The sequence below is a fragment of the Erythrolamprus reginae genome, chromosome 10 (assembly GCF_031021105.1).
Source record: "Erythrolamprus reginae isolate rEryReg1 chromosome 10, rEryReg1.hap1, whole genome shotgun sequence".
NCBI classification, from domain to species: domain Eukaryota; kingdom Metazoa; phylum Chordata; class Lepidosauria; order Squamata; family Dipsadidae; genus Erythrolamprus; species Erythrolamprus reginae.
This window is the reverse complement of record NC_091959.1, coordinates 46,910,617-47,035,616: the sequence shown is the minus strand read 5'-3', so window position 1 is coordinate 47,035,616 and position 125,000 is coordinate 46,910,617. Positions and strand designations below refer to the sequence as shown.

Here is a 125,000-nt window from a genome sequence, read left to right as displayed (position 1 = left end):
GTCACAGAAGGTAAAATGCATATACACTAAAAAAACACATTTTACACAGTTTTTTTAGCTGTCAGTGCCCCTTTAACAATATAAGACATACCCCGAAAGTAAGACATAGTGGGGCTTTTGGGGATAAAAAGAAAGTAAGACACTGTCTTACTTTCGGAGAAACAGGGTAATACACATTAAAGAGAAAGATATGTAATAATATAAGTAAAGAAAAGAATAGGAGATAAGATATAAAAGTATAGGTGAACATATTTGAAAGGAAGAAAAGATAAATGAGATAAGGAGAGACAATTGGACAGGGGACGAAAGGCACACTACACTTCCCTTACTGACCTCTTAGGAACCCAGAGAGGTCAATCGTGGAGAGTCTTAAGGGAGAAATGTTGGGGGTTAGGGGTTGACACTATTGAGTCCAGTAATGAGTTCCACGCTTCGACAACTCGATTGTTACAGTCATATTTTTTACAGTCAAGTTTGGAGCGGTTAATATTAAGTTTGAATCTGTTGCGTGCTCTTGTGTTGTTGCGATTGAAGATGAAATAGTCATTGACAGGTAGAACGTTGCAGCATATGATCTTGTGGGCAATACTTAGATGGTTTTTTAGGCGACGTAGTTCTAAGCTTTCTAGACCTAGGATTGATAGTCTGCTTTCCTAGGGCATTCTGTTTCGAGTGGAGGAGTGAAGGGCTCTTCTGGTGAAGTATCTTTGGACATTTTCAAAGGTGTTGATGTCCGAGATGTGGTGCGGGTTCCAGACAGATGAACTGTATTCAAGGATGGGTCTGGCAAAAGTTTTGAAAGATATGGAGGCGTGCTAAGCTGGCTGGGGAATTCTGGGAGTTGAAATTCACACAATTTTAAATGACCAAGGTTGAGAAATGCTACTTTAGTAGATGACATCCTGTTGAGGGTGGGTACAAATTGTACCGGCCAGATAAAGAACGACGGATTTTGGTGCATGGCGCAATAAGCGCCGCTCTGGATTAAATCCCCGTTTGCAACCAAACTCTGGCAAAGATGCCTTTTGTGTTTCACTTGGCCGAGCTGTTTCCTGGCCATCTTAAAACAGCCCAGGCAGCTTTCCATCCAAACATTTATATTAAAAGCTGTCTCCATCTTTCTCCGTCTGCTGTGCCAAGTCACAATCCTGAGGGGTGGGGTGTGGGGAGGGGAGGGGACTCTTTCCAACGGTCAGAATGGACCGTGGTGGTTTCGTTTTGGGCCTCACCCAAAATTCAGGTCAAACCTCACCCACCACCCCATCACGTATCGACCCCCCCCCCGTCCTGCAAACCCAGCGTTTCAGATAATTCCTGTCCCACTGCTGTAAATTTGGATGGAAGGGAAACATGTTTGGTTAAAGGAATGCAAAAACAAACATGAAACACAGCCTGAGAATTTTGCTCCCCTGGGCTGCAGTTTTGCACAAAACCCCCAAATTTGGGTTTAAACCTGATTTACTGTATCGCGGCAGCCTCCCTGGGCTCCTTCTGGGGAGGGGGCTGAGAAATGAAAATTGCCCACCCTTTTCCCCGTCTGGGACAAAGCGGGGAAATCTCAGAATGATTAAGGAGCGCCTGGAAAGGCTGAATGATTTAACTCCGATCATTTCTCATGATCAGGACATAAAGCCTAATTTTCCACGCACATTAAACCCCACGTTCAGGTTAGCCAGCAAGAGCAAAACATGCAAACCTAGGTTAGTTTAATGTGCTGGCCTTTGTTGTGGTTAGCTCTGGCCCAGGTCCTGCCCCAAGGACTGTGGATGTGGGGGAGACATCCACATGCTGCAGGCCTGTTTTGCCCCCGGTGGAATCTGCGGATGAAGGCTCCTCTGACCAAGAAGACATGAGTGACAGGGAGGAGGAGAGTGGGGCAGACAGCTCAGAAGGAGATCAATTATCTAGCTCCTCCTTGGATTCAGAACAAGAGTTAATGATACAGCCACGCATGCGGAGAGCGATGCATAGGCAGCAACAGCTGAGAGATTATTATCAAAGAAAATGAGGCCACCTGTGGTTGGGTGGGGCTGTGGTCATTAGTGAGGCTGCTATAAAGAGGAGCCTGTGGGTTTGGCCATTGTGGAGGATTATCTGATCGTTGTGTTTCGTGACTGCTTTACTGACTTTGACCTTTTGCGTGCTGATTTTCCCCCGCTTTGAAACTAAACCAGAGCAAAGTGTGTTTCACTTTGTGAAAGAAGAAGGACTGTGAATTGCCTCACAGCTGCAAGCTAAGTATCACAGAACTGATAAGGGACTTGTACAAATTACCAGTTTGTTTGGAGACCAGGGCTCTTGGCTATACCAAAAGAGGGCTTGGGTTAAGTGACTTTTCATTATAAAGAACATTGTTTTGAATTTTCAAACGTGTGTGTGTGTGTCTGAAATTTGTACCTGTGAATTTTTGGGAGGATTCTACCAGAGAGCCCGACAGAACAGCCTTGATATATTCAAATAAGGCTTAGATCAGTGGTGGGTTATTACCGGTTCAGGCAAACCGGTGGCAGCGACGGAAAGCTCCGCCCACCTGCCCGTTTGTCATCACGGACAATTTGCACATGTGTGGAAGCGGCGCGCACACATCTCCAAACCACTAGCAGGGGTAAGTGAAACCCATTACTGGCTTGGATGCCTACAGCACCCTGAGCAACTACTATACGGTTCCAAAGATTTAAATCCTTCCATTCTCCACCGTTCAGTCAGAAGGGAAGAAACCTCTTGGCTGAGAAGCGAAACGTCTTCAAACAAAACAAGAAAGTCTGATTTTCTTTTGAAAGAAAGCACTTTTGGGACAACCATGACTTGGGCGACTGAGTATCACCATAGGCAAAACTATACCGCTTCTAGTAGGCCTCAACTGGCATTTTGTAAACTTAAGCAAATTTTGTCACTGTTGATTCTACCTTTCGTTAGGTCCGCTTATTTCATTTATTTATTTATTAGATTTGTATGCCGCCCCTCTCCGAAGACTCGGGGCGGCTCACAACAACGATAAAAACAATATTATACTGGCACAAGTCTAATCTTAAAAAAAACTAAAAACCCTATCATAATTAAAAACCAAACAGCACATACATACCAAACATAAATTATAATAAGCCTGGGGGAAAGGTGTCTCAAATCCCCCATGCCTGGCGGTATAGGTGGGTCTTAAGTAGTTTACGGAAGACAAGGAGGGTGGGAGCAGTTCTGATCTCCGGGGGGAGTTGATTCCAGAGGGCCGGGGCCGCCACAGAGAAGGCTCTTCCCCTGGGGCCCGCCAGACGACATTGTTTACTCGACGGGACCCGGAGAAGGCCAACCCTGTGGGACCTTATCGGCCTCCTTGGAATGATAAGAAGAAATTGTTATCCAACACACAGGCTTGCCATCCATGTGTCCTTAGGATGTGTGAACAGACGCTTTGTTGGTCCAAATGCAAAATACCAGCGTAATCCACTCCAGGCAAGCTGGCTGCCAAAGCACCTTTTGTTGATCTATTGTTAGCCTCATTCTTCGGCCAAACTCTGCAGATAGTGAACAGAGTCCTTGCTCTCTAACTTTCCTGGCATAGTTCTTTGCAATCAGACTGTGCCCAGTACGGTTTTGTTGGCAAGAAGGTCTTTGTTTCTGCATTAAGATTGAACATATTTGGAAGGTTTGAAGGACTGCTTAATAGGGAAAGAGTGAAAGTCCCTTCACAGATGTTTATTTTTATTATTTATTTTATTTATTAGATTTGTATGCCGCCCCCCTCCGTAGACTCGGGGCGGCTCACAACAAAATAAAACAGTTCATGACAAATCTAATAATTATAATTTAAAATATTTTTTAAAAACCCATTTACTAAGCGAACATACATACAAACATACCATGCATAAACTGTACATGCCTGGGGGAGATGTCTCAGTTCCCCCATGCCTGACAACAAAGGTGGGTTTTAAGGAGCTTACGAAAGGCAAGGAGAGTAGGGGCAGTTCTAATCTCTGGGGGGAGCTGGTTCCAGAGAGTCGGGGCCACCACAGAGAAGGCTCTTCCCCTGGGTCCCGCCAACCGACATTGTTTAGTTGACGGGACCCGGAGAAGGCCCACTCTGTGGGACCTAATCGGTCACTGGGATTCGTGCAGCAGGAGGCGGTCTCGGAGATATTCTGGTCCAATGCCATGAAGGGCTTTAAAGGTCATAACCAACACTTTGAATTGTGACCGGAAATTGATCGGCAGTCAATGCAGACTGCGGAGTGTTAGTGTGACATGGGCATATTTGGGGAAGCCCATGATAGCTCTCGCCGCTTCATAGTGTTTTACAGCACTTTCTTCTAGGTAGTTTACAGAGTGACACAAATACATTTTCTGTCCATTAGTTTTGGGTGTTTTTTTTTTTTTGATTTCCAACATGTCCAATTCATTTTACGACCACTGCAAAACAAAGTAAAATCACGCTCGGCCTCATAGTGACTTGCTTAATGAGCAACAGACGTTATGACTATAATCCCAGGCTCAACTAGAATCATAAATCAAGGATTACGTATAGCTGACATTATGTAAATTTAATGAAATGGTACTCAAAATCCATCTCCCTATAGTACAACTCCTTGCCCGGCTTCTCCTCCTAATTTCTGTGACCTGTTGGGCTAGCAATAGCACTTAGACTTATATACCGGTTCGCAGTGCTTTACAGCCCTAAGCAGTTTACAGAGTGTTGCCCCCAACAATCTGGGTCCTCATTTTACCCACCTTGTGTTGTGGTTAGCTCTGGCCCAGCTCCTGCCCCAAGCAATGTGGAGGTGGAGGTGGGGGAGACATCCACATGCCGCAGGCCTGTTTTGCTTCCAGTAGAATCTGTCTCCTCTGACCAAGGAAGCGTGAGTGACAGGGAAGAGGGGAGTTTGGCAGACAGCCCAGGAGGAGATCAATCATCTGTGTCATCCCTGGATTCTGAACAAGAATTAATGAAACATCCACGCATGCGTAGAGTGATGCATAGGAGACAACAACTGAAGGATTATTACAAGAGAAAATGAGGCCACCTGGGGTTGGGTGGGGCTGCTGTAATTAGTGCTACAGATAAAAGTGCAGCCTGGTGTGTTAGCCTCATGGCAGTTTATCTGATTCATTGTTTCATCAAGATCGTGGTTTTTTGCTGTTCAGGATTATGTGTGTGGACTCTCTGGACTTTAGAATTGGACTCAATTTCCCAGTTATTGGGTGAGCAATTGGATTGCATTTTGCCTGTGCCTTGTGTGTACCAGAAAATCCCTTTGACATTTAAAAAGGGAGCTGTTTCTGTTTTTCTGTTTATAAAAACTTTTGGGTTTTCCTTTTATCGTGTGGTGTGTGTCTTCCTGGACTAATTACTCTGTAATTACGGGCAGTTGAGACACACCGGCAGAACACCTTGAAAGGATGGAAATATGAGCCAAGCTTGAGTCGGTGAGAGTTGAACTACTGGCAGTTGCCAGAATTAGCTTGCCATACTGCATTCTAACCACTGCGCCACCAGGGTTCCCAATCACTGTTGTTTTTAGAAAGAGAAAAGCCATGGCTTTTTGGTTATGATTTCGTGAATAAACTACTATTAGCTGTGAAAAAAACCTGAGCCATAAACTGCACCTTCTTTCCCACAATGGCTGGATTCATACAATGGCAGAGTCCTGAACTAGATGATCGGATGGCTTAGTGTACCAAGCAGGACAATGAAAGGCAATTAGAAACAATAAGTGGCCAGAAAGAGAAAAATAAAGAACAGGGATATTTAAAAACTCTTAAGATTACCAAGGTACTTGTATGAATTGCCCATTTATGTAGCTTTTAAAAATTGTTACTGTACAATTTCTCCTTGTGCTAAATTATGCCCCCCAAGGTGGCAATTTTTTTAAAGGACCTTTTAAGAGGTGGAGACTTCAACTCCAAAAATTCATTCCTAAAATATATTTTTTTTAATTTCATGTTTTATTTTTAGCTTAAAAGGAAAAAAAAACCTCTTCGGGCTTTATATCTTAATTTTCTAAATAAAAAAAAATCTGTTGAAAGTTTATTTTGAAAAAGAAAACAAATATTTTAATGTAGCGGAAATGGGGTAAGAGGAAGATGTTTGTCTCCTTTCCATTTGTTTCCCAACCAAAAATGTTTTATTTCAATGAGTTTGAGTTTCCTCCAGCTGTCGCAGAACTTGTCTGGACGCTCCATTGCTGAGTCGGCTTATTGTTTTTGTTTTACTCAATTTTATTTGCCAATATTCTGAAAGATGACCTGAAATCTTCCCCTGGAAGTCTCCTTGCAAGTCATCAGGCGTCCACAGTAATTTGAAGGACAAGATCCAGTTGACATTGCAAGCTCTCCATTTGTGTGTATTGAGAAACTCCAGCTGTTCTTCCTTCATTGCCCCTGTTCAGCAATCTGGCACCTCTAGGAATTTGGGAGAAGATTGTTTGCTGGCCAGGTGGTGAGAAAATGGATTAGGTTGACACACGGTGGGTTTGAGTCATAAAAAAATATTGATAGAGTTGTACCTTGGAGTTCATGGGGATCCAGAATCAGAATTGAGTGGGAAAGACCCTTGGAGGTCTAGTCTAGCCCTCTGGTCAAGCAGCAGACCCTATACAATTCCAGAAAAGTGTCTGTCCAGTCTCTTCTTAAAGAGGCTTTTTGATGGAGCAGCACCCACAACTTGCCCCAGTGATGGAGCAGCACCCACAACTTCTGGTGGCAAGCCATTCCACTGGTTAACTGTCCTCACTCTTAGGAAGTTTCTCCTTCATTCCAGGTTGTTTCTCTCTTTGATTAGTTTCCATCCCTTGTTTCTTATCCTGCCTTCTGGTGCTCTGGAAAATAAATCTTGCTTTTTTTTAAAAAAAACTTTATTTATTCAATTTTTTAATTGATAAAAGAAATATCACAATAATTTTACACAGATCAGAACCGTTCTCTTATCTTAGATCCATACTATAAATTACTATCCTTATTTTGTAAATAATAAAAACACATTTACATTGTTTTTATTTGTGCAAGTACTTTTACGTTGTGTCACCGGCTTTTAGTTTATTTTCCATCCAATTATACCATCTCTGCCATGTATCATAACATTCTGAGTTATATAATCCTTTGAGGAATCATTGAGTCTGTCATCTGCACCTCTATAACTGTCTGGTTTGGTGCTACAACCCAACAGGACCGACACAGACTTCAGAGGAGAATCAGAACTGCAGAAGAAACAATTGGTGCCAACCTGCCTTCCATTGAGGACCGGTATATTGCACGAGTCAAAAAGAGGGCGGGGAAAATATTTACTGACCCCTCACATCCTGGACACAAATTGTTTCAACTCCTACCCTCAAAACGTCGCTACAGAGCACTGCACACCAAGACAACTAGACACAAGAACGGGTTTTTTTCCGAACGCCATCACTCTACTAAACAAATAATTCCCTCAACACTGTCAGACTTTCTACTAAGTCTGCACTTCTATTCTACTAGTTTTTCTCATCATTCCTTTCACCCATTTCCTCCCATGTTGACTGTATGACTGTAACTTGTTGCTTATATCCTACGATTTTTATTAATATTGCTTCTTCAATTCTTATTTGATCCCTATGACAATCATTAAGTGTTGTACCACATGATTCTTGACAAATGTATATTTTATTTTATGTATGCTGAGAGCATCTGCACCAAAGACAAATTCCTTGTGTGTCCAATCACACTTGGCCAACAAAATTCTATTCTATTCTATCTGCATCATCAGCCTATCCATTTTCGCACATCGACATATTTTGTCTATAACTACGTTTTCTGGTGGTACTATTTCGCTTTTCCAAAACTGTGCGCATCAGATCTGGGCTGCGGTTATTATTAGATTACTGTATTAGATATTGAGGGTTTTTTTCCCTATTGTTTCTTGCTTTGACAGCACAATTGTCTTATTCATGACTGGCTGATCCATCCAGATGGGGCAAATTATGGTGGCATCTTTTCTGCCAGCTGAAGAATCGCAGGAAGATTCATCCTACAAGTTAAGACGGTTACCTTTTTGAGAGGGTTACCGCTTAATAAGGAAGAGCAACTCTGTCTTGGAGTAGGGGAAGGCCCTCACCTTGCCCCGAAGACCTGCAGCTGTGGAGAGAACAGGTTTGCAGAATCTCCTTCTTCGGATCACCCCGTGGGATCCCTGGTCTTTTCAATGGGATAAACTCTGCTGCTTTCGCAAGTTAAGTCATCCTCTCCCTCTGGAGCTGCTAGCTGCAGCTTTACTCTCAGGAAACTGGCTCTTGTTCCCATTGCTGAGCCCTGACTCACCACAGGTGACTCACAGGAGAGAAGAGGCTCCAAGGGGCCAGCCAGAGGCGCCTGGAAGGAGTGCTGGCTCCAGAGGTGCAGATGTTGATGGTGGAAAAGAAGTTGGAAGCTCTCTGATAGGAGCCTCCCGAAAATTCAAGGACACAAATTTCAGACACAAACACACACGTTTGAAAATTCAAAACAATGTTCTTTATCACAAAAGTCAAAATAAACTAAACACTCTTTTTGTATTGCAAAGGGCACTCTTCCCAAAACAACCAGATAGTCTGTGCAATTTCCCTTAAGCGGTCATTAAATACTTTTTATTTTATTTTATTTATTTATTCTTTGTCCAATATACAATACATATGGAAGAGAATAGACATTAAGTAATATATATATAAAGATAGAAAGTAAAAAAGAAGAGAAGTAGATGGGAGGGAGAGAATATATGTGATATAAGAGATAAGGAGAGAATATATATGATTGATATATATATATGCAAAATATTACACAGGGCAAAACCCGAACTCAGAACAATCTACATATATATATATATACACACAGTGTGTGTGTATATATATATATATGTGTGTGTGTGTGTGATATATATATATATATATATATATATATATATATATATATATATATATATGTCAGATGTATTTTTGCTGAATATGAAAATTAAGGGAGACTAGGATAGATCTATTTCGGCCTTATTTTGGCCTCATCAGCTAGCCATACCCACTGGGACTTATATATATACAGTATATGATACATAGATAGATAGATAGAAACATAGAAACATAGAAGTCTGACGGCAGAAAAAGACCCCATGGTCCATCTAGTCTGCCCTTATACTATTTTCTGTATTTTATCTTAGGATGGATATATGTTTATCCCAGGCATGTTTAAATTCAGTTACTGTGGATTTATCCACCACGTCTGCTGGAAGTTTGTTCCAAGGATCTACTACTCTTTCAGTGAAATAATATTTTCTCATGTTGCTTTTGATCTTTCCCCCAACTAACCTCAGATTGTGTCCCCTTGTTCTTGTGTTCACTTTCCTATTAAAAACACTTCCCTCCTGGACCTTATTTAACCCTTTAATATATTTAAATGTTTCGATCATGTCCCCCCTTTTCCTTCTGTCCTCCAGACTATACAGATTGAGTTCATTATGTCTTTCCTGATACGTTTTATACTTAAGACCTTCCACCATTCTTGTAGCCCGTCTTTGGACCCGTTCAATTTTGTCAATATCTTTTTGTAGGTGAGGTCTCCAGAACTGAACACAGTATTCCAAATGTGGTCTCACCAGCATTCTATATAGCGGGATCATAATCTCCCTCTTCCTGCTTGTTATACCTCTAGCTATGCAGCCAAGCATCCTACTTGCTTTCCCTACTGCCTGACTGCACAATAGATAGATAGATAGATAGATAGATAGATAGATAGATAGATAGATAGATAGATAGATAGATAGATAAAGGAGAGAATTTGTATGATATACTGTATAAGATAAGGGAAGACATTGTGTGGAGTAACTTCACACCCCTTCTTCTTCCAATGAAGGGACACACACACACACACTGCTCTGCTTTGGTTTCAAAGGCGTGAAAAAGCAACAAAGTCCAGCACACAAGATTCCTGACGAAACTTCAACAGATATTCTTCCACAATGGCCAAACCCAAATGCTGCTATTTATAGCAGCAGCCCTAATTACTGGAGCCCCACCCAAGCACAGGTGGCCTTCCTTATTTCCTGTAATATGTTCTTACTTGGTCTTCTGCGCTTGCATGGGTCCAACATGTCATCATCTGAAGCTATAGAAGATAAGGAAGATTGACTGCCTTGGCTGTGTGCCAAGCCCTCCTCTGCCGAGTCACTCCCACCTTCTTCTTTGTCCGAGGAACCTAAACTATGATCTGATTCTGTCGGCAGTAACACAGGCCTGTGACATGTTGAATTTTCCCCTGCATCCACCTCCCCATTCCCTGGGGCAGGAGCTGGGCCAGAGCCAACCACAACAGAAGTACCGTCTCCTTGCTCAGTATGCCCTTTCCTTCGTATGCGCCCGGCACACTGTTGCCCCTGCCAAGTCTCTTTAAGTATGAGTAGTCCTCGCTTTACAACTATTTAGCGACCGTTCAAAGTTGCACTGGAAAAAGGATAATTTCTAGTTACAACCTGATCAAAATTCAGATGCGTGTCAATTGGGAAACCAGATTCAGTGAACAATGGGTGAATCACTTATCAACTGCAGCGATTCACTTAACAATTGTGGCAAGAAAGGTCATAATATGGGGGCGAAACTCACGAACAAATGTCTCACTTCACAACATAAATTTTGGACTCAATTGCGGTCGTAAGTCAAGAATGATCCGTACATCCTGATTAATGGGATCAGGGAATATAGCGGCTTCTTTGCTACAGTTGGATTCAGACTTAAAGCTAAAACGCACACTTAGGTCCAAATTAGGTAAATCACACTAGATTCGCAAAGCCTCCCATTCAAAGTCTTTTAACCACAAATGCAACTCAATCACCACTAGGGAAATTTAGCATTCTTTGTATTGCAATATCGCTGATATTTTGGTCTTAAAAGTTGATGTGTCAACATATATGCAGGTGACACTCTGGAGAATGTACTTTCAAAGCTCAAGAGATGTTGAAAAAGTCAAGATGGCAGAGAGGACCCCATGATTGACGTGTTGTCTTTCTTAGGCATGAGTGGCACATGTTAAAAGAGGGCGAGGCTTTGATCACAGGGCTGAGGCTGACATTTTGACTTTTGGGACCTCACTTATCCCTGCTCGGTCCTTCATCGGTGTAGCCACATTTTATTTCATGGATTGGGTCATAAGCCCTTTACAGTAATATAACAACATCCTTGAATGTTAATAGCAAGAAATCTATTCTAAATCCTGCTGCAGTGTTGACTAAGTAATAAAATGTATTACTTTCCTTGGTGGTAGAGAAACAACTGTCAGAGGGTACGGATTTACTAATGGATGACTAATATTGGAAAGGGCAAAGGAAAGAACAGCTCAGAAAAGCTTACACATTATGGCTCCTTTGTGATTGAAGCAAGAACAAAAAGGGGGTCTCACACTCTTCACTGGTACATGAAGGATTGGCTGAAGTGCAGCAGGATCGCATAAATCAGGGTCATGTGATTGGGGGGGAACATGAGGGGTTCCAGGGCATTCTACTGCTAGAACAAACTGCAGATAAGGAAAGAGACAAATCACAGCAGTAACTGGCTGGAGAATTCTGGTAGCTGAAGTCCACGTATCTTCATGTTGCCGAAGTTGGGAAATACTGAATTACAGTAGAGGTGGTCCTTAACTTAGGACCACAATTGGGGCTGGAATTTATGTTGCTAAGCAAGGCTGTTGTTGTGAATCATGTGAAACCAGGTTCCCCCATTGTGCTGCCTGCTCCCCACATACACATACATATGCATCAAGAGTTCTACGGGTGTTTATTTATTTATTTATTGTTAGAGTTGAAAGGGACCATGCAGGTCATCAAGTCCAACCCCCTGCCTGAGCAGGAATCCTAAAGCACCCCAGCCAAGTGGCAGTCCAATCTCCTCTTGAAAGTGTCCAGAGTTGGGGAGTTCACAACCTCCACAGGCAGGTTGTTCCACTGGTTGATCGCTCTGACCGTCAGGAAGTTCTTCCTTACTTCTAGGTTGAATCTGTCCTTGGGTCAGCTTCCAGCCGTTGTTCCTCGTCTGGCCCTCTGGTGTTCTGGAGAATAGAGTGACCCCCTCCTCTCTGTGGCAACCCCTCGTATACCTGTATACAGCTATAATGTCCCCTCTGGCCCTCCTTTTCTCTAGGCTATCCATGCCCAGTTCCCGCAGTGTCTCTTCGTAAGTCTTGGTTTCCAGTCCCCTAATCATTTTGGTTGCTCTTTTCTGCACCTTCTCCAGAGTTTCAATGTCTCTTTTGAAGTGTGGTGACCAGAACTGGATGCAGTACTCCAAATGTGGTCTGACCAGGGCATAGTAGAGGTATTAATACTTCCCTGGTCGTTGATGCAGCTTAGGATAGTGTTGCCTTTTTTGGCCGCTGCTGCACATTACTGGCTCATGTTTAGTTAGTTATCCACCAAGACTCCAAGATCTCTTTCGCAATCACTACTGCTAAGGGGGGTTTCTCCCAGGCTGTATTTGTGTCTAGTTGTTTTTTTTACCAAGGTGTAGGACTTTGCTCTTGTCGACATTGAACATCATGTTGTTTGTGTGGGCCCATAGTGTTAATCTGTCAAAGCCCCAAAACTGGTTCTTGGAAAGCACCCGAGTTTTGTAGGTCCTGATTACGAGATTAGCATGATGACCGAGTCCAACAGGAACACACAAAATCCAGGAAAGCAGATCGGGAGTCAAATATGTCAGGATACCTGGCACAAGCACAATGCATGGAACTGGGAACGTCGCTCCAGGAAGACACAAATCCTTGGGGCGGGATTAAGTAGGCAAAGCCAATGCAACCCTTCTTGAGTCAAGGTAGCCTCCTTATGAATAGTCTAGCTGACAGGTGTTGTGCCTGCCTCTTCTCTGCCCAGCGTCACCTTGGATTAGGAGTAGATGTGGACTCCATCTCCTCATTGCTACTTTATTTATTTATTTATTTTGTCCAATACACAATAATACACAATGAAGGTTATATAGGATGTAGAGAAGAAATATGAGATATAGGAGAGACTATAGGACAGGAGATGGAAGGCACTCTAGTGCGCTTATGTACGCCCCTTACTGACCTCCCAGGACTCTGGAGAGGTCAACCGTGGATAGTCTAAGGGTAAAGGGTTGGGGGTTAGGGGATGATACTATGGAGTCCGGTAATGAGTTCCATGCTTCAACAACCCGATTACTAAAGTCATACTTTTTCCAGTCAAGTTTGGAGCGGTTAATGTTAAGCTTGAATCTGTTGTGTGCTCTTGTGTTGTTGTGGTTGAAGTTGAAGTAGTCTTTGACAGGCAGGACATTGCAACATATGATCTTGTGGGCAATACTTAGATCATGTTTAAGGCATCGTAGTTCTAAGCTTTCAAGACCCAGGATTGTAAGTCTATGTTTTGTAGGGTGTTCTGTTTCGAGTGGAGGAGTGAAGGGCTCTTCTGGTGAAGTATCTTTGAACATTTTCAAGGGTGTTAATGTCTGAGATGTGATATGGGTTCCAAACAGATGAGCTGTATTCGAGGATGGGTCTGGCAAAAGTTTTGTAAGGTCTGGTAAGTAGTGTGAGATTTCCAGAGCAGAAGCTACGTAGCATTAGATTAACAACTCTTGAGGCCTTCTTAGCAATGTTGTTGCAGTGGGCTTTGGCACTTAGATCTGTAGTTATTAGTATCCCAAGGTCCTTGACCAAGTGGGGATTATCTGTGATAATTTGTTTATAGTTTGTATTTGAAGTTCTGATTCTAATGGGCAGTAGCTGCTTCTGATCCTAGCCTGGAGCTTCCTGGTTAACTCACTGCAACTTGCCTACTCCAGCCTCAAGACTATCCTTCCTCCAATCAATGGGTTAGCACTCTCAGAGTCCTCATCTTGATCAATACTTGTTCCTGTCCCGCACTTTCTTTTTCCAACTCAAACTCACCTTTCCCGTGAACCCGTGTCCGGAGATGGGTCCAGAAGATCCATGACACCCATTGACTCTGTTTGTCAGAGGTTGGCTGGAAAAGTTGCAAATAGCAATTACATGACCGCCAGGATCTGGCAACCATGATAAATACCTCTTATCGATACCATCAGTAACCATTTTGTGCCAATTTTCTCCTAAGTTATAACTTTTTGTAAATTGAAGAGGTTTGTTCCACAATTCTTCCCGTGGTGTTGGTTTGAAGAAGAGCCAATATTTCAATGATGTTGGGAATCAAGAAACTCGGGGAATTGTTTGAAAACGGGCATCTCCATAAAACCTTCCTCCGCAGATCATGATGGCTTAGCAGCTGCCCTTTGGACTAAATGGGATGGTGACAGATGGCTTCTGATTTAAAGGAAGTAAAAACTGTTGTTCCATTGGGCAATGTTTACGTCCTTATTTGAATTTGGTTCCTTTCCAAGTTCACAACATTCTTTGCATAAGTGTTTGATGATACGCTGAAGTTGTGGAAGCTTCATCATTGGAGGCTTTCAAGAGACTGGACTACCATCTGTAAGAAATGGTGTAGGGTCTCTTGCTTGGGCAGGGAGTTGAACTAGATGACCTCCAAGGTCCCTTCCAACTCTGTTATTCTATATTCTATAGTTGTGTACTACAGAACACTCAGTCAAGCAAAACAGAGGTGCTTTTTGCCAATCAGTTAACTAATGCGTTCAGGAAACAAACCACATTAATAATGGAGGACCTTAACTAGCATGACATCAACTGGGAGACAAACTCTGCACCAAATAGGAAATCAAACATTAATAAAAGGTGCCTATACTGCAATATCAAACATAAACATTAACTCACTGCGAGAAACCATACAGCTCAGCTGACAAGAAACAAACGGTAGATATAACTCTAAGAAATACAGCAAGAACACAGCTTGATTAAAGGAGATGGATAAGAATAAAAAAGACGGAATGAAAGAACTTATAATAACAGCAGAAATAGCAGAGAAAAGGACATGGATTTTGGTTGAAATATCCAAATATACAGTTGACCTATCCAGATTCCTAAGAGGTCAGTAAGCGGCGAGTACAAGTGCACTAGAGTGCCTACCGACCCGTCCTATTGCTCTCCTATATCTCCTATACCTTTCTTCTATTCCTATATCTCTCCTTCTATTCTTTCACTGTTATGTTCTATTACTAGATCTTCTTTTCTATTATTTCATAGATATATTTTACTATGAGTATCTCCTCTATAACCTTCATCATGTATTTTACTATGTGTATATAGATATATACCCACTAAAACCCTCATTGTGTATTGGACACAATAAATAAATAAAATAAATAAATATGATAGCTGGTCTACAGCAATGGGGAGATCATCTCTTGTGTAAGATTATTCTGGTTAGACCCTGCGTAGCTTTTGAACTCAGGGGAGGTTAGCCAAGAGTTGAGATGATGAGTAATACTGTAAAGCAGGAGATAAAATCAACAGAGCGATTATTACAAGACGCTAAAAGTGCATACATAAACAAATAAGAGTTTTGTTTGCAATCTTTGGAAAGTTAAAATATAAAAGCCAAGCCAACATCTCCAGGCAGGGCATCATACTCACGAGAAAGCCTTTGTTTTTTCTTTGCATGGCAAAGAGGTCATCTTTCACACAGCTCCAGCAGACCAGGAGGTGCGAGAACAAACACAGCTGTAGCTATTAGGGACCTTAACCATTTAGCGCTTTCAGTAAGCTCTAGTACCTTTAAAACAGTGGTTCTCAACCTTTCTAATGCCGTGACCCCTCATGTTGTGGTGACCCCCAACCATAAGTCTAATGCCAATTCTCCTATCAGAGCTTTAAGCTGATTGCCAAGAAGGTCAGAGGGACACCCCCACTGTAAACACCGATTGGTCGGATTGTAAAAATAGGTTCCAAGGTTCCAGAATAGAAACTTTAGTTCCTAATACCAGGGGAAATTTGTCTTTTCCCGTGGTCTTAGGTGACCCCTGTGAAATGGTCATTCAATCCCCAAAGGGGTCCTGACCCCCAGGTTGAGAACCACTGCTTTAAAACAATTGTGAGACTTTGGAATCCTAGTGGTCGATCACTTAAACACGAGACAGGCATGTGTGGCAGCAATCAAAAATCTAATACTGTACAATCCTTGGTTGTATAAACAGGCATAGAATCAAAATCACGGGAAGTATTAGTACCGCTTAGTAAGACCACACCTGGAATATCGCATCCAGTTTTGGTCACATTACAAAAATGTTAAAGAATTTGGAAAAAGTGCAAAGAAGAGCAACTAAGATGATTAAGGAAACTGGAGACAAAAACATATGAAGAACGGTTGCAGGGTTTGGGTATGGCCAGACTAGAGAAAAGAGACTACGGGTGTTATGATAGCAGTATCTGAGGGCCTGCCACAAAGAAGAGGGAGTCAACTTATTTTCTAAAGTACCAGAAGGTAAGACAAAAAGCAGTGGGTGGAAGCTAATCAAGGAGAGAAGCAACCTGGAACTAAGGAGCAGCTTTCTAACAGTGAGAACCAGTGGAACAGTCTCCAGAGGTTGTGGGAGCTTCATCACTGGAGGTTTTAAAGAAAAACTGGACAATCACCTATCTAAAAAGGTATACTTGAGCAGGGGGTTGGCCTACAAGACCTCCAAGATCCTTTCTACCTTAGCTCTATCCTGATTGAAAATGGCTCCAAGTGGGCAGTTAATATTTATTTATTTGTTCATTTGTTTTGTCAAGTACGTATTGGTGGTATACAAAGATATAATAATATTTATATACTGTACATGACACTAGTAAAAGAGAAACATTAGGACAGGGGATGGAAGGCATTCTGGTGTTACTTATGCATGATTCAGGCTGTATCATTAAAAAAGTTATTTGATTGATGAACCAGGAAAGTTTTTCTAGAACAAATCTTTGTCCTTAACACCCATTTATCTCCATCATGTTTTTCCAGTGATTTTTCCATCAGATATTTATTCTGAAGTTTGGCGGTAGTGTCTTTTAGCAAACTTAGAAGGCTGCTCCAATTCCCCAGGGGGAAGAATGCCACCTGCTGGCTCCCTTACAAACTGCAATCCTGGAGCCTCATTATTGAAAATAAAACGATGCTTAACTCTTCATTGAAATTGAACTGTATTTTACCTGCTTATATACACCTAGATTTCCATCCAACCCCCCTCCCCCCCCAAAAAAAATCAGAAGGGAAAAAGACTTTTAAAACTTTTTCTGGTTCTGTTGCTTCCTCTATTCAGATCAGCCTTTCTTCCACCTATGTTTCTGGTTTGGTGGATTCAAGCCTGCATTTACTCCATAAAAGTATAACTAACATAATATACAATGGAAGAGAGCAGAAAAAATAGTTTTCCTAGGTTTGGAAAGTTCTTTATCCTGTTTTTATACAGAAGCTGAATTTCTTTCAGGGCTTGCATTGCAGCTGGAATAGATGAGGTCCCTTTCAACTCTGTTATTCTATTTTTAAATTTGTATTTGTATTTATTAGATTTGTATGCCGCCCCTCTCCGAAGACTCAGGGCGACTAACAATGGTATAAAAAGACAATGTAAACAAATCTAATGTATTAAAAACAATCTAAAAAATGTTTCTTCAGTCAATTCTGGCTAATGAAGCCATAGCTTAAAATGTTGCATGAATGTAATCAGCAACTTGAAAACCGATATACTGTATACAGCACATTGAGTGTACATGTTTGATTCAATAACCCACTATCAAGGAATCCATGTTTTCTAGCCACTTGCTAATTTTTTCAAATGAAATTTTTTGTGCCTTGACTTTTTCTCTAGTGGTGGATCGGACTCCCTTTCTTGTGCACAATGTAAAGATGGGACTCGGAATAGAAATAACCAGCAAATCCTCTCTGACTGCTTTGATCCAGGCAGTCCTTTTGGCCTCCAATCTCTGGTGTGAAAAACCCATCTGTACGTTACTTAGACGTGTCTACATTACTTAGTCATCATGTCTGCTGTTTTTGCTGCTAGAACATTGTCTTCTGTTTCAGGCTTCCTTTCCCACATCCCTCTCTATCTTCTTTGAGGACTGTATCTTGAAAGTCATAAATCTGCAGCTTGAAAATCCAGCTATCCCAGAGAATAAAGGCGTAGCTTTGGAGATAAAATGGGAATGCAGACGGCCAGGTTTGGCCTCCCGGTGCAGAGAAGATTTGTCAATCCTCAAAGGCCACCTCATCCCTCAATGCAGCAGTATTGAATTGCCAAGTCTTGTGCTAAGGGCTAACTTCATTGCCGTTTCCATAGTTCCATACTTCCACCAAATGGATTTGTAAGTGGCTGAACTATAGAACAGAACTACATCTATATGGAGAGAAACATGAAGTACCCTAAGGTTTTGTCTTAGGCTAGTATTCAACATCTGTATACATAATTTAGCTGATGAAATGGCCATTGATTCATTTAATGACCCAACTTTGCTTGTCAGAAGTCCCCTGGGAAGTTTGCAAATGGTGATCACATGATCCCAGGATATTGCAAGTATGATACGTATTTGCCAGTTGACAAGTGCCCTAATTTTGCGTCTATCACCATAGTGACACTGAAAGAGCAAGGACTGGCTGTAAGCCACTCTTGTCAGTGCCATTGGAACTTAGAACAGTCGGTGAACAAATTGCCATTAGACCAAGGGCTAGTGAAATAAGTTGATATCAAACAGTATTTTCATTGGAAGTTTTCAAACAAGGGATTGGGCGGCATAGAAGTTGAATAAATAAATAAATAAATAAATAAATAAAGTTACTTTATGTTCTGTCGGGCTCTCTGGTAGAATCCTCCCAAAAATTCACAGGTACAAATTTCAGACACACACGTTTGAAAATTCAAAACAATGTTCTTTATAAGGAAAATTCCCTTAAACCAAGCCCTCTTTTGGTATAGCAAAGAGCACTGGTCTCCAAACAAACTGGTAATTTGTACAAGTCCCTTATCAGTTCTGTGATACTTAGCTTGCAGCTGTGAGGCAATTCACAGTCCTTCTTCTTTCATAAAGTGAAACACACTTTGCTCTGGTTTAGTTTCAAAGCGGGGAAAAATCAGCACACAAAAAGTCAAAGTCAGTAAAGCAGTCATGAAACACAATGATCAGAGGTAATCCTCCACAATGGCCAAACCCACAGGCTGCTATTTATAGCAGCCTCACTGATTACCACAGCCCCACCCAACCACAGGTGGCCTCATTTTCTTTGATAATAATCTCTCAGTTGTTGTTGCCTATGCATCGCTCTCCGCATGCGTGGCTGTATTGTTCTGAATCCAAGGAGGAGCTAGATAATTGATCTCCTTCTGAGCTGTCTGCCACATTCTCCTCCTCCGTCACTCCTCTCTTCTTGGTCAGAGGAGCCTTCATCATCAGATTCCACCGGGGGCAAAACAGGCCTGCAGCATGTGGATGTCTCCCCCACATCCACAGTCCTTGGGGCAGGAGCTGGGCCAGAGCTAACCACAACACTTTACAGGCATATATCCAAAATAATTTAATGTCTCTTGCAATATGCAGGGAATTGGGACTATATCAGTTCTAAGAAGTCTTCTAACTGGATTCTATTTCCTGGAGAAAAGCTTTAAGATTCTGGCAGAGGTTCTCCAGCAAAGGAGTCATTTCAATGTTTGAACTTATCTTTTATGTACACTGAGAGCATATGTACCAAGACAAATTCCTTGTGTGTCCAATCAGCCTTGGTCAATTAAAAAGGAATCATTCTATATAAAGAATTAATGAACCCAGCTGAATCAGTTACTGAACTAGAACAGGAGGAACATTTGCGAGCTGCGTTAATGCAACGTGTGCCGGAGCTGGGCCGGACTTGGAACTGAACTGCAGTGTGTGTGCTTCTGAGTTTAATTTCTCCAACAAATTGCAAATTTCTTCTCATTGTCTCCATTTCTAGTCAACACCTGAATGTGTGAGTCTTGATGTAAGAGAATTGAAGGCAAATCAAAGGCTGATTGAGACAGTCGACGGAAGTTGCAAATGTTAAAGGACAGCCAGACATAGAAGGGCACAACATACGCAGTATTCCTTAGCTCCAGCCCAAATGCCATAAAAATTCCTCTTGCCAATAGAAGACTCAATTGCTTGTCTAGTCAAGATTTGCATTGAGATAGGAGGGAAAGCAATGTTATCTTGGTTCTTTTTGTTTCCTTAGGGCAACAAAATGTCTTAATTTGTTAAAAGCAGAGGGGAAACTGGATTTTCTGGTTAGTCCTATTTTCTTCATTGCTATCGCAAGCGGGTTTTAATAAGGATAATTGCTCCTCTGAACAGCAGATGTTTTAAATCAGTTTTCTTTTTCAGTTTCTGCAATCCCTTAATCTTTCCATGAAGTTTAAAAAAAATATTTATATCATGTCTCTCTTCCAGAATTTCAAGGCAGCATACTTAATATTATCTTCTTCCCTCTTAAGCACTTCACCCCAAAATAGAGTCTTTCTGCAGTGCTGCTGAGCTATAATTTACTGGATTTGGAGGTGTTATTGAAAAGAATTATTGTAATGGATAGATCTGTCAGGACATAGTAATTGAAGATTTTTAAAGTTTACACAGACCATAAGTTGTCTCCAATCCCAAACATAACAATCTGACGTAGGTGAATGTGGAAATTGAAAAAATTTGTCTCATCTCAAACAACTGTAGTTTAATCTTCTGAAAGTGGTTTTTCATTCAACTACTTAACTCTGTAACCATCATTCTACCTGGTCCAGTTTTGTTAAGTGTTGATGTTTGGCAGCGAACATCCAAGATGCTATAGAATTACTTTATCTTCATTCACCACATTATTTTGCATTCTTGTTTTTCTCTAATCTTCATATCTCAATGGAGAATTCTGGTAATGTTTTCTTGGTTGTACTGTTTCCTCCTTTAGCAGATATTCCACGATTAAATGCCAATTTATAATATTATTCACGTTGATAAATATATGGTATTTTTCCAGTTATATGGTGGAATGCCGTGGTTAGAGTGCTGTATTTCATGCTAGTTCTGCTAAGTGCCTATTATCAGCAGTTCAGTTCTCACCAGGCTCAAGGCTGCCTCTGCCTTCCATCCTTCCAAAGTCATTAAAATGAGGACTTAGATTGTTGGGGGCAACATGTTGACTGTGTAAACCACTGCCTTGGTGATGCAGTGGTTAGAGTGCAGTACCACAAGCTGCTTCTGCTGACTACTGGCTGTCGTTCACCAGTTCAAATCTCACCAGGCTCAAGGTTGACTCAGCCTTCCATACTTCCGAGGTGGGTAAAATTAGAACCCAGATTTTTGGGGGCAATATGCTGAGTCTGTAAACCATTTAGAGAGAGCTATAAAGCACTGTGAAGTTGTATATACAGTACATCTAAGTGCTATTGCTATCTCTTACGTGATGTGTGTAAACATGTTAATCCTTCAAAGGAAAATATTAGTAGCTCAGGGTTGAAATGATGGGTCGTTGGTGTTTTTGAGCTTGATAGTTTTCTTGCCAACGTTTCATAACTAGGTCAGATGGTTAGCACTAATAAGGAGTCATTGGTGGTTTCTGAGATGTTTTTGATACATGCCAGGATTATTCTTTTTAGAGCTTGTGTTGGTTGTGCTGTATTGGGCTGAGTGGTGAGGCACTTTTTGATGAAGTTGAATGAATATCCGTTTTGTTGAAATATGTGGTATAGATACTCTATTTCCTTTTCATGCTGTTCAAGATTGCTGCAGTGAATTTGTGCTCATCTAAATAAAGTTCTTGCACAGCATGTGAGAGGTTGGGTTATTGCTTTGGTAGTGAAGCACCCGGATAGTGTTCTGTCGGGCTCTCTGGTAGAATCCTCCCAAAAATTCACAGGTACAAATTTCTGACACACACACGTTTGAAAACTCAAAACAATGTTCTTTATAAAGAAAATTCACTTAAACCAAGCCCTCTTTTGGTATAGCAAAGAGCTCTCGTCTCCAAACAAACTGGTAATTTATACAAGTCCCTTATCAGTCCTGTGATACTTAGCTTGCAACTGTGAGGCAATTCACAGTCCTTCTTTCACAAAGTGAAACACACTTTGCTCTGGTTTAGTTTCAAAGCAGGGGAAAATCAGCACACAAAAGGTCAAAGTCAGTAAAGCAGTCATGAAACACAACAAACGATCAGATAATCCTCCACAATGGCCAAGCCCACAGGCTGCTATTTATAGCAGCCTCACTAATTACCACAGCCCCACCCAACCACAGGTGGCCTCATTTTCTTTGATAATAATCTCTCAGTTGTTGCTGCCTATGCATCGCTCTCCGCATGCGTGGTTGTATCATTAACTCTTGTTCTGAATCCAAGGAGGAGCTAGAGAATTGATCTCCTTCTGAGCTGTCTGCCCCACTCTCCTCCTCCCTGTCACTCATGTCTTCTTGGTCAGAGGAGCCTTCATCATCAGATTCCACCGGGGGCAAAACAGGACTGCAGCATGTGGATGTCTCCCCCACATCCACAGTCCTTGGGGCAGGAGCTGGGCCAGAGCTAACCACAACAGATAGTATGAGTGCTTCTTCTGTATTTGTGCTTCTAGTTTGCCATTGTAGTCTCTGCTGATCAGGATGTCCAGAAAGGGTGGCGAGTTGGTCTTTTCTTTTTCTTTGATAAACTGGATTCCTTTCAAGATATTGTTGATAGTTCTGCGGGTGCTCTCTCATTGGTCCTTTTTTATTATAATCAGTGTTGTCTACATATCCACTCCAAGTTTTGGATTGCATTTGTAGAAGGGCTACGGCTTCTGTGGCATAATGACTCTCATTATAAGTTCTGAAAGTTATTATCCTATAGATGTACCTTTAATTTGTTGGTAAATTGGTCCATGAAATTGGAAGCAATGTGGCTAGGCAAAGGTTTATGAGATCCATAATCCTGGATGTTTCAATCTTCGTGTATTTGTATAAGTCCCAAATATTCCAATAAAGAAACTGCCAAACAAGACAACAGTAACAGCTCAACCAAAGAACATCTAAGACCATCCCAACCAACACTGACAGGGAAAGCATTAATTATTATCTAAATTAAGAAAAGCATTTCTATAGACTTGCCAAAGGTTTTGGCAAGACTTTATCAAAAATATGGGGGGGGGGGGGGATTGGATTCTTGTGTCATATTTTGGAAAGGACTTTGTACTTCAAAAACGCTAAGAGCTTATATATAAATGTTTGAGTACTTCCTAACTCAAAACAGAAACACCTATTTTCAGTAATCCTGATCAGATGTTGTTCCACTGGCCAAAAAGCATTTGAACAAGCAAATCAAATCAAAACCTCATCAAGTTTAAAGCTACATTTGGGTCTGAGGACTCAGGTTATCCACAACAATTCTTAATACTAATTTCAGAAAATTGTAATTAAAGAAATAAGGAGCATTAACTTTAATTTGAATGTGCTGAATTACTCAAATACGGATTTACCAATAATTGTATTTGCAATTTGAATATGTACTAGAACTCCCCCGCTTTCCTGCAAAGAACAGGATTAAAAGTTTTGTACATTTGGATTTCAACCTGGAAAAACGTGTGTGAGCACAAGAATGAACGATACAGTGATCAACACCTTCTTTAAAACCTTGCGTCTTTCCCTGGTAACTGGACAAACTATGAAAACAAGGAGAGGCTGAAAGGGTGTATATGCGCAGAATCTCCTTTAATTCTGCGGAGAGGGGTGGCATACAAATCTAATAAATAATAATAATAATTCATAAATTTGTTTTCCTAGGCTACACTGAACTATCAGGGTGTCCAGGGGGAAAAGCATTTTGAAATTCCTTGACATTTTCCTTTAACTTGCGATCTAGTTAAGCGGTCGTAGATGATGTCATACCAAATGGCTAAGCCGTGGAGAAATATCGGTAACTGAGGAAGCAAGTTGTTGCCACAGTCAGGCTCATTTTTGCTTGACTCTACCAGGTAATGTGATCTGCTTTTTCCCATGATTTTCCCGACTTTTAAACATTTTAATACAGTTTGGTTTCCCCACTCCCAATTTATTCTGCTTTTTTCATAAATTCTGATAATTCCGATATTTCCCAAACTGCCGATTTCCCTGATAATTCCGATTTGTTTTCCAGGTTTTCTGGACACCCTGAATATATACATAGATGCCTAAATCTGATCTTTTCCTTGTGCTAGGCAATTATTTATTTATTTATTTATTCAATTTTTACGCCGCCCTTCTTCTTAGATTCAGGGCGGCTTCCAACATGTTAGCAATAGCACTTTTTAACAGAGCCAGCATATTGCCCCCACAATCCGGGTCCTCATTTTACCCACCTCGGAAGGATGGAAGGCTGAGTCAACCTTGAGCCGGTGATGAGATTTGAACCGCTGACCTTCAGATCTACAGTCAGCTTCAGTGGCCTGCAGTACAGCACTCTACCTGCTGCGCCACCCCGGCTCTTTTTTCACCAGATACTTTAACTATTCTTTCCACATATAAATATCTAGAAGATAAGTTTAAAATTGAATATGCGTAAATAGAACATGACATTATTCAAGTTAAGAGATATACTGAAATATAAGAATTAGTAGAGTTCACAGTAAATCCTTGAATCTGCATATTTATGAGTAGAATAAGGGGTGAATCCACCATATGAAAGGCTATCACACCTTCCTACAGTATAGGTCTATTGCTATTAATGTGCCATAAACATAGAGTACCAATTCAATACAGCAAGATTACAGCAAGAGTTGACTATATACTGTATTCGTAAATATGTTGCAATTATGCTCAAATGACATGATTAATTGAAGATATTTCTAGAAAAGCAAGAAAAATCCCTTGATAATAAGTTACAAATACTAAAAATTTGCACCTTGGAGTTCAAAAAATATTCCTTTCCAGTCTATATTAAACGGACATATCACCCAATTCCAATGACTGAGCAATGTACAATAAATTATAATGTAACTAATAAAATACTAGGAAATAATTCTCTCCCCCCCCCCCCCCAGTATAGTAAAAACAATGAATCTCATGGCAGTTTCATCAAATGTATTAAGGAGTATAAATTAGAATTGGTTTTAGCGATCTGAATACCGATCGAATAAGAGTTGGAAGAGACCTTGGAGATCTTCGAGTCCAAGCAATTGCTCAAGCAGGAGACCCTATTGCACTTCAGGACAAATGGCTCTTAATCCTCGACTCTTCTTTCCCCTCTCTATTGAGGTCTCCCACAGCCCAAAAGCACAGCAGCAGTCCCAGATAGGAAGGGGTACGAGGTAAGCAAGGCTTTTAACTCCGTTTGCAATGTTTTTCTAACAGTTTTGCCTGTTTCCTAGGGCTGAGAAGGTATGACTTGCAGAAAGTCACCCAACTGGCTTTGTCCCTAAGGTACTTTTTTCATTTTGTCATTCATTCTTTTGTTTTCATATCCAAGAAAAATAGGCCACTAACACCATAAACTTTCACTTTCTTCTCTAATCTATCTCCAAGTGAAATATGTTACCACACAGCATAATCAAGAATCCTAAAACTAGGTCTGTTGACAAGAAATTAAATGGCACTTATAAATTCTGCCATTTTTAAAAAAAAATATCTTAAAATCATGGACCCACTATTTAAAACCAACTGCTATCATAACAGGTAGGAATACATAATCTCCTAGAACTAGCAATCACCAATCAACCACTGTAAAATTGAGGTGTGCCAAAACAATGTTATAGCCTTTAATCTGCATATCCCTCAAAATGAATCCGACTTTCGGTTACAACGTTCACTGGCTTCTCAAGTGAAAGAGACCAATTCTGCATCAACTGCAACATTAACGAAAACCTTCCGATATGTGTGAACTGAAAATGTGGGCAGGTAAAAGAACCAAAACCTTCCACTGGGTTTACACAAATTTTAAATCCTGATCAGAATATCTATCCTAAAATCATTCCATGGTGCACGGCAACCAAAATAAAATTTATTGCAAAAACTATTATAAGATTTATTCACTATCATTTTTGTGATATATGCATTAGTTTGCTTTATAAAACAATAAAACAGATGTTATTACTAAAATAATCCTTAAGTATACATAAGAAACGTCCTAAAAGTGCTCACAATCATGAATATATTCAGCAACTTGCAAATTTGTTGAACTCTAATGAGCAAAAACACTTTTTACTGCTTTTTCATACTTACTTGAGTCTATAAAGTACATGGCAGCATATTAAATTTCAACCATTCTTATATCCAAAGTTTTCATGATGAATTCAATAAATATATGAATAATTTAAAAGCTTGTTATTTTTAATAATACAACTTGATGTTTCAATTCTTTCTGGTGTTTTCTTCAAGGTCATTTACAACTCACCTTGTCTTTGCATCTTATTTTTATTGTTAGGTTATCAGAATTGTGTGATGTAAAAATGGTATGGAAGCAACAACATGAACAAAAGAGGAACATTTATTCCATAATATGACAAAGTAAAATTCCTGAAGGGCTTTATGAAGAGAATGACATCAGATGTTCTGATTTGAAGGATTTCACACACACACACACCCTGAGCTTTAAGAATTAAGAAAATTGGAAAAATAAGAACCACAATTCAAGCCCAAACTGCCTTCACTTGTAGCCTAAAGTGTGTTTAAAAATTGATTTTTTAATCATCTATAAAGAAATGGGAATGGGAGTCAGAAGAGGTCATATAAACAAAAAAAGGGGGGGTGTCACATGGTCATGAAAATAAACAAAATACAGCCAATTGTTACTTCTCTTTTACTATTTCCATCTTAATTAGCAATGCCAAGAGAATGAACCCTTGTGTAAATTATATGGCGAAAATTTATTTTGCTTAGAACCCTGAATGCATCAGATTGCAGACAATGGATGGCATTTCCACTGTGACTTCTCATTACGTAACAATGTCCTTACAACCGGTAGTAAAAAAATCATAGATTTCCATAATGACATACTGAGCCCTCTAGTTTAGCCAATATTCACCTAATACAATTCTTGCGATTTTATGATCGGGCGCGGCAAGAAAGAACTATTTTTAAATGTATTATATATATATACATATAAACATATATAAAACAATATATTATAATATATATTAAAATATTAATATATATATTAAGGTATATATTGACGTATGCCAAATTTCACACAGAGATAGAAAAATACATACATTATCACTATATCACGGAACCCCCAAATCAGTTTATTCTAGCGCAAAGATCGCCGAAAAGCTGAAAACGCGTCAGAACCATCGCAACCACCTTTTCCCCTTCACTCCGAATTTACACCCGAACTCGAGTTAATTTTTATCCCCCGAGCGCCCCGCGGGAAAATGCTGAGGCGATGACAAGACGGTCAATACAACATGTACGTCAAAAACCAGGAGTACATAAGAGGGATCATTTGGAAAAGAAGAAACCCGTCAGCTTAAGAATACGTTAAAATTCCCTGAAAAATCTCGCGCGGGGGGGGAAAATATTAGGAGCCGATCGGCGAGGGGCGCGCACGCATCGAAAAGACAAGCCCGCCGCCATCTTCGAGTGGAAACGCCGCGTTTTCCGAAATAAATAAAATGGCTCCTTTCTTCGGAAGCTGAGGAGTCTCGCGCGCGCTCCAGGCAGGAGGAGGCGGCGGCCGTAGCGGCGGCAAATCCGTTGGAAAATCGGGGGTGGGTGGGGAGGAGAGCGCCTGCGCGTGCCCGCCTTCCGAACCCTCGCCGGGCGAGAAGCTGCCGCCTCAAACCGCCACTCTCCCCTCAGCGGACGGTGGGAAGGGGGAGGAAGCACGCGAGCTCCTCGCGCGCGTGCGCACGTTCCACCCTCTCCCGCTCGCTTTCAACTGTCATCTGAGGCAGGGGGAGGGGAAGAAAGAAGAGGGTAACGGCGCCCCTCCACCCCTCAGGCCGCCTCTCGCTCGGTCGTGGAACCATGGGTGCTGGCCACGTGGCGGGCTGTCCACCAATCACCGTCGAAGGGCGCTGCCGCCGTTGCTCCGCCCACTCTTTCTCCTCGCCGCATTGTGCAAGGGGAGAAGCAGCGGCGCGGTTGTCCTGGCCGGATCGGATAAGCGGCCTCGAGGGGTCCGGGGAGGTGGGTTGGGGGAGAGGCCCTAAGCTTTCCGTTTCCCTCAGAGAGAGAGAGCGAAGGGGGAGCGGCGGATTGGACAGCGGAGGGCTGCGCCGACTTTGAAACAGAGGAGATAACGGTCGGGAAGTAGGGGGGGGGCAGGGGGTCAACGGATGGCAGCACCGATGTGCGAAGGATGCTGCTCCGGGTTGGAAAACTCCTGCCTTGGAACGGGGCAAAGTAGCTTCTGAGGAGGGGAAGCCGTGGCAGGAAACAGGCGCCTTTCGATTTTACCTCAGGAAGGGGCTTGGGTGGGGGAGGGGCGTCCGTCAGAATGGCCTTAGCCAACTACAGCAGCCTGCAGCGCGCCCAGCTCACCTTCGAATATCTGCATACTAACTCGTGAGTAAGGACGGGAAGAAAGCTGTGGGTTACCATGTAGCATTAAGAGATTTCTTCTTCCTTGGATCTTGGCAATAACTACTGTACTAATCCAAAAAAGAAAAATCCCCACCATTGGGTAGAAGCTAATCCTCTTGGATGATCAGAAACGAATGAAAAGCTGCTTGGAATCTCTGACATGAATTGGCTAACTGAACATTGTTCCTCCAGCTCAGGAATCACTGGATCCCGAGGAATCGGGTTAAAAGTACTTTTGGCTCAAGGAATGGGGGAAAAAAAGATTTTAAAAGATGATGCAATAATGAAGCAAGATATTGAGAAACAAGGCTGATGCAATATTTGAAAATGAAGTACTGCGACATACTATACTGCATAGCTGTAGAGTTTTGATAGCAAAGAGTTATAGAGAATTCTGCAAATATAGTCATAAATGATCCTATGATGGCCGATCTACCAAGAAACAACTTTTGAGTAATAGAAACAGGTAAGTATTTTCACTATAATTGGTATCCTAAAGATGAACTTAAGAGAATCTGACTGAAGAGTTTAATCTACAAGGACACAAATAACAGTGAAGAGACTGATTTGCGGAGAAATCTAATTGCTTCCATTTGAGATTAGACTTGATTTATAAATGGCTGCAAGTTCTTGATGATACTGCAATACACTGCAAAAAGCTACAGCACTCCACAGTGGAATATCTACGTCTTGTTTTTAGATTATTTGTATCGACAACAACTACTTTCCAGCTTTTGAATACATGCCAAGAAAAAAATGCATTTTATTTATAAGTGGCATTAGGTGTCAAGGTGTGACAGAAACTGCTTCCAAAGTTTGATGGGACAGAAACTACAGAAAATGGCATGAAAATGGAATAACAGAATAGTTCTAAAAATAACAGTATATATATGATGTGCATATGGTAACATTTGCCATGCATATCAAAGAAGCATGAATTCTTTAGGTACAATTTTAATGGATTTCTCTTGCGGAAAGGAAAAGTGCCTCTTGCACTTAAAAAAAAAATAACCCTAAGGGAATGAGAATCCTGATAGGAAAGATGCAGAGATGATTACTGAATGTGAAGTTTGTAATATCTTGCTATTCTGTTAGTGAAATAGCGGGTTTGCTTAGACCTTAAGTATGACGATGGTATATTCCTAGACTCCTTGAGTTAATGACGATGCAATTGTTATAACAGGAAATTCAGGAATCTTTTATATGTGTGTGTGTGTGTGTCACTTTCCATGGCAAAAGCTGCTAAATGGAAATTTGGACTGAATTTTTAAAGTTTTTGGGTAAAGAAGAAGACGGACTTCCAATCTGGGAAGGTATGACAATGTAGTACAGTGATACCTTGTCTTACAAACTTAATTGGTTCCGGGACGAGGTTCTTAAGGTGAAAAGTTTGTAAGACGAAACAATTTTTCCCATAGGAATCAATGGAAAAGTGATTAATGCGTGCAAGCCCAAAATTCACCCCTTTTGCCAGCCGAAGCGCCCATTTTTGCACTGCTGGGTTTCCCATGAGGTTCCCATCCATGGGAAACCCCACCTCTGGACTTCTGTGTTTTTGCAATGCTGCAGGGGAATCCCAGCATCGCAAAATCGAGTGCTTCGCTGGCAATAGAAGTCCGGAGGTGGGGTTTCCCAGCGAAGGGAGCATCAGTGAAATCGCAGCATCACAAAAACACGGAGGTCTGGAGATGGGGTTTCCCATGGAGGGGAGACTCGGGGAATCCCAGCAGTGCAAAAACGGGTGCTTCGCTGGCAATGGAAGTCCAGAGGCGGGGCATCCCAGCGTCGGCGGTGGATTTGTAAGGTGAAAATAGTTTGTAAGAAGAGACAAAAAAACCTTAAACCCCGGGTTTGTATCTCGAAAAGTTTGTATGACGAGGCGTATCACTATAAGGTATCACTGTATAAGTCTATGGCCTTGTTCTCTGTTCTAAGCAGGGATGTTGACATGGAGCAACATGAGGCAGTATATTTTTCATTTAAATTTCTTATGATTTGTCAAATTGTTCATTCCTTGAGAAACCGTCAGAATTGTCATATGCTAAAATCAGGTCCTGGTTTCCTCATTAGTTTATAGATGCTTGAAATGTTTATGATTTTAGTATATTGTAGAATCTGCTGAAATGGCAACTGATCAATCTTGCAGAATGGTTCCTGAGCAGTTTTAAAGGCTAACCTGAAAAGTGTTGATATTCAGAAACAGGAGAAACTGGGTTGGTCCTTGACTTAACAACCATTCATTTAATGACCAAAGTTACAATGGCTCTGAAAAAAATGACTTAGGGTCGGTTTTCACACAACCATTGCAGCAGCCACGTGGTCACGTGGTTGAAAAAAAACCCAGCCACCTGGCAACATGGTCATGTGGTCATCTTTTCCACCTTTCTGACAAGCAAAATTAGGAAACCAGATTAATTTAACAATCATGTTACTTTAACCAGTGATTCACTTAACTGGCAAAACGGATCATAAAATGGGGCAAAACTCACTTAACTCTTTTGCTTAGCAATGGATGACTTGGGCTCCATTGTGGTCATAAGTCGAGGAGTACCTGTACTATATATCAGTTGTCTTTGAGAACAAAGTGAAGATTATACGCTAGAAAGTAACAGCACAAGGTTTGACTTGACATTTAACTTTAAATTTAAACAAGATATTACTCTGCTTTAGACAGTGTTGTTTCAAAAGATAACTTGCATTTTCTTAATTGGGGAATACAGGAAAAATTAAGGCAAGTGGAAATGGGAATAAATAAAGGTGGATATGTAGTAGACATTGTGATAAGATTGAGCTCAACTCCTGGTGACCAAATGGTCAACCCATGTAATTTTCTTGGCAACATGGTAGTGATTTACCATTTTTAAAATTTCTCAATCTAATTTAAAACCTTATAATTTTCCATGCAGGTATTAACAGAGTCGAGTTCTGTCTAATTTTTTTTTAAGATAGTCAATATTGCTTCCAGTTCAGGACAAATGGGTGTAGTAAGTTGATGTTTAGGTTATTTAATTTGAATTCAAAATAGTTTTTGGGAGGGAATCATTTGGGATTATAAATCTTCAGATAGGATTCAAATTTGGGAATTGTACACAACTTCCCATGTCATGGATGCATTTTACACACTTGGGATTGTTTATGTACCTATATAATAAAATCAGTTATTTGGGCACCAGTCCGTATGCAATAAGGAAAGGTGAGAAAAATCCACTTATGACTTAATGAGACATCAGAATATGGTGAGATGATAACACTGATGTTTTGGGGAAAAACAACTATTAAAACATAATTTAATAAAATTAAGCCATTGAAGTTCACAACAGATTTAAAAACGGGTGTAGTATATTAATAGCAATAGCACTTTGACATATACTGCTTTACAACCCTCTCGTAAGCAGTTTGCAGTCAGCATATTGTCACCAACAATCGGAAGAATGAAAAGCTGAGTCAACTTTGAGCCTGGTGAAATTTGAACTGCCAAATTTACAGTCAGCTGGCATTCATCAGAATTAACTGCAGTACTGCACTCTTACCACTGCGCCATCATGGCTCATCCTTTCCTGTCGGTCATTATTTCTTCTACCTTAAAGATTCAATGGCTATTACCTGTAGATGGAGAGAAGAATCTGTTAAGAACCTTTATATTGGTTTTGCTCTTGAAGATAGACATTTGGAGAACCATCTTCTAGTTCCCTCTCCCAAATTCTTAGTGCTTATTTTCAATAGATCTTTGTGAAGATTCCACACGGTTCAGTAATTACTGGCAAAATATATCACATTTTAAAAATAAAATTGCATCTTTGTAGAAAAATGTATCTTTGAAGAAAACTGCCTGCGTGAGAACATCCAGATGACAAAATCCATATAGACACAATGGGAATTGGAAAATAGTGTGGCTTTCTGAAATAAGATTTCTCTATACAGAATTACTAATGGCTTTTGATTCCTTGGATCAGACCGAACTATTATTTCCAATCTGAAGTGATAAAATTACCAATTTACAGTAGAAACTGTTCTTTTTATGTAGAATTCCTAATTAGTATATGAAACTAAAATCCAAATTACATGGCTTGATTCAATTATATTTTAATTTATATTTAAGTTAGAGAATAGAATAAAATTTACAATGCAACCAGTCTTGCCTTTCACAATAAAATTACATTTTCCACCTTATATATGCAGCATTGCGACCTCTGGACTTCCAACAACCAAAGTGAGTGGGAGAAGCCATGTTCATTTAAAATTCCTAATGAAAAAAGGCTGAAAATCAGATGAAACTTGATTTTAATAACCATAGTGCTTAGTAACATGTTCTGGTTCCAATTGTGATGATGGACTGAATAGTTTCCACAACCTGTTGAAAATGAATAAGATGATCATGACAGCACTTGGCCTTAGCAGAAGTCTTGCAGATTCCTCTTCTTAGTTCTATGGCATGTAGTGTTAGCAAATGGATATTAAATTAATATAAAAATGTAAACATCCCATCTTTTATCAGTAGAAATGGGCTTTTTTATTTTTCCAGTCCTTGAAAAATGTGCAAGCTTTTCTTAGAAACGCGGTACATTCATATTTGAGTTCTTTACAAATCCTAATATGGTTTTGAAAGCTAGGATTTGCTGTTCTTTAATAGTCAAGTTTATAATATAATTTTTTGTTATTTCTGTTAGTCATCTGGTGTAACAGTGTCTGAGATGCTTTTTTTGGATCTGCAGCTAATCTGAAAAAGAAAAAATCTAGGAAAGCAACCTCTGACTTTCAGTTATCCAAATTAAAATATCCTAGAGAGTCAGATCTTCAGTAACTAGTTAAATAAATATAGTGAACAATTGTTCATTATCTTAGTTCTGTGTTGTATGTTGACTTTGCTCATTAGCCATCATTCTAGCATTGATTTGCAGTTTATTACAGCACATTTTTATGAAGTATGTATTTCATTTCACTTACTCTACTTTTAAATAACCTCCAAGTATTCTCAAGAATGGCAAAATGGGATTCTACCTAACGGATTAGCATTGAATTATTACAAGTGCAAATTTAATATTTTTCTTCCATTTTCTGGATTAGAAGTAGTTATGCATTTCTGAACATTTGCTTCCCCAAAAGGATACAGAATTTCCCACAGATTACAAAATAAGGAAATCCACTTTTATAGAAGAAATCTCTTAATGCTACACATATCAAGAATGATTTTAAATTGTTAATAGTTTACACATTTGAAGCATTTTGAAAAAGGTCTACATTTTATTGAATTTATAATTTTGTTTTTTATAATTGTTGAAAATTGTACTCCTCCAATGTCTTGTCTTATTTGAATAAGCACAGAATATGCTGCTCTCCTAGTTAATTGTAGAAGTTTGTTCTGTTTTGAGGGACAATTTTATGTAATTTTCTGGGCTGCTTTAAAAACCTGTTATAGATTAGATAGGGTCAATGTATATGTACCCTGCTTCCCGGATTCAAAGGATTTTTATCAATTCTGTTTGGCATTGCAGAACCACACATGAATTCTTGTTTGGAGCCCTTGCTGAGCTTGTAGATAATGCAAGGTAATGTACTTAACACAATAACTTTCTAGGTTTAAATTTTGTTTTCTTGCATTATTCAGTCGCCTTGAATGGTGAAATGATCAAATAAATTTGATAATGCAGCTGCGAGAGCTATCATGGGCTTCCCTAAATACGCCCATGTCACACCAACACTCCGCAGTCTGCATTGGTTGCCGATCAGTTTCCGGTCACAATTCAAAGTTTTGGTTATGACCTATAAAGCCCTTCATGGCACCGGACCAGAATATCTTCGGGACCGCCTTCTGCCGCACAAATCCCAGCGACCAGTTAGGTCCTGCAGAGTCGGCCTTCTCCGGGTCCCGTCAACTAAACAATGTCGTTTGGTGGGACCCAGGGGAAGAACCTTCTCTGTGGTGGCCCCAACCCTTTGGAACCAACTCCCCCCAGATATCAGAGTTGCCCCCACCCTCCTTGCCTTTCGTATGCTCCTTAAAACCCACCTCTGTCGTCAGGCATGGGGGAATTGAGACTTTCCCTCCCCCCTAGGCTTATAAAATTTATGCATGGTATGTTAGTATGTATGATTGGTTTTTAAATTGGGGTTTTAAATTAACTTAAACTTAAATATTGGATTTGTTTACATTGTATTATTATTGCTGTGAGCCGCCCCGAGTCTGCGGAGAGGGGCAGCATACAAATCTGATTAATAAATAAATAAAATAATACTAAAAAATTAGCTTATCAAATGCTTAAATTGCACTGGATTTAACTTTCAATTCATTATTTTTTGTACTTATAAAGAAATTTGAATGTAAAGATTTCTTTTAAAAAAAACTTCACATACCCTATACTGTACTAGATATTTTAAATAATTTAAAATGCTTTTATTGGAAGTGTTAGTGCTATTTTACATCACTTTATTAAACTGAAAACAATGCATCCAAAACACTGTTCAGCAGTATTTAACCCTCTCCTAGAATGCTTGTATACTCATGCCAAAACTGTCCTATCAATTCTGCTAATGCTATTTCTGTTGCAGTTTTTTAAAAAAATGCCAAAATGGACAGTGTCTGCTGCTATGTGATTACATTGTATTGATCACAATTTTAAAGATCTTGACTTTGTTACATCAGTAAGCTCACTGGTCTATCTCCATGAAAGTATTTCCTTTTTTTTGGCTCTTATTTTCATCTATGATTTTAAAATATCTTGCCGCAGGGTACAATAGTTGTTAAAGAACAGATAAAAGTAACTTACAATAACTCTGTCAGGTGTGATAGGTGATCTTCAACTAAAACCGATTCCTTATTGCTATTTTGTAGAGACGCAAATGCCACAAGAATAGACATCTTTGCTGGTAAGTTAACATTTTTCCTTACAGTTTGCAAGATATTCACAAGTCAGATTGGAGAGTGGTGGAACACACAGAATATGTACATATTTAATGAGGATGAAGAAATGATTAAACGGCTTATCTGTTCATTGATTTCATCCCTAGGCCCTTACTAAGCTTTAAAGCATTTTAACAAATTTATTTCATTAGTTCTTGATGCAGTTCTAGTAATAAAATACAGTGGTACCTCTACTTACGAACTTAATTCATTCCGTGACCAGGTTCTTAAGTAGAAACGTTTGTAAGAAGAAGCAATTTTCTCCTAGGAATCAAACGTAAAAGCAAATAATGTGTGCGATTGGGGAAACCACAGGGAGGGTGGAGGCCGTGTTTCCTCCCAGGAGAGTCCTGGAGAGGCCCCACGGAGGCTTCTCCCTGCCTTTTCCGGCCCTGTTTCCTCCCAGGAGATTCCTAGAGAAGTCCCACAGAGGCTTCTCCATGCCTTTTCTGGCCCTGATACCTCCCAGGAGATTCGTAGAGAGGCCCCAGGGAGGCTTCTCCCTGCCTTTTCTGGTTACAGTTTCGGAGGCTCGGGTTTGTAAGTGGAAAATGGTTCTTGAGAAGAGGCAAAAAAAATCTTGAACACCCGGTTCTTATCTAGAAAAGTTCTTAAGTAGAGGCGTTTGTAGGTAGAGGTACCACTGTACGACAGTAATGTATGATAAACTGAACACTGCAGTTTGTATTCTTAATATAAAAGAAGGATTATAAACCTGCCACTCAAACTCTTGTCTTCTCATAGAGAAGCATGAAGACCTTCGAGGTGGATTTATGCTGTACTTTTTGGACGATGGAGCTGGAATGGACCCACGTAAGTAAAAAGAGGACAAAAGATATTTCAAATTAAGAGATGATAGTATGTCAAGTATTGATTATCCATTACTTTTCACCAGAGTTTGTTAGAATATTTGTGAAGTGAGTAAAGACAGAATGACAAATATATATATTGAAGATCTGTTGATTAGTGTGCTCTGAAGGTCCATTTCAAAGTGATTCAATTGGAATTTCAAGTGTGGTGCCTTCAAAAACTGGCAATTTAATGAGTCATTGTAATCTGGTAATCATCTTCATCTGCACAAGAATCACACACTCCATACTTTTTGACTTGTCATATTAGTGATAATTAATTTGATATGTGTTTGTTTTATTTGTATAAGAAATCTTTATTATTAAATAGTTTGAAGTGTAGTATTCCAGACTTTTTAAAAAGAAAATACTTATGTGACTTAGAAATGGATGATCATGTTTTTCTTAAACTGTTACGTGTGCTAAATTGTAAAGTCGTTTTCAAATAGAGTTTCAAAATTATAAAATATTCAGTATGAAGAATAATTTTCTGACAAATTAAAACAATTTGCCATTTTGTCATGATGCAAAGGACAAACTTTTATCAAGAAATTAAAGGTATACCTAAAGGACCACCACTTTGAGAACTTATAGAGGAGGTTGTCATGCTACCCTTCCTGGATAGCTGATCGTGGACACTACAATGGCAAACTAGAAACGCAAGTGTACAGAAAAACCAGCCATATTAACCAGGTGCTCCACTACCAAAGCAACAACCCAACTTCCCACAAGGGAAGTTGTGTAAAGACTTTATTCAGATGAGCCCAAATGCAACGCAGCAACCTTGAAGAGTAGAAAAAGGAAATGGAACGTATGTACAACATCTTCCAACAAAACGGATATCCACCCAACCTTATTAAAAAGTCCCTGAACAGTCAAACTAATACAGAATAAACAATATTAACCCTAAAAAGAATTACATTGCCATACATCAAGAATATCTCAGAAACCTCCAACAGACTACTACAACTGCATGGAATCGGCATAGCACACAAGCCAACTAAAGCCCTTCAAAACACCATAAGCAAACCAAAAGATCCAACAACCTCAGAAGAAAAGACAGGAGTCATCTACAACATAATCTAAAACTGCAACAACTACTATGTAGGACAAACAGGCAGAAGGCTGTCGGAATGCATCTATGAATACCAACTACCCATCGGAAGCCATGCTGAAAATCATTTAATTTCACAATGTATAAGCAGATATAACCATCGTTTTAATTGGAAAAATGTAACAATCCTAGACCAGGCGAAGTCCAAAAACACCGGAGAATTTCCAGAAGATTGACACACTGACAAATTAGTCATCAATGGACACATAAATATGAATAACATCTATAGACTATTCTAAAGGGACTATCACCCAGCCCAAAAAAAGAACAAAGACCCAAACGCCTCTTCACCAGCGATTAGCACCCAGATCAGCATAGATTAACTTCAAAGTTAACTTCAGACCAACATCCCAGTCAAAAAACTGCTAAAGAGCCAACAGTAAACAGCCCAACCAAAGAATCTTTTAAGACCATCCCCACCAACACTGACAGAGTAAGCACCATCCTTACTACAGTAGCACTGATATTACCTACTTTGAGTAATAAAATTTCAGCAAGAAAATAAGCAAAGCTCAGAGATAACCAAGGACCCCATGCCAGTCGACTACCCTGTTTCCCCGAAAATAAGACGTACCTCGAAAGTAAGGCATGTCAGGTTTTGCAGAATTTGCTAATATAAGGCACCCCCTGAAAATAAGGCGTCAAGTTTACATACGGTACGGTGGAAAAACATACGGTACCATTCAAAGCTGTTCATAGTGGTACCGTAATAATGTCGCGTCCCCTGCTGGCCCCTTCCATCGCTTTGTACCGTCCAGTTCAGCAGACACAGTCTGCTGCTGTCTCACCGCCATTACAGTCTCCACTACAGTGCGTAGACTGTAGTTCCTCTGGTGGCCGGAAGCTGCAATAGCGGGAGTATACTGTTGTACGACAGTGTCTTGTTTTCAGGGAAACACAGTAGTAGACTGGCCCAGGCAATGCTGATTGAGTATTTCTGAGACCGCAAGAACTATACCTGTCTGTCACAAGGAGCACCCAGAACTCTCCACCAATGGTACAAGTTGGCTGGTGAAGTGGAGATTGACTTGGCAATGTTTCAGAAACACACTGGTTGGGAGCAATGAAACCCTTACATCCCAGAGAGGAAGGATTCAACCCAGATGAGAAAGAGAGGGGCCAGTCCTAGGCATCACAACATATGTTTCAAATGTGGTAAAGATGGCCATCAAGCAGCCAATTGTCCTTCCCAGGGCCAAACAAAACACTTGCAAAGCTCCCAAGAAGACTAAAGTAACCTTTAAACCCTGAGAAGGATCATTAAGAGAGATTTAGATTGTAGAGTTTACCCCATTGTCCAGAGACGATGTGGGAACTCAGATCAAAGGCCTCAGTGGATCTAGACAGTGACAGCGGAGAGAAGATGACCCTATGATAAGTGGCCACCTAACCCCAGTGGCAATCAGTATAGAACTAATGGTGGCTTCCTTGGGATGCAGTGCATGATGATGGTTTTACTGGACTTCAGGCTCACTCATTGCCTACCATAGTTAGCCTAAATGTAGAGGAAAGGCTTTGACCGCAACTTTGAGAGTTAAAAACTCTAATAGCCTTCTTGCAGTTAGATGGTTCGCTAGCAGGGGAAGGCTCAGCGACCATTTTTACTGAATCCATAGTAAAAATAAGTAAAAATGGGATCTCATGAAGAGACTTAGACTCATTGTAGCCCTGGGAATGGACCAGAGCTAGTCCTGTGGCGACAAAGCAGTAGGTATGGGTACACTGGGAGCTCTAGCCGTGGACCTGTACATAGGTGACTCAGGTCTAATGGTCATCTTCCTGCTGACAAGCAACAGTTGAATTCGGCATCTAGAAAAGGTACCCTATACATTGTTGCTTTATAAAATCCTGTCCAGCTTGCTGCAGTTGGAGGGAATCGCATTTCATGTGGCCGAGTAACAAAATTTCAAAGTAAACGTAAGGTGATACCCCTCATCATTGGCACATGGAACATACATGCACTTCAGACCAACACCTTAGCAAATCGACCAGACAGAAGAACAGCCCTAGTTTCCAGAAAGCTTGCAAGATTTAACATCGATATTGTGGCCCTGTGTGAAATTTGTCTAGCCAACAAAGGCCAGCTCACAAATACAGGAGATTGTTATACGTTCTTCTGGTGTGGATGCAGCAATAACGAACGCCGTGAATCTGGAGTTGGCTTTGCGATTAAAAATAATCTTGTCTGCCAGTCTTCTCAAGAGAGTGAATGATCAATTCATGACACCGCAACTCCCACTGGCGAGAGGAAAGCAAGCCACACTGATCAGTGTTTACGCACCCAAAATGACGAACCCAGATAAGGTAGAGGACAAGTTTTATGAAGATCTTGATGCCCTACTTTCATCTGTGAAGTTCATCGGCAAGCTGATTCTACTCTGCGATTTTAACGCGAGAGTAGGATCCGATCATTCTGCCTGGAGTGGCGTCATTGGAAAAAATGGAATTGGCAAATGTAACAACAGTGGCCTATTACTGAAGACGTGCGGCTCACGATGTGATAATCAACAATACCATTTTGCCTGCCCACTCACAAAAAGACATTCTGGATGCACCCACGCTCCAAGCACTGGCATCTTATTGATCATGTCATTGTATGGAAGAAAGACAGAGAAGGTGTAAGGGTGGTCAAGGCCATGCCGAGTGCTGACCACTGGACTGACCTGAGACTCATCAGCTCCAGATTAAGCTTTCACATCAAGCCAAAGCGACGTCCACAGGGAAACAAAGCTGCAACGAATCGGATCAATGTCAGTAAACTGAGGAACACAATCCACCACCATGGACCTCACTTTTGACACTGCTAGTCGTGAAGGCCTGTGGAGCATCATGTGAAAATTTGGGTGCCTTGATAAATTGGTATGTCAATTTCACGAGGGTATGATGGCCTGTGTGCTGGACAATGGAGAAGTTTCAGAGGTCTTTTGTGTCACAAACTGCGTCAAGCAAAGGGGCGTGTTGGTACCGACCTTGTTCACCTTAATGTTTTCAGCCATGCTGTCAGATGCCTTCCAGAACAGTTCCTTGGGAGTTAGCCTGATGCAGGATCAATGGGAAACTCTTCAACCTGCAAAGACTCCAGGCTGTCACCAAGATAAAGGAGACTGTGTTAGATGATCTCCTCTTTGCTGACGACTGTGCCCTGAATGCAAAGCGGTGTGAATAATTTTGAAGCAGCATGTGACAACTTTGGTCTCCTTATCAACATAAAGAACACCGAAACGATGCATCAGCCAGCTCTGGAAGCCAAATGCCAAGAGCGCACCATCACAGTAAAGGTACAAAAGATACAGTCAGGGAACCAATTTACATACCTTGGCAGCACCCTCTCCCGTGCAGTGACAATTGACATTGTGGTCAACTACAGAATCGCCAAGGCAAGCTCTGCATGAGCCGGGGTGGCGCAGCAGATAGAGTGCAGTACTGCAGGCCACTGAAGCTGACTGTAGATCTGAAGGTCAGCGGTTCAAATCTCATCACTGGCTCAAGGTTGACTCAGCCTTCCATCCTTCCGAGGTGGGTAAAATGAGGACCCGGAATGTGGGGGCAATAGGCTGGCTCTGTTAAAAAGTGCTATTGCTAACATGTAAGCCGCCCTGAGTCTAAGGAGAAGGGCGGCATAAAAATTGAATGAATAAATAAATTTGGCAGACTATTGGCCAACGTGTGGAACCGACATGGAATAAGCCTTGCTACAAAGCTCAAAGTCTACCGAGCAGTAGTGCTAACTACCCTGTTGTATGCCAATGACACTTGGGACCTGTATACAGGAGACATGCTAGGCAATTGAACCACTTTCCCATTACCTGCCTCCATAGAATTCTGAGGATCTGGTGGCAGGATAAGGTGCCTGGCACAAGTCTTCTCCAGAGCAGGCCTGCCATCAATTCCCATCCTGCTGATGAAAGCCCAGATACGTTGGGCAGGCCATGTTGCATGGATGCCAGATCATCACATCTCTAAACAGCTCCCCTGGTGAGTTGTCTCAAGGAAAGCGATCGTATGGGGTGTTCTGTCGAACTCTCTGATAGAATCCCCCCCAAAATGCACTGATACAATTTCAGACACACACACGTTTGAAAATTCAAAACAATGTTCTTTATAATGAAAATTCACTTAAACCAAGCCCTCTTTTGGTATAGCAAAGAGCTCTCGTCTCCAAACAAACTGGTAATTTGTACAAGTCCCTTATCAGTTCTGTGATACTTAGCTTGCAGCTGTGAGGCAATTCACAGTCCTTCTTCTTTCACAAAGTGAAACACACTTTGCCCTGATTTAGTTTCAAAATGGGGAAAAAGCAGCACACAAAAGGTCAAAGTCAGTAAAGCAGTCACGAAACACAACGATCAGATAATCCTCCACAATGGCCAAACCCACAGGCTGCTTTTTATAGCAGCCTCACTAATGACCACAGCCCCACCCAACCACGGGTGGCCTCATTTTCTTTGATAATAATCTCTCAGTTGTTGCTGCCTATGCATCGCTCTCCGCATGCGTGGCTGTATCATTAACTCTTGTTCTGAATCCAAGGAGGAGCTAGATAATTGATCTCCTTCTGAGCTGTCTGCCACACTCTCCTCCTCCCTGTCACTCATGTCTTCTTGGTCAGAGGAGCCTTCGTCAGCAGATTCCACCAGGGGCAAAACATCCACAGTCCTTGGGGCAGGAGCTGGGCCAGAGCTAACCACAACATGGGGGAACACAGCAAATTATACAAAGACACGTTGAAAGCCTCCTTCAAGTCCCTCGATATCGACACCACCTCCTGGAAAACCCTGGCACGAGATCAACCAACATGATACATGCTGATCCACCAAGGCTGCCAGATATCTGAGGCCAGAAGAACATTCATAGCAGAAGAGGAGCGTGCACTCCGCAAAGCCAGAGCTGCAAATGCTGCGACAATGGTGCCCACACATGTCTACCCAATATGTGGCAGAACATATCCTGCCCATATAGGCCTTACCAGCCACCTGCGGACACATCGCGTACAGCCCACAGCCCATTAGATCTCAAGGTCCTCTTCGAACACGATAGATGAACACCATCATATAATAAGTGCTCAAGAGTGGAAAATACAGTTGCAATTGATATAATACTTTGTTGTAAAAGCTGTACACATTATTACGGTCGACACTCCTAGGCCCTGGATATGGTAATTTTTACTAGACCTGGTTTTTTGTTTACTTTCGGCCTGGCTTGTTATATTTTGGATTGAGAAGTATTTCAGTACTGCGATTGTCTCAAACTTGTTTCCTTGAAACAGCCTTTTTTATGTGATATTTTCTTTGTATCGGAACTTCAGATTGTGCAGAATGCAGCTGCGAGAGTTATCATGGGCTTTCCCAAAAATGCCCATGTAACACCAACACTCCGCAGTCTGCATTGGTTGCCGATCAGTTTCCGGGCACAATTCAAAGTGTTGGTCATCACCTATAAAGCCCTTCATGGCACCGGACCAGGGTATCTACGAGACCGCCTTCTGCCGCATGAATCCCAGCGACCGGTTAGGTCCCACAGAGTGGATCTTCTCCGGGTCCCGTCAACAAAACAATGTCGTTTGGTGGAGCCCAGGGGAAAAGCCTTCTCTGTGGCGGCCCCGGCCCTCTGGAACCAACTCCCCCACGGAGATTAGAATTGCCCCCACCCTCCTTGCCTTTTGTAAGCTCCTTAAAATCCACCTCTGCCGTCAGGCATGGGGGAATTGAGATATTCTTTCCCCCTAGGCCTTTACAATTTATGCATGTTATGTTTATTTGTAGGGATGTTTGGTTTTACAATAAGGGTTTTTTAGTTGTTTTAATATTGGATTTATATGATGTTTTTTATTACTGTTGTTAGCCGCCCCGAGTCTATGGAGAGGGGCGGCATACAAATCCAATAAATAAATAAATAAATAAACTTAAAAGGTATATAAGGTATTCTTCACTTACCAACCATAATTGGGACCAGCAATTCTGTCACTAAGCTACGTAGTCATAAAGAGAAGTATGTGATCAACCTGTGGTGTGATTTTCAGCAGTGGTTGTTAAATAATTTACCGCGGTCGCTAAGTGTGTGTCCGCAGCTTGCAATTTCCTGCTGGCTTTCCCAGTGACTTGGTCGAAAACCGACAAACGTTACAAATGGCAACAATGGGGATGCTGGACCCCATGACCATTGTTAAGTGTGCCCCACTTGCCAAGTATCCAAATTGCAGTTGCTGTGATAGCCACAACTTAGAGGACTGTTGGTCACAAATCTGCTATTTTCGGTTTCTTCATAACTGTGAAGGTTTGTTAAATAGGCAGTCCATAACTGAGGACTGTCCGAAATAATTCAGTGAGCGGGAAATAACGAGAGGACTGTTTCAGAAATCATGCCAAGCCTGGGTCAGCAGGCTGATTTTAAAATAGGATGAGATAAATTCATGGAGTATTAAACTGTCAGTGGCTGCCAATTTTGATAGCTATTTAATAACTCCAATTTAATTACTAGTTATTAAGTAGTTAGCTTGGAGTTTTGATTCAGGCAGAAATTATAGTATGTCTTATATCCTGGCTTATTCAACAGAAAATGTTTTAGTCTAATCAAGCCCATTATATTTATATAGAAAAGGAATGAATAAATCATCTTCGTTGTTAAAATTATGACCTGTGGTGGTTAGGTTCTGTTCTGTCGGGCTCTCTGGTAGACTCCTCCCCAAAATTCACAAGTACAAATTTCAGACACACGGACATTTGAAAATTCAAAACAATGTTCTTTATAATGAAAATTCACTTAAACCAAGCCCTCTTTTGCTATAGCAAAGAGCACTCGTCTCCAAACAAACTGGTAATTTGTACAAGTCCCTTATCAGTTCTGAGATACTTAGCTTGCAGCTGTGAGGCAATTCACAGTCCTTCTTTCACAAAGTGAAACACACTTTGCTCTGGTTTAGTTTCAAAGTGGGGAAAAATCAGCACACAAAAGGTCAAAGTCAGTAAAGCAGTCACGAAACACAACGATCAGATAATCCTCCACAACGGCCAAACCCACAGGCTGCTATTTATAGCAGCCTCACCAATGACCACAGCCCCACCCAACCACAGGTGGCCTCATTTTCTCTGATAATAATCTCTCAGTTGTTGCTGCCTTTGCATCGCTCTCCGCATGCGTGGCTGTATCATTAACTCTTGTTCCGAATCCAAGGAGGAGCTAGATAATTGATCTCCTTCTGAGCTGTCTGCCCCACTCTCCTCCTCCCTGTCACTCATGTCTTCTTGGTCAGAGGAGCCTTCATCAGCAAATTCCACCGGGGGGGGGGCAAAACAGGCCTGCAGCATGTGGACGTCTCCCCCACATCCACAGTCCTTGAGGCAGGAGCTGGGCCAGAGCTAACCACAACAGGTTCTATGAAGAAAGAATTACATAACACTTAGTATGACACTAAAGAGAGTTTAATATTGTCAAATCCACGATCACTTTCATTATGTGCCTGTTAGCTGTTCACAGCCAGACAAAGGAAATGGATTTTAATTGTATTGACAGTTTGTTCATCTGTCAGGCGTCCATACAGCCTTGCATTTTAAAAAATTACATCATCACACGATTAAGAAATCAAAGGGCAACAGAAACTTTTAAGGAAATGCTTCCTTTTTTTTTTAATGACAAAACTATATGCTGCTGAAGCGTAACATCTAATTTATTGAATGAAATTATTTGGAACACACAGAATAAATGGATGAAAAGAGATGGTATGAAAATGCCGTAATATGGAAAATAGTTCCGTTTCCCAGTACAGAAAACAATATTTCTTGGCAACTACATCCACTCTCCCGCCCAATGCAATTATACCTTTTGTTATGATTGAAGATCAATTTGAAGCTTGTTGTCATCAGAAGAACAGAAGCCTCCCAAGTGGCTTTGCGAATCTGTTCTACCTTTTAATATATCTCCCTACCTTCTGGACAGAGATTACGAAAATTGAAACATACCTCGAAACAAACCTTTATATGAAACTTCGGTGCCTTGAGGGAGTTAGTAATATATGTCTATATTTATTGTATTACTTTCAGACGACGCTGCAAGTGTCATTCAGTTTGGTAAATCTGCTAAACGGTCGCCGGAATCTACACAGATTGGACAATACGGAAACGGCTTAAAATCGTAGGTATATGGAGTCCAGTCTCCCGAATGCTTTTTTTTTTTTGTTTCATTAAAAAAGAAAAAAAATACTTAATTGAAAGTAAGCCCCATGGAAAAGAGTATCTGCATCCAAAGACCTTCAGTTAAATTGAAAGACCTGGTGTCTTTATAGTCAGATTTCATTCTTCTCAGAAGCTGTGCTTTTCTGAATTTTTGCATAGCCCGTCTCCAGAGCTTAAGAGGATTTCTAGTTGATTAAACTAAAGTAAGCTTGTTCCCTGCCGTGTCGTTTTCAATATGTCCTACCCAGCAGGGTTGATTTTGATATTCCATGAGCTGAACTCTTTTCTGCAGAGGCTCCATGCGGATCGGCAAAGATTTCATCCTGTTTACGAAGAAGGAAAACTCGATGACGTGTCTCTTCTTGTCCCGCACGTTTCACGAAGAGGAAGGCATTGATGAGGTTTGCAAATATTCGCCTCGTTAAAATAGACAACTCGCCAGTTTTTGCAGGGCTATCGATATAGAATTATTCTAAAGCGATTTTTTGGTTATTTTAAAAAAAAAATTGCAGGTGATTGTTCCGCTGCCGGCCTGGAACGCCTCCACCAGAGAACCTTTGGCAGACAACATGGAAAAGTTTTCCATCGAGACCGAATTGATTTACAAGTATTCTCCTTTCAAATCGGAGCAGGAAGTGATGCACCAGTTTGACAAGATTTCTGGAGACAGAGGTAGTGTATTCAGCGTACTTTTAACAGATAGTAATCTTTAAAACCAAAGAGTTTTCGACGTATCGTATTTGTTCAGTGGGATGAATGCGCCCACGGGAGGATTAATGGCACTGTGTCTCTTGCAGGGACCTTGGTGATCGTTTTCAACCTCAAGTTGATGGATAATGGCGAACCTGAGCTGGACGTGACCTCCGATCCCCGAGATATCCAGATGGCTGAAACGCCACCCGAGGGAACGTAGGTTTGATAGAACCGGCAATCTAAGCTCCGATCTGATTTTTGTCTTTAATCAAGGATAATATAATTTGCATGCTGTTAACCCCTCCGATTGCAAACGATGAATTTAGTACGATAAGAGAACATTTTTTTTAGGATTCTGGGCGCTCTGCTCTCTCTCTCGCTCTCTGATGTGTAAGCCTGTGTTCTGTTTCAGGAAGCCAGAGCGCCGTTCTTTCCGCGCATATGCTGCTGTGCTCTACATCGATCCCAGAATGCGGATCTTCATCCATGGCCACAAAGTACGAACTAAGCGCCTCTCCTGCTGCTTATACAAGCCTAGGTATGATGCATAGCCAAGTTCTTTTGCAGTCACCGTTTTCTTCTTCAGATGTCAAAACAAACTAGTTGCTATATCCTCTTTCAGACGAAGGTCCAGTTGAAAAATCTTCTTGTGATTTTGCCAATCTTTCAGACCTCGGCTCGGCCCCTCTCATCACAATATACAGTGGTACCTCTACCTACAAACGCCTCTACCTGCGAACTTTTCTAGATAAGAACCGGGTGTTCAAGATTTATTTTTATTTTTTTGCCTCTTCTCAAGAACTTACAAACTTCCACTTACAAACTCGAGCCTCCGAAACTGTAACCGGAAAAGGCAGGGAGAAGCCTCTGTGGGGCCTCTCTAGGAATCTCCTGGGAGGAAACAAGGCCAGAAAAGGCAGGTAGAAGCCTTTGTGGGGCCTCTCTAGGAATCTCCTCAGAGGAAATAGGGCCAGAAAAGGCAGGGAGAAGTCTCTGTGGGGCCTCTAGGAATCTCCTCGGAGGAAATAGGGCCGGAAAAGGCAGGGAGAAGCCTTTGTGGGGCCTCTCTAGGAATCTCCTCGGAGGAAATAGGGCCGGAAAAGGCAGGGAGAAGCCTTTGTGGGGCCTCTCTAGGAATCTCCTCGGAGGAAACGGCCTCCACCCTCGCTGTGGTTTCCCCAATCGCACACATTATTTGCTTTTACTTTGATTCCTATGGGAAAAATTGCTTCTTCTTACAAACTTTTCTTCTTAAGAACCTGGTCACAGAACGAATTAAGTTTCGTGAGTAGAGGTACCACTGTACTTTAAATTTAGCTTGTATTAATCATCCAATTCTTTCATCAGCATGCACGATAATATGGTTATTTTTAATTAGTGTGATCTTTCCCCCTTTACAAGTCGTGCAAGCCTGCACTAAATCTTGTATCCAGTATATCCCTACTCCTGCCCTTGTGTAGTATTTGCACGTTTTTTGCCAACACAGATTAAAGACACTGGGAATGCTTGTGAAAGACTTTCAAATAAATGAACAGATAACTATTGCAGTTATATTTAACCAGCAGAAAGAAAGAAGAAAAGTAATTAAAAAAAATATCCTGAAGATCCAAAAATATGCTTAAAGGCTTCATTCTTCTTAGTTAATATCTAAAGTGTGGAATTCGAATAAATAAATAAATTATGGAGCCCCTGACAGATATGAGAAAAATATAGCAGAGCAGCAGACATTTAAAAAATGACTTTGCTGGGGCAAACCCTACTCAAATAAGTTCAATTTCTCCTAACTATTCATTGTCACATTTTATATACCACAGCACAAAACATGGTAATCTTATAATATTACTCAGGATTAACATCAGAAAATAAGAATCACTTGCATTGCTGATCGTTATATACTCCTGTTTTACTAGCCATGAGTAGGGCAATTAAAACCATCCTTTGCATGCTTCCCAACTAGCTTCTGACAAGTAAAGTTAAATGGAAATAAAACATCAAGTTCTAATCACATGAGAGGTCTGTTTAAATAACCAGGATGATTTATTTCACTGAATGAGAAGTAACATAAGCTTCTTGGGATCACGATATTTTTTGCTTGGTGTCCGTGGCACTTAACAGTTGCAAGGCAGGGTGGAGGGCAACCAAAGGAGCAGAGCTAGTGGGAGAACAGATAGTTAGGGGGAGTAGAAGGAGAGGTTGTCCCGGAAGAAGTGAGGTTTGGGTCTGGGAAAGACCCCGCCTGGAATGGCTTGGCTTGAGGGGAAGAGTGGGCCTTTGGCTAATGACCAGTGGAATTCGGTCGAGAACGGCAGTGCTGGGATTACTATTACTGATGCAATCACATAATGTCATGCTTTACAATGACATCACTTAGTGACAGACATTCTGGTCCCAATTACTGTTGTAATTCATAGATTGTATTTTTAATCTCTCAATGAAATTTCTGTTTGCTGTGGATAGTCAAATGTCCAGTCAGGTGGAGGGAACTTGATTATATGACCACATAAAAGCTAGAATCAACATCTTTTGGTTCTTTAAGATTTGTTTTATTTACTTAAGGTACAATTAAGGGCTTGTTACACTTAACTTTGATTGTGTAGTTTTCTTAACAGCAATAAGAACATTGTTTTCTATGGCTTTCTCCAGAATTATTTTCCCCAAGCATTTTGAGTTTAGCAAATACAGTGTTCCCTCGATTTTCACGGGGGATGCGTTCTGAGACCACCCGCGAAAGTTGAATTTCCGCGAAGTAGAGATGCGGAAGTAAATACACCATTTTTGCCTATGGACACTATCCCAAGCCTTCCCTTAAGACTTTAAACCCCTAAATTACCATTTTCCATTCCCTCAACAACCATTTACTCACCATTATTACTGGTACTCACCATTGAATAAGACACTTAGTGATCCTGATATTTGTAAACATAATTTATTAACAATAATATTTTTTTTTTGTTATTTATTTGCAAAAATTATTAGTTTGGCGATGACGTATGACCTCATCGGGCGGGAAAAACCGTGGTATAGAAAAAAACCCACGAAGTATTTTTTAATTAATATTTTTTGAACAACCGTGGTATAGGCTATTCACGAAGTTCGAACCCGCGAAAATCGAGAGAACACTGTACTGTGTGGCTTAGCTGAGCATACATTTGAAAAAAAGATGTTCCATTTTAAATATCCAAAAGAAATACAAGCCTTATGGAATGCATAGGTTTTTGAGGGTTACGAGCGTATTAATACATTTCCTCTCTTTTTTTTCCTTCTCCCTCTTCTTACAACTTCTTACAGGATGTTCCAGTATACATCCAAGCGCTTCAAGACTCGGGCAGAACAAGAGGTGAAGAAAGCGGAGCATTTGGCTCGGATTGGTGAGTCCCCGAAAATAAAGGAATGGGGAGCAGGAACGGCTTAAGGCCAATCAGATAATCGCATTTAACCAAGCGCACAAGTCTTGTACACATTCTGCGTCCAAACGGCGTCGTGTTCCTACATGAGGCTCCCCGAGTTTTCTGAAAATGCTGTTGTCTTTAGAAAGCTGCCTTGAGATTCCTGGAAGCGGCACAACATTTCCTACGCATACTGGGAGCCCTGCTCACTGGAGAAGCCGGGTCCGACAGCAAAGGCAGCCGAGATTCTTATGCTTCTGTAAATCAGATTGTACGCCGAAGACCAACTGTAGATTAATTTCTCTTTTACAGTGGAAGAAAAGGCACGAGAAGCAGAAAGCAAAGCCCGTGCTTTGGAGCTGCGGCTGGGAGGAGACCTTTCCAGAGAGTCCCGGGTAAATACACTGCACTTGACCGCTAACGTTGGTATCCGAGAAGAGATTTAGAGAAATCTGCTTGAGCCTTCTGGCTGTGCTTGGTAGATGGGAAGGACGAAGGTTCACGGTCAAAATTGCAGGAATGCCCTGATGATTAACTCTAATAATAATATGTGTGTATTTATGCACGCATGTATTATAATTAATAATAATAATAATAATAATAATAATAATAATAATAATAATAATATGTGTGTATTTATGCAAGCATGTATAATTGCCTGTTTTACTATTTGGAAACTTTCATGTCTGAAGTAGGAAGAGCCGGGCTGGCACTGTAGTTAGAGTGGTTATAATGCGGCACTGCAGGCTACTTCAGCTAACTGGCTGCCGATCGGTTTCCGGTCACAATTCAAAGTGTTGGTAATGACCTTTAAAGCCCTACATGGCATTGGGCCAGAATACATCCGGAACCGCCTTCTACCGCACGAATCCCAGCGGCCGATAAGGTCCCACAGAGTTGGCCTTCTCCGGGTCCCGTCGACCAAACAATGCCGTTTGGCGGGCCCCAGGGGAAGAGCCTTGTTTGTGGCAGCCCCGACCCTCTGGAATCAACTCCCCCCAGAGATTAGAACGGTCCCCACCCTCCTTGTCTTTCGCAAATTACTCAAGACCCACCTTTGTCGCCAGGCATGGGGGAGTTAGGATATTTATTTATTTATTTATTTATTTTATTACTTAGATTTGTATGCCGCCCCTCTCCGAAGACTCGGGGCGGCTCACAACATGTAAAAAACAAATCATAAGCAATCCGACAGATTTAAAATATTTAAATATTTAAAAAACCCCTAGGCCATTACAAGTTAGGTATGGTATGTTTGTGTGTATGTTTGGTTTTTATAATAAGGGTTTTTAGTTGTTTTATTAAATTGGATTGTTACATGTTGTTTTTTTATCATTGTTGTTAGCCGCCCCGAGTCTGCGGAGAGGGGCGGCATGCAAATCGAATAAATAATAATAAAATAATAACTGCTAGCTGTAGTCCAGCAGTTCAAAGCTCACTACGGGCTCACCCATCCTTCCATCCTTCCAAGGTAGGTAAGATGAGGACCCAGATTGTCAGTCCTCTAAGCTGCATTCTTGGTTGTTTCAGGTGGCACATTCAGATTCCTGGTACAGTGTTCTTTATCATTATGATGCGTTAGGGAGGATCCTGTGTCAATCTCTGTGTTGCATTCTGTGCCTGCTATGGTTACTGTGACAGGGATTTTCCTTGCCCTCTTTTATTATTTTTCTGCCTGATGTTGTTTGACATGCGTCCCTGTTGAACGTGAGTCACTCACTCTCTTACCTTCCAACCCGATGTTTTGTAGGCAGGCAGAGTAGTCGGTTTCTTTGTGCTGAACCAGATGGGTTGACTGGACCCGCACTCTTGCTAGGTAGCCCTTGCGTTCGCATTTTTGACAAATGACTTCCTGGTATTTGCATGTTGCCCTGGCGTGGTGATCCCTGCAGCTAGCGCCTTGGAATGACGCTTCCTCTGTCTTGGATTCAGGGTCGGCGTTTTTCCAGAGCACTTTCAGGCAGAAAACATTGTCCTCGGGTCAGTCTTCTTGCTCCGCCCATTCTTGGTGTACTGTAACAGGCTGTTGAGGACTTGTGTACTCCCTCCATTCCTTTAATATACTGCAACCGATTGTTTGGAAGACTTGGTTGCTCTGGCTTCGTCTAAAGCGGTCTGTAGGGTGAGATGTGGCTTCTCTTAACAACTGTAATCTCATGTCCCTTTCACTGCTGTTGAGTTGTTCTAACAACACATCCTCCAGCTCTCTAAACTCACAGCCTGCTGAGGTTTTCCTTGATTCATAGTCTCTCCCTCCTTGAACTCGTCGCTTCAAGGATTTCGATTTTTGGGGGAGCAAAACATGCCTGCAATGTGGTTTGTAGTGTGGCCCAGGGCGCCGTTCGCATCGGTGTTGCAGCGACGAGGGTCTTGGCCATGTCAAAAACGTCCGTCCATGGAGCACTTGAATCGCTTGCTTTCCTTCGTCCAGAAGCTAAAAGGCTGTGTCTGGATTTACCTCTCTTCCAATCCCACCTTCATCGCCAGTGTTCCGATGTTGAACGAAGAGTCAGGACACGGGTTAAATGAAGAACACAACTGCCTTATTAGCGACAGCTCACAACCCAGCAAAACTGCATCTGACAATTCTCCCTTTTATAAATCAGGGGGGGAAAACAAACTATATTAAAATGTTTAAAAGTCAGGAAAATCGTGAGAGGAAAAACGGATCGCGCTGCCTGGCAGAGTCAAGCAAAAATGAGCCTAACTGTGTCAACAACTTGCTTCTCAGCTACCGATATTTCTCCATGGCTTAGCCATTTGGTATGACGTCATCCGCGAGCGCGCCTTAACTAGTTCACAAGTTACAGGGAAATGTCAGAGAAATATCAGGGAATTTCTGGATGCCCTGGTGATGTTTTCTGAAATCAATAGAAATCATATGTGTGACTAGATTTTGTAAATTGCAGCTATACTGTATAAACAGGAAACGGTATTCAGCCCCCCCCCCCCACTGTGCTTATTGGAGTTTACGGCCTTGAGCAATCAAGCTGATAATTAAGAGAGGGTTCGCAACTTGGGCGTCCTGCTCGATCCACAGCTGACATTGGAACATCATCTTTCGGCTGTGGCGAGGGGGGCGTTTGCCCAGGTTCGCCTGGTGCACCAGTTGCAGCCCTATTTGGACCGGGAGTCACTGCTCACAGTCACTCATGCCCTCATCACCTCGAGGTTCGATTACTGCAACGCTCTCTACATGGGGTGACCTTTGAAAAGTGTTCGGAAACTTCAGATCGTGCAGAACGCAGCCGCGAGAACCACTGTGGGGCTTCCAAGATTTGCCCATGTTTCTTCAACACTCTGTGACTTGCATTGGCTGCCGATCAGTTTCCGATCACAATTCAAAGTGTTGGTCATGACCTTTAAAGCCCTACATGGCATTGGACCAGATTACCTCCGGAACCGCCTGCTACCGCACGAATCCCAGCGACCGATAAGGTCCCACAGAGTTGGCCTTCTCCGGGTCCCGTCGACTAAACAATATCGTTTGGCGGGCTCCAGGGGAAGAGCCTTCTCTGTGGCGGCCCTGGCCCTCTGGAACCAACTCCCCCCGGAGATTAGAACTGCCCCCACCCTCCCTGACTTTCGTAAACTACTCAAGACTCATTTATACCGCCAGGCATGGGGGAGTTGAGATATTCCTTCCCCCTAGGCCATTACAAGTTATGCATGGTGTGTTTGTGTGTATGTTTGGTTTTATAGTTGTTTTATTATTGGATTGTCACATGTTGTTTTTATCGTTGTTAGCCGCCCCGAGTCTACGGAGAGGGGCGGCATACAAATCCAATAAATTACTACTACTACTACTACTACTATTATTATTATTATTATTATGCTGAGATGTTTTTTCGTACCTGTAGGTGACCGTACGCCAGGCTCAAGACGTTGCAATAAACATGCGGAGGGAGGCAGATGTTAAAAAGAGGATTAGGGAGGCAAAACAGCGGTGAGTAGGAAAGATATGGTCCCTCCACGTTCCTTGCTTTTTTTTCTCTTTCAAATGAGTGGTTAAGAAGTGAAAATAGTGAGAAATGAAGTTGCATCGGCACTGAAAAATAGTATCCATTTTTCACACTTAGGTCATTACATCATCCCAACAGTCCCGTGATCAAAATTTGGATACTTGGTAATTTGCGTGCGTTTATGACGTTTGCCGTGATAATCTTTGGTGACCTTCTTACAAACCAAGCCAGATTCATTTAACAACCATGTTAACTCCACAACCGCAGTGATTCGCTTGGACAACCCAATGTACGGAAAAGTTGTAAAATGTGGCAAAACTCAGCAACTTCCTTGCCTAGTGTTCTGTTTGGGTCCCCCCAGACGCCAACCCCAACCAAAAAGAGTATCCAGACACACTGGTAAAAAGCAAAGGCAGTTTCTATAATTGAAAGCAAACACAGGTAACAGAAACTGTTCTTACAGACAGGAACACTATGAAGCTTCACAGAGGTTTCACGAAGGCCAGGCAAGAAAACAGGATTCTTGCTGGCAAAAACAACGCTGGAGATAAGAAAACCCACGTCTCCCCCAAGTCTTCCAGACTTCTAGGCCACAAGCCAAGATCAGAGACGCCTAGAATCGAAGCAAGGTCACAGGACTCCCAGTTGATAACTCTCCACAAGACTGTAAGGGCGGGCCTGCCTTTTCAACCCTGCTGAGGAGAACCACACCCAAACCCAGCTGTTACCAATTCAGGGATGGAAATACCTTTCTAATTGGCCCCGTCTTTGAGCTGCACCTCGCTGCCTCATGTCTATTATAGCCTGGGCGTCTTCATCCAATGAATCCAGGCTACTAGCTGGGAGAGCCCCCCCCCCCGGGGGTCTCAAGCTGCTCTCCCTCCTCCTCTTCCTGACGTTCCTCTCCCCCGTCTGCCTGGTCCTCCCCCTCCTGTTCACTGTCCTCCTCCTCTGGGCATGGATCCGGCAGAGCTCCAGCCGGTCCCTGAGGAGCCTCAGGCTGAATCACAACACCTAGCGGCAGAAATGTTGGGCTCTACCTGTTGAGCCTGGGAAAGAGAAGACTTGAAATAGCTTGGCAAATATTTAAAATGGCGAATTGTTAGAATGTGTGCAGAAAACAGGGCGAGGAGCAAAGGGCTTAAATTGTATTCACGTCCTTGAAAGGTAAATTTTGATAGGGCCCTAAGAAAGCCTATTCAGCACGGAGTAGAACGCTTCATGATACTGAAAGTCACTGGAGGCATTTTAATAGAAGTTGCGTGGCCATCTATCGGAGGTGATGTACTAATGGATTACTGAAAAGGCAGGAGGGTAGGATTAGATTATTTCATCATGTCAAAAATACTATATTCTGTGAACCCCTAAATTTAGCTAAGTTAGGAAAGTTAAGTTTAATTTTGTGGGCTTACAGATGTTATTTTGGACATTTTATGTTAAATGGATTAATATATTGCTTCTCAGAAATAATGCTAGATATAGATATAATGGTAGAATGGTGGAAGGTCTTAAGCATAAAACCTATCAGGAAAGACTTCATGAACTCAATCTGTATAGTCTGGAGGACAGAAGGGAAAGGGGGGACATGATCGAAACATTTAAATATGTTAAAGGGTTAAATAAGGTCCAGGAGGGAAGTGTTTTTAATAGGAAAGTGAACACAAGAACAAGGGGACACAATCTGAGGTTAGTTGGGGGAAAGATCAGAAGCAACGTGAGAAAATATTATTTGACTGAAAGAGTCGTAGATGCTTGGAACAAACTTCCAGCAGACGTGGTTGGTCAATCCACAATCACTGAATTTAAACATGCCTGGGATAAACATATATCCATCCTAAGATAAAATACAGGAAATAGTATAAGGGCAGACTAGATGGTCCATGAGGTCTTTTTCTGCCGTCAGTCTTCTATGTTTCTATAGAATTGAAATATTTATTGATATCCTACTGAAGAAGATCGCAGGCCACATGCCGCTCTCTACACCCAAGAATGAGGTGTGTGGGGGGGAAGCTAATTACTCATAGGAGGTAGTCTGTTGCCACTCATTGCTGCTGAGAATGTAATAACAACTATTGGTTGTTACCAATATTTACTCCAGTGGGAGCTCTTAGAGATGGTAGTCTGCCAGTTCTGACCGTTTTTAGGCAAACCGGTAGTAGCAACTTCTGGGTGGGCCTGTTCCTGCCGTCCCACTCTGGCACTGCCCTCCCACCCCGGCACTATGGTATGTCATCCTATTTAGGCTCATTTTGAAGCTGTGCACATATATGCAAGCTGTCCGCGCAATCAAATCACATGCGCAGAAGGACATGCTCGCATTTGTGAACCGATAGGAAAGGTAGGTGAATATCTGTTTTTATCCCTGCTTTTACTCTACAGCAGTGGTTCTCCACCTTGGAGTCGGGACTCCTTTGGGGGTCGAACGACCATTTCACAGGGGTCGCCTAAGAAAGACCCTGGGGAAAGACAAATTTCCCCTGGTGTTAGGAACTAAAGCTTCCATTCTGGCGCCTTGGAACATATTTTTACAATCCGACCAATCAGGCATTTACAGTGGGGGTGTCGCTCTGACCTTCCTGCCAATCAGCTTCAAGTTCTTGGGAGAATTGGCGCTACACCTATGGCTGGGGGTCACCACAATGTGAGGAACTGTACAGTGGTACCTCGACATACGAGTTTAATTCGTGCCAGACCGGAGCTTGTATGTCGATCAATTCGAACGAATGCCTTTAGACTTTGCTTTTCGCACCCAGATAACTGGAAACATGGAGTTCTTGCGCCACCTAGTGGATGCTCGGCTCCTATCCCGAATTTGAGCTCGGGTGTCGAACAGAAATTTTGCCCGCGTCTCGGCTCGTAACTTGGAATACTCGCATGTGGAGCAGCTCGTATCTAGAGGTACTACTGTATTTAGGGGTCGTGGCGTTAGAAAGGTTGAGAACCACTGCTCTGCAAGGTAGTTGAGAGGCTGGCTGAGCATCACTTTATAAAAGATTTAAGAATTTGAATCTTCCGAGTCATCTTTTAGGGCTGTAATCCCTGTTCCCCAGATAAGTATCGCACGGATTTTCTTTGACCCGATTTCCTGCCTTGCAGAGCACTTAAAGAGCCAAAAGAACTGAACTTCATTTTCGGCGTGAACATAAATCAGCGCCATCTGGATGGGGTGTTTGTCTACAATTGCAGTCGGTTGATTAAGATGTATGAGAAAGTGGGCCCGCAGCTGGAAGGCGGCATGTAAGTTCCTGTGGGGAATAAATCGGGGGGGAAACCAAACTGTATTAAAATGCTTAAAAGTGTTAAAAAATCCCCCCAAAACTCCGATCCCACAGCCTGGCAGAGTCAAGCAAAAATGAGCATAACTGTAGCAACAACTCGAGGTAGTATCCCTGGTAGTATTCCTTGTGTAGGCCAAAGTTCATATGGTTGGGCAAGCCCAGATATGACAAAAAGCCACATCAGTTCACACCATACTGCTGCACGAATCCCAGCGACCAGTTAGGTCCCACAGAGTGGATCTTCTCCGGGTCCCGTCAACTAAACAATGTCGCTTGGTGGGATCCAGGGAAAGAGCCTTCTCTGTGGCGGCGCCGGCCCTTTGGAACCAACTCCCCCCCCAGAGATTAGAATTGCCCCCACCCTCCTTGCCTTTCGTAAGCTACTTAAAACCCACCTCTGCCGTCAGGCATGGGGGAACTGAGATATTCTTTCCCCCTAGGCCTTACAATTTACGCATGGTATGTTTGTATGTATGTTTGGTTTTATAATAAGGTTTTTTTTAGTTGTTTATTATTGGATTGTTACATGCTGTTCTTTATCACTGTTGTTAGCCGCCCCGAGTCTGCGGAGAGGGGCGGCATACAAATCCAATAAATAAATTATTATTATTATTATTATTAATAATAATAATAATAATAATAATAATAATAATAATAATAATAATGTTAGAGCCTGGGTTTTTTTGCTCAGGACTTGCAATCACAGAGGTTCTGAGTAGGCCCTGGGACAAGATTGTTGGTATGTCTCGGTATAGCTAGGCTATGAGACCTTTGACATACACCGAGCAGAGAATTTTAACATAATGTGGATGTGTGGTAAAGCCAAAGAAAAAAAGACACAGACTTAGTTATGCCCAATAAGTACTATTTACATATATACAAAATAGAAACAATCCATAACAAGCACTAAGCAAATACACTCCCCCCTCAATGGCAAAGCAAAAGCGAATGAGCTTTGATAAAGCATCATTGAGGGAAGGAGCACTGGCGCCCTCTTATGGCGAACGAGCCCAAAATATTTAAAGTGATAGTACAAGAGACTACAATAGGTAGTTTACAATGGCAAACCCTAACAACCATGTACCTTGTACTAACAAAGATGTTACAAGAGGGACATGCCGGCTGGCACAATGAAGAATCCTTCTTTGTCAGCTCCCAAGACTCCCTAAAGCTTTGTCCTCGTACCTTACAATGTTAGCAATGAAATACAAGTTACTACCTCATGTAAATCTGTGCTAGATACACAGCCGAAGTAGGTTAGAGGTAACAGTTGATGATAAGGGAGCTGGCCGGCAAATAATAAAGACGCCTTCATTTACTCGCTGCTACGTAGCCTTTGCCTTTTTTTGGGACCCTCTTCATGACCCCATGGTGACCCCCTTCTCCATAGGGCCTGCGGAGGAGTGGTTGGGGTCGTGGATGTCCCCTATCTCGTCCTGGAACCGACGCACAACAAGCAGGATTTTGCCGACGCGAAAGAATATCGGCACTTGTTGAAAGCAATGGGGGAGCACTTGGCTCAGTATTGGAAAGATATTGAGATCGGTAAGAAGTCACGGGGGGGGGGGGGAGTTGGGGAAGGGAAGGAGGAGCCCTACGAAGACAGGCACGTTTGTTCCTTTGTCAAAGGCTAATTATTATTTTTAATTTAAAAAACCAGCACAGAAAGGCATTAGCAAGTTTTTTGGGATGATTTTGGCTACCTGTCTGCAAACTGGAACCAGCCGCCATCCAACGACTTGAGTTACAAAAGGCGGAGAGCCATGGAGATCCCAACCACTATTCAGTGTGGTAAGCAATGTTCCCTCTTAATTTTTTTCCGGTGTGGGGGGAAAAGTATAGTGTCTGAGCGGCCGTCCCTTTGGGACTGGGCGGCATAGGAGTATAAATAACAAACAAACAAACAAATGAATAAGAAAAAAAATCCCTTCTTTTTTATTAAAATAAATTAATAATAAAACAAAACCAAAATCTATTGCTATTATTACTATCTTCTCCTCTTTTTCCATACCTGTCTCCTCCCCCGTGTGTGTGTGTGTGAACTCTTGAACCATTTCCAATAACAGGTGAGGGCTATTGGAAATGGTTCAAGAGTTCACACACGCATGCACACACAGCTGGGGTTTTTTTTTCTATGTTATTATTTGGGTGCTTTTTACCATATGCTTAAATCAAGAGTCATTTCTCTCTCCCCCCCCTCTTGCTCTCTCTCTTTTTCTCCCTTTCTCCCTCCCTCTCTATCTCGTTCTGTCTGTTCCTCACTCTCTCTCTCTTGTTCGCTCTCTCGTTTTCTCTCACTCTTTCTTGTTTTCTTTCTCTCTTTCTATTGTTTTCTTTCTCACTCTTTGTTTCTATCTCTCTTGCTTTCTTTCTCTTGCTCTCTCTCTTTTTCTCCCTTTCTCCCTCCCTCTCTTTCTATCTCATTCTGTCTGTTCCTCACTCTCTCTCTCTTGTTCGCTCTCTCGTTTTATTTCTCTCTCTCACTCTTTCTCTCTTGTTTTCTTTCTCTCTTTCTATTGCTTTCTTTCTCACTCTTTCTACCGTGTTTCCCCGATAGTAAGGCAGTGTCTTACTATCTTTTTACCCCCAAAAGCCCCACTGTGTCTTACTTTGGGGGTATGTGTTATATTGTCCCGGGCATCGGGGCCGGCTCGTCTTCGGGCTTCGGCCCGGGCGAGGCCTCTTCTCTTCCGGGTGGGCGGCGTTGCGCGGCAGGCGCGGCTGCTTGTCGGGCCCAGCCTCCATCCCTCCTGCGCCACGGCGGGGCCGGTCCGCGATGCGCGTCCTGGGGGCGCCCGGCTGGCCGGCTCCGGAGGCTGCGGCTCCTCCCGCTGCTGCCCAACGCCGAGGATGCCCCGCGCCCAGCCCGGCTACGGCAGCAGGCAGGCAGGCAGCCCCAGGCGCGGCGGGGAGAGCAAAGGCGGCGGCGGGAGTAGCGGACGCCTCCCTCGCTTTTAGTACCGTGTTTCCCCGAAAGTAAGACATATGTCTTACTTTCGGGGTATGGCTTATATTAGCCGACCCCCCTGAAATCCCCCATATGTCTTACAATCGGGGGGGTCTTACTATCAGGGAAACACGGTATCTCTCTTGCTTTCTTTCTCTTGCTCTCTCTCTTTTTCTCCCTCCCTCTCTTTCTATCTCGTTCTGTCTGTTCCTCACTCTCTCTCTCTTGTTCGCTCTCTCATTTTCTTTCTCTCTCTCACTCTTTCTTGTTTTCTTTCTCTCTTTCTATTGCTTTCTTTCTCACTCTTTCTTTCTATTTCTCTTGCTTTCTTTCTCTTGTTCTCTCTCTTGCTATCTCTCCCCCCTCTTTCTCTCTCTCTCTCTTGTTTTCTTTCTCTCTCTCTCTCTTGTTTTCTTTCTCTCTCTCTCTCGCTTTCTCTCTCTCTCACTCGCGCAGCTTAGAGTGAACAGTGGTGGTAAGTGGTGTGAATTGAAGTTTCCTCTATTCTGGGGTCCAAAGGCAGCAAAGGCCGGCAGTTACAGCCAAATACCAAAAATAGCAATAGCCCTTAGGCTTACATACGGCTTCACAGCGGTTTGCAGAGAATCAGCCTCTCGCCCCCAACAATCCGGGGTCCTCACTTGACCCACCTCGGAAGGATGGAAGGCTGAGTCAACCTTGAGCTGGTGGTGAGATTTGAACCGCTGAACTACAGCGAGCAGTCAGCTGAAATAGCCTGCAGTACTTCACTCTAACGCCTGTATCGCCCCGACTCTAACCGGCTCTTACTACTACTAGTAAAGCAGTAGTAGTAGTAGTTTTAAAAATGCAACTGCCATCTTGGAAAGACAAGTATCCTCTGGGCATATATTGACTTCAAATTGGTTAGTTAATATACTTGTCCCATTAACACGGATGGTTAGTGATCGCTCGAACGTTGCTATGAAAAATCTGTGAAAGGAAATTCCATGGGTATTGTTCTGTCGGGCTCTCTGGTAGAATCCTCCCGAAAATTCACAAGTACAAATTTCAGACAAACACACGTATGAAAATTCAAAACAATGTTCTTTATAACGGAAATGCAAAGAAATTAAGCCCTCTTTTTGTAGAGCAAAGATCACTCGTCTCCAAACAACCTGGTCATTTGTACAAGTCCCTTATCAGTTCTGAGATACTTAGCTTGCAGCTGTGAGGCAATTCACAGTCCTTCTTCTTTCACAAAGTGAAACACACTTTGCTCTGGTTTAGTTTCAAAGCGGGAGAAAAAGCAACACACCAAGGTCGAAGTCAGCAAGACAGGCACAACGATCAGATAATCCTCCACCATGGCCAAACCCACAGGCTGCTCTTTATCGCAGCCTCACTAATGACCACAGCCCCACCCAACCACAGGTGGCCTCATTTTCTTTGATAATAATCTCTCAGTTGTTGCTGCCTATGCATCGCTCTCCGCATGCGTGGCTGTATCATTAACTCTTGTTCTGAATCCAAGGAGGAGCTAGAGAATTGATCTCCTTCTGAGCTGTCTGCCCCACTCTCCTCTTCCCTGTCACTCATGTCTTCTTGGTCAGAGGAGCCTTCATCAGTAGATTCCACCGGGGGGGGGGGGCAAAACAGGCCTGCAGCATGTGGATGTCTCCCCCACATCCACAGTCCTTGGGGCAGGAGCTGGGCCAGAGCTAACCACAACATGTACCAGGCTTAAAATGTGTAAGATCACTGGCCTCCTCAGGACCTTAGGTTGAGAGGTCTGTGTCTCACGTCCAGCGTGCTGATTATATGTTTTGTCCTCTTATGACAGACGCCTGTTTGAAATGGAGGACGCTCCCATTCAAGCTCAGTGCCGTGGAGCAAGAATACCCAGACACCTGGGTGTGTAACCTGAACTCCGATGCCGGACAAGATAGGTGGGTAAGGATCAGGAAGCAGTTTAATTAATTTAATTAATTGCCTCCTGCATCAGGTGGACCCAGCAGCCAGAGTGGGCCTTCTCCGGGTCCCGTCGACTAAACAATGTCATCTGGCGGGACCCAGGGGAAGAGCCTTCTCTGTGGCGGCCCCGACCCTCTGGAACCAGCTCCCTCCCAGAGATCACAATTGCCCCCACCCTCCTTGCCTTTCGTAAACTCCTTAAAACCCACCTCTGTTGTTAGGCATGGGGGAATTGAGATATTCCTTTCCCCCCAGGCCTGTACAATTTATGCATGGTACGTTTGTGTGTATGTTTGGCTTTTAGTAAGGGTTTTTAGTTATTTTAAATATTAGATTTGTCATATGCTGTTTTATTGTTGTTGTTAGCCGCCCCGAGTCTACGGAGTGGGGCAGCATACAAATCAAATAAATAAATAAATAAATAAAATAAATCACTTTAGGAATGCTTCTTATTCTCCAATTAAACAGAATCAAGATAGAGAATTAAGCCCAGAAGGAACAAAAAAAAATAGCAATGAAGATGATTGAAGGTGATGAAACAGAGCTCTCCGTTTTCGCACCTTCAATTATCTTCATTTTTACATAGAAACATAGAAACATAAAAGATTGACGGCAGAAAAAGACCTCCTGGTCCATCTAGTCTGCCCTTATACTATTTCCTGTGTTTTATCTTACAATGGATCTATGTTTATCCCAGGCATGTTTAAATTCAGTTCCTGTGGATTTACCTACCACGTCTGCTGGAAGTTTGTTCCAAGGATCTACTACTCTTTCAGTCAAATAATATTTTCTCACGTTGCTTTTGATCTTTCCCCCAACTAACTTCAGATTGTGTCCCCTTGTTCCTATGTTCACTTTCCTATTAAAAACACTTCCCTCCTGAACCTTATTTAACCCTTTAACATACAGTGATCCCTCGATTATCGCGAGGGTTACGTTCCAAGACCTCTCGCGATAATCGATTTTCCGCAGTATAGTGGTGCGGAAGTAAAAACACCATCTGCGCATGCGCGCCCTTTTTCCATGGCCGCGCATGCGCAGATGGTGGAGCCGGGGAACGATGAAAGTGCGGAAGCCGACAAAGATTGCTTTGAATGTCGGCTTCCCCCGCCCCCCCCCCAGCGCGTCCGGCGCCCTCGCCGATACCGCCCGCTCGCCGCTCGCTCGGCCGCCCGATCCACCCCTCTCACCGGCTTTCGGACACGGGTCCTCCTGCAGCAGCGCTGCCAAGCAGATCAGCTGCTGGGCGGCCGAAGAAACCTTCCCTGGGTCTTCCCCGCCGCCCACGCAAAGGGGAAACCCCGATCTTCGGCTCCTCGCTGCTGCCCGCCCGCCGCTCGCCCACCGCCCGCCGCTCGAGAGCAAGAGGGGGAGAGATAGAGAAAGAGAGAGAAGGAAAGAAAGATGAGAGAGGGAGGAAGAAGCAAGATAGAGAAAGAGAGAGAGAAAGAAAGATGAGAAAGGAAGGAAGAGAGTGACGTCATCGGGTGGGAAAAACCACGGTATAGCAAAAAAACCGTGGAGTATTTTTTAATTAATATTTTTTGAAAAACCGTGGTATAGCGTTTCACGGTAATCGAGATCGCGAAAATCGAGGGATCACTATTTAAATGTTTCGATCATGTCCCCCCTTTTCCTTCTGTCCTCCAGACTATACAGATTGAGTTCATGAAGTCTTTCCTGATACGTTTTATGCTTAAGACCTTCCACCATTCTTGTAGCCCGTCTTTGGACCCGTTCAATTTTGTCAATATCTTTTTGTAGGTGAGGTCTCCAGAACTGGACACAGTATTATTCCAAATGTGGTCTCAACAGCATTCTATATAGCGGGATCATAATCTCCCTCTTCCTGCTTGTTATACCTCTAGCTATGCAGCCAAGCATCCTACTTGCTTTCCCTACCGCCTGACCACACTGCTCACCCATTTTGAGACTGTCAGAAATCACTACCCCTAATTTTATTTCATTAGAAAGAGCACATTTTTCTCTATCCTATACGTTGTTTTTCTGATGGTTTCTGTTCAAATAAGGCTGCAAAAATCAGTCAAGTGGACACCTGGTCCACTTGACAAAGAATGACCCTTAACAAATATGCAAGCAGAGATCTTGGATTCAAATCCATGAATTGTATAATAACAGAGGCACGGTGTTCAACCTGTGTTCCCCAGAAGCTCAGGTTCTGTTGAGAATCATCAACATATAGCTTGGCTTCCGTTGTGCTAGATGCATTATGGCAAAGCTAAATATAGGAAGCATACTAAGAGGGATCTGCGCTGATTTTTCACATGGAGAAGTTTGAAGAACACGGTGATAAAGGAGTCAGCCACCCTGTGTCCCAGGAGAAGGGGGGCATAGAAATCAATCAGATAGATAGGTAGGTAGATAGGTAGGTAGGTAGGTAGATAGATAGGAAGGAAGGAAGATGATAGATAGATAGATGATTGATTGATTGATTGATTGATTGATCGGACGGACATAGATAAATAGAGAGATAATAGATAAATGGTAGGTAGGTAGGTAGGTAGATAGATAAATGAGAGATAGAGAGATAGATGATAGATAAATGATAGATAGATAGATTGATTGTTTGATTGATCAGACGGACGGATGGACATAGATAGATAGATAGATAGATAGATAGATAGATAGATAATAGATAAATGGTAGGTAGGTAGATAGATAGATAGATAGAAGGATGGATGGATAGATAGATTAGATAGATAGATAGATAGATAGATAGATGATAGATAAATGATAGAGAGAGAGAGAGAGAGAGATGATAGACAGACGGACAGACATAGATAGATAGATAGATAGATAAATGAGAGATAGAGAGATAGATGATAGATAAATGATTGATTGATTGATCGGACGGACGGACAGAGATAGATAGATAATAGATAAATGGTAGGTAGGTAGGTAGATAGATAGATAGATAGAAAGATAGATAGATAGATAGATGATAGACAGACGGAGAGACAGATAGATAGATAAATGAGAGAGAGAGAGATAGATGATAGACAGACGGACATAGATAGATAGATAGATAGATAGATATTCAAATAAGCACTGTGTCTGTTTAATTCAGAGTAGGCCTGTGGTGTGACTCTCCATCTCAGTGTTAGTAATAGACCCCCAAACATGCACCCTAAACCCACGTATGCTTCCCGTCACATTGCTGACGTGTCTTTCTGCTGCCTCTTTCCCCTGGCACAGGTGTGAGGCTCCTGAGTGGAAGCAGACGGTGACCCTGAGCCTCTTCAGGAAAGAGAAGACCCAGGAAGATAAGCAGAAAGAGCTGTCGGATAAAATCCGCCAGCAGCAGGAGAAACTGGATGCCTTGCAGGTCAGTTGGCACGCTGGACTCTAGAGCACTGTTTCCAATGCTGCCTGGGGAATTCTGGGAGTTGAAGTCCAAATATCTTCCAAGTTGCCAAGGTTGGGAAACACTGCTCTAGAGCAATGGTGGGAAATTTCGGATGTGCAGCGCATGCCCTCAACCATAAGGCAATGCCTCCCCCTGCATCCATGCACAATGCCCCTCTATGCTCCTCTCCCGCACACATGCGCACTGTTCTGTCGGGCTCTCTGGTAGAATCCTCACAAAAAGTCACAGGTACACATTTCAGACACACGTTTGAAAATTCAAAACAATGTTCTTTATAATGAAAATTCACTTAAACCAAGCCCTCTTTTGGTAGAGCAAAGAGCACTCGTCTCCAAACAAACTGGTAATTTGTACAAGTCCCTTATCAGTTCTGAGATACTTAGCTTGTAGCTGTGAGGCAATTCACAGTCCTTCTTCTTTCACAAAGTGAAACACACTTTGCCCTGGTTTAGTTTCAAAGTGGGGAAAAATCAGCACACAAAAGGTCAAAGTCAGTAAAGCAGTCACGAAACACAAGGATCAGATAATCCTCCACAATGGCCAAACCCACAGGCTGCTCTTTATAGCAGCCTCACTAATGACCAGAGCCCCACCCAACCACAGGTGGCCTCATTTTCTTTGATAATAATCTCTCAGTTGTTGTTGCCTATGCATCGCTCTCCGCATGCGTGGCTGTATCATTAACTCTTGTTCTGAATCCAAGGAGGAGCTAGATAATTGATCTCCTTCTGAGCTGTCTGCCCCACTCTCCTCCTCCCTGTCACTCGTGTCTTCTTGGTCAGAGGAGCCTTCATCAGCAGATTCCACCGGGGGCAAAACAGGCCTGCAGCATGTGGATGTCTCCCCCACATCCACAGTCTTTGGGGCAGGAGCAGGACCAGAGCCAGCCACAACACGCACAGACCTCATTGTCGTTTCCGGACCTCCGGTAGGCCTGTTGTGCTGTTTTTCAGCCTCCCCAGGTTCCAGGAAATACTCCTGAAGCCTATAGATGGCAAAAAACAGGCTCAGTGGGCCTACTGGAAATTCAGAAATGAACTTCTGGTGTGCCCTTTGGGTCAGTTTTTGCTCTCCCCAGGCTCCAGGAGGCTCACCTGAAGCCTGGGGAGGGCGAAAAAAGTCCCCCCCCCCATTGAATTAAAATAATAAAAGGCAGGTAACAAATAAATAAATGCTTTATTCTGCTTGCTCTGTCCAGAAAACTACCCCAGTGCGTTCTTATGCTGACCTGAAAAAACTGCCTCTGGAGGTCACCGCGCAACCTATGCTAGAGGTAAGTGCCCTCATCCCCCTGCCGTTTACGCAGTTGTCCTCTTCCGTTGTATAATCCAGTTAGTCCTCTGGTTACAATGGCAGTCGGGACTGGAATTTTCTTAACATTGGGTATAAGCCCAGTGTGGAATGCTAGCAAGTTGTTTTAAGTGATCGAAACATTTAAATATGTTAAAGGGTTAAATAAGGTTCAGGAGGGAAGTGTTTTTAATAGGAAAGTGAACACAAGAACAAGGGGACACAATCTTTAATGCAATGGGGGAATATTTAGATAATGAATTAAAGGGGAGGGATAAAATGGCAGGAGCGAGCACCCAGTGGACTGTATTAAAAAAGGCCATCTTAAAAGCCACTGGACTGTATGTAAGACAAATAACTAAAGGTAAAAGGAAGAAGAAACCGCTATGGTTTAGCAATGATGTAAGGGCTATAGTCAATGAAAAAAGGCTGCCTATAGGAGGTATAAAGAGTCTGGAAGTATAGCTGATAGGGAGGTGTATAAAATGAGACAGAAGGAGGTGAAACAGATAATATATGCTGCTAAAGCCTCAAAAGAGGAAGAAATTGCCAAATCTGTAAAGAAGGGGGATAAAACCTTCTTCAGATATATTAGTGATAAGAAGAAGAAAAACTGCGGCATCACGAAGCTTAGTACCGGGAATAATACATGCATTAATGGGAATGAGATCGCTGACCATTTCAATAGCTACGTCTGTTCAGTTTTCTCAAAAGACACCTTACAAAATAATACTATAGAGGGATATAGCATTGCTTCCAGCTGTACGGATTTAGCTCCAGTGATCTTAGAAACCGATATCTTAGAATAACTTGAACGATTAAAGATAAATAAGGCAATGGGTCCAGATGGCATCCACCCCAGAGTTCTTAAAGAACTCAGATCTGTCATTACTACCCCCCTGACTGATTTGTTTAACCAATCCTTGTTAACAAGAGAAATTCCTGAGGATTGGAGAATGGCCAGTGTTGTGCCTATCCACAAGAAGGGCAGTAGAGAAGAAGCTGGTAACTACAGGCCAGTTAGCTTGACATCAGTTGTAGTTAAAATGATGGAGACTCTACTCAAAAAGAGGATAAATCAGCACCTAAAAAACAATAACTTATTGGACCCAAATCAGCATGGCTTTACTGAAGGCAAATCATGTCAGACTAATCTCATTGATTTCTTTGACTATGTCACAAAGGTGTTGGATGAAGGTGGTGCCGTGGATATTGCCTATCTGGACTTCAGCAAAGCCTTTGATACGGTTCCACATAAAGAGCTGATAGATAAATTAGTGAAGATTGGACTTAATCCCTGGATAGTTCAATGGATTTGCAACTGGCTGAAGCGTAGACATCAGAGAGTTATTGTTAATGGCGAGTATTCTGAGCAGAGTCAGGTTATAAGCGGTGTGCCACAAGGGTCTGTTCTGGGTCCTATTCTTTTTAATATGTTTGTGAGTGACATAGGGGAAGGTCTGGTAGGGAAGGTTTGCCTATTTGCCGATGACTCTAAAGTGTGCAATAGGGTTGATATTCCTGGAGGTGTCTGTAATATGGTAAATGATTTAGCTTTACTAGATAAATGGTCAAAGCAATGGAAACTGCAGTTTAAAGTTTCCAAATGTAAAATAATGCACTTGGGGAAAAGGAATCCTCAATCTGAGTACAGTGGAACCCCGACATAAGAGCTGCTCTACTTAAGAGCAACTCGAGATAAGAGCTGGGAGGGGAGAGATATTTTTGTTCTACTTACAAGCCCAAATTCGAGATACAAGCGCCAAGGAGCTGTCTCCTGAAGCCAAACGCTAACTTCCGCGTTCGGCTTCAGGAGACAGCTGCGAAGCGGCGCGCGTGTTTTAAAAGGTTGCAGCCGGCCTGGGGAGCTCGGGGGGGTGCTTGCAGCTTTCTTTCTTGCTCTTTTTCTTTCTTTCTTTTACCTTCCCTTCCTCTATTTCTTCTTTTCTTTCTCCTTCCCACCTTCTTCCCTCCCTCCCTCCCTTCACTCATTCCTCTCTTACTCTCCCCTTTCATAAGTTTCCTTGCTTCCTTCCTCTGTTCCTGTCCCTTCCCTCTTTCCTTCCTTCCTTCCCACCCTCCGTCCATTCATTCACCCATTCCTCTCTTGATCGCTTAAAGCCGGTCCCTGGTGCAAAAAGGGTTGGGGACCTCTGTCCTACAGGATTGGGTGGCAGAGAAGTTGAACATATGTAAATTTAAAAGTTTAAGAAAGTTTACAAGTTAAGTGAAAGAAACTTCATTATTCATTTATATGTACATGTACATTTCTTCATTAAAAACATGTCTTTCTGCATAATTTAGACTAACTTTGTGAGTTTTTTGAGGGCTGGAACCAATTAAAATTATTTACAATAATTCCTATGGGGAAAAGTCGTTCGAGATAAGAGCTGCTCGACTTAAGAGCCCAGGTCCGGAACGAATTAAACTCGTATCTCGAGGTACCACTGTATTGTATTGCCAGTTCTGTGTTAGCAAATAGTTCAAAAGAAAAGGATTTAGGGGTAGTGATTTCTGACAGTCTCAAAATGGGTGAACAGTGCAGTCAGGCGGTAGGGAAAGCAAGTAGGATGCTTGGCTGCATAGCTAGAGGTATAACAAGCAGGAAGAGGGATATTATGATCCCGCTATATAGAATGCTGGTGAGACCATATTTGGAGTACTGTGTTCAGTTCTGGAGACCTCACCTACAAAAAGATATTGACAAAATTGAACTGGTCCAAAGACGGGCTACAAGAATGGTGGAAGGTCTTAAGCACAAAACGTATCAGGAAAGACTTCATGAACTCAATCTGTATAGTCTGGAGGACAGAAGGAAAAGGGGGGACAGGATTGAAACATTTAAATATGTTAAAGGGTTCAATAAGGTTCAGGAGGGAAGTGTTTTTAATGGGAAAGTGAACACAAGAACAAGGGGACACAATCTGAAGTTAGTTGGGGGAAATGATCAGAAGCAACATGAGAAAATATTATTTTACTGAAAGAGTAGTAGATCCTTGGAACAAACTTCCAGCAGACGTGGTTGATAAATCCACAGTAACTGAATTTAAACATGCCTGGGATAAACATAGATCCATCCTAAGATAAAATACAGGAAATAGAATAAGGGCAGATTAGATGGACCATGAGGTCTTTTTCTGCCGTCAGACTTCTATGTTTCTATGTTTCTCTTCTCTGTTCTTTTACCTTATATTCCTTACATTTGATACTGTATCTTGCACATATACACTCGAGATTATATACTACTATGAATACTTCATATTATGCATTATACCAACTTCCATTTTATGTTCATTATGTTTGTTTTCTCTTTTTAATGTTAATATTTAATAAACATTAAAAAAAAACAACCTGAGGACTTAAATCTGTCTTTTCATAACGTCCCGGCAGATGGCGGAGTCGGTGAACAAATCCCTGCGGCCACGGTCTCCCCCGCTGCCGGAAGTATTGAGGAATGCTTCGCGAAGGCCCCCCGTTCTTCCATCTCCTTCCAGGCCCCTCAACTCTCTGAAGAGGGGGCCCCCACCCCGACAAGCCACCAGCTGCTCCAGACCACAGAATCTGGCGCACCAGGAAGAGTCGAACCTTTCCAGGTTACAGTATCCACTGGAAGCCGCGCGGAAATGCTCCCAGTCCACTTTCGCAAGGCCTCTGTCCAGATGTGCCTCGATCGCAAAGATGATGCCCGAGCCCTTCCACGATGCGGGAAGCCAGCTGAGATCCCCCAGCCCCAAACATATAAAAGTGATGCTTCCACCAAAGAAAGCTGCCTTAATCAAGCCTGCCCAGGTTAAAACCCTTTTTTCTAAATAATAGTGATAATGATGATAGTGATGGTGATGATGATGATGGAGTGTTCCTTCCTTTACAGCAGTGTTTTTCAACCAGTGTGCCGCAAGACATGGTCAGGTGTGCCACGAAGCTCAGCAAGAGAGAGAAAGAGGGAGAGCGAAAGAAAGCGAGAGAGAGAGAAAGAAAGCAAGAGAGAAAGAGAAAGAGAGAGAGAGAAAGCAAGAGAGAGAAAGAAAAAGAAAGAGAGAGAGAAAGAGGGAGGGAAGGAGGGAGAGAGAAAGAAAGCAAAAAAGAGAGGAAGGAAGGAAGAGAAAGGGATGGAGAGAGAGAGGAAGGAAGAGAGAGAGAAAGCAATAGAGAGAGAGAAAGAAAGAGGAGAGAGAAAGAGCAAAAAAAGAGGAAGGAAGGAAGAGAGAAAGAGGGATGGAGAGAGGAAGGAAGGAAGAGAGAAAGAGGGATAGAAATAGAGTGAAAGGGAGGAAGAGAGAGAGAATTTTTTTGTCCAAACTTTTTTTAGCCCCCCCATTCTCCCCTCGCTCAATGTACCCCATGATTTTGTATATGTAAAAAAGGTGCCGCAGCTCAAAAAAGGTTGAAAATCACTGCTTTAGAGGATGAATGCCCAACTGCCTCTGTTTTACAGAACATTCTAGAACACTCGCCCAAACAATGCAGATTGGTTTTTTTAAAGAAATAACAAACAGAAAGAGTATCCAAAAAGTCTGCTACGCTACTGATATTTGTTTATTTCAAGTTGTCCAGCAAACCTGGAAAACATGGAAATCAGGAAATTATCAGGGAACTCGGTGGTTTGGGAAATATAGAATAGAATAGAATTTTTATTGGCCAAGTGTAATTGGACACACAAGGAATTTGTCTTGTTGGTTCATATGCTCTCAGGGAATTTGTGAAAAAATTGGAATAAATCGGGGGGAAACCAAACTGTATTAAAATGTTTAAAAGTCAGGAAAAAACTTTAAAGAAAAACAAAATGGATCGCGCTGCCTGGCAGAGTCAAGCAAAAATTAGCCTAACTGTGGCAACAACTTCCTATTCTACTGATATTTCTCCATGGCTTAGCCGTTTGGTATGACGTCATCTATAACTGCGCATTAACTTGATCGCAACTTACAGAGAAATATCAGGGAATTTCAAAATGCTTTCCCCCTGGACACCCTAATTTCAGCACTATGGTAACTGTAAACAGTTGCAGCCATTGGCAGTTACTAAGTGAGAACTAACTGTAATTTAATAACAATCATAATACAGTGTTCCCTCGATTTTTGCGGGGGATGCGTTCCAAGACCGCCCGCGAAAGTCAAATTTCCACGAAGTAGAGATGCGGAAGTAAATACACTATTTTTGACTATGAACAGTATCACAAGCCTTCCCTGAACACTTTAAACCCCTAAATTACAATTTCCCATTCCCTTAACAACCATTTAGATTATTACTCACCATGTTTATTTATTAAAGGTTATTAAAAAAAATATTTATTAAAGGCGGATGAAAGTTTGGCGATGACGTATGATGTCATCGGGTGGGGAAAACCGTGGTGTAGGGAAAAAAGCAGCCAAGTATTTTTTAATTAATATTTTTGAAAAACCGTCGTATAGCCGTTTCGCGAAGTTCAAACCCGCGAAAATCGAGGGACCACTGTATATTAAATGCCACCCGATTCCCAGCTACTTAAGTCAAAGACCTGCAGGAAGATACTGTCAGGAGTATATATGGAGTTTGAAACAAGCAAAACAAAAAAGCAGAATGTTGGGCATTTTTCCCTGCTCGCTTTGCACAAAAAATTTAAAATATGTGATACTTTTATACCCTGCTACTCTTACCGAATGACACCTGAACTCAGTTGCTGCTTGGGGGAAAAAAGAAACATTGGCCATTAAGAGGCATGATGCAAGTTTCTCATCTCTTGCAGGCTGCCACTTCCCGGAAGAGAGGCATTGGCCCATTGGAAGATGAAATGGAGGAGGAGGAGGTTGGGCTGAGAAGAGAGAAGAGGAAAGCAGGCAAACCTGTGACGGTGAAGGAAGAGAAGAAAGACTTGAGCGAGGTGGTAGTTGAAGTAAGTGGAAGTAGAAACTAGAAACCCCCCCCCCTTTTTTTAAAAAAAAATATTTTTATTGATTTTTTAAAAGTTTTTGCAAAAAGAAAAAACATAAATTCAAAAACATAAATGTGTGCACCATCACCAAACAAAATCATACATCCCTCCACCGGGGAAGTTTCAATTCTATATCTTTCATTTACCTCCACTCCGGATTACATTGCTCATTCTTTATGGAGTGATTGAATGTTATTTTTTACATTTGCATCGCTTACTAATATTAATATATGATTTTTAACCTTTTCCCACCGCCTCATTGTTACTGCCAATTTCTCTTCATTATAATTATGTAATCTAATTTCCATAATTTCGTAGTGAATGTGATCCACCATGTACCTGCACCAATTTTTTATCGTCCATTTGTTAGCATCTTTCCACCCAAGCACTATAGTTGCCTGGGCGCTTTCTATTGCTGCAATTTTAATTTCTTCATATTCTTTTACCTCACTATTTTTTATCAATAATGCTGCTTCCTTGGTTAGTTTCCAGTCACTATTCGTAATTTTATTCACTTCCGTTTGTATTTGCTTCCAAAATTTTTCGACTTTACTGCATTCCCAAAACATATATACTCCTTTTTCCTTACATCCATGCCAACAATTTCCTTTCATCATCGTTTGAAAGTGTGCTAGTTGTACTGGTGTATAATACCATTTATGTAAAAATTTTCTTCTCATCTCTCTTATTCTTGTATTTTTAATTCTTTTAATATTTTCAATTATGCCTTCCATATCCCATTCATCAATTTCTAACTCATCCTGCCAATATTTCGTCAGTCCTTTTATTACTTGCTCCTCTGCTTGCAATAATTCCCTAGAACCCTGTGAGCAGAAATGGCTGCGACTGTCCCTCCTTGGTTCTCTTCCTTTTGTTGTTGTTGTTCTTAGTTGTGAATTTGTGTCCGACCCATTACAACTCAGGGGACTGGAGGCTAAAACATATTCATTCATTTGATTTCTATGCTGCCCAATCCCGAAGAACTCAGGGTGGCCTACAAAATAATATATAGTGTTCCCTCGCTTTTTGAGACCGTCCGCGAAAGTCGAATTTCCACGAAGTAGAGATGCGGAAGTAAATACACTATTTTTGGCTATGAACAGTATCACAAACCTTCCCTTAACACTTTAAACCCCTAAATTGCAATTTCCCATTCCCTTAACAACCATTCAGATTATTACTCACCATGTTTATTTATTAAAGTTTATTAAAAAAAATATTTATTAAAGGTAGACGAAAGTTTGGCGATGACACATGATGTCATCGGGTGGGAAAAACTGTGGTATAGGGAAAAAGCCAGCGAAGTATTTTTTAATTAATATTTTTGAAAAACCGTGGTATAGACTTTTCGCGAAGTTCGAACCCGCGGAAATCGAGGGAACACTGTAATGCAAATACATAAAGATAGAGAACAATAAGAAGAAGTTGAATATGATATCTAAAACTAAAACCCTGTAATAAAAACCCACTTGTCATGAAAACACAGTCATAAGTGTTGGTTATGACCTTTAAAGCCCTTCATGGCATCGGACCAGAATATCTCCAAGACCGTCTTCTGCCGCACGAATCCCAGCGACCTGTTAGGTCCCACAGAGTTGGCCTTCTCCGGGTCCCGTCGACTAAACAATGTCGTTTGGCGGGACCCAGGGGAAGAGCCTTCTCTGTGGCGGCCCCGACCCTCTGGAACCAACTCCCCCCAGATATCAGGGTTGCCCCCACCCTCCTTGCCTTTCATAAGCTCCTTAAAACCCACCTCTGTCGTCAGGCATGGAGGAATTGAGATACTCCCCACTAGGCTTATAAAATTTATGCATGGTATGTCTGTTTGTATGATTGGTCTCTTAAATTGGGGTTTTTTGTATTACTTTTTATATTAGATTTGTTATATTTGGTTTTTTTTACTGCTGTTAGCCGCCCCGAGTCTGCGGAGAGGGGCAGCATACAAATCAGATAGATAGATAGATAGATAGATAGATAGATAGATAGATAGATAGATAGATAGATAGATAGATAGATAGATAGATAGATAGATAAATAGATAAATAGATAATCGCATGCATACACACCATTCATTCAATCAGTTTGGGGGTGAAAGATGTACAATTCATGGCCCCCAGGCCTGATGGCAAAGCCTGGCCTTAATGGCCTTATGGTGGGCCAGTAGGGTGGGAGCAGTACGGACATCATGGAATGAAATATATGAAATGAATTGATGTTATGCTAAGGCTATTCCTGTCTGCAGCATAGGCTCCAGGCCAGGGGTAGGTCAAACGTGGCTCTTCTATGACTTGTGGACTTCAACTCCCAGAATTCCCGAGCCAATCATGCTAGCTCAGTAATTCTGGGAGTTGAAGTCCACATGTCATAGAAAGAGCCAATTTGGCCTACCCTTGCTCCAAACTAATATCCACCTGTAGCTATGGCACAGGGCTGACTGGACCCCTCTCTGTAGAGCATGCTATGACATTTCCAGTTGTGCAAAAAGGAATTTTTACTTTTATTCTGGGTGGTATTCTGAATATTTTGGTCTGTCAAGTACACAAGGTAGATGATTGATTTTGGAATCTGTTTGGCTTCTCTCTGCTTTCAGCTGACGGACGGCGCAGAAGAGGAGTTGGCACAAATGAAAAGAGCACAGAAAGGTACTTTGGCTTGGCCTCTTACACTTGCAGTGTTTTTAAAGGGAGGTAAATCATGCGCTGTAATACTGTTGTAACACCCTTGGCATCCATGAATCTGTCTAATCCTGCCTTGAAGCTCTCCAGGCTGACAGCTGTCACGACCTCTTCTGGGAGGGCATTCCATCAACCAAGGACCCTCCGAGTGAAGAAATATTTCCCTCTGTTTATTATTAATTATTAGATTTGTACGCCGCCCCTCTCCGTAGACTCGGGGCGGCTCACAGCAATGATAAAACAATACATAATGACAAATCTAATAGTTAAACTGTAAAATAACAATAGTACATTTAAAAAGTCTAAAAAACAAGAAACCCCAATATATAAAAAACATACATACAGTCATATCATACACAGAAAACTACATAGGCAGGGGGAGATGTTTCAGTTCCCCCACGCTTGACGACAGAGGTGGGTTTTAAGGAGTTTACGAAAGGCAAGGAGGGTGGGGGCAGTTCTAATCTCTGGAGGGAGCTGATTCCAGAGGGTCGGAGCCGCCACAGAGAAGGCTCTTCCTCTGGGTCCCGCCAAACGACATTGTTTACTTGACGGGACCCGGAGAAGGCCAACTCTGTGGGACCTAACTGGTCGCTGGGATTCGTGCGGCAGAAGGCAGTCTCATAGATACCCTGGTCCAGTGCCATGAAGGGCTTTATAGGTCATAACCATCACTTTGAATTGTGACCGGAAACTGATCGGCAACCAATGCAGACTGCGGAGTGTTGGTGTAACATGGGCATATTTAGGAAAGCCCATGATTGCTCTCGCAGCTGTATTCTGCACGATCTGAAGTTTCCGAACACTCTTCAAAGGTCGCCCCATGTCTGTCCTCACTTTCTTACCTATGAGCTTTAGCGAGTGCCCCCTCGTCCTAGCATTGTGTGATGGAGAAAAGGATTTTCCTCTCTCCACCTTTTCTATCCCATGCAGGATTTTATACCCTTCGATCAAGTCCCCCCTTCAACGCCGTCTTTCAAGGCTGAAGAGACCAAGGCGTTGCAACCTGGTTTCATAAGGGAGGGGCTCCATTTCCTTTATCATTCTTGTTGCCCCTTTTTTGACCCTTTTCCCAGTTCTACTTCAAGGAAAGGAAAAGTTCCTTTTCCTTCCAGCTGTGGCGGGAGGGGACACAAAACGGGGCACAACTCATTTTGACTGTCCTGCTTCGTAAGGGGAAACTTAGGCTCTGTTGTCACGGATCAAGGGCTACCTGGATATGAATGTACAATTCCATGTAATAATAGATGTGCTGCAAATTGGAGATTTTTTCCCGCAAGAGCACAGAGAGCGCCGCTTTGTCAGCCAGGGGCTTTTTTCTTTTTTGGTGGGTCTCTGAGCCGCCTCTCTCTCTCTCTCCCCTTCAGACAAAGGGCAGCACGTGGAGGTGCGCGTGAACAAGGAGTGGTTCACGGGCCGGATTACAGCAGTCGAAGCGGGCAAGCAGGCCGTCCGTTGGAAGGTGAAATTTGACTACGTCCCAACCGATGTCACCCCAAGAGATCGATGGTAATTTTTAATGTATATTTATTTATTTTTATTTATTTATTTTGACCAATACACAATGAGAGTTTTAGTGGGTATATATATAAGGAGCTGTGATGTTCCTTCAACAATACACCAGGGTGATTCGACACAAAAATATGTAACCCTTCCCTGGTGCAGAGCTGAAGAGATTGGATACTGTAGCCTAGAGGATAATTCTCTGCCTCACAAGGCAAAGGTTGTGCAGGTTCAAGTCCCAGTGGGTATGGCTAGCTGATGAGGCCAAAATAAGGCCGAAATAGATCTATCCTAGTCTCCCTTAATTTTCAAATTCAGCAAAAAAACATGTGACATATATATATACATATACATACATACATAGTAAAATACATGATGAAGGTTATAGAGGAGACACTCATAGTAAAATATATCTATGAAAGAATAGAAAAGAAGATATAGTAATAGAACTTATCAATGAAAGAATAGAAGAAGAGATATAGGAATAGAAGAAAGGTATAGGAGATATAGGAGAGCAATAGGACAGGGGACGGAAGGCACTCTAGTGCACTTGTACTCGCCCCTTACTGACCTCTTAGGAATCTGGATAGGTCAACCATAGATAATCCAAGGGTAAAGTGTTGGGGGTTTTGGGATGACTCTATGGAGTCCGGTAATGAGTTCCACGCTTCGACAATTCGGTTCTCTGAAGTCATATTTTTTACAGTCAAGTTTGGAGCAGTTAATATTAAGTTTAAATCTGTTGTGTGCTCTTGTGTTGTTGTGGTTGAAGCTGAAGTAGTCGCCGATAGGCAGGATGTTGCAGCATGTGATTTTGTGGGCAATACTTAGATCTTGTTTAAGGCGTCTTAGTTCTAGGCTTTCTAGGCCCAGGATTGAAAGTCTAGTCTAGATTCTGGAGCAATGGGAGGGGGAGGAGGGGCTTTGGGAGGCCAGGGCACTTGAAATTTTGTGCGATGAAGCGATTGATTGATTGATTGATTGTATTTATTTATTTATTTTATTCGATTTTATTTTTTTTAATGCCGCCCTTCTCCTTAGACTCAGGACGGCTTACATGTTAGCAATAGCACTTTTTAACAGCCAGCATATTTTATTCTAGATTCTAGATTTTATTCTAGATTTTAGATTTATGCTGCCCCGGGTTTTCGGAGAAGGGCGGCATACAAATCTAATAAATAAATAAATAAATATTGCCACCACCACCACAATCCGGGTCCTTCTTTTACCCACCTCGGAAGGATGGAAGGCTGAGTCAACCTTGAGCCGGTGATGAGATTCGAACCGTTGATGTGCAGATCTAGCAGTCAGCTTCAGTGGCCTGCAGTACCGCACTCTACCCAATGCGCCACCTCGGCTCCTAGATGCCGCTCATTCCGAAACAGACTCAGATTTTTATATGCCGCTCATTCTGAAACAGACTCAGATTGTGATGTCCAAGACCAAGAATCTTTGAACTTAAGATAACCCATTCTGGGGATCAGATCAAAGGCTCCCCTCCCCATACACACACTACTTTTGCATCGTGTTAATTGCTAAATTATTCCCCAGGACCCAATGCAGAAAAATAACTCTCTTTGCCTATTCTGCTTTTTAAGATGATCAATAGACGTTTTTTTTAAAGTTGCATTCAGTATTTTAATAATTTTAGCTTTGTCGGGGGGAGGGAATGCTGAAGCAGTTAAATAATAATAATAACAATAACAACAACAATAATAATAAATAAATACTTTATTGTCATTGTATGTATATACACAGTATACCCGTGCAACAAAATTCGTATGACGCCAAAGACCAATCTCAACATACATAACAATCCGAAAGAACAGGCTCAACTCACCACAATTTCCCATCTGAAACATCCACACCACAGACCAAGTAGTATTGTCCAGCAGTTCACTGATGGTGACCCCCTAGTACAGTGGTGGCAAACCTTTTCTTCCTCGGGTGCCGAAAGAGCATACTTATGCGCTATCGCGCATGCACAAGTGCCCACAGCCATAATTCAGTGCCTGGGGAGGGCAAAAACAGCTTTCCGTGCTTCCCTGGTGAGCCCAGTAGGCTCGTGTTTTGCCCTCCCCAGGCTGCAAAGGTTTTCCTGGAGGGTAAAAACGCCCTCCCCATCCCTCTAGAGACTCCCTGGAAGCCAAAAACGCCCTCCCAGAGCCTCTGTGTGAGCCAAAAATCAGGTGGCCAGCACACCCATGCACGTTGGAGCTGAGCTAGGACAACGGCTCATGTGCCAGCAGATATGGCTCCACATACCACCTGTGGCACCCGTGCCATAGGTTCGCCATTGCTGCTCTAGTACATTGTTGAGTGTAGTTATAGCTCTGGGATAAAAACTGTTCAGAAAACGTGTGGACTTGAGAATGGCAGAGACCTTTGACGCGCCTGTCGCTCCGTTCAGGGTGGAGAGAGGCAGCGAGGATGTGCGGCTGATGAGGCCCCCATCTCCAGAACACCAAAGCCCAGATACGCACCAGGAGGAGCGACCGCAAGAACAGCAGCAGCTGACGAACGGCCCTTCGGAACCTTCTACCTCCGAATGCGGCCGAATTGAGCCAGACACCACTGGACCCGGCAGCAGCCAGGAGCACGCGGACTTGTTAGCCCAATCGCTACGGTGAGTGCGAAACCATTGGCCACGATAGTTTGTTTGTTGGTTCATTCATTCATTCATTCAATTTTTATCCCGCCCTTCTCCTTAGACTCAGGGCGGCTTACAACATGTTAGCAATAGCACTTTTTTTTAACAGAGCTAGGCTATGGCCCCCACAATCCGGGTCCTCATTTGACCCACCCCGGAAGGATGGAAGGCTGAGTCAACCTTGAGCCGGTGATGAGATTTGAACCGCTGACCTTCAGATCTACAGTCAGCTTCAGTGGCCTGCAGTACAGCACTCTACCTGCTGCGCCACCCCGGCTCTATAATTATAGTTATAATTCAGTCTTCCAGCATCTGTGTCCTCTTCCCATTTTGCACTTTCTGAATAAACTTAAAAGCAGCCTTTCCGATTTCATTTTTTGAAAACCCGTGAAGTAGCGAATCCGCGAAAGGTGAACCGCGAAGTAGCGAGGGATTTACTGTATAAGCAAAAAGGAAGCCGTATGCTCCGTAACTTTTCCCTGGTACCAGCTGAGACCATAGTTCCCTCTAAGCTGAGCAGTGAGCAATCGCTCACTTAAAAATCATCATCAACTCAGAGTTTTCCAAACCTGCCCAGAAGCCGAGAGGGAAAGAGTGAGAAGGAAGGAGAGAGAGAGGAAGAGAGGAAGGGAGAGAAACAGATAGAAAAAAGAGAGGAAGGAAAAGAGAAAGAAAAAGAATGGGAGTAAGGAAGAGAAAGAAAATCAAAATCTAGTTTGAAACTAGCTCAACTATTTAAGTGGCATTTTGATATTGATAGAGTTGCCCTATTATGAGCTCACTGTTATAGACACACAGTACAGTATTTTATTTTGAAATTCTCTCAGGCAAAACAGGGTGGTTTTTTTAATTTGTTTGTTTGTTTATTTATTTATTTATTTATTATTTCTGTGCCGCCCAGTCCCGAAGGGACTGCCGCTCAGACACTATACTTTTCCGCCCACCCCCCCAAAAAATTAGAGGGAACACTGGCTGAGACAGGAGGAGAACCCATGGCCTAGAGCAGTGTTTCACCAACCTTGGGCACTTGAAGGTATTTGGACTTCAACTCCCAGAATTCCCCAGCCAGCGAACGCTGCCTGGGGACTTCTGGGAGTTGAAGTCCAGGTATCTTCAAGTGGCCAAGGTTGGGAAACACTGGCTTAGAGGTTAAAAAAGCTACTGCCTTAACAGGCAGACTGAGCAAATCCACATCCCATTAAGGGTATGGCTGGCTGATGAGAGCTAAATAGCTTGAAGTAGATCTATACTAGTCTCCCTTCATTTTCATTATCAGCAAAAATACGTTACCTTCATACATGCACACGTACACAAACATAATGATTTTCTTCTGCTTTTTGTGTGTGTCGTTAACTGCTATTTATTGATTTATTTTATTTATTTATTAGATTTGTATGCCGCCCCTCTCCGTAGACTCGGGGCGGCTCACAACAGCAATAGAACAATTCATAACAAATCTAATAATTTAAAAAACATTTAAAAATCCCCATTATTAATCAAACATACCTACAAACATACCATACATAAATTGTATAGGCCTGGGGGAGATATCTCAATTCCCCCATGCCTGGCGGCAAAGGTGGGTTTTAAGGAGTTTACGGAAGGCAAGGAGGGTGGGGGCAGTTCTAATCTCCGGGGGGGGAGTTGGTTCCAGAGACTCGGGGCCGCCACAGAGAAGGCTCTTCTTCCCCTGGGACCTATGTATTTGACTGTCTTCCCTTTGCTTCCGTAGGAATTGCTTGCGTTATTTCCTGCCCCCCAATTTCCCCATCTCCAAGCAGGATTTGACTTCTATGAGCTCGCAAGAGTTGGTGGCATTCCCTTTGGTGAGTCCTGTGTTCAGCTGATAAAATTTCTCATACTATAGTTGGGGGAAAGATCAAAAGCAACATGGGAAAATATTATTTGACTGAAAGAGGAGTAGATCCTTGCAACAAACTTCCAGCAGACGTGGTTGGTCAATCCACAGTTAACTGAATTTAAACATGCCTGGGATAAACATAGATCCATCCTAAGATAAAATACAGGAAATAGTATTAGGGCAGACTAGATGGACCATGAGGTCTTTTTCTGCCCTCAATCTTTCTATGTTTCTATAATAATCAGTTACTTCGGCAGATATGTCAGCAGCCAATCAAAGCAGCCTGCTGTGCTTGTCACCAGTCTCCATGCAAAACCAACTACCTGCCTTTTCAGCAGCCAATCAAAACACACCTCCTATGGTTTTCACCAGGGAGTTCTATGTTTTTGACCAATTTTTACCTGTCACAGGTGGTGATATCTATATAATATTTTGGTATGGAGGGGTAGTTTGGTTTGGGAGGGATGTCATAAGGACTATGTTCATTTGGAATGCAGTGTCAAAAGCAGTCGGTGAAGCACTTTTCGAGATAACGCCTCCGCTAACAAAGATACATTTACATTTTTATTATAGGTTATAAATCTAAAATTATAGATTTATAGATGGTAATTAAATTATGTTTTATTTTATTTATTATTTATTAATTAATCAAATTTGTATGCGGCCCCTCTCCGTAGACTCCCTCTTCCCCAAACTCCACATAATCTTAACCTGTTACTCAACAAATGTTGTTAGTTGCGAAGTCGTGTCCGATCTATCGCAACCCCATGGACAGGGTGTCCAGCAAACTTGGGAAATCGGGGAATTGCCAGGGAATTATCGTCAGTTCGCCTCCTGCTGCCTCCTGCTGCACGAATCCCAGCGACCGATTAGGTCCCACAGAGTGGGCCTTTTCCGGGTCCCGTCAACTAAACAATGTCGGTTGGCAGGCCCCAGGGGAAGAGCCTTCTCTGTGGCGGCCCCAACTCTCTGGAACCAGCTCCCCCCAGAGATTAGAACTGCCCCTACCCTCCTCGCCTTTTGTAAACTCCTTAAAACCCACCTTTGTCGTCAGGCATGGGGGAATTGAGATATCTCCCCTGGGCCTATACAATTTATGTATGGTATGCTTGTATGTATGTCTATTTAATAATGGGGTTTTTTAAATATCTTAAATTGTAAATTATTAGATTTGTTATAAACTGTTTTTATTGTGTTGTGAGCCGCTCCAAGTCTACGGAGAGGGCGGAGAGGGGCGGCATACAAATCTAATAAACATAAACATATCAGGGAATTTGTGAAAAAGATGGAGTAGAATAGAATTCTTTATTGATTAAATCAGGGGCGGGGGAAAACAAACTATTAAAATGTTTAAAAGTCAGGGGGAAAATCATGTAATATCACCCCTATAAAACTTGCTAAACTAAATAAAAAATTGTCCTCTAGCTGCTGGAAATGTCAAAAAGAACAAGGCACGTACTTCCACATATGGTGGCAATGTGAAAAATCACAGGCTTTCTGGAAGAAAATAGGAATCTGGTTGGACGAAATCTTAAATTTTAAATTAGACATAACACCAGAATGCTTTCTTTTAGGTATTCTTAGGCAGAAGGTCCTTAAAAGTCAAGTAAACTTAATTATCCATATCACCACAGCAGCTAGATTAGTATTTGCTCAATGGTGGAAAAACGAAGACATTCCCCATAGAAACATAGAAACATAGAAACTATTTAATAGAAAAAAATCAAATACTGCACAGAAATGACTAAATTAACCTTGGGAATCAGAAACAATGACGAATCCCCATTTAACAATTGCTGGGATCCCTTTTATCGTTGGCTAGAAAAAAAGAACAACTTTCCCATTAAACATTAAAAAATCCCAAGTATATAGATATATATCTGGTGTTAAAAACCCTTCTTTTTTAACAGATAAATGAGATAAAGATATAGGTTAAAAACTAAAATGATTTACTCAAAATCTCTTTGCTTCACTATATGCAACACTCCCATTTACTTATGCATAATTTAGAACATTAGCTATATTGTAATAAGCTATTGAGAATATTTTCAGTTCATATTTTCAATACAGATCTACCGTACACTCGCCCGCCCTTGTTTGTTTGTTTGTTTTTGTCTTGTTTGTTTGTTTTCCCATTTCTGATTGTTTCGTTCTATTCTGTTTTGTCTTTGGTTAATGCATATTGCCTAAAATTTGATGCACAAACTTTTGTTTCTATATTGCTGTCTGTACCTCAATGTATTTATTGTATACAGTGGTACCTCATCATACGAACTTAATTGGTTCCAGGAGGAGGTTCGTAAGGTGAAAAGTTCGTAAGACGAAACAATCTTTCTCATAGGAATCAATGTAAAAGCAAATAATGGGTGCAAATCCTTCCCAAACTTTAGAAGGGAGGGGAACAGAGGGCAGGGAGGAGCAGCTAAAGGGGGCGGGTGGAAGAAGCAAGGCTAGGCTAAAGGGTGAGTGGGAAGGAAGAAAGGCAAGGGGGGCGCCCCTCCCTTTTCCTTCTTAAAAAGACACCCTTTCAGTGCCTTTGCAAGCATGCAAAATCTTTACTCCTCCAAGCTGCCCCTCCCTTTTCTTTCTTCAAAAGACACCGTTTCAGTGCCTTTGCAAGCATGCAAAATCTTTACTCCTCCAAGCTGCCCCTCCCTTTTCTTTCTTAAAAAGACACCCTTTCAGTGCCTTTGCAAGCATGCAAAATCTTTACTCCTCCAAGCTGCCCCTCCCTTTTCTTTCTTCAAAAGACACCCTTTCAGTGCCTTTGCAAGCATGCAAAATCTTTACTCCTCCAAGCTGCCCCTCCCTTTTCTTTCTTCAAAAGACACCGTTTCAGTGCTTTTGCAAGCATGCAAAATCTTTACTCCTCCAAGCTGCCCCTCCCTTTTCTTTTTTCAAAAGACACCCTTTCAGTGCCTTTGCAAGCATGCAAAATCTTTACTCCTCCAAGCTGTCCCTCCCTTTTCTTTCTTCAAAAGACACCCTTTCAGTGCCTTTGCAAGCATTCAAAATCTTTACTCCTCCAAGCTGCCCCTCCCTTTTCTTTCTTCAAAAGACACCCTTTCAGTGCCTTTGCAAGCATGCAAAATCTTTACTCCTCCAAGCTGCCCCTCCCTTTTCTTTCTTAAGACACCGTTTCAGTGCTTTTGCAAGCATGCAAAATCTTTACTCCTCCAAGCTGCCCCTCCCTTTTCTTTCTTCAAAAGACACCGTTTCAGTGCTTTTGCAAGCATGCAAAATCTTTACTCCTCCAAGCTGCCCCTCCCTTTTCTTTCTTAAAAAAAGGGGGAAAAAAGAAACCCCTTCATCCCAGCAGCAGCTGCTTGGGTTCGTAAAGTGAAAATAGTTCGGAAGAAGAGGCAAAAAAATCTTAAACACCGGGTTCGTATCTTGAAAAGTTCATTAGAAGAAGCGTTCGTAAGATGAGGTACCACTGTATATCCTTGTAAATAAAACTTTATTAAAAAATTTTTTTAAAAAAAAATGTTTAAAAGTCGGGGGGGGAAATCATGTAAAAAAAACCAAAACCCTTAGGATGGTCTCTTCCGTTCTCCCTTCTCCCAGAAAGAGTACTTCAAGCAATACGAGGTGGGTCTGCAGAACCTGTGCAACTCCTACCAAACCCGTGCCTGCGGTCAGATCCAAGCCTGTGAGGAGAAAGTTCACGTCCTGGAGCAGAAGGTCACAGAGACCAACGACAAGCTTCAGAAACTGAGGACGAACATCATCGCTCTACTCCAGAAAGTACAAGAAGTAAGTTAGAGGGCCTGGACGATCTCTGGTCTCAAGTGGTGCAAAACCAACCGTTCCCAGAGCTCTCGCATCAAATCTTTATTTTTCATTTCTGCCCCCCCCCCCCAATAAATTTTATTTATTTTTGGTCTTTTAACATCCCATGTCGCGATCATTTGATTTCTGAGTTAAGAATACAGTATTCTTAATATTACTCAAACCATACATTGAAATAGAAACATAGAAGACTGTTGTGGGCACTTGTGCATATGCGATAGCACACACATACTCTTTCGGCACCCGAGGGAAAAAAAAGCTTCGCCATCACTGCTCTATTGTGTTTGGATTTATTTTACAGTGTTCCCTCGATTTTCGCAGGGTCGAACTTTGCGAAAAGTCTATACCACGTTTTTTTCAAAAATATTAATTAAAAAATACTTCATGGGTTTTTTCCCCTATACCACAGTTTTTCCCGCCTGATGACATCATATGTCATTGCCAAACTTTCGTCCGCCTTTAATAAATATTTTTTAAAATAAACTTTAATAAATAAACAGGGTGAGTAATAATCTAAATGGTTGCTAAGGGAATGGGAAATTGTAATTTAGGGGTTTAAAGTGTTAAGGGATGGCTTGTGATAGTGTTCATAGCCAAAAATAGTGTATTTACTTCCGCATCTGTACTTCGTGGAAATTCGACTTTCGCGGGCGGTCTCGGAACGCATCCCCCGCGAAAATCGAGGGAACACTGTATTTATTTTGTGGGCAATATACTTAGGGCTGCTCTTTGAGCGTTTTCCTCTTAATACAGACTAAATTTTTTTCCCTCCTGTTTTTAGGATATTGATTTTAATTCAGACGACGAATTGGATGCTTACATTGAGGATCTCATTGCCAGAGGAGATTGACGGAACCCAGCTGCGGGATCCAGGTGGAGTATGCGGAAAGGAGCATGGTTACTGGGTCCCCTGGTTCTCTGGTAGGTGTGGAGCCAGCACCGCAGACGGATGGACCAGAACTGGAGCCAAGGTTTTAGAGACATGTACCCCTTGTAGAGTACGTCGGTGTAAAACATGTTCGTATTTTCTCTTTTATATAATTATATTAGCAACTGTACTGTTGAAGTTTCTAACCTTTTGTTTATAAATATTTGTAAAAAAAAAACCAAACCCAAACCTTTTAAAACACCAAAAATATAATGGTTCGTGGAGCAAGCTTTTATTTTGTAGTATATTGAATTTTGATAAAAAATTAAAGCTACAAGAAACCACTGTTCCACTTGGAGGAATGTGCTGGAGGTGGTAAGAATAACATATTCGAGCAATTTGTGGCTGGTGCCTCTCTTGGAAGGAGGAGAAAATTGGCTCCAAAGATGTAACAGAATTGTTTGTCTAATTGGGGAAATGCATTTTTTTTGACAGCAGGAGGTGGTAACATCGACCAGGACACCAGTTTGTGGTTCATGTCCTACTTTGCATTTATGCTATTTGGAAGTCTTCCTAAATTTAGATACACAATTTGCACGCTTCGTCTGGAGCTGACAGTGTTCTTCACCTTGATCCAGCGAAGGGAGGTATTTAATCTTGCTGGGTTTTGATTCATGCCCCGGTATAAAAAGCTGGAAGCTAAAATTGTACCTTATCTTTCTTTGGTCTCTGGACTGAAGGGGAAACCAGGCAAGTGAATTCAACCCCTAACAGAAATATAAAGGGAAATAACCTCAAAAGCCTGAAAAGCTACTTTTGCTTCCGTAATAGCCATCAGAAAAGAGAATTTTGGGAAGAGATAAGTTTTAGATTTTTTTACAAAAGAAATAATAGCCTATTTGTTAATGTACGAGCAGAGGAATCCTTGTTTACCAAGGTTGTGCATGGACAGAAATATTTATATTGAGATTAGTGATTCTAATTATATTTATGAACTCAGCCACGCAAAGATATACCAACTTGAATTAAAGTTTACTTTGAGAAAGTAACATATTCAGATAAATCTGAATATAATCTATATCTGAATATAATCTTATAATCTAAATAAGTCTAAAGTCATACACATAATAAATTAGAATAACAGTCCAAATATTACCAAGAACATAGTCTTTCTTACCAGTTGTTTTTGTCATAATCAGCAAATAAAGATATCAAGCCGAAACACATTTTAGCTATAATACGTGACTACAATACAGAGAGATTGCAGAGAAAATGCAGTAGCCAGAGAAACAAAGAGAGCGACTCAGAGAAATAAGCTATGAACTCTGGCTCCCCCTTGTGGCCTACCTGCAACACCTCAGCTGAACAGACATAGCTCAGTTTATATATTGCCAGCCCAATACAGTGCTGCCTCTACTTAAGAACTTAATTCGTTCCGTGACCAGGTTCTTAAGTAGAAACGTTTGTAAGTAGAAGCTATTTTTCCCTTAGGAATCAATGTAAAAGCAAATAATGTGTGCAAACCCATTAGGAAAGAAATAAAAGCATTACAAAAAAAGAGGGACTCTGAGACGGCGAGGAGGAGCACGCGCCTCCCATACACCCGGCACGAGGCTGCCTCCCATACACTGCGCCAGAGAGAGAAACCCAGGGGGAATGGCAGGAAACTGGCTGGGCCTTCGTGCTGTTCTCAAATTTCCTGGGAAATTTTTCCGGGCTCGGGTTCTTAAGTAGAAAATGGTTCTTAAGAAGAGGCAAAAAAAACCCATGAATCTTAAGTAGAGCCGTTGTTAGGTAAAGGTACCACTGTATTTGGACAGAGATCAACACTACTCCATACTAATATCAGCGAATGTATTACTGGGGGGTTTTAAAGAAGAGATTGGACAACCATTTCCTGCCTAAGCAGGGGGTTGGACTAGAAGACCTCCAAGGTCCCTTTCAGTTCTGTTATTCTATTCCATGTTCACCCATGGTTGACTTATCCATGTTTTATTTGATTAACTGGAGTTTTCTGGTGTGGCACAATAACTTATTAATTTAATTTGATTTCTATGCTGTCCCTCTCCGAGGACTCGGGCGGCTCATAACATATAAAATATACAATACAAAATATCTTAATCCAATTAAACTAATTAAAAATCTAAAAAAAAAAACCCTTTTTTTTTAAGAAATGCAAAATTTTTAGAATTTTGCTGAAGTGCTGGTGGTACGTTCTGTGTCATGCAAACCAAGGTTTTCATTTAATTCCTCCCCACCCCAGAGTTCGGGCAGCCCCGTCCTCAATTGACAGGCAACTGAATGTGTTTGAAAACAACTTTGGGTTCTTCCCTGGGTGTCACTTCAGGCCAGATGCAATGGGGTTGTTGAATTGTTGCATGGATCATTGTGTTAGACGTAAGGAATTCTCAGAATTAAGAGTAGGCAGTCTTCCAGCACGCAATGAATTCCACAAACACACACAAAAACACACACACCCCTTTCATCTTCAAGCTATTTCCCAACAAAATCTCTTTGAGAAGGAGACTTTCTGAAGGCAAGTACAGCTGAACGAAAGTGACTATTAACATAAAATGCAGGGGGATTTTTGAATTCAGCCTTGATTTTTGCCGCTGCCTTTAAAAAGAGAGATCAGCCACAAACAGGAAGGCTCCGTCTCAGAGGAGTGTCCAGCAAGTGTCCAAGGACTGCAAAGACAACACCGAGTTTGCAGCTGCTAGAAGCATCTGAGAGGCGTGGAAAAATACCATATTTTTCAGAGTATAAGACGCACCTTAGTTTTTGGGGAGGAAAATAATCTGCTTACCAGATATTCATCTGGCTAGCGTCCTTACCCTGGTCAGCTTCAGCACATTATTTTATCTCTTGGTTAGAGATTTTAAAAAACCTTATTCGGAGAGAGTAACAATGAAAGATCTTGCAAGCCAGTAAGAGCTGGGAACATTATTAGCACCTGGAAAGAAACATTCAAAGTAAGTAGAGCAATGAAAACAAGCCTGCAAAGACTTAGGGCTTGGAAAACATTCTTTGCCGGGAGTAACAATGCAAGAGCTTGCAAGTCAGTAAAAGCTTGGAACATTGTTAGCACCTGGTTACAGGCTGGGAAGAAACATTCGGAGCAAGTAGAGCAATGAAAACAAGCCTGCAAAGTCTTAGGGCTTGGAAAACATTCTTTGCAGGGAGTAACAATGCAAGAGCTTGCAAGTCAGTAAAAGCTTGGAACATTGTTAGCACCTGGTTAGGGGCTGGGAAGAAACATTGGGAGCAAGTAGAGCAGTGAAAACAAGCCTGCAAAGACTTAGGGCTTGGAAAACATTCTTTGCCGGGAGTAACAATGAAAGAGCTTGCAAGTCAGTAAAAGCTTGGAACATTGTTAGCACCTGGTTACAGGCTGGGAAGAAACATTCGGAGCAAGTAGAGCAATGAAAACAAGCCTGCAAAGTCTTAGGGCTTGGAAAACATTCTTTGCAGGGAGTAACAATGCAAGAGCTTGCAAGTCAGTAAAAGCTTGGAACATTGTTAGCACCTGGTTACAGGCTGGGAAGAAACATTCGGAGCAAGTAGAGCAATGAAAACAAGCCTGCAAAGTCTTAGGGCTTGGAAAACATTCTTTGCAGGGAGTAACAATGGAAGAGCTTGCAAGTCAGTAAAAGCTTGGAACATTGTTAGCACCTGGTTAGGGGCTGGGAAGAAACATTGGGAGCAAGTAGAGCAGTGAAAACAAGCCTGCAAAGACTTAGGGCTTGGAAAACATTCTTTGCCGGGAGTAACAATGAAAGAACCTGCAAGGTAAGAGCTGGGAAGATCGTCAGCACCTAGTTAAGGCTGCGGGGGGAAAAAATCTTCGGAAAAAGCTACATTCAGAGTATAAGACGCACCTGAATTCTCAGCCTCTTAGGGAGGGAAAAAAGTGCGTCATACTTTGGAAAATACGGTAATGTCTTCTGATTAAGACAGCAACAACCTATAGTAGCTCCCAGCGGGCCTCTCCAAAACAAGGGAAATGGCTCTTTTTTAAATACAGAATTGTACAGAAACTTAAATTTTTAGGCAGCCGTTTCCTCCAGGGTCTCTTAGATGAAACGGTTGTTTCCGATCGGGGCTTTACACAAACTTGGGGTTAATGATTCCTGACAGTCTCCAAATGAGTGAACCGTGCGGTCAGGCTGGCATGGGTGTCAAGACAGAGGAGTGTTTATGCATATGTTTTGGGAATGCCCGATAGTGCAGGAATTTTGGCAAAAAGTGAAAGAGGATATCAATAGAATGCTAAATATACAATGGACAATCACTAAGGAAATGGCAGTAAATGGCAGTAAAAAGCAATGCGATGGGAGAATTTAGAGAAATAAAAAAAGCAGCAATAGAAAGCGCTCAGGCAGTAATAGTTCTGGGTTGGAAGGATGCGACAAAATAGACAATGCAAAATTGGTATAGGTACATAGTGGATCATATTCAATTTGAAATGATGGACAAAAGGATGAATTCGGATAATGAAACTGAGTTGGGACAACTGATGGGACGGTGGGACAAGGTAAGACGATATATGACGAGCAGAATCCGAGACCAAGCTACAAGAAATAAATTGGAAGCACTCTATAATATGTAAATAGACATATTGCTCTTGGGTCAGGTGGACTCTACAAGAAACACCCCCGATTTGGTGGTGGGGAATGTGTGTGTGTGTCTGGGTGGTGGGCACATTTCACTATGCACTGTTAATATGTTGGGTGTAATATAAGTTTGTTAAAAATTAATAAAAAATAAAAAAACCGTGCGGTCAGGCGGTAGGGAAAGCAAGTAGAATACTTGGCTGCATAGCTAGAGGTATCACAAGCAGGAAGAGGGAGATTGTGATCCCGCTGTATAGAGCGCTGGTGAGACCCCACTTGGAATAATACTGCGTCCAGTTCTGGAGACCTCACCTACACAAAGACATAGGTGGGTACAGTATCCGTAGGTCGATCCAGGAGATGCTGCTTCCACCCAAACTATTTCTCCATCCCTCAGTGGCCGAACCTCTTAATTCTGAAGTCGCCTTCCAGCTGCTGAGACCTTCCTTCCCACCCCCCTCCCTTCCCACCCACCCCTTATCACTGTGCTCCTTTTGTGACGGTGGGGCGGCCTTGCCAAGGCGGCGCAGCTGCTTAAGATCGGCGCCTGGCTGGTGAAAGGAGCTGCATGAAAAGCTGGGAAGCTGAGAAGATACATTGTCCAAACTGCCAGGTTTACCCCCCCCCCCCAAGTCCTGAGCTCAGCTGCGGTGCCTTTTCGAGGTAGCACCCTCCCCTATACGCGTAGCACCCCATTTCCCAGATAATCCCCAATGTAAGTCGAAAGGATGCCTTTCAACCAGCGGTAACATCTACTCACCTAATGGTTGGAATCAGACGGTTAAAATAGAAACATAGAAGACTGATGGCAGAAAAAGACCTGGTCCATCTAGTCTGCCCTTACACTATTTCCTGTATTTTATCTTAGGGTGGGTCTATGTTCATCCCAGGCATGTTTAAATTCAGTTACTGTGGATTCTTCCTTCTTTTCCTTCCTTCTTTCCCTCCTTCCTCCTTCCCTCCCTCCGTTCCTTTTCTTTTTTTCTTTCCTCCCTCCCTCCCTTCCTCATTCATAGAAACGTAGAAGATTGATGGCAGAAAAAGACCTCCTGGTCCATCTAGTCTGCCCTTATACTATTTCCTGTATTTTATCTCAGGATGGATCTATGTTTATCCCAGGCATGTTTCAATTCAGTGACTGTGGATTGACCAACCACGTCTGCTGGAAGTTTGTTCCAAGGATCTACTACTCTTTCAGTCAAATAATATTTTCTCACGTTGCTTTTTATCTTTCCCCCAACTAACTTCAGATTGTGTCCCCTTGTTCTTGTGTTCACTTTCCTATTAAAAACATTTCCCTCCTGAACCTTATTTAACCCTTTAACATATTTAAATGTTTCGATCGTGTTCCCCCTTTTCCTTCTGTCCTCCAGACTATACAGATGGAGTTCATGAAGTCTTTCCTGATACGTTTTATGCTTAAGACCTTCCACCATTCTTGTAGCCCGTCTTTGGACCCGTTCAATTTTGTCAATATCTTTTTCTGGGGGAGGTCTCCAGAACTCCAGAGTTTTCGGAGAGGGGCGGCATACAAATCCAAATAATAAAATAAAATAAATAAATAAATAACTGGACACAGTATTATTCCAGATGTGGTCTCACCAGCGCTCTATACAGCGGCATCACAATCTCCCTGCTTGTTAACCCTCTAGCTATGCAGCCAAGCATCCGACTCGCTTTCCCTACCGCTTGACCGCACGGGTCACCCATTTGGAGACTGTCAGAAATCACGACCCCTAAACATTCCCAAAAAAGTACGCAAGTTGTGCAGAGGTGTATGATACCACTTGTGTTAAATTTTCCTCCTCATTTCTCTAACCGTTGTATTCTTAATTTCTCTTATGATCTCCATAAAATTGGGACATGCAGGCCGGTGGATGGAGCCTCACGCTGCTACTGGTGCTCTGAACCACCGGCGGTCGCAGTTACCGGTACATCGGTAGCATTTCATCCCTGGCTTATATAATAATAATAATAATAATAATAATAATAATAATAATAATAATAATTTATTAGATTTGTATGCCGCCCCTCTCCGAAGACTCGGGGCAGCTCACAACAATGATAAAAAACAATATTATGCTGGCACAAATCTAATATTAAAAAAAAACCCACTAAAAACCCTATCATAATTAAAAACCAAACCGCATACATACCAAACATAAATTGTAATAAGCCTGGGGGAAAGGTGTCTCAAATCCCCCATGCCTGGTGGTATAGGTGGGTCTTAAGTAGTTTACGGAAGACGAGGGTGGGAGCAGTTCTAATCTCCGGGGGGAGTTGATTCCAGAGGGCCGGGGCCGCCACAGAGAAGGCTCTTCCCATGGGGCCCGCCAGATGACATTGTTTAGTCGACGGGACCCGGAGAAGGCCAACTCTGTGGGACCATATCGGCCGCTGGAATTTGTGCGGTAGCAGGCGGTTCCGGAGGTACTCTGGTCCAATGCCATGTAGGGCTTTAAAGGTCATGACCAACACTTTGAATTGTGACCGGAAACTGATCGGCAGCCAATGCAGGCCACGGAGTGTTGTAGATACGTGGGCAAATCTGGGAAGCCCCACGATGGCTCTCGCGGCTGCGTTCTGCACGATCTGGAGTTTCCGAACACTTTTCAAAGGTCGCCCCAAGTAGACAGCGTTACAGTAGTCGAACCTCGAGGTGATGAGGGCATGAGTGACTGTGAGCAATGACTCCCGATCCAGATAGGGCTGCAACTGGTGCACCAGGCGAACCTGGACAAACGCCCCCCTCGCCACAGCCAAAAGATGATGTTCCAATGTCAGCTGAGGATCGAGGAGGACGCCCAAGTTGCGCACCCGCTCTGAGGGGGTCAATGATTCTCCCCCCCGGGTAATGGACGATGGAATTGTCCTTGGGAGGCAAGACCCACAGCCACTCCGTCTTGTCTGGATTGAGTTTGAGTTTGTTGACATCCATCCAGGCCCCAACAGCCTCCAGGCAGCGGCACATCACTTTATCTCCTGCGTGAGTGTGACATATAAGCCTAGTCCCTTCTTCTGTCTCAAGGCCCCCTTTCCCCTTTCACGAGCTAAGAAAACCACAGCTGTGGCTCCGCTTCCTCTCGCCAATTTGTGTCGGGGGGGGGAGGACTGGAACTGCCGTTCACGCCTGGAACCGAACCCAAAAGATTGCCAAGTTCTCCGTCGCCTTGTGACACTGAAGCCTTGTCGTGTTTCTTTCGGCCCTGGCAGCTCTACCTAGGCTCCCTTGAGAAGGTGGCGCTGCAGATGTGGGACGGGGCAGCTTCCCAGGGGAGGCACACAACAGCATGGCTTTGTGCTGTCTTTCCATGGGTTCTCCCAGCCCCCCCATTTCCCATGCTGCGCCTCTTTTTCCCCCAAAAAAATCGCTGCTGTTGAGTTCAGTTCAAAAGAAGTCTCTTCTATCCTCCAAAACCATCAAGCTTACTTGTATCGTGGTCCTATTTTCTTAGCCAGACTGGGGCAAATGATAATCTGTTGAGTCCAATAGATCTAGGATCAGTAGGATGGAGGTTTGTCGCACATGGGCCTTTCCTTAGAAACATAGAAGACTGACAGCAGAAAAAGACCTCCTGGTCCATCTAGTCTGCCCTTATACTATTTCCTGTATTTTATTTTAGGATGGATAGATGTTTATCCCAGGCATGTTTAGAAACATAGAAATATAGAAGATTGACGGCAGAAAAAGACCTCCTGGTCCATCTAGTCTGCCCTTATACTATTTCCTGTATTTGATCTTACAATGGATATATGTTTATCCCAGGCATGTTTAAATTCAGTGACTGTAGATTGACCAACCACGTCTGCTGGAAGTTTGTTCCAAGCATCTACTCCTCTTTCAGTCAAATAATATTTTCTCGCATTGCTTCTGATCTTTTCCCCAAGTAACCTCAGATTGTGGCCCCTTGTTCTTTCCTTTCCAAAGCATCTCTTAAGAGGGCTATTAATGCCCCAAATAGCATCTGAGCATCATTGGAGACTATAGACTTTGGCCTGCCAAGTGCATTTCTTACTTTGGGAATTGCCTAACCAGCAAATACCATTTCCAAGAAACCTAGATGTTTGAATCCAGGCTTCAGAGGCACAGGCAGGATGGGGAAAACTGCCATGCAATATTTTGGGGTACGGTTAGGTCTATGTTCAAAAAAGTGTGATTATTTGGTGATGCTAAGGAGTACAAAATGGAGTTGAATTTTTATATTTTCATTCTCTTATCCGACACATCTTTATTCCTTTTCCTTAAAATAAGCAATGAACATCATTGGAAAAGGAGCAAATTCTTAGAAATTAAGGATAAACCTTATCAGGAAAGACTTTATGAAATTCCATCTGCATAGTCTGGGGGACAGGAGGGAAAGGGGGAACACGATCGAAACATTTAAATACTCTGTGAAAGGGTTAAATAAGTTTCAGGAGGGAAGTGTAAAATGAACACAAGAACAAGGGTGCACAATCTGAGGTTAGTTGGGGGAAAGATCAGAAGCAACACGAGAAAATATTATGTTACTGAAAGAGTAGTAGATGCTTCGAATAAACTTTCAGTAGATGTGGTTGGTCAATCCACAGGAACTGAATTTAAACACGCCTGGGATAAACATAGATCCATCCTAAGATAAAATACAGGAAATAGTATAAGGGCAGACTAGATGGACCAGGAGGTCTTTTTCTGCCGTCAATCTTCTACGTTTCTATGAATTTGTCTGAGTCCAGATTGTTCTGGTCACACCACGAGGCTAGTTGTTCAACCTCCCATCTGTATGCAGTTTCATCATCTCGAATGAGACCAATGACAGTTGCGTCATCTGCAAACTTTAGTAGTTTAACAACAGATGGATCGTTTGAGATGCAGTCATGGGCCTATAGAGAGAAGTGGAGAGAGTACACACAGCCTGGGGGGGGGGGGTTGTGCTAATTTGTTACAGGTACCTGATGTGATTCTGCTTAAGGTCACCTGCTGCTTCTTGTCTGTTAGGACAGTGATTTTCAACCTTTTTTGAGCTGCGGCACATTTTTTACATATACAAAATAATGAGGCACCTTGAGAGGGGGGGGGCTAAAAAAAGTTTGGACAAAAAAAATTATCTCTATCTTCCTCCCTTTCGCTCTATTTCTCTCCCTCTTTCTCTCTCCCTTCCTCTCTCCATCCCTCTTTCTCTCTCTTCCTTCCTCTCTCCATCCCTCTTTCTCTCTTCCTTCCTTCCTCTCTTTTTTGCTCTCTTTCTATCTCCCTCCTTCCCTGCCTCTCTTTCTCTCTCTCTCTTGTTTTCTTTCTCTTTCTCTCTCTTGCTTTCTTTCTCTTTCTTTCTCTCTCTCTCTTGCTTTCTTTCTCTCTCTCTCTTGCTGAGCTTCACGGCACACCTGACCATGTCTCGCGGCACACTACTGTGCCGCGGCACACTGGTTGAAAAACACTGTTAGGAAGCTTGTGATCCACTTAAAAGTGTGTTCAGGTACCGCCAGTTGATTTAGTTTAGTTAGAAGAACGTCCGTTATTTATTTATTTATTGGATTTGTATGCCGCCCCTCTCCGTAGACTCGGGGTGGCTAACAACAGTAATAAAAACAGCATGTAACAATCCAATACTAAAACAACTAAAAAACCCTTATAAAACCAAACATACCATGCATAAATTGTAGAAGCCTAGGGGGGAAAGAATATCTCAGTTCCCCCATGCCTGGTGGCAGAGGTGGGTTTTAAGAAGTTTACGAAAGGCAAGGAGGGTGGGGGCAATTCTAATCTCCGGGGGGAGTTGGTTCCAGAGGGCCGGGGCCGCCACAGAGAAGTATGGTATTATGATGGTATTGAATGCTGAACTGAAGTCTATTAAGAGAACGTTGGTCTGCGAAGCAGACAAAGGTGATACAGACTTATTGACTTTTGGAGAGAAAATTGGACTCAATGAGAGCATTCATGATCATAAAGGTGAATTGTGCAAGTGACCACCAAACTTGGATCCTTTACAAAAGGGGGCACAGAATATAAAATTAGCATGGGAACAGCCGCAGCTACGGACTTCCATGAGCTTTTGTTTTGTAAGGAATGGGGCAAATTCAAGAAGGAAGGAAGGGAAGAAGGGAAGGAAGAATCCACAGGAACTGAATGTAAACATGCCTGGGATAAACATAGATCCATCCTAAGATAAAATACAGGAAATAGTATAAGGGCAGACTAGATCAGTGTTTTTCAACCAGTGTGCCGTGGCACACTAGTGTGCCGCGAGACATGGTCAGGTGTGCCGCGAAGCTCAGCAAGAGAGAGAGAGAAAGAAAGCAAGAGAGAGAAAGAGAGAGAGAGAAAGCAAGTAAGAGAGAAAGAGAAAGAGAAAGCAAGCAAGAGAGAAAGAGAAAGAAAGCGAGAGAGAGAGAGAAAGAGAGGCAGGGAAGGAGGGAGAGATAGAAAGAGCAAAAAAGAGGAAGGAAGAGAAAGGAAGGGATGGAGAGAGAGGAAGGAAGAGAGAGAAAGAGGGAGAGAAATAGAGCAAAAGGGAGGAAGAGAGAGAGAGAGATAATTTTTTTTGTCCAAACTTTTTTTTAGCCGCCCCCCCACTCCCCCTCCCCCGCCTCAATGTGCCCCATGATTTTGTATATGTAAAAAATGTGCCGCAGCTCAAAAAAGGTTGAAAATCACTGGACTAGATGGACCAGGAGGTCTTTTTCTGCCATCAATCTTCTATGTTTCTATGAATGCGGAGGGAAGGGAGGAAGGAAGGAAGGAAGGAAGGAAGGAAGGAAGGAAGGAAGAATCCACAGGAACTGAATTTAAACATGCCTGGGATAAACAGATGCATCCTAAGATAAAATACAGGAAATAATAGAAGGGCAGACTAGATGGACCAGGAGGTCTTTTTCTGCTGTCAATCTTCTTCATTTCTATTCATTCATTCATTTGACTTCTACCCGATCCCGAAGGACGCAGGTCAGCTTATTTTTATTTATTTATTTATTCATTTGTCCAATACACAAATACATAGGAAGAAAAATAGACATGTAGTAATATATATAAGGGTAAAGTGAACTTGGAGGAGAGGATATATGAAAGAAAGAAAATATATAGGATAAGTGAGAAAGGAAAGACGGACGGGATGAAAGGCACACCAGTGCACTTAAAAAATACAATTTACCCTTAAAAAGAAGTCGAATATAAATTAAAGCAATACCCCCAATTAAAACCCACGGACTCAACAATCCAGTCAACACATACAATACCATTCAATACGATTTGGACGTGAGGATGTATCTTCAGGTCACTTCTCCCACCTGGACGAAGGTCCGCCCCCCTCCCGCTTTTTCCAAACCTCAACTAGACAAACACCGACGCCCGTTTTCTTTTAAACAGGGAGCCTTTATTGAGTTACAAAGGAGTTGCTCACCGCAAGGACCTGCCCCGAAAAAGGTGAGCTCCGGCGGGGATGGGGGCAGAGAAAACCAGTCCGAAAGCCAATCTCAAGACGGGGGTGGGATCCAGGCGGGCGCCTGCTTGGCGATCCCCACCCAAAATCCCTCCTTTGCGTCGCTGCGCTGCGCCCGATCCTACACCTTGGTGCCGATGGAAGGCAGCTCCGACTTCTGCGTCTGGCCGCTGAGGGTGGACGAGACGGACCCGGCAGGTCCCCTGGACCGCGCGGGGCGCAAGCCGAGCAGGAGGCGGCACTGGGCGCGGAACCTGCTGTCGAAGAAGGCGTAGAGGAAGGGGTTGAGGCAGCTGTTGACGTAAGCCAGGCAGGTGGCGTAAGGGTGGAGGCGCAGGATCAGGTCCAGCCAGGCGCAGGGCAAGCTCAGCCAGCCCACCCAAGCCAGCACGTAGAGGCTCTTGAGCAGGTGGAAAGGTAGCCAGCAGAGCGCAAAGACGGCCACCAGCGCCACGATGATGCGCAAAAGCCGGCGGCGCTGCCGGCTCTCCTCCTTGCGCCGTCGGAAGTGCCGGCTCACCGCCGCCCCGATGCAGCAGTAGCAGAGGGTCAGGAGCCCCAGAGGGACCACGAAGCCCAGCGCCGTCGTGGCCAAGCTCAGCGCCGCCAGCCAGCGCGCTGCCTCCTCGGCGCTGCCGGCTAAGGCGCTGAAATCCATGTCGCACTCCAAGGCGGCCGAGCCGTTGCCTCCTTCGCGGGGGCTCCACTGCGTCTGGCGCAAAAGCAGCGCAGGCAGCGCCAGCAGCCCGGCCAGGAGCCACACCGCGGCCAACGAGACCCAAGTCCAGATGCGCGACCGAAGGGACGCCCAAGAGGCGGCGGCGGAGGCCGGAGCGGCGGTTGGCAAGCGCCGCACGACGGCCAGGTAGCGCTCGAAGCCCAGGCAGCCCAGGCAGAAGGCGGAGGCGAACATGTTGAGCAGCACCAGGTAGCTGCTGACCTTGCAGAGGGCCGAGCCGAAGGGCCAGTGGAAGCGCAGCGCCGTGTAAGCCGCCCACAGCGGCAGCGTCACCACGAAGGCCAGGTCGGCCAGCGCCAGGTTGCCCAGGTAAGCGTCGGCCGGCCGCCTCTTGCCCGACGGGCCCCGACACACCGTGAAGAGCACCAGCCCGTTGCCCGACAGACCCAGCACGAAGACCAGCATGTAGAGCACGGGCAGCACCGAGAAGGAGAGCTCCCAGTCCGTCTCGCCGCCCCCGCCGCCTTCCTCCGCCTCCCCCGCGCAGACCCAGCCCGCCTCGACGCTCCAGTTGCCCCCCGCCTCGTAGTCGTAGTAGGGAGCCTCCATCGCGGCGCTTCGGCTCTCAACGCCGCCGCCTCGCCCGACGCCGCGCTTTTAAAAGGGGGCGCCCGGACCGACCCCGCCCTTGGGGAAAAAGGGGAGGGGGCTGGGCGGGGGAAAGAGGGGGGACCCCCCCTCCCACAGAGAGACAGAGAGAGGCGAGATCTCCCGAGGGGGGGGGGTAAATGAGGAGCCAGGCAGCGAGATGCCCAACTGCTTAGACGGGGCTGGAAAGCCCTGGGGAGTGGCATATAAGTAGTATGGGGTGTATTTTTGTCTCTCTCTCTCTCTCTCTCTCCAGGTCTGCCTACGTGTCTGCCTCTCTCTCGTTCTATCTCTCATGTATCTATCTATCTATTTATCTATCTATCTATCTATCTATCTATCTTTCATCTATCTATCTATCTAAATATCTATATATCTAAATATCTATCTATCATCTATCTATCTATCTATCTCTATCTATCTATCTATCATCTATCTATCTAAATATCTAAATATCTATCTACATCTATCTATCTATCTATCATCTCATTATCTATGTCTGTCATCTGTTTCTCTCTCTCTCTGATCTATCTATCTATCTATCTATCATCTATCTCTATCTATCTATCTATCTTCTATCTATCTAAATATCTAAATATCTATCTACATCTATCTATCTATCTATCATCTCATTATCTATGTCTGTCATCTGTTTCTCTCTCTCTCTGATCTATCTATCTATCTATCTATCTATCATCTATCTCTATCTATCTATCTATCTTCTATCTATCTAAATATCTATATATCTATATATCTATCTATCATCTATCTATCTATATCTATCTATCTATCTATCTATCTATCATCTATCTATCTAAATATCTAAATATCTATCTATATCTATCTATCTATCTATCTATCATCTATCTATCTAAATATCTAAATATCTATCTACATCTATCTATCTATCTATCTATCTATCTATCTATCTATCTATCTATCTATCTAAATATCTCTACATTTCTCTATCTATCTATTATCTATCTATCTAAATATCTAAATATCTATCTACATCTATCTATCTATCTAAATATCTCTACATTTCTCTATCTATCTATTATCTATCTATCTAAATATCTAAATATCTATCTACATCTATCTATCTATCTATCTATCTATCTATCTAAATATCTCTACATTTCTCTATCTATCTATTATCTATCTATCTAAATATCTAAATATCTATCTACATCTATCTATCTATCTAAATATCTCTACATTTCTCTATCTATCTATTATCTATCTATCTAAATATCTAAATATCTATCTACATCTATCTATCTATCTATCTATCTATCATCTATCTATCTAAATATCTAAATATCTAAATATCTATCTACATCTATCTATCATCTATCATCTATCTATCTATCTATCTATCTATCTAAATATCTAAATATCTCTACATCTCTCTATCTATCTATCCTCTATCTATCTAAATATCTAAATATCTACATCTATCTATCTATCTATCTATCTATCATCTATCTATCTATCTATCTATCTAAATATCTCTACATCTCTCTATGTATCTATTATCTATCTATCTATCTATCTATCATGTATCTGTCTGTCTGTCTGTCTGTCTATCTACATCTATCTAAATATCTTTTTCTTTTACAAAGGGCATAAGAGCAAACCATATACAATTAGCAAAGACAGACAGTAGGAAATGCAAACACTTAGCTAAAACACAACTAATAAAACCACAAGTGGTTCAAAACCTTCCCAACCTCCCCAGTGTCTTCCCCTCTTGCCGATCCCCAGAACCCAGGCTGGTCTCCCATCTGGGCCTGGGGCTGCCGGGTTGTCACTACACACAAACACACCCTCCCTTCTCCCTGCCCACCTCCCGAGAGACACAGCAGAGAATTCAGAACCCCAAGAAGGCGCAGGGGAGGCTGCTGTGGCTTCTGGCTAGCCTCAGTGTGGGAATTTTCCAAAACCGGATGCCCCATTCATTCATCGAGGCACAAGCACTCGCATTGCGTCCCCCTCCCCTCCCTTTGAGAACCCCTCAACAGGAGGCTGTAAATCCTCCCCCCCCTTTCACACTGCAGCAGAAATGGAAGGATGCCAGGGACCCTCACCAAAGCCCAGGCATGATAGTCTTCTAATTCCCCTTATGTCCTGTTTTGCAAATTCCACATCTGGAACCAGACCCACTCAAAACCGTCGAAATGGTGGTAAGCTTTAGGAGACACCGTCCCTAAAACTTTTCAACACCACGGACAACACATCTACTCTCCAAAAAGACCTCGACTTTGTCTCACATTGGTCTAGCTGCACGTGGCAACTTCAAATATCAACCAGCAAATGCTCTACCCTCCACACCGGCAAAAAGAATCCGAACCTCATATATAAACTGAATAAACAAAACCTCACAGCCAAGCCCCACTCAGTAAAAGACCTTGGAATACTAATATCAAATGATCTAAGTGCCCAAGCCCACTGCAACATTATCGCCAAAAAGGCTTCTAGAGTTGTTAACCTGATCCTACGCAGCTTCTGCTCTGGCAATCTCACGCTACTCACCAGAGCTTACAAAACTTTTGCCAGACCCATCCTTGAATACAGTTCATCTGTCTGGAACCCATACCACATCTCGGACATCAACACCCTTGAAAATGTCCAAAGATACTTCACCAGAAGAGTCCTTCACTCCTCCACTCGAAACAGAATGCCCTACGAAAGCAGACTATCAATCCTAGGTCTAGAAAGCTTAGAACTACGGCGCCTAAAACACGATCTAAGTATTGCCCACAAAATCATATGCTGCAACGTCCTGCCTGTCCATGACTGCTTCAGCTTCAATCACAACAACACAAGAGCACGCAACAGATTCAAACTTAATATGAACTGCTCCAAACTTGACTGTAAAAAATATGACTTCAGCAACCGAGTTGTCGAAGCGTGGAACTCATTACCTGACTCAATAGTGTCAACCCCTAACCCCAAACATTTTCCCCTTAGACTATCCACGATTGACCCCTCCAGGTTCCTTAGAGGTCAGTAAGGGGCGTGCATAAGTGCACCAGTGTGCCTTCCGTCCCCTATCCAATTGTCTCTCCTTATCTCATTTATCTTTTCTTCCTTTCAAATATGTTCACCTATACTTTATATCTTTTCTTCTATTTTTTTCTTTACTTATACATATCTTTCTCTTCAATGTGTATTATGTATTGGACCAAATAAATAAATAAATAAATAAAATAAATCCTACCCACCTCTCATAATACTAGACCAGTGTTTCCCAACCTTGGCAACTTGGAGATATTTGGACTTCAACTCCCAGAATTCGCTGGCTGGGGAATTCTGGGAGTTGAAGTCCAAATATATCCAAGTTGCCAAGGTTGGGAAACACTGTACTGGACAACACAGAATCAACACTAGAGACCTTCAAATCTCTAGGTTCTATTCAGGGGTGGGCTACTGCCCTGGATTTGGGGGTGGGTGAACGCAGTGGGGTAGCGAAAATGGAGCACCCAATTTGCACTGAAAGATGTTGAAAGAAAATGCAGGGCGTCCTGCATAAACCACGGCCACAGGGTGGTAGTAAAAAATTTGGTAGCCCTTCACTGGTTCTATCCTATCTCAAGCCCTAAAATGGTCTTGATTGTCAAAAAGTCAGCAAAAAAGCACAACGAAGAATGTTCTTTCTGCAACAACTCAGGAAGCTGAAACTGCCCAAGGAGTCGCTGACCCCTCTCTCTGTGTGTAATGTATAATGTACATATGTATACATACACTTAGCTAAAACACAACTAATAAAAATATATGTATATATAACTGTATATAGAAACATAGAAGACTGACGGCAGAAAAAGTCCTCATGGTCCATCTAGTCTGCCCTTATACTATTTCCTGTATTTTATCTTACAATGGATATATGTTTATCCCAGGCATGTTTAAATTCAGTTGCTGTGGGTTTATCAACCACGTCTGCTGGAAATTTGTTCCAAGGATCTACTACTCTTTCAGTAAAATAATATTTCCCAATAATATTGGACATTAATACAACTGAGCCAATTTAGAGATATGTCACAAGAGGAATCCCACACTCCTCCGCTCGCTACACAATACCTTATTCCTCCAGGGTTGACATTTTAGCCTTGGACAACGGACAACTACGCCGCCTTTGGTAGTACGCAAAATTATCTGCTACAACACCCTACCTGCCAACGACTACTTCAGCTTCAACCATTCCGTTCCACTCCATTCCATTCCATTATTTTTAAATTCTATTCTATTCTCCATTCTACTCTACTCTAATTTTTCACCCTGGGCTGAAATAAAAAAAACCATTGAAGCACACAAGAGCTTTGAAAGACGGCGTTGAAGGGGGGACTTGATCAAAGTGTATAAAATCGTGCATGAGATAGAAAAGGTGGATAGAGAAAAATTATTTTCTCTATCACACAATACTAGGACAAGGGGGCCCTCCCTAAAGCTCACAGGTAAGAAAGTGAGGACAAATCAAGGGGAATATTTCTTCACTCAGAGGGTCCTTGGTTTGTGGAATGCACTTCCAGAAGAGGTCTTGACAGCTGTCAGCCTGGATAGCTTAAAGGCAGGATTAGACAGATTCATGGATGCTAAGCATATAGATGGTTATTGAAACGGATGTCCAAGTGCCGCCTCTATGTTGGTTGAGGCAGGCAGGATTCCCTTTAGTACCATTTGTTTGGGGTCAGGGGAAAGGGAGGGTCTTGCCTTCTCTTTCTGCTCAAGATCCTCACGGACAATTGGTGGGCCACTGTGTGACCCAGAATGCTGGACTCGATGGGCTTTGGCCCGATTCAGCAGGGCTCCTCTTAGGTTCTTTGGTTCTTATGTTCTTTGAAGGAGAAGAACACACCAAAACTGCTTCTCCCTGGTGCAAAACGGTGCCTACATTCCCAATACCAGAAGAGGTCAGTAAGGGGCGAGTACAAGTGCACTAGAGTGCCTTCTGTCCCCTGTCCTATTGCTCTCTTATATCTCCTATACCTTTCTTCTATTCCTATATCTCTCCTATTCTTTCATTGATATGTTCTATTCCTATATCTTCTTTTCTATTCTTTCTTAGATATATTTTACTATGAGTATCTCCTCTATAACCTTCGTCATGTATTTTACTATGTGTGTGTATATATATATATACCCACTAAAACCCTCATTGTGTATTGGACAAAATAAATAAATGCCTTCTCTACCTGAGAGAGCTTCAACTTTGCAGTTGGTCTCTTCCCATCTACTGGAGGTGGGGGGGGGCAAAGAGGGTCCTTGCTGCCCCCTCGGACCCTCCCGGCCTCTGTTTTTCTTTCCCTTCCACCGTGTTTTTCCAAGGCCTGCCAAATTGCATTCCCTAAAGGCGATAAGGGGCCGGTGACTGAAATGGCAACAGAGATATTTTGGCTCTCTGGGTCCGTGGGGAAGGGGGTGGCGGAGGGTGTGAGACGAGGACGGTCTTGTTTTGGCTTCCAGCCTTGGGTGGGGGGCACAAAGGGTGAAAAGTCCCCAAATCTAGGTGAGAAGTACAGAGGTTTGGAGAAGGTAAGAGCTGTTACAAGGTGAGTCTGGTGTGTTAAGTGTTAAGGAGTGTGCAGAGTAATCTCTGAGTACAGATATCCAGAGATGCTATTTATTTTATTTTATTTATTTATTTATTTTGTCCAATACGTAATACACATTGAAGAGAATAGATATGTAATAAAATAAATAAAGAAAAGAATAGAAGAAAAGATATAAAAATAGAGGAGAAGATATATGAAAGGAAGAAAAGATAAAGGAGATAAAGGAGAGACAATTGGACAGGGGACGGAAGGCACACTGGTGCGCATATGCACGCCCCTATATTTATGCATGCCCCTACTACAAAGAGGATTTTGTGAGTTTGGGACAGAGCAAGGGTCATAGATATGAGCCCATTGCCAGGCACCTGGATTTTGATCATGTGATCGTGGGGATCCTAGCTCTTCCTCTCCTCTCTCCTTCCTCTGCTTCTTCTCCTCCTCCTCTTCCTCCTCCTATCCTCTTTCTCTCTTTTCCTCTCCTCCTCCTCCTCCTCTCCTTCTCTTTCTCCTCTTCCTCCTCCTATCCTCTTTCTCTTTTTTTCCTCACCTCCTCCTCTTCCTCTCCTCCTCTTCCTCTCCTTCTCTTTCTCCTCTTCCTCCTCCTATCCTCTTTCTCTTTTTTCCTCACCTCCTCCTCTTCCTCTCCTCCTCTTTCTCTTCCTCTCTTTCTCTTTCTCCTCCTCTTCCTCCTCCTATCCTCTTTCTCTCCCTCTCTCTCTCCTCTGTTTTCCTCTCCCCCTCCTCCTCTCCTTTCTTCTCCTCCTCCTCTTCCTCTCTTTTCCTCTCCTCTTTCTCTTCCTTTCCTCTTCTCCTCCTCCTCTCCCTCTTTCTCCTCCTCCTCTTTCTCTTCATCTCCTTCTCTTCCTCCTCCTCCTTCACCTACCCGCAGAAGATAAATGAGCCCTTTGAATTTATTTTGCCCTTCACATTGCTATTCTCAAAGGCCGAGGCGCATTGGAGACTTGTGCGATGCCAGGCGATAAGATGAGCGTTAACTCCTGGCCTGGAAAAACAGTTGCACATCCCTGTTGTGAGAAAAAGGGGAAACAAGGGACCCTCCCCTCCTCCCCCTTCACACACACTTCAGGATGCCAGGGCCATTTCTTGGTCATTCCCACGGGATGTCGAGGCTCCTGGGCTGGAGCGTGTGAACCTCTGCAGACCAAAGCTGGACCCAGGTTTCGCCAGGACTCTTTAATTGCTGCAAGATATAAATACAGAATCCACATATTTTTTAAAAAAAGATTTACATCCCTTGCGCCCAGTCCTTCATTTCCAAAACTCCCCACTGCCTGTAAAAACCATTAAATTAAACTTGTGGAGGTCGAGAAGGGTCACTCTAGGCTAGGTCAATGGGGGCAGGAGGCAGTTTCAAATCATTTCAATGCTCCTTCCACCCCACAGATCACTAGGACAAGCTCGGATTTGTCTTCCCCTGACCTCCCTGGACTTCCCCAAAAAACGAGTCCTTCCCTCCAGGGAAACCATTCTTATACCTGCCGCAGGTAACAATGAGAAGACCTGATAGTAATCTCCCTCTGTAAACCAGGTGTGATGAGTTTAGTGCTGGCGTTTTCCCCAATGGGCATTAAAAGAAGGGGGGGAAATAACTACCACCACCCCACAAGCTTCTAATTTCTACAAAAACACCCCCAGGATAGGCAGGTTCCTGCTCCTATTCAGGAAGCTGATGGGATTTTAATTAACACTTAACTCAGGTGGAAGCTGCAAGTCCTAGGCCTTAATTTCCTTTCCTCCCCCGAAGGGAGAGAGATGAGGCCCCCAACCCCAAAGGAGGAATCCTGCAGAAGATGGGGGGAAAGGGGGATGGGATTGCTTTTGGCCAGAGTGGGTTGGTACCTACCTGCTTTCTTTCTTTCTTTCTTTCTTTCTTTCCTTCCTTCCTTCCTTCCTACGTACCTACCTGCCTTCTATCTCTCTACCTACATACTTACCTGCACCTATCTATCTATCTATCTATCTATCTATCTATCTAATCTCTCTCTCTCCCTACCTACCTATCTATCTACCTACCTATCATCTATCTATCTATCTATCTATCTATCTATCTATCTATTTAATCTCTCTCTCTCTCTCTCTCTACCTACCTACCTATCATCTATCCATCTATCTATCTATCTATCTATCTATCTATCTATCTAATCTCTCCCTCCCTCCCTCCCTCCCTACCTATCTATCTATATCTATCTAATCTCTCTCTACCTACCTACCTACCTACCTACCTATCTATCTATCTATCTATCTATCTAACATCTATCTATCCATCTATCTATCTATCTATCTATCTATCTATCTATCTATCTATCTATCTATCTACAAAAATGATTAGGGGACTGGAGGCTAAAACATACAATGGAACTGGGCATGGCTCGTTTAATGAAAAGAAGGACCAGGGGAGACAGGATAGCAGCCTTCCAATATCTCAGGGGCTGCCACAAAGAAGAGGGAGTCAAGCTATTCTCCTAAGCACCTGAGGGTAGAACAAGAAGCAATGGGTGGAAACTAAACAAGGGGGGAAGCTATCTAGAATTAAGGGGTAATTTCCTGACGGTTAAAACAAAGTAACCAGTGGAACAGCTTGCTTCCAGAAATTGTAAATGCTCCAACACTGGAAGTTTGAAAGAAGAGGTTGGATAATAATCTGTCTGTAGTGGTGTAGGGTTTCCGTCCTAAGCAGGGGGTTGGACTAGAAGACCTCCGGGGTCTCTTCCAACTCTACTCCGATTGATAAGATAGCATTGAGCGGGGTGGCAGTGCCTGAGAAAGGGCAGCCTGATGGGAACACGGCATGGGAACGTGATTTCAGAGCATCTCAGTTAGGGGATCATTTATTTACTTACTTACTTACTTACTTACTTACTTACTTACTTACTTACTTACTTACTTACTTACTTACTTACTTACTTATTATTTATTTATTTGTTTGTTTATTTTTATTATTTATTGATTTATTTATTTATTTATTTCGTCCAATACACAGTGAGGGTTTTAGTGGATATATATCTATATACACATAGTAAAATACATGATGAAGGTTATAGAGGAGATACTCATAGTAAAATATATCTAAGAAAGAATAGAAAAGAAGATATAGTAATAGAACATATCAATGAAATAGTAGAAGAAGAGATATAGGAATAGAAGAAAGGCATAGGTGATATAGGAGAGCAATAGGACAGGGGACAGAAGGCACTCTAGTGCACTTATGTATATCCCTTACTGACCTCTTAGGAATCTGGAGAGGTCAACCGTAGATATATCTAAGCGTAAAGTGTTGGGGGTTTGGGGATGACACTATGGAGTCCGGTAATGATGAAGTGGACAAGGCCATTGGAGCTGTGAGTTCCGCTACCTGTCTACTGGATCCGTGTCCCTCCTGGTTGGTCTCGGTCAGCAGGGAGGTGACACGGAGCTGGGCCCAGGAGATTACCAACGCTTCCTTGGGGAGGGGAGTCTTTCCAACACTCTATAAAGAAGCGCTCGTGCGCCCCCTCCTCAAAAAGCCTTCCCTGGACCCAGCCGTACTTAATAACTATCGTCCAGTCTCCAACCTTCCCTTTATGGGGAAGGTTGTCGAGAAGGTAGTGGCACTCCATCTCCAGCGGTCCTGGGAAGAAGCCGATTATCTAGGTCCCCGACAGTCGGGTTTCAGGAAACCGCTTTGGTCGCGTTGATGGATGATCTCTGGCGGGCCCGGGACAGGGGTTTATCCTCTGTCCTGGTGCTCCTCGATCTCTCAGCGGCTTTCGATACCATCGACCATGGTATCCTTCTGCACCGGTTGGAGGGGCTGGGGGTGGGAGGCACTGTTCTCCAGTGGTTCTCCTCCTACCTCTCTGGCCGGTCGCAGTCGGTGTTAGTGGGGGGTCAGAGGTCGGCTCCGAGGTCTCTCCCTTGTGGGGTGCCTCAGGGGTCGGTCCTCTCCCCCTTGCTATTTAACATCTACATGAAACCGCTGGGTGAGATCATCCAAGGACATGGGGTGAGGTATCATCAATATGCCGACGATACCCAGCTTTACATCTCCACCCCATGCCCAGTCAACGAAGCGGTGGAGGTGATGTGCCGGTGCCTGGAGGCTGTTGGGGCCTGGATGGGTGTCAACAGACTCAAACTCAACCCGGATAAGACGGAGTGGCTGTGGGTTCTGCCTCCCAAGGACAATCCCATCTGTCCGTCCATCACCCTGGGGGGGGGAATTATTGACCCCCTCAGAGAGGGTCCGCAACTTTGGCGTCCTCCTCAATCCACAGCTCACATTAGAAAACCATCTCTCAGCTGTGGCGAGGGGGGCGTTTGCCCAGGTTCGCCTGGTGCACCAGTTGCGGCCCTATCTGGACCGGGACTCATTGCTCACAGTCACTCATGCCCTCATCACCTCGAGGTTCGACTACTGTAATGCTCTCTACATGGGGCTACCTTTGAAAAGTGTTCGGAAACTTCAGATCGTGCAGAACGCAGCTGCGAGAGCAATCATGGGCTTTCCCAAATATGCCCATGTTTCACCATCACTCCGCAGTCTGCATTGGCTGCCGATCAATTTCCGGTCACAATTCAAAGTGTTGGTTATGACCTTTAAAGCCCTTCATGGCATCGGACCAGAATATCTCCGAGACCGCCTCCTGCCGCACGAATCCCAGCGACCGATTAGGTCCCACAGAGTGGGCCTTCTCCGGGTCCCGTCAACTAAACAATCTCGGTTGGCGGGCCCCAGGGGAAGAGCCTTCTCTGTTGCGGCACCGGCTCTCTGGAACCAACTCCCCCCGGAGATTAGAACTGCCCCTACTCTTCCTGCCTTCTGTAAACTCCTTAAGACCCACCTTTGCCGTCAGGCATGGGGAAATTAAACATCTCCCCTAGGCACGTTTAATTTATACATGGTATGCTTGTGTGTGTGTCTGTTAGCATATGGGGTTTTTTCTTAAATCTTTAAATATTTTAATTAATTGGATTATCATGATTGTTTCACTTGTTGTGAGCCGCCCCGAGTCTTCGGAGAGGGGCGGCATACAAATCCAAATAATAAATAAATAAATAAGTAAAATAAATAATGAGTTCCACGCTTCGACAACTCGGTTACTGACGTCATATTTTTTACAGTCAAGTTTGGAGCGGTTAATATTAAGTTTAAATCTGTTGTGTGCTCTTGTGTTGTTGTGGTTGAAGCTGAAGTAGTCGCCGACAGGCAGGACGTTGCAGCATATGATCTCGTGGGCAATACTTAGCTCTTGTTTAAGGCGTCTTAGTTCTAAACTTTCTAGGCCCAGGATGAGCCCCCAAACTCCGCAAACCTGAAGCAGCAAGGAAAGACCTCGACAGCCTCCATCTCAGATTGTAAACAGGAAGGACGGCGGGAGGTGTGGTGGGGTTGGGAGCGAATCTGGCTTTTCCTTTCAGGAAGGGAAAGTAAACGGCAAGATTGAAAGGGTCTCCTTTGAAGATTGTGGTTGCCTTGCTCGTTGGCTCTGCAAAACAGTCGCACACAACACACCACGCATCGTCTTGTGGCTTTCCTCTCTGGGTTTGGGGGCTCTGATTTCAAGCCTGGCATCCCTCTCTCCCCCCCCCCCAAACCCCAAGATGGTTTTGGGATACTCAACTTGATGAAAACCACTTGCTTGGTTTGGGTGTCTTGAGTGGAGGCTGTCCGTGGAAAAGGAGATTCAGGACAACAGGGAATAGAATAGCAGAGTCGAAAGGGAGCTTAGAGGTCTTCTAGTCCAACCCCCTGCTCAGTCATGGGACCCTATGCCATTCCAGACAAGCGGCTATGCAATCATTTCTTTAAAACTCTACAGCACTTCTGACAAATGATTATCCAATCTCTTCTTCAAAACGTCCAGTTTCTCTTCTCTTCTCTACTCTACTCTTCTACTTTACTCTACTCTACTCTACTCTGCTATATACTTCTATTCTACTCTACTCTACCCTACCCTACTCTACTCTACTCTCTACTCTACTCTTCTACTCTACTCTGCTATATACTTCTATTCTATTCTATTCTACTCTACTCTACTCTACTCTACCCTACCCTACCCTACTCTACTCTACTCTACTCTCTACTCTACTCTTCTACTCTAGTCTACTCTACTCTGCTATAAACTTCTATTCTATTCTACTCTACCCTACCCTACTCTACTCTACTCTACTCTCTACTCTACTCTACTCTGCTATATACTTCTATTCTACTCTACCCTACTCTACCCTACTCGACCCTACCCTGCCCTGCCCTACCCTACCCTACTCTACTCTTCTACTCTACTCTACTCTGCTATATACTTCTATTCTATTCTATTCTACTCTACTCTACTCTACTCTACCCTACCCTACCCTACTCTACTCTACTCTACTCTCTACTCTACTCTTCTACTCTAGTCTACTCTACTCTGCTATAAACTTCTATTCTATTCTACTCTACCCTACCCTACTCTACTCTACTCTACTCTCTACTCTACTCTACTCTGCTATATACTTCTATTCTACTCTACCCTACTCTACCCTACTCGACCCTACCCTGCCCTGCCCTACCCTACCCTACTCTACTCTTCTACTCTACTCTACTCTGCTATATACTTCTATTCTATTCTACTCTACTCTACTCTACTCTACTCTACCCTATCCTACCCTACTCTACTCTACTCTACTCTCTACTCTACTCTTCTACTCTACTTTATTCTACTCTGCTATATACTTCTACTCTATTGTACTCTACCCTACCCTACTCTACTCTACTCTCTACTCTACTCTTCTACTCTACTCTACTCTGCTATATATTTCTATTCTACTCTACCCTACCCTGCCCTGCCCTACCCTACCCTACTCTACTCTTCTACTCTACTCTACTCTGCTATATACTTCTATTCTATTCTATTCTACTCTACTCTTCTACTGTACTCTATGCTACTCTACTCTACTCTACCCTACTCTATTCTATTCTCTCTATTATTATTATTATTATTATTATTATTATTATTATTATTATTATTATTATTTATTAGATTTGTATGCCGCCCCTCTCTGTAGACTCAGGGCGGCTCACAACAATAACAAAGACAATGTAAGAACAAATCTAATAATTTAAAAAACACTAAAAACCCCATTATTAAAAGCAAACATACACACAAACATTCCATGTATAAACTGTATAGGCCCAGGGGAGATGTCTCAGTTCCCCCATGCCTGACGGCAGAGATGGGTCTTAAGAACTTTACGAAAGGCAAGGAGGGTGGGGGCAGTTCTGATCTCTGGGTGGAGCTGGTTCCAGAGGGTCAGGGCTGCCACAGAGAAGGTTCTTCCCCTGGGTCCTGCCAAACGACATTGTTTAGTTGAAGGGACCCAGAGAAGGCCAACTCTGTGGGACCTAACTGGTCGCTGGGATTTGTGCGGCAGAAGGCGGTCCCGGAGATATTCTGGTCCGATGCCATGAAGGGCATTTTAGGTCATAACCAACACTTTGAATTGTGACCGGATATTGATCGGCAACCAATGCAGACTGCTCTACTCTACTCCCATTTCATTCCATTCCATTCCATTCCATTCTATTCTATTCTCTCTTTTCTCTTTTCCTCTGCTCTACTTCCATTCCATTCTATTCCATTTCTCATGGCTTAACATGACTGCCTGTCTCCAAGCAATTTGACTTCTGGGAGAAAGATGTTGGAGACCCACAGGAGTGAAGAGTTCTGCAAATCATCACCCCCAATTTGTGTATTCGAAATAAGTCGCTCCACCCTTCAGGGCCTTACTGGAAGTTGGAACCAATTTGGGAACCTGTGGCCTGTTCCGTCTCAAGGCTTGTCAGTTTTATATCTCGGCAGCGGCGTTGGGGGGGCTTGCAAATGTATCTGGCAGGATCTTTTAATGAGCGTTTGGCTTGTTTCAGGAACTCTCCTGCAAAGTAAACACACTGGGAAGGGAGGGGGACACATTTTTGATCGATGGGATTTCTCTATTCGCAAGACATCTAGTCTTTCCCCAAAATAAACCTTGTGGTGGCTTTCCCCCCCCCAATCCACCCACCCACCCAATTTCCTAGGAAGGGAAAGATTGCATTGCACCCCAAAAGTAGGTACAGTGGAACCCCGACATAAGAGCTGCTCTACTTAAGAGCAACTCGAGATAAGAGCTGGGAGGGGAGAGATATTTTTGTTCTACTTACAAGCCCAAATTCGAGATACAAGCGCCAAGGAGCTGTCTCCTGAAGCCAAACGCTAACTTCCGCGTTCGGCTTCAGGAGACAGCTGCGAAGCGGCGCGCGTGTTTTAAAAGGTTGCAGCCGGCCTGGGGGGCTCGGGGGGTGCTTGCAGCTTTCTTTCTTGCTCTTTTTCTTTCTCTCTTTTACCTTCCCTTCCTCTATTTCTTCTTTTCTTTCTCCTTCCCACCTTCTTCCCTCCCTCCCTCCCTTCACTCATTCCTCTCTTACTCTCCCCTTTCATAAGTTTCCTTGCTTCCTTCCTCTGTTCCTGTCCCTTCCCCCTTTCTTTCTTTCTTTCTCTCTTTCTTTCTTGCTCTTTTTCTTTCTCTCTTTTACCTTCCCTTCCTCTATTTCTTCTTTTCTTTCTCCTTCCCACCTTCTTCCCTCCCTCCCTCCCTTCACTCATTCCTCTCTTACTCTCCCCTTTCATAAGTTTCCTTGCTTCCTTCCTCTGTTCCTGTCCCTTCCCCCTTTCTTTCTTTCTTTCTTTCTTTCTTTCTTTCTTTCTTGCTCTTTTTCTTTCTCTCTTTTACCTTCCCTTCCTCTATTTCTTCTTTTCTTTCTCCTTCCCACCTTCTTCCCTCCCTCCCTCCCTTCACTCATTCCTCTCTTACTCTCCCCTTTCATAAGTTTCCTTGCTTCCTTCCTCTGTTTCTGTCCCTTCCCTCTTTCCTTCCTTCCTTCCCACCCTCCGTCCATTCATTCACCCATTCCTCTCTTGATCGCTTAAAGCCGGTCCCTGGTGCAAAAAGGGTTGGGGACCTCTGTCCTACAGGATTGGGTGGCAGAGAAGTTGAACATATGTAAATTTAAAAGTTTAAGAAAGTTTACAAGTTAAGTGAAAGAAACTTCATTATTCATTTATATGTACATGTACATTTCTTCATTAAAAACATGTCTTTCTGCATAATTTAGACTAACTTTGTGAGTTTTTTGAGGGCTGGAACCAATTAAAATTATTTACATTAATTCCTATGGGGAAAAGTCATTCAAGATAAGAGCTGCTCGACTTAAGAGCCCAGGTCCGGAACGAATTAAACTCGTATCTCGAGGTACCACTGTACTGTATTGTGTGAATCTTATCGGAGGACTTTTTGAGTGGAAAGAAGTGATTTTGCCAGGGTTTTTTTTAGTGGGAGGGGTATAATTTTTTTAATTTAATAATTTAATTTAATTTAATTTAATTTAATTTAATTTAATTTAATTTAATTTAATTTAATTTAATTTAATTTAATTTAATTTAATTTAATTTAATTTAATTTAATTTAATTTAATTTAATTTAATTTAATTTAACTTAACTTAACTTAACTTAACTTAACTTAACTTAACTTATTTAATTTAATTTAATTTAATTTAATTTAATTTAATTTAATTTAATTTAATTTAATTTAATTTAATTTAATTTAATTTAATTTAATTTAATTTAATTTAATTTAATTTAATTTAATTTAATTTAATTTAATTTAATTTAGATTGAATTTGTGTTGTGGTTAGCTCTGGCCCAGCTCCTGCCCCAAGGACTGTGAATGTGGGGGAGACATCCACATGCTGCAGGCCTGTTTTGCCCCCCCCCCCGGTGGAATCTGCTGATGAAGGCTCCTCTGACCAAGAAGACATGAGTGACAGGGAGGAGGAGAGTGGGGCAGACAGCTCAGAAGGAGATCAATTCTCTAGCTCCTCCTTGGATTCAGAACAAGAGTTAATGATACAGCCACGCATGCGGAGAGCGATGCATAGGCAGCAACAACTGAGAGATTATTATCAAAGAAAATGAGGCCACCTGTGGTTGGGTGGGGCTGTGGTCATTAGTGAGGCTGCTATAAAGAGCAGCCTGTGGGTTTGGCCATTGTGGAGGATTATCTGATCGTTGTGTTTCGTGACTGCTTTACTGACTTTGACCTTTTGTGTGCTGATTTTTCTCTGCTTTGAAACTAAACCAGAGCCAAGTGTGTTTCACTTTGTGAAAGAAGGAGGACTGTGAATTGCCTCACAGCTGCAAGCTAAGTATCACAGAACTGATAAGGGACTTGTACAAATTACCAGTTTGTTTGGAGACGAGGGCTCTTTGCTATACCAAAAGAGGGCTTGGTTTAAGGGAATTTTCAGTATAAAGAACATTGTTTTGAATTTTCAAACGTGTGTGTGTCTGAAATTTGTACCTGTGAATTTTTGGGAGGAGTCTACCAGAGAGCCCGACAGAACAGATTTGTATGCCACCCCTCCTCCCTACAATAAAACATACATAAAATCATAAAAAACGCAGCATCCGTGCCTAAAAATAAGAATATATAACATTTCCTTCTTGGTTATAACACTTTTAAGGAGCATCGTATGTTACGTTTTCTATTTAAACAGTCCTATCTTCCTTTCTCAGATTTTGGAAGCGATCCGGATATAAAAACAATAATCTGTAGGATTCGTGAGCTAATATTTCAATATCTATCCTTCTATACATTTAAAATTTCCTGATCGGCTAAAATCTACTCAAATTCTCTAGCAAAGCTTTTTAAACACAAGCCTGAAGTTGCGTGGGATGTTTCTCGGGTTTTATTTTTAGGGTGTCTCGAGAAATGCATTACAGAAGGGTCTTCGCTGCTGTTTTTTTCTTACTTTCGCAGAACAGATGGGTAAATACGAAGCCCTTAGAGAACAGGTGGGTTGAATGAGCCCTTCTCCTTTCTCCCATGTCCTACCAAGAAGGTCCCTGAACAAGATGGAAACCTGGTTTCTCAACAACTTTACCAGGAAGACGAGACCTACCTACCTACCTACTTACTTACTTGTCTATCTACCTATCTACCCACCTGTTGTGGTTCAGCCTGAGGCTGCTCAGGGACCAGCTGTGTCTCTGCTGGCTCCATGCCCGGAGGAGGAGGACAGCGAAGAGGAGGGGGCTGAGCAGTCAGACGGGGGAGGGGAAAGTCAGGAATGGGATGAAGGAGAACAGCATGAGAGTCCTGGGGGGGGGGCTCTCCCCAGCCAGTAGCTTGGAGTCATTAGGGGATGAAGCACAAGCCGTCATTGACTTGGGACAGAGACCTTCAGATCAAAGAAAGGAGCAATTAAAGAAGTATTATCAGCACTGAATTAGGAACAGCTGGGCTTGGGTGTGGTCCTCCTTAGCAGGGTTTAAAAGGCAGGCAAGCCCTTGAAGCCACGTGGAGTGTTATCAGTTGGAGTTACGGTGTCCTGCTTTGTTCTTGACGTCTCTGTTCCTGGCTTGTGGCCCAGCAGTTTGGAAGACCCATGGGAGGTGTAGGTCTGCTATCTACAGCCTCGTCTTGGCAGCAAGAATCCTGTATTGCAGCATGGACTTTTGCCTTCATGGATATATCTGAAGATACAGCGTTTTCCTGTTTGTAAGGACATTTTCTGTTACCTGTGTTTTTCTTGAATTTTATAAACTGCCTTTGCCTTTTACTGGTGTGTCTAGCTTCTCTTTTTGGGTTGGTATTGGCTTCCGGAGTGACCCAGACAGAACACCCACCTACCTACTTTCTATCTTTCTACCTAATCTATCTATCTATCTATCTATCTATCTATCTATCTATCTATCTATCTATCTATCTATCTACCTATCTATTTTTCTTTCTTTCTTTCTTCTTTTCCTACCTACCTACCCACATACATACATACCTAACCTATATATATGGATGTGTGTATATATATATATACTGTATGATTAGGGGACTGGAGACTAAAACATATGAAGAACGGTTGCAGAAACCTGAGGGTTCAGCAAGAAGTAATGGGTGGAAACTATACAAAGAGAGAAGCAACTTAGAAATAAGGAGAGATTTCCTGACAGTTAGAACAATTGATCAGTGGAACAGCTTGCCTCCAGACGTTGTGAATGCTCCGGTTTTTAAGTTTTTAAGCAGATGTTGGATAACCATCTGTAGGGTTTCCTGCCTAAGCAGGAGGCTGGACTAGAAGACCTCCAAGGTCCCTTCCAGCTCTACTATTCTCTTCTCTCTCTCTCTCTCTGTATGTATACAGAGAGAGAGAGAGAGAGAGAGAAAGAGAGAGAAACCTGTTCTCATCCCAGCAAATGCTGCCTGATGCTGGTTTATATTCCCAGCTTCCTTCTTCGCTCTCCACAGAGAGTTGACTAATTGTAAGGCCTTCCTCTCCGTGCCTCCTCTTTCTTTCTTCTCCCAAAAACCTCCATCGCCTGGAAGACGGTCAGAGGAAAGGCTGGTTCCTGTTTATTCCTGCTGGCCCAGGGAAGGATGACCTCCTTGCCCTTGGCTCCCTGGTGACCCTGGCTGAGCTCCACCAGAGAGGCCTCTTCGCTTTGCAAAACATCCCTTCCCCAGGAACAATAGCTTGGCCACTCAGCCCTGGCCCACCCAGGCCTTCAAGATGGAGGGAGATGATGGGGGAAAGAAGAAAGGGTTGGTTGGTCCATGAGAAGAGGAGAGAAGAGGAGAGGAGGGAAGGGAAAGGAAGGGAAGGGAGACGTTGGATGGGATGGGAAAAGAGAAGAGAATAAGGGAGAAAAGAAGAGAATAAGGAAGAAGGGAAGAGAATAAGGAAGAAGGGAAGAGAAGAGAATAATGAAGAAGAGAAGAGAATAAGGAAGAAGAGAAGAAATAAGGAAGAAGAGAAGAAAATAAGGAAGAAGACAAGAGAATAAGGAAGAAGAGAAGAGAATAAGGAAGAAGAGAAGAAAATAAGGAAGAAGAGAAGAGAATAAGGAAGAAGAGAAGAAAATAAGGAAGAAGAGAAGAGAATAAGGAAGAAGAGAAGAAAATAAGGAAGAAGAGAAGAGAATAAGGAAGAAGAGAAGAGAATAAGGAAGAAGAGAAGAGAATAAGGAAGAAGAGAAGAAAATAAGGAAGAAGAGAAGAAAATAAGGAAGAAGAGAAGAGAATAAGGAAGAAGAGAAGAAAATAAGGAAGAAGAGAAGAAAATAAGGAAGAAGAGAAGAGAATAAGGAAGAAGAGAAGAGAATAAGGAAGAAGAGAAGAAAATAAGGAAGAAGAGAAAAGAATAAAGAAGAAGAGAAGAGAATAAGGAAGAATAACTGCCCCTACTCTTCCTGCCTTCCGTAAACTCCTCAAAACCCACCTTTGCCGTCAGGCATGGGGAAATTAAACATCTCCCCCTGGGCACGTTTAATTTATACATGGTATGCTTGTGTGTGTGTCTGTTAGTATATGGGGTTTTTTCTTAAATATTTAAATATTTTAATCAACTGGATTATTTATGATTTGTTTCACTTGTTGTGAGCCGCCCCGAGTCTTCGGAGAGGGGCGGCATACAAATCCAAATAATAAATAAATAAATAATAAATAAGAGAAGGGAATAAGGAAGAAGGGAAGAGAAGAGAATAAGGAAGAAGAGAAGAGAATAAGGAAGAAGAGAAGAGAATAAGGAAGAAGAGAAGAGAATAAGGAAGAAGAGAAGAGAAGAGAATAAGGGAGAAAAGAAGAGAATAAGGAAGAAGAGAAGAGAATAAGGAAGAAGAGAAGAAAACAAGGAAGAAGAGAAGAGAATAAGGAAGAAGAGAAGAGAAAAGAAAAGAAGAGAAGAAGGAAGAAGAGAAGAAAACAAGGAAGAAGAGAAGAGAATAAGGAAGAAGAGAAGAGAATAAGGAAGAAGAGAAGAGAATAAGGAAGAAGAGAAGAAAACAAGGAAGAAGAGAAGAGAATAAGGAAGAAGAGAAGAGAATAAGGAAGAAGAGAAGAGAATAAGGAGAAGAGAAGAGAGATGCTGGATGGGAGAAGAGAAGAGAATAAGGGAGAAAAGAAGAGAATAAGGAAGAAGAGAAGAGAAAAGAAGAGAAGAGAATAAGGAAGAAGAGAAGAGAAGAGAGATGCTGGATGGGATGGGATGGGATGGGAGAAGAGAGGAGAATAAGGGAGAAAAGAAGAGAAGAGAAAAGAGAAGAGTTTCCACCCATTGCTTCTTGTTCTACCCTCAGGTGCTTTGGAGAATAGTTTGACTCCCTCTTCTTTCTGGCAACCCCTGAGATACTGGAAGACTGCTATCACTGCCTACCAATAGTGGTTATAAGTAGAGGACCACCTGTAGAGCCTTCCCTCCCCACCCACCGCAACCCAAAAATAACTTTCAAATTTGGGCTGGGAATGGTATTCCAGGAGCTTCCCAGGGTGTTTCCCCCCCCCCTCCATTTCTGAATTTGGCTTGTGAGAAAGGGAGGGTTTTTTTAGCAGCATGTTGGCAGATGCGACGAAGCCAGGCATTAAAAAAAGGACCCATCCTGGGAATATAGAAATTCCTCCGATAATCACGTCTGCAGGAAAATGTTGATTTATTGGTCCGGTGATGCCCTTTCCCAGCCTGTGGGTGGAATGAAAGGAGGTGGGAGAGGGTTGTTCATAGGCCAAACCACGGCCGTCAAATTTCATGTTGAGAAAGGTGGAAGGAAAGAGGAGGAGGAGGAAAGAGGAGAAGAAGAAGAGGAAGAAGAAGAAGAAGAGGAGGAGGAGGAGAAGAAACATAGAAACATAGAAACATAGAAGTCTGACGGCAGAAAAAGACCTCATGGTCCATCTAGTCTGCCCTTATACTATTTTCTGTATTTTATCTTAGGATGGATATATGTTTATCCCAGGCATGTTTACATTCAGTTACTGTGGATTTATCTACCACATCTGCTGGAAGTTTGTTCCAAGGATCTACTACTCTTTCAGTAAAATAATATTTTCTCATGTTGCTTTTGATCTTTCCCCCAACTAACTTCAGATTGTGTCCCCTTGTTCTTGTGTTCACTTTCCTATTAAAAACACTTCCCTCCTGGACCTTATTTAACCCTTTAATATATTTAAATGTTTCGATCATGTCCCCCCTTTTCCTTCTGTCCTCCAGACTATACAGATGGAGTCCATGAAGTCTTTCCTGATACGTTTTATGCTTAAGACCTTCCACCATTCTTGTAGCCCGTCTTTGGACCCGTTCAATTTTGTCAATATCTTTTTGTAGGTGAGGTCTCCAGAACTGAACACAGTATTCCAAATGTGGTCTCACCATCATTCTATATAGTGGGATCATAATCTCCCTCTTCCTGCTTGTTATACCTCTAGCTATGCAGCCAAGCATCCTACTTGCTTTCCCTACCGCCTGACTGCACTGTTCACCCATTTTGAGACTGTCAGAAATCACTACCCCTAAATCCTTTTCTTTTGAAGTATTTGCCAACACTGAACTGCCAATACAATACTCAGATTGAGGATTCCTTTTCCCCAAGTGCATTATTTTACATTTGGAAACATTAAACTGCAGTTTCCATTGCTTAGACCATTTATCTAGTAAAGCTAAATCATTTACCATATTACAGACGCCTCCAGGAATATCAACCCTATTGCACACTTTAGAGTCATCGGCAAATAGGCAAACCTTCCCTACCAAACCTTCCCCTATGTCACTCACAAATATATTAAAAAGAATAGGACCCAGAACAGATCCTTGTGGCACACCGCTTGTAACCTGACTCTGCTCAGAATACTCGCCATTAACAATAACTCTCTGATGTCTACGCTTCAGCCAGCTGCAAATCCATTGAACTATCCAGGGATTAAGTCCAATCTTCACTAATTTATCTATCAGCTCTTTATGTGGAACCGTATCAAAGGCTTTGCTGAAGTCCAGGTAGGCAATATCCACGGCACCACCTTCATCCAACACCTTTGTGACATAGTCAAAGAAATCAATGAGATTAGTCTGACATGATTTGCCTTCAGTAAAGCCATGCTGATTTGGGTCTAATAAGTTATTGTTTTTTAGGTGCTGATTTATCCTCTTTTTGAGTAGAGTCTCCATCATTTTAACTACAACTGATGTCAAGCTAACTGGCCTGTAGTTACCAGCTTCTTCTCTACTGCCCTTCTTGTGAATAGGCACAACACTGGCCATTCTCCAATCCTCAGGAACTTCTCCTGTTAACAAGGATTGGTTAAACAAATCAGTCAGGGGGGTAGCAATGACAGATCTGAGTTCTTTAAGAACTCTGGGGTGGATGCCATCTGGACCCATTGCCTTATTTATCTTTAATCGTTCAAGTTCTTCTAAGACATCGGCTTCTAAGATCACTGGAGCTGAATCCGTACAGCTGGAAGCAATGCTATATCCCTCTATAGTATTATTTTGTAAGGTGTCTTTTGAGAAAACTGAACAGAAGTAGCTATTGAAATGGTCAGCGATCTCCTTATTCCCATTAATGCATGTATTATTCCCGGTACTAAGCTTCGTGATGCCGCAGTTTTTCTTCTTCTTATCATTAATATATCTGAAGAAGGTTTTATCCCCCTTCTTTACAGATTTGGCAATTTCTTCCTCTTTTGAGGCTTTAGCAGCATATATTATCTGTTTCGCCTCCTTCTGTCTCATTTTATATACCTCCCTATCAGCTATACTTCCAGACTCTTTATACCTCCTATAGGCAGCCTTTTTTTCATTGACTATAGCCCTTACATCATTGCTAAACCATAGCGGTTTCTTCTTCCTTTTACCTTTAGTTATTTGTCTTACATACAGTCCAGTGGCTTTTAAGATGGCCTTTTTTAATACAGTCCACTGGATGCTCGCTCCTGCCATATTATCCCTCCCCTTTAATTCATTATCTAAATGAATTAAAAGAAGAAGAAGAAGAAGAAAAGAAGAGAAGAAGAGGAAGAAGAAGGAGAAGGAGGAGAAGAAAGACCACCAGTGGCAAGGTGGAGGGTAGGAGAAGTGATGCTGAGGATAGGAGCAGCCCTGGATGAGCTGAAGGACCAAGTTGGGCACAAGATCCACCGGTGTGGTCATCAGAACAGAACGGAATGGAATTGGAATAGAATTAGAGGTAGAATAAAAATAAAAATAGAATAGAATAAAATAGAATAGAATAGAATGGAATGGAGTAGAATAGAACAGAATGGAATGGAATGGAATGGAATAAAAAATAGAGCATAAATAGATAATAGAGTAGAACAGAACGGAGCAAAATTGGAAAAGTTGAATAGAATTAGAAAAATAGAAAAGAAATAGACTGGACTGGAATAGAGTGGAGTAGAGTGGAATGGAATAGAATAGAATTAGAAATAGAAATGTAAATGTAAATAGAAATAATAGAAATGGAAATAGAAATAGAAATAGAAATATAGAATAGAAATAGAAATAATAGAAACAGGAATTAGAACAGAATTCTTTAAGCCCAAGTGTGGATCGGACACACAAGGAACTGAGAGCTGACATCTGGTTATTGCCACAAATCAATCAATCCCTTTCATGCATTAAGTGACTGCAGGCAGCCATTCCACAGGTGTAGGAGAGGCGTATGTTTCCACTCCCTGCTCCCCTTTTCCACAGGAGAGAATTTCTGGGTAACTCCCATTTACTAAAGTGCCTTACAAACCCCTTCACCCACTTCTCGCCCCCCCCCCTTCCCCTTCCCTACCCTGTGGCCTATGGAATCACAACTGGAACTTGGTGATGAATAGCACCTTGAAATCTCTCCGACCAGGCAGTCCAGGAGCACAGAAACTTGAATTACTGTTTGTTTATTTTTTTGAATTTCTTTTTCTTGCATTCTTTGCATTTTTTCTCCTAGCAAAATGATGAACAGATACCCTCCAAAAAGAGAAAGAAAAATAGCAATTCATCCTCCAGCACAGAAAACAACACAACTCAATTAAGAAAATCAAGGAAGGGGCCAGAAAGAATAGGACCCACTTCTAAGATCCCTCCAGTCACAATCAATTGGGAGCAATTAACCCAAGTTGTGCACCAGGAAGAAACCTTTAATTAAAGGAACAATAGCCCAACGTTTTATCCTCCCTACCATCACTACAATAATAATAGAACAATAGCATAGAATAGAATTATTTATAGGCCAAGTGTCTTCGGTGTGTATGCCCTCAGTGTACAGGAGAATAAAATATATTCATCAAGTGTATGAATATTAGGTTTATGTATGGTATGATTGGGTTGTGTGGTTATTTTAATGATAAAGGTTTTTAGATAGTGTTCCTTTCCTTCCTTCCTTCCTTCCTTCCTTCCTTCCTTCCTTCTTTCCTTCCTTCCTTCTTTCCTTCCTTCCATCCTTCCTTCTTTCCTTCCTTCCTTCTTTCTTTCCTTCCTTCTTTCCTTCTTTCCTTCCTTTTTTCATTCCTTCCTTCCTTCTTTCCTTCCTTCCTTCTTTCCTTCCTTCTTTCCTTCCTTCTTTCCTTCCTTCCTTCCTTCCTTCCTTCCTTCTTTCCTTCCTTCCTTCCTTCTTTCCTTCCTTTTTTCCTTCCTTCCTTCCTTCCTTCTTTCCTTCCTTCCTTCTTTCCCTCCCTCCCTCCCTTCCTTCTTTCCTTCCTTCCTTCCTTCTTTCCTTCCTTCCTTCCTTCCTTTTTTCCTTCCTTCCTTCCTTCCCTCCTTCCTTCCTTTTTTCCTTTTTTCCTTCCTTCTTTCCTTCCTTCCTTCCTTCCTTCTTTCCCTCCCTCCCTCCCTCCCTCCCTCCCTTCCTTCCTTCCTTCCTTCCTTCCTTCCTTCCTTCCTTCCTGAAGAGCCGGGGTGGCACAGTGGTTAGAGTGGAGCACTGCAGGCTCCTTCAGCTAACTGCTAGCTGTAGTTCAGCAGTTCAAATCTCACCACCGACTGGAGATTGACTCAGCCTTCCATCCTTCCAAGGTGGGTCAAAAGAGGACCCAGATTGTTGGGGGGCAAGAGGCTGATTCTGTAAACCGCTTAGAGAGGGCTGTCAAAGCACTACGAAGCGGTGTATAAATGCTATTGCAATTGCATGAGATGATGGCGGGAATGGAATAGGGGAGAAAACCAGCCATTTTAAGTGGTTGTGTTTGGAAATGGGTGGGTGGGGTTGGAGAGAAAATGGGACATCAGGACAAATGATTGCACAACTCTTTTTGGGGTTTGGGGGGCAAGGGAGCCAACTGAGGAAGGAGGGAGGGAGAGATTAGATACTTGGAGCAAACACATCCATCCCTGAGCTTCCTGCCATTGTGTAGCCTGGGGCAAGGCAGGAGGGGGCTGGGGTGGGGGGATGAAGAAAGGATGGGCCTGCATAAACACTTAAGCCAGGTTTCCTCTGGTTCCTTCTGCCCAGACAACGCCCAGGTCTTACTGTAAAAATAAGCGGGGAGAAGGCTGGAGCAGCAAACCCTTGGCTCTCTAACCTTTAATCTCCAGAGCCAGATGGGAAACTTTGGCCCAAGAAAAGGAAAAGGAGAAGAAAGAGGAAGAAAGAAGAAGAAGAAGAAGAAGAAGAAGAAGAAGAAGAAGAAGAAGAAGAAAAAAGAAGAAGAAGAAGAAGAAATAGTAGTAGTAGAAGGAGGAGGAGAAGATGATGATGATGATAAAGAAGAAGAAATACTAGTAGAAGTAGAAGAAGGAAGAGAAGGAGAAGAAAAGGAGGAAGAGGAGGAGGAGGAGGAGGAGAAGATGAAATGAAGGAGGAAGAGGAGAAGAAGAAGAAATAGTAGTAGTAGAAGGAGGAGGAGGAGAAGAGGAGGAGGAGGAGAAGATGAAGATCATGATGATGATGATGATGAAGAAGAAGAAGAAATAGTAGAAGTAGAAGAAGGAAGAGAAGGAAAGGAGGAGGAGGAGAAGGAGAAGAAGAAGAAGAAGAGAGGCACTGGGGGACAGGAGGGAAGGCAGAAAGGAAAGAGGGAGGAGGGAGGGAAGGATGAGAGAGGGAGGAAAGAGGAAGGAAGGGAGAGAGGAAGGAAGGAAAGAAGGAAGGAAGACTGAAGAAGAAAGAAGGTGGGTGGGAGAGAGGAAGGGAATAGGGAAGGAAAGAAGATAAAGAAAGAAAGGAGATAAAGGAAGGAAGGAGATAAAGGAAGGAAGGAAGGAGAGACAGAGAGAGAGAAAGAAAGGAGAGAGAAAGGAAAGAAAAAGAAAGAAAGAAAGAAAATCTGAAGAAGAACGTGGGAGAGAGGAAGGGAAGAGGGATGAAAGAAAGGAAGAAAAAGTCTGAAGTAGTGTAGGGTTTCCTACCTAAGCAGGGGCTTGGAATAGAAGACCTCCTAGTTCCCTTCCAACTTTGTTGTTGTTGTTATTAAAAATAAAGAAAGGAGGGAGGGAGGGAGGGAGAGATAAAGAAAGGAGAGATAAAGAAAGAAAGAAAAAAGAAAGAAAAGTGAAAGAAAGAAGGATGGAAGGAAGGAAAGAAAGAAAGAAGGAAGGAAAGAAGGAAGGAAAGAAAGAAAGAAAGAAAGAGGCACAACCCTGCAGCATCATTTAAAAGGGATAGAAGATCAGACATAATACAGACGGAGGGCTATTTTCAGCAATCCCCCCCCACCAGCCTTCTGTGTGAATCTATTATCATTTCCTGACTGAATTTTGACTCTGTGCATCTGGCAAGGGAAGCACTCCCCCCCCCCCGAAGAATCTGCTCCGCGAAAGGTGTTTGCACTT

At 42.7% G+C, this 125,000-nt stretch overlaps 2 protein-coding genes and 1 long non-coding RNA gene across 3 annotated transcripts; 2 read left to right on the top strand and 1 right to left on the bottom strand.

The window, feature by feature from the left end:
- The first annotated feature begins 14,749 nt into the window (after nt 1-14,749).
- Nucleotides 14,750-26,592, top strand: LOC139173374 (uncharacterized). The gene is made up of 3 exons (XR_011560022.1): nt 14,750-14,946; nt 25,188-25,239; nt 26,240-26,592. It is a non-coding gene; the product is annotated as an uncharacterized lncRNA (long non-coding RNA).
- A 1,284-nt stretch (nt 26,593-27,876) lies between these two features.
- On the top strand, nt 27,877-85,790 carry MORC2 (MORC family CW-type zinc finger 2). The gene is given in 27 exon segments (XM_070763137.1): nt 27,877-28,323; nt 33,834-33,887; nt 35,171-35,205; nt 35,984-36,052; nt 45,238-45,328; nt 45,662-45,770; nt 45,882-46,041; nt 46,167-46,278; nt 46,475-46,600; nt 49,351-49,430; nt 49,761-49,843; nt 53,309-53,394; nt 56,507-56,647; nt 58,079-58,233; nt 58,349-58,368; nt 58,371-58,479; nt 61,437-61,542; nt 64,784-64,913; nt 66,154-66,228; nt 69,636-70,034; nt 71,968-72,114; nt 74,744-74,795; nt 76,196-76,337; nt 78,742-78,957; nt 80,714-80,807; nt 84,410-84,598; nt 85,416-85,790. Coding segments are annotated over 27 exon segments (3,117 nt in total). The 5' UTR covers nt 27,877-28,255; the 3' UTR covers nt 85,485-85,790.
- An 11,649-nt stretch (nt 85,791-97,439) lies between these two features.
- Nucleotides 97,440-98,815, bottom strand: LOC139173002 (apelin receptor-like). Its single transcript, XM_070762390.1, has one exon. It carries the CDS (start codon nt 98,813-98,815, stop codon nt 97,649-97,651), a length of 1,167 nt encoding a protein of 388 aa, XP_070618491.1. The 3' UTR covers nt 97,440-97,648.
- Nucleotides 98,816-125,000: the final 26,185 nt, after the last annotated feature.

Coding starts and splice junctions, on each gene's coding strand:
- LOC139173002 (XM_070762390.1), bottom strand. CDS start 98,815: ATGGAGGCTCCCTACTACGACTACGAGGCGGGGGGCAACTGGAGCGTC.